Source organism: Scyliorhinus canicula, chromosome 26, assembly GCF_902713615.1.
Source record: "Scyliorhinus canicula chromosome 26, sScyCan1.1, whole genome shotgun sequence".
In the NCBI taxonomy this organism is placed as follows: Eukaryota; Metazoa; Chordata; class Chondrichthyes; order Carcharhiniformes; family Scyliorhinidae; genus Scyliorhinus; species Scyliorhinus canicula.
This window is the reverse complement of record NC_052171.1, coordinates 18,749,705-18,893,883: the sequence shown is the minus strand read 5'-3', so window position 1 is coordinate 18,893,883 and position 144,179 is coordinate 18,749,705. Positions and strand designations below refer to the sequence as shown.

The 144,179-nt window shown below is 49.3% G+C and overlaps 3 protein-coding genes across 5 annotated transcripts in view; 1 reads left to right on the top strand and 2 right to left on the bottom strand.

Moving 5' to 3' along the window:
* Positions 1 to 24,323, top strand: part of LOC119957482 (anthrax toxin receptor 1-like) — a 170,625-nt gene extending 146,302 nt beyond the window's left edge. Inside the window, exon 18 of the mRNA XM_038785576.1 lies at positions 23,458 to 24,323. Coding sequence (XP_038641504.1) covers positions 23,458 to 23,745 — 288 coding nt within the window. The 3' untranslated portion in view covers positions 23,746 to 24,323. The remainder of the gene's footprint in view (positions 1 to 23,457) is intronic.
* A 16,044-nt stretch (positions 24,324 to 40,367) lies between these two features.
* gfpt1 (glutamine--fructose-6-phosphate transaminase 1) lies at positions 40,368 to 101,706 on the bottom strand. 2 transcript variants are annotated; one of them, XM_038785152.1, is made up of 20 exons: positions 101,584 to 101,706; positions 91,712 to 91,819; positions 90,637 to 90,744; positions 86,748 to 86,873; positions 84,694 to 84,752; positions 83,688 to 83,822; positions 78,086 to 78,147; positions 75,012 to 75,091; positions 73,030 to 73,074; positions 70,693 to 70,798; positions 70,288 to 70,451; positions 66,799 to 66,894; positions 63,652 to 63,749; positions 62,862 to 62,982; positions 58,659 to 58,816; positions 56,118 to 56,232; positions 52,039 to 52,166; positions 46,401 to 46,568; positions 45,106 to 45,267; positions 40,368 to 42,328 (listed from the first exon to the last, which is right to left on the bottom strand). In XM_038785152.1, the coding sequence occupies exons 1-20, from the start codon at positions 101,588 to 101,590 to the stop codon at positions 42,284 to 42,286; spliced, it is 2,091 nt and encodes a 696-aa protein (XP_038641080.1). In that variant the 5' UTR covers positions 101,591 to 101,706; the 3' UTR covers positions 40,368 to 42,283. The 2 variants fall into 2 exon arrangements, with proteins under 2 accessions (XP_038641080.1, XP_038641081.1); XM_038785153.1 differs by lacking the exon at positions 73,030 to 73,074.
* A 7,409-nt stretch (positions 101,707 to 109,115) lies between these two features.
* LOC119957430 (NFU1 iron-sulfur cluster scaffold homolog, mitochondrial-like) lies at positions 109,116 to 141,477 on the bottom strand. 2 transcript variants are annotated; one of them, XM_038785493.1, is made up of 8 exons: positions 141,332 to 141,477; positions 138,861 to 138,970; positions 131,267 to 131,407; positions 127,479 to 127,545; positions 124,069 to 124,183; positions 120,142 to 120,205; positions 112,276 to 112,450; positions 109,116 to 109,330 (listed from the first exon to the last, which is right to left on the bottom strand). In XM_038785493.1, the coding sequence occupies exons 2-8, from the start codon at positions 138,944 to 138,946 to the stop codon at positions 109,295 to 109,297; spliced, it is 684 nt and encodes a 227-aa protein (XP_038641421.1). In that variant the 5' UTR covers positions 138,947 to 138,970; positions 141,332 to 141,477; the 3' UTR covers positions 109,116 to 109,294. The 2 variants fall into 2 exon arrangements, with proteins under 2 accessions (XP_038641421.1, XP_038641420.1); XM_038785492.1 differs by having other exon boundaries at positions 131,272 to 131,407.
* Between the last annotated feature and the right edge of the window lie 2,702 nt (positions 141,478 to 144,179).

Here is a 144,179-nt window from a genome sequence, read left to right as displayed (position 1 = left end):
GGCTTTTCGAGCCTTTCACATGACAGACGGAAGCCGGCCATATTTGAGGTCGCGGTGTGCGAAGGAATCAGTCTGTCTGACCGTTTGGAATTAAAACAATCTCATCGTGAATGAGCTGCCGCATCACGAGACGAGACAATAAATTAAGGCCTGGACGGCTTCCTCCGATTGGTTGATTTTAATGTTCAAGGATCCCAGCCTGGCATAATGAGAAGGCCTGGCCAACTTTCCTCCCTCAGATCACTAAAATGCTGCACCGTGCCTTCGAAGGGACAGTGACATGACATCGTGGTCAGGCAAGAGGGTCACGTGATGCAGCCTCAGTTTCACTTTGGCCTGGAGCGGAGCACACACGCACGGCTCTGATGTCCTTGAGCTTTCTATCCATGTCTACATGTGTGCCTAGAATTCAGACATGAGCCCGCAAAGTTTTGCGCAATTCCTTCATGAGCGATCGATGCCTTTGTTTCATTATAACGCGCGCAGGACACGCGACTCCTTGGCCGAGTTTGAGACCTCATTCTGGGAAAGGTCTCTCTGCCCTGTTGCCCTGCACATTTGTGACTCCATTGCCAGAGCGACGCTCTGTGCACTGAGCTTTTTACGCGACGGCATCGGGACAAGACCAATAGTTGCGAATCTGATCTCGCCTCCCAGACCCGCCGCCCGGTGGTATTTTCGAGTCATTTTCACCAGCTCCTTTTCAGCTGCTATCAAATGAGGAAGGAGCAGCGCTCCGAAAGCTAGTGACTCGGAACAGACCTGTTGGACTTTAACCTGGTGTTGTAAGACTTCTTACTGTGATCAAATGTGGCATTGAACCTTCGCTCTCTCCGTTGCCTGGGCCTCATTGGCACTTCTGCGCTGGAGTGCGATGTTCAGAGTTGATCCCATTTTTTATTTTGGACACGATCTGAAGCATTTAGAGTCCGTTCACCTGAAGTGCAGTCCGCCCTTTCACTCCCTGAACTCAAGGAGTGTTAAATATTTTTGAAAAACCACGCACTGCGCCATCATACCTTCTCCCCGATGGAATGTCATATCTGTACTCCCAAGGATAAATCCCGTCTCAGGAAATAGTTTTGTGGGATGTCTCCTGTGGCCAAGCACTGGGAAGGAGTATTGAAAAGAGCAATCCAGACATACCACAACCATGACAGCTTTTATTTATGTAGAAAAATTTAGCGCAAACCCATCAAAGGTGCTGAACAGGAATATTCCAAAGCAGAATTTGACTCAAAGTCAGACAAGGCAATATTACGTCAAACCCATGGTCAAAGAGGCAGGTTCTAAGGAGCGTCTTGAAGGAAGAAAACAAGGGGAGTGAGGTGGGGAGGTGCGGCGGGGGGGGGGATAGTTCCAGAGCTTACATAGAACATAGAACAGTACAGCACAGAACAGGCCCTTCGGCCCTCAATGTTGTACCGAGCAATGATCACCCTACTCAAACCCACGTATCCACCCTATACCCGTAACCCAACAACCCCCCCCCTTAACCTTACTTTTTAGGACACTACGGGCAATTTAGCATGGCCAATCCACCTAACCCGCACATCTTTGGACTGTGGGAGGAAACCGGAGCACCCGGAGGAAACCCACGCACACACGGGGAGGACGTGCAGACTCCGCACAGACAGTGACCCAGCCGGGAACCGAACCTGGGACCCTGGAGCTGTGAAGCATTTATGCTAACCACCATGCTACCGTGCTGCCCGAGCGTCTTGAAGGAAGAAAACGAGGGGAGTGAGGTGGGGAGGTGCAGGGGGGAAGAGTTCCAGAGCTTACGGCCCAGGCAACTGAGGGCGCGGCCGTCCGTGACAGAGCGAGTGTCTCCGGGGTTGCTGCGGGGGGCTGAGATATCTCAGAGGGTTGTCGGGCTGGAGCAGATCCCAGAGACAGGGCCCCAGTTGGGATTTGCAAAGAAGGGTGAGGGTTTTAAAAATCGAGGTCCTGTTGAGCTGGGAGCCGGAGCAGGTCAGCGAGCAGGGTTTCTTCTGGGTCGCGTTTCGGACATTGAGTGAGGAAGGACAGGACGCTTGCCCTGAGTGCCCTGGAAGAGTCAGGTCGAGATTTACCAAAAGCTAAGCCTGCATCTTCCTTCTCAACCCCTGCAGTATCACTTCTCACTCAATTTCTCCCAACCAGAGGCTGTGAAACTGAAATAACACATTGTGAAGATGAAAGTAAACCCACTGAACTGGCCAGATGAAAGACCTCCTTTCCAAGCCTCGTAGGACTGAATGTTTTTTTAAAAATTCATCTGCGGGGTGTGGCTGGGTCAGCAGCTGTCGCTCATCCCCCATTGGTTTAGCACAGGGCTAAATCGCTGGCTTTGAAAGCAGACCAAGGCAGGCCAGCAGCACGGTTCAATTCCCGTACCAGCCTCCCCGAACAGGCGCCGGAATGTGGCGACTAGGGGCTTTTCACAGTAACTTCATTTGAAGCCTACTTGTGACAATAAGCGATTTTCATTTCATTTTTCATTTCATTGCCCCTGGAGAAGGTGTTGGTTGATGTGTTGGGTAAGCTGGGTCTGCGAGGACTGCGTTTACTGTAGCGGCGAGAGAGACAGGCTTCCAACACTTGAAGAAATGCAACTCGATTTTATTGAACTCTTAACTATCATACATACTTTAACTGTGGGTTGACACTATGCTGACTTGACTGGAGACCTGAGGCTAACCTGACCAGACTATCTGACTACCACATGGTGGATGTGCTCGTCGTTGCTCACGGGCTCTGACTGTCTCAGAGGCTGCATCCCGAGAGAGCGGGAAAACTAGTGCCCTCTGGCTTTCTAGTGGTCGTGTCCTGTCTGGTGATTGGCTGCTGTGTTCCGTGTGTTCATTGGTCATCCTGTGTGTCAATCAATGTCTGTCTGTGCACCATCATATACCTGTGTGTATATTATGACAGTGGTGAGCTGAACATCTTGAACTGCCGCAGTCCCCACGTGGTGTAGGTACACCCAGTGTGCTGTTAGAGAGGGGTTTTCCATATTCCGATCCAGCCACGGTGGAGGAACACAGGGGCGGCATATTTGCAAGTCAGGGTGGCGGGTCAGGTTGTAAACTCGGAGATCCTCATTCTAAATACGGTGAGCGGGTGTGACAAAAATGAAATAGCACAGTCCCCAATCGGGTTTTTCATTTGGCAGCAGCCTGCTCCGAAATGTCAGCGCAAATCCAGTTCTCGATGACATAAGGATTCTTCAACATCAGGCCAAGTTCAATAGAAAAACAGTCATGCCCGCCAAATGTTGAGCATTAGAATGTAAAAAAAACATTTTTCCAACGCAGCTCAAGTCAGAAGAACACAGCACACATTCCATCTGAAAAAGCCCCTCCTTTTCATTGAGGTTTAAGCTTGATTACTTCAGGATGCTGGGCCTCATTATTCCACAGCAGCTGAAGATTAAGGGGCTGGTTTAGCTCACTCAGTTAAATCGCTGGCTTTTAAAGCAGACTAAGCAGGCCAGCAGCACGGTTCGATTCCCGTACCAGCCTCCCCGGACAGGCGCCGGAATGTGGAGACTAGGGGCTTTTCACAGTAACTTCATTGAAGCCTACTCGTGACAATAAGTGATTTTCATTTTTTTCATTTTCAAGATTAAAGCCAATGGCAAATTGATACGTTCAAAGGGGGTGGGGACCATGCCAAACCCCCCCACCCCCACCCCCCCAGTCAGAAATCGTGTGGATGAAGTCAGTTTGTGCACAGCAAGATCCCGCACGCAGCGCACGATATCAATGAATGCTTCTACAGGGAGAGAAGAACGTTGCCAGGGCCTTTTCTCTCCCACAGGGGGTGCAGCAAGTCTTTTCATTTGGACCCACCGTCACGTACTTCACCATCACGCAACCTCTGCCCATCCATGTGCTCGGAATAGTCGGGGGGTGGCTGGGATCCTCTCTGAGACGGGTTGCCGCTGCCGTCTGACCAGGCGCCAGGGTGCGTGCGTCCGCTCTCGCCGATGCCGTGACCTCTGCTTACACCTTCACCAAGTCGGTCGGTTGCAGGTCATAGAATTTTCATTGCAGAAGGAGGCCATTCGGCCCATCGAGCCTGCACCGGCCCTTGGAAAAAGCACCCTACCCAAGCCCACACCTCCACCCCATCCCCGTAATCCAGTAACCCCACTTGACATTTTTTGGACACCAAGGGCAATTTAACGTGGCCAATCCACCTCACCTGCACGTCTTTCGGGACTAGTGGGTGGAAACCGGAGCACCCAGAGGAAACCCACGCAGACACGGGGATAACGTGCAGACTCCGCACAGACAAGCCGGGAATCGAACCTGGGACCCTGGAGCTGTCACGCAACTGTGCTAACCACTGGGCAACCGCACCGGCCACGGTATGGCACGGACCTGCGCGAGTCAGCAGCAAATTTAAGGAGGAGTTGGACAGATTTTGAATTGGTCATGGGGTCATTGGTCACGGAGAACGGGCAGGATGGTGGAGTTAAGGCCAGGATGATATCAGCCATGATCGAATGGCGGGGCAGACCTGATGGGCCAAATGGCCTGATTCTGCTCCTATATCTGATGAACCTATGAACTCCCGGGTGTCTCCCGCCATGCCTGAGGTCTGGGCAGCCCAGCTTGGGAATCTGACGTCGTGTATACAGATAGAACATAGAACAGTACAGCACAGAACAGGCCCTTCGGCCCTCGATGTTGTGCCGAGCAATGATCAACCTACTCAAACCCACGTATCCACCCTATACCCGTAACCCAACAACCCCCCCCTTACCTACTTTATTAGGACACTACAGGGCAATTTAGCATGGCCAATCCACCTAACCCGCACATCTTTGGACTGTGGGAGGAAACCGGAGCACCCGGAGGAAACCCACGCACACACGGGGAGGACGTGCAGACTCCACACAGACAGTGACCCATCCGGGAATCGAACCTGGGACCCTGGAGCTGTGAAGCATTGATGCTAACCACCATGCTACCGTGCTGCCCCTTAATGACATGCCCTGGTTTTGAACGGTTAGCTCCTCGATGCTGAGCAAGTTGGTTTGGAGGGACAGGCACTGTTGTTGGACCCCCTGTCTGGCCACCCCATTTGGAGGATCTTGCAGGGGCGCGAGGTCCCGTCCGGCACCAGACTCCGGAAATGGGACTTTGCCGGTGTTTCGGAGCCACCCACTGGCCTCACACCAGAACATAGCTGGGCCAGTGAGCGTCAGAACCTCCATCCAAAAGGTGTTCCGTTACGTCGGGCAAGAGCAGGAATCCAGCCCACCGTTACCTACGCCCACCGAGAAACTCCGCACAGATCCTGTCAAATGGCAAAGGCGCAAACCCCAGGCGGGCAAGGTCTGTCCAAAGCCACTGGTATCAAGGTGCTGCTGAGCAAACCTCAGCTTTGCAGCAGGAGCTGCAACAGTCTGATCGGAGGCAACAGGCATCTGGCGCCAATATGCGTGGCTGAGATGCAGAAGGCCAGTTTGTACATAATGCTAGGCACGGCCTCCGGCCACTAGGTGGCAGCATTAACTCATCACGGGCCCCTGTGGTCTGGGAGTAGGTCGTGTTGGAGGATAGATGTATTCTGCAGTAGTTCCACAATAGTTAATTAGTGTTACTACTTTATTGTTTTATTTATCCTCCTTATCTTATCACACAGCTGTTCTGCGACAAATTATTCAATCCTAATGTTCTGTAGTTCATCATTCAGTGTACAGAACATGACAGGGAGCAGCTTCTTTTGCGGTGGGCAGAATAAGTAATAGTCCCTTTGAAAAAAAAATGAACTCGGCGGGGGGGGGGGGGGGGAGAGGCCGGAGTCGAGTGCTCTTTTGGAGGGTCGGTGCAGATGCGATGGGCCGAATGGTTTCCTTGGGCGCTGCGGGGATTGTACAGACTCTGTGAAGGTTTGACCAACACAGCTCCGGAGAGGATGGGTCCTCCATCGAACTCAGAAGCGTTTTCTCAGCAACCGTACATCAATCACCGGCACCCACTGTTTAGACAGGGGCTCCTTCTGTTCAGGTTATGACATACCCACTGTCACAACCTCAGCACGACTGTTGTACTCAGTCCTGTCGCGACTGGCTTTATATTTTGTGCCCCTCCCTCAAAGATGCAAAAAAAAAAGAGGACGGCTGGAGAGATTGTGCAGAGATCGCAATTGGCAATGGCAGGGGAGGGAGGGGGGAGGGGGCAAGCCAGTCACTGACAGACCATTGGTCAAGTAACTCACAACAGGCACCATTGGGTTTGTGAAAATTGTCTGTTTTTTGTTAATTGAATATTTTAATGACACAATGCCCTTGGGCGGTGCTTTGAAGAAGTGGCCAATTTCAAAGGAAGAGACAGGAAAGGGTTGAGGGGCCAAGAGTGAATTTCAGTGAGCAAGGAGGAGCTGCCTGGTTTTAATGGTGTCCGTGTGGAAGATATTAGCCGGCGTGGATTCCCAGCTTGGTGCTGTTGCAAATCGTCACCTGCGGAACCGGAATCCTTAAAGGGGCCCACTCCCTTTGTGGAAGGGCCGTGTCCTCGCCCTCCGAGTTTCACGTAAACTTCAGATTTTTAGAAATATTTTTATTCAAGGGCATTTATCATGTACACAGAGTTCAGAATATCAGAAGAACAACACATCAACCCAACAAACAACCACAAACCTCCAAATCCCCTGACACCATCACCCCGCCATGTCCCGCCTTCCCCATTTTAAACCCCCCCCCCCCCCCAACCCCATCACCTTGCTGACTGCTCAATTCTCCTTGAAGAAATCGATGAGCGGTTTCCACCAACCTCCGACCCCCGCAGAACGAACTCGACCTTCTCCAACGTCAGGCATTCTGCCAGGTCGCCCACCCACACCCCTGCCTTCAGGGTGGGGGGGGGGGCTCCGAGTCCCTCCAGCCCAACAAAATCCGTTTCCAGGCTGTCAGAGAGGCACAGGCCCACACATCGGCCTCTCTTCCCCCAGCCCCCCCAGCTGGACTCTCGGGTCTTCCAACACACCAAATATCACCATCTCCGGACTGGGAACTACCCCCCACATCCAGCACCTGGGACATCACGTCCGAGAATCCCTGTCAGAACCCCCTCAAGTCTTGGACACGCCCAAGGCGTGTGGACGTGAACATAGAATATAGAAAATACAGTGCAAAAGGAGGCCATTCGGCCCATCGAGTCTGCACCGACCCACTTAAGCCCTCACTCCCACCCTATCCCTGTAAACCAATAACCCCTCCTAACCCTTTTGGACATGAAGGACAATTTAGCATGGCCAATCCACCGACCCTGCACGTCTTTGGACTGTGGGAGGAAACCGGAGCACCCGGAGGAAACACACACAGACACGGGGGGGGAACGTGCAGACTCCGCACAGACAGTGACCCAGTGGGGAATCGAACCAGGGACCCTGGAGATGTGAAGCCACAGTGCTTGTGCTACCGTGCTGCCCTGAAGCTTTGAGAGATTTATGATTGAAGCAATGTGCCCACCCTTAATCTCCAACCCACCTCGCATTATCCAGGGGAATGCACGGTTTACAATTCATTCTGAGAGACCGCTTAACAAATGTCACGAGGGATGACGGGGGCAGAAGGAAAATAGCCACAACCCAAAGCTGTGCAAGGAGGGTGAACTGGCCACGCCAAATTACTCAAAATTTATATTGAAAGAAAACACCAAATGCAGCAACACGGTGGCACAGGGGTTAGCACCGCTGCCTCAGCACTGAGGACCCAGGTTCAGTTCTGACCTGGGACCTAGGGGCTGGTTTAGCTCACTGAGCTAAATCGCTGGCTTTTAAAGCAGACCAAGCAGGCCAGCAGCACGGTTCGATTCCCGTACCAGCCTCCCCGGACAGGCGCCGGAATGTGGCGACTAGGGGCTTTTCACAGTAACTTCATTTGAAGCCTACTCGTGACAATAAGCGATTTTCATTTCATTTCATTTCTGTGTGTGTGTGGAGTTTGCACTTTCTCCCCGTGTGTGCGTGGGTTTCCTCCAGGTACTCCAGGGTCCTAAGGTGTGCCGATTAGGTGGATTGGCCACAATCAATTGGCCCACAGTGTCCAAAAGGATAGGTTGGGCTGTGGGGGTCGGGGCAGCGGTCGGGAGCTCTTTCAGACGGTCGGTGCAAACTCGATGGGCCGAATGCCCTCCTTCAGCAACGTAGGGATTCTATGATTCTGTTAGTTACGCCCTCTTGAATGTCTCGATCGAACCCGCCTTCCCCACACTTCCAGACAGTGTATTCCAGATCCCTCAAAGCTATGCTCATCCCGCCCATCTCTCTGTTAAACCAGCAAAGCTGTTCCCACTCCCGCCGACCTTTTCCCTCCCCCCCCCCCCCCCCCCCCAACCCCTGCCCGGTTTCCCCTCTCTCTGGCTGCGTAGTCAATGCCTTTGTGAGAGCTACAATTGGATGCTCAGCTCTCACTGCTCAAGAACAATTATCCTCACGTCTGCTCTCCCTCTGCCAGCCACCTTAAACCTGGGTGTAATCTGATCCTTGGCCCAACCAGCAAAGGGGACAGTCTCCACAGCACTGGACGCAACAGTCTAATCGAAGGCAGTGTATTGGGAAGCTGCTCCATGTTCCCCTTGGCTTTGTGCTCTGCACCTCTGCTCCGCGCATTGAAAATGGCCTATTGGAGTACGAGACGAATACTTTGTAAATCACCGCACCCCCCCCCCAAGTGCGCTCCACGTAACAGCAGAGTTTAACTCACTCATTCGAGGCTTGCAAATTCAACGTCAGCGGGCCTTGGGTGGCCTTGGACTGCTTTTATCGCGACTGCTCCGTGAAATGACAGCAGGAACCGCTCTTTAATCTCCAGTTCAGGCGGACAGAGCTGAAGAATCCCTTGAGGAGCACAGCGTTGCCCTGATGTCTGCTGTCACTGACCGCAAAGATCTGGAAAAGAAAGACTTCCGTTCCTGGGGCACCCCTCCATGATCCCAGGACGGCCCGACGTCAGTGAGGTGGTTTGGTACTGGAGTGTGGGAGGAGTAGCAACCAATCCGTGCACAGCGAGCTCCCGCCAACAGCAGCACGCTCAATGGCCGCAAAGAAATGTGCTCTGGGCGGCGTAGACCCAGGGATAGACGACAGCGCAGACGCTGCAAGGGCGAAATAAAAAGAGAAAATGCTGGAAATACCCAGCAGATCGGGCAGGATCTGTGGAGAGCAAGTGAACATTTCAGGCCTGTGGCCTTCGATCAGAACAGTTGAAAGGTCATCTGCCCCCCCCCCCCAATGCCCCAGAGGCGGCTCGCCATTGTCCCACCCTGGCACCTCGGACAGTGAAGTACTCCCTCAGTGCTGTGGAGGAACATCAGTCAGGATTCCTGGTGTAGTAATCCACGGGAGGCAGGAGTTCCGTCACCACACCAATATTTATTTACAGTAACGATATTACAGGGGCAGCTACAAACAGTGCTGCTAGCAGTCCAGTCAACTTAAGGCCGGCTCACAAAGCCTACACAGGTGATTATATGGGCCCCCTCAATGAGCTATCATTGAGAGAGCTCATTCTCCAATTGGCCAACCAATAAAGCCAATTGGAGTTCATTACACCTGGTCTCCAGTCTCTGGAGGGGGACTTGACTCAGAGATGACCAAGCAGCGTTCCCCACGCCGGTTTGGACCACAGGTGGGATGGGAATACCAAATCTGTTTGAGATACATCCTGTCAAAGTGTGCTGTTCTTGAAGAGGCCCCTTTGGCTGGTCACCCTGGAATCTTTCTTGATGGATTGCCAGCTGCCTCTTCCCTCCTCAATGGGTCCTCACTCCGTGAAAGGACACTTAGAACATAGAACAGTACAGCACAGAACAGGCCCTTCGGCCCCCGATGTTGTGCCGAGCAATGATCACCCTATTCAAACCCACGTATCCACCCTATACCCGTAACCCAACAACCCCCCCCCCCCCCAACCTTACTTTTTAGGACACTACGGGCAATTTAGCATGGCCAATCCACCTAACCCGCACATCTTTGGACTGTGGGAGGAAACCGGAGCACCCGGAGGAAACCCACGCACACACGGGGAGGACGTGCAGACTCCGCACAGACAGTGACCCAGCCGGGAATCGAACCCGGGACCCTGGAGCTGTGAAGCATTTATGCTAACCGCCATGCTACCGTGCTGCCCCCTTGTGTAGGATTGAGAGGAGGAAGGCTGAATGAGCTGCCCTCGGGTTCCTCGCTCTGCTGCTTCGGTCGGGGCGTGACACCGATTCAAAGTGAACAAACCCATTAACACCGTCAATGGATCAACAGAGGCAGGGAAACGGAAATGAAAAGGAAAAGAGAAAAGCTGCAAAGATTCAGCTGGTCTGGTGGGATCTGTGCGGTGGGGGAAACTGAGTTAACGTTTCAAACTTAACATGACTCTTTGTCAGATCTTGAGGAGAGGCAGAAATGTGATGTGATGGATAAAGGGGGAGAGGGTCAAGGTGGAGACAAATGGGAGAGCGAGGAGAACTCCTTTTCTAAGAAAAAGACAAGGGTATTCAATTTTCTTGTAAGCTGATGAGCCACTAACTTGGGCGGCACAGTAGCACAGTGGTTAGCACTGTTCCTTCACAGCGCCAGGGTCCCAGTTTTGATTCCAGCTTGGGTCACTGTCTGTGCGGAGTCTGCACGTTCTCCCTGTGTCTGCGTGGGTTTCCTCCGGGTGCTCCGGTTTCCTCCCACAAGTCCCGAAAGATGTGCTGTTAGCTGAATTGGACATTCTGAATTCTCCCTCTGTGTACCCGAACAGGCGCCGGAATGTGGCGACTAGGGGGCTTTTCACAGTAACTTCACTGCAGTGTTAATGTAAGCCTACTTGTGACAATAACAAAAATTATTATTATTGACAAATGACAAACCCAGAAATGAAATTGTTTGGGTTTGCATCTTATCGTGATTTTACTGCGGTGATTATTTCATAATAAGTGAAGTTTTGTCCCTGCTAAATGTATTCAGGTCAGAATGGATGGGGCAAAGTCCTTGGGATGGTGATACTGAGGGATATCAGCTAGGGTCCCGTTGAATGGCATGGAACTGGCTCATGGAGCTGAACCAGCAGCTCCTTCCTGTTCCTGCTAGAAGCTGCAAATTTTGTCTCCCATTAAAAATTCAGCTGCGCCATTATTCCTGAAGCCATTTCAACATTTTAACTCCCGGCTTAAATTGGACTTCAATTCGCTTGGTTTCTCTCACTCTGGATGTCCGTCTCGGGGGTTTGGCATCTCCGAAAGCTGCCATTCTGGTCGGTATCAGTAAGTGGCTCCAGATGGAGGCAAGGGAGATACAGCCAACGACCTCCATGGTTATTTCTGCTTCGGTTGAAGCGGGATTTGACCAAGTTCTAGAATCAGAACCCCTTTTGCGAGAAAAAAACATGAGACAAGTCGGTCGTCTGCAGATGTTACTGTTACATCGTGGGAGGCATCGCTGTCTCACTACCATAATTATTAACCCATTGTTCTACAAGTGGTCGGAGAGCATGACAGCCTGGACTGGGCTGGAACGGGAGGTGAGAAAAGTGACTTCCTTCAGCAGGTCAGTGGTGGATTGAGTGGCGTTGGTGAAAAGCAGTGGAACACCACCACGACCCCCCCCCCCCCCCCCCCCCCCCGATATAGCCCTAGTGTTATTACACATCCAGCGCTGAGCTCAGCCAGTGTGTCGACATTGGAAGGACCAAGAGGGTGTGGTGTTCTTTGTGTTACTTATTTCAGGATGGTTGGCGTAGTGTTCGCAAAGACCACTAAATATCTTGAACTTAAACAAAGCTATAAATTTATCAGCAGTATTAACTTGGATTCAACACGCACTCCTAAAGAATACACAGCTGATTAATAACGTTTAAACTACACTCATCTACAGCTGATCTCACTCCTGATGTAAACTATGATCTGCTCTCACTTACACTATCTGTACTTCTGACTCTTTCGAGCTAACTCCTGCACACACTCTCCCACAAGGCTCAGCATCACTGCCTTATACCGTTGCAAATGTATCAGCTCCCTCTCGTGGCTACCTTTGACACTTCATTAACACTTGCAGTTCTGACTGTTACTTTGAAGCAAGACAGCAAAGGAGAGCTGGAGGGAGCTGGCCATTGTTGGGGTGGCCCTCTCCTTCTCCATCAGCAGCCAAACAGTTTGAGGGTGCTGACACCAGCTGCCTGCTCAGCCACAGGGACCCGAGGAGGGAAATCAGGAGCGGGGAAGATAATATGGAAAAGTGCGGGAACCAGGAGCGAGCTGAAGAAAAGGGATATGAAGCAACTGTCAGCAAAACACATGGGCAGTATATGCATTTTTCTGCAGGAGAACTCTGAATATTTTGGACAGAATGGGGGTAGAGAGTTTGTAACTTTGCCAAACTAAACAGTGTTGTTACATAACTTCTCTGGTTGACATCTGGTTTTATCCTTTGAGAGGTGTAGTGAACAGTTATGACTGATGGATACTGACTTTAAAAAAAGCTCTTCATTCTTCCCAACTTTCTACTCCCAGAATACTTCCCCTTTAAACATCTGAAGTGTTCTGTCTTGATTGAGAGGATCATCACAGTTCGGGCGCATGATGTGTGTGTGTGTCCTTGTTTGACCCGTACACGGAAGGAGATACAGGGTCAAGCAGAAGTGGGGGGGGGGGGAGCTCTCCACAAAACAGATGGCGGAGAATAGCAGCTTTATTTTCTGGGAAATGTTGGGATGGCCCAAGACTGGGTCAGTCCCGTCAAGGAACTCAATTGTCTCATATTGCAGCTGTGTGCCTTCCCACCAGCGCGTAATATTGTCTCGGCAAGGCGGTCAGGACGGTGCGGAGGAACGTTGAAGGCGGGGGGATGAGGGGGGGGGGGGAAGAGATGAGATGAGTGAGGGAAGACAATTGAACGATTCGGAGTCTGGCCTCGAAGGCGAGAAAGGCTGACCAGGCCACGGTTAGCTGAGCACTTTTTCTTAAGAAAACGCAGGATTGGATTTACCAGCTAGCCAAGAATCAGGTCACCCCATCACCTCAGTGGCCCGAAGCAGTAACCCCTGACAGGGGATCAGCCTGAAGACAGAGGACAAAGATTCCGCTTGGAATGTCACACATTACAAATAAGCGGCATTGGTTCAATTGCAGCCCTAGATTGAGAAGGCGGGGCCTTCATGGACAACCTCAGCCGGTGCAGTGAACAGTTAGGTGGATTGGCCATGCTAAATTGCCCGTAGTGTCCTGAAAAGTAAGGGGGGGGGGGGTTGTTGGGTTACGGGTATAGGGTGGATACGTGGGTTTGAGTAGGGTGATCATTGCTCGGCACAACATTGAGGGCCGAAGGGCCTGTTCTGTGCTGTACTGTTCTATGTTCTATGTTCTGATCTGTTCTGGTTTCCAGTTTCCTCTGTTGTGTTAACTTCAGACTTCTTGGAAACTTCCCTTAATTTCTCTAGTTTCTTTAACGAGCTGGACTTGAGATTTCCGGCGTCCGTTTTCTGAATCATTGCTCCATGGTATGGCTTTACTTCTAGCAAGGCTGGGAGAGATGTGCCTTCTAAAACCAACTACTTTGAGCAGAGCTGAGGGCTGCCTTCTCTCTCACTACCGATCTCCAACTGCAATCAAACTAGCGAAACTAGAGCCTCTCGACCTGACAAGGCCCCAGTTGGTATGCAACCACAGCTGGTTCATTTATTCTTCATGTCGTAGCCCTCTCTCAGCACAATAGAATCACAGGGCGGAATGTTCTCACTTTTTTCAGAGTGTTAGGCTCTGAATTGTTTTCTGATTCTTGTGGGGTTTTCAACCCGCATCGCCGTCCTCGCTGACGTTTACACGGACTGAGAATCGTCCCCACAGTTGAAATTGAAACGAACGCCTAAACAGACAAACACCTTTGTCCAGCCTGAATCTGATGTGAGGTTTTACCTTTCCAGGCACAGAAACATGAAATTAAACCCACTTAAAACTACTTCATATTTCCCGTCTTTACCGATACAAATATAAATCCTTTCAAACTTCCTTTGCTTTCCTGACAAAACGCAGTCCATTTTTTCCACAGTTAATTCCAGGAATCCATTCCCGCCAAATTGTTTGTTTGCAATTTCATTAAATACCATCAGTTGCTGAGTTGGTCATCCATTGTACCGATCATCTTCAATTTGTTCATACTGTAGCCATGAGTCCCTCCAGGTTGCCTATCTCGCCGATGGATTCTCCCTGATTTCGCCTGGTTTCCCGGTGTAGATAAAAATGATCCAGATGGGGATCATTAGCGTGAGCTCACGTTCTCTCTGGGTGATTATGTTGCCTCAATTTCCAGTCCGGCATTCCACCAGGCGGAGCAAGGGAAATTTCGGACAGACATCAGAAGGTGCCTTCTCCACATAAGGATTGATCTCAACATGCCCATCTGCAGCGGACAAAAATTTCAGATTTGTTCCACAGCTCGAAAGAAGAAATTCCAAGGGAAAACCGACGGAACAGGAGCAGAAGGGGGCCAGTCGGCCCCTCGAGTCTGTTCCTCCTTTGAATAAGATCATGGCTAATGTGGATGGGTTGAGTTCCACAATACCCCTTCTTCTCGGCCACAGAGAGCCAAGGAAGGAAATCGGGAGCGGTGAAGAACATTTTGAAGGGAGTAGGAAGGGAGTAGAAAAGGATATAAGGCAGCAGTCAGCAAACACATGGGAAGTGCATGGTTTTATTTTGAAGATCTGTCTGTGCTGAGTAGACTTTCTAATCTGAACTGGTCAGTACAGATTGGCACAATGACCTCTATGGCAAAGCCTTGGCCTGGCCACTTAATCCTATTACATTGAAGATCTTACCTTGCCTCCAGTGGCTACTTGATAAAATCTGGAGATTTCCATGTCGTCATACCTTCATCACGTAGACATTACCCTTCAGCCACTTCACCTGGAAGCAAAATGCCAACGTCTAGATGGAGACCATCAACCTTCAAGGTTACTTATACCATTGTTTCAATCTCTAATGGTCTGCCTGGTATCGAGCCACTGACGAAGTTCCTGCATCAAAAAGGAAGCCATCTCATTGGCTGCCACATCCTTTTGGGGCCTTTGACTCCATCTAACCTCCAGCTGCCACCTCATGGAGTGACATGGAATCTTGGGAAGTTACCATACCCTGACAGCTCCGCTGCATCACTCCGGAGAGAGAGCCTATGTCGCCAAGCTTAGGTCTGCCGTTGGCCGACCTGCCAATCCCCCCACTCGGAAAACCATTCAGAACGCTCCAGCCTGTGTCCTCATTTGTACAAACCTTTCCCCGTGGCCTCGTATTCCTCTCCAGGTGCCCCTGGCTCCGCAGGATTCACCTCAAAACCGTTAGCGTTGCTCTCATGGCCCTCAAGCCCTTGCCCCCCTACTGCGCCAACCTTCCCGTCTCATATCAACACACGCCCTCTGCTGGTTCATCCTTGTTGTCTGCACTCTTTGCTGAACCATCCACGCTGTTCTTCAGTCACGACAGCTACTCCATCGGGAGTTAGTGTGAAAAATGAAGTGAGATCCTTGACTGATCTTTCACCCTCATCTTCCAGAAATTATTTTTCTGTTGCTTCTGTGCCTCATGAATCACTGCGAGACACTGCCCAAGACGCAAGAATTTCTGTAGAAATGTGAATGACAATTTCCATTTTCACTCAAAGCTAGACTCCCATTGCTTTTGTTAACATCTCCCCGTTCCATAGAGGATTTGCCACCGAAAATCTCAATGGAAACTCATGCAGCTAACTGGCCCCCCACTCTCGCGTAGGATTCAGACACAAGTCCTTTGACCAGCATTTAGTGGCACGAAGCCATTTTTTTTGTTGATGGCACACAAGTGCCATCGTTGGGCCAAATGCCAATCAGCTACATTACGTAAAGATTGGGTAGAATTCTGGCCACTCCGCTTCAGGAAGAATGTAAAGGCCTCGGAAAGATTACAAAGGAGATTAGTCAGGATGTTCCTGGCAGTGAGGGACTGCAGTCGTGAGGAGAACTGAGAAAAGGGAGGACTGTCGTCTCGGAAACAGTGATGAAGAGGTGACCTAATGAAGGTTTTTAAGGTGAAGGTTTTCATCGAGTCGACCTACGCAGTTCCCACTGGTGTGCGGGTCATCAAACAGGGGTGGGGGGGGTCACGGATTTAAAATCACTGGTCAAAGGACACGAAGAGACATCTTTTCTCTCAGAGTTGTCAGGAGCTGGGACACTCGACCTGAAGAGGTGGTGTCAGTGGATTTGATAAATCATTCGGAAAGGGAGTTGGGCTGGCAATTGAAGGGAAGGAATTGATGAGGTTGCGGCCACAAAGCAGGGATGTGGCAGAAAACACAAGTCCATTTCCACAGTGCAGGAATCGGGCAGCACGGTGGCACAGTGGGTCAGTACCCCCCCTGCCTCACAGCGCCAGGGACCCGGGTTCAATTCCAGCCCTGGGTCACTGCCTGTGCGGGCTCCGTACATTCTCTCCGTGTCTGCGTGGGTTTCCTCCGAGTGCTCCGGTTTCCTCCCAAAGCTCAAAGATGTACGGGGCGGGGGGGGGGGGAGGTGGATTGGCCATTCAAGGTTTCCCGGGATGTGGAGGCTAGGTTATGGGATTGCAGGGATAGGGAGAGTGGACACAATGGAGTGCTGATTTGAAGGGCCGGTGCAGACTCTAAGGGCCGAATGGCCTCCTTCTGCACTGAAGAGATTCTAGGATTCTATAAACACTGGGCTGAATGGCCTACTCTCGGACTGTAAGAAGTGGCTTCTGAGTTAGTAGATGCATTTGTTGTAATTTTCCAAATTTCCCGAGGTTCTGGAGAGCTCTCGTTGGATCGGAAAACAGCGAATGTGACTCCTCTATTCCAGAAAGTAAGGAGGCAGAAATGAGGAAATTGCAGGTCAATTAGCTTCAGATGTAGTGTAGGAAACTGCTGAAATCTATCATGAAGGAGGTTATAGCAGGGTGCGCCGAAAATTTCAATGCAATCAGGCAGAGTCACATGGTTTTGTGAAAGGAAAAATGATCATGTTTGACTGATGTATTGGAGCTCTCTGAGGAAGTAGGGGAATCTGAGGATGTGCTGTTCTTGGAATTCCAGGAAGCATTTGACAAGCTGCCACACCCAATATTACTGTGAAAAGTAAGGCGTCATGGTGTGGAGCTAACGTGGGTAACGTGGATAGAAGATTGGCTAGCTAACAGGAGGCAGAGAGTTGGCATAAATGGGTCTTTTTCGGATTGGCAAGATGTGACGGTTGGAGTGCCGTTGGCATCGGTGCTGGCGCCTCCAGTCTTTCCAATTTACGGAAACGAACTGGATGAAGGAATAAATGTATAGGGCGCGATTTACTTGCCACGTCCCGCCAGAATTGGAATGGGACGTGGCCAGCAGATCCGGGGAGAGGCCTTCCCTGGGATTCCCGACGGGCGTTTGGCCTCGTGAGATCTCACGGATCGTAGTTTAAAAATTAGGGGTCTCCCGTTTAAGACGGAGATGACGGGAGGGGTGGTGGTGAATCGTTGGAACTGTCTTCCTCACAGAGCAGTTGTGGCAGGGTCATTGAATATTTTCAAGGTAGAGCTAGATAGATTGCTGACTAACAAGGGAGACAATAGTTATATGGGAAGGGGGGGGGTTAGAATGTAGATTTGAGGCCACTATCACGTCAGCCATGATCTGAATGAATGGCAGAGCAGGCCTGATGGGCTGAATGGTCTACTCCTGCTCCTATCTAAGTTTCCAGGAAGCTCTGAAGGCCTTGACGGAGGCCTGGCTGGTTGTCTCTGTAACGGAGACAACCGTTGAGGGCTGAAGACGTTGGGGTGAAGCCGGTCAGAAACAAAAGACTCATTGGTGGAGCAGGCCCCCACTCCCCCGTTAACTGTGCAAACAACCACCTCAGGCACATTCCCTCCACTAGCTCCGGAGCACCACAGCTGTGTGTGCGACCTCAAGTTATTTGGTGACTGGAAACACTGGAAGTGTTCCAGGTGAATGACGATGGAACCACTGTCTCCATGCTCAGTGTGTGAGGCGGTCCTCTCAGACACGGCCTTCATCTCATCAACAACATCAACATGCCCCACATCAAAAAGGAGTGTGTGTTTTTTTTTTGGGGGGGGGGGCAGTGGTGGTGGGCTCCATCTTATATTCTACAGCGTTGCTCATGCGTGTTTATTTTTTATGAGGCGTGTATAAGTGTAGACGTTGCACTAAAGCTCCAGCGATTATTTCTGTATCAGTGCGCGGGGCTCGACGAGCATTCAGACAAAGGAAAAGAGGTTTGCGTTTCTTGCTGATTTGGCTAATTTGTCTCCGCTGAGCATCACATCAAGCTGCCTGCAGTCAGTCAGCATCTTGCATTCATTACTGTCTGACCACTGCCTACATACGCTGTGCTGAGTCTTAACTCCAGCACAGCACAAACAAAGTTATTGGGAGGCGGCCAACTGTACTGCACTGTACTAACGTTAACCCTCCTTCGCCCAGATTGTAAGCCTTTCCCAGCTGTGGCGCTTTTCAAATGACTGGAAACCTCCCTGAGAGCACTGTGGGTGGACCTACACTGCAGGGGCTGCAGCGGCTGCAGCGGCTCAAGGAGGCAGCTCCCCCCCCCCCCCCCCCCCCCCCCCACACCCTTCAAGGGCAATCAGGGATGGGCAATAAATGCTGTATTGGGGAGGAGGAAGGGTGCAGAACCAGAGGACACATTCTCCGAACAAGGAGCCGGCCATTTCGGACTGAGATAAGGAGGAATTTCTTTACCCAGAGCGCAGTGAACTTTTGGAATTGTCTGAGCCACTGGGTATGTTCAAGACACAGGTAGATTTCCAGGTATTTCAGACATCCAGGGATATGGGGATAATGCAGGAAAATGACTTTGAGGTGGTAGATCAACAGTGACCTATCTGAGTGGTGGAGATGGTGCCCCATCTGCTCCTATCTACTCATTGTCAATTGGAATGGTTGAATGATCATTAAACTTTGCCAGCCCCTGTTTAAAGAGGAAAAAAGGAATATGGGTTCAAAACAATCTGAACCTCCTTGCAAACAGCACGATGGACTGCGCCAATTCAAGATGGTGGCTCACGACCACTTTCTCAAATTTGACACTGGCCTTCTCAGCAACGCTCACATCCCAGGAACAAAAACAAAGTATTTCCGAATTATAATGAAACAAAGGGAAAATCTCCTCACATTCTAATTCTCTTCCCAGTGTCTGGTGATGGAAAATCGGATCACGTGCTCCCTCTGCAGGACTATCCGGGCACTGACATGTTGTGCATTCATTAATTCCGACAATGTGCAGTGTGTAAACTTGTGATGAAGAAAGGTTCAGATGGAGGAAGGGTACTGCCGATGAACAGTGCCCAGATGACACAGTGAGGGAGAGCCAGGGGACACCATCGGCGTCGCCCCTGCTCAAATCCATCGCGACACTTATCTCCCACTCTCAGTGGGTCTGCCTGCTCCAGCTAACAACCACAGCGAAGGCAGGAGGAGGGTACACGGCGCTACCCCATTCCACCCAGCCGACTGGTTTCCCCCCCCCCCACCCAGGAGGAGTTAGCAGAGTCTCGGCTCAAGGCATTCCCTTCACCTCGGTCATTCCCAAGCTAATCGCACTCTGCAAATGGATGTGCGGGCTCTGCGCAATCATGCAAACCTCCTCGATAATGCGGCTGGTCCCAGTGGCTTGGAACGTAGCAAATGTTGCACCCCTATTGGACAGAAGGGGAGAGGGATAAACCCACTCATTACAGGCCCGTCAGCCTCATGTCAGCGGTGGGGAAACTGTTCAAGGCACCGAGGGGATAGTGCAGGCACAAAACACATTACCAATTAGAAAAAGAGAAGTAAATGGCAACCAGCAGGAAGGTATGTGTTCAAGGCCAATTATTCCTGATCAATTTTCCTTTTGAAAAGTACTTTTATTCAACAGTTTTTCAACATTTTCACAATTCAAAAACAACCACAAATAAACAGACAAAAAGCCCCCCCCCACCACCACCACCCCACCACCACCCGCCCAACCGGCCTCCCTCAACGGTCCATGGTAACCAACTCCTGAAAGTGCATGATGAACGAACCCCAGAAATTGTAGAACCCCTCCGTCACCCCCCCCCCCTCAGCTCAAACGTCACCTTCTCCAGGGTCAAAAACTCCCCCCCCCCCCCGCCCCATCACACCGAGACACAGGGTGGAGAAGCTGAGCTCCACCCCAATAAGACTTGCCGTCGAGCGTTTAGCGAGGCGAAGGCTAAGACACCTGCCCCCGCTCCCGCCTGCAACTGTGGCCGGCTCCGACACCCTGAATATGGCCTCCAGGGTACCGGGATCTACATCCACTTGCAACACCCCCCCGAGATAGTACCGATTACACCCTCCAAAACCTTTCCAGCTTCAGGCAGGACCAGAACATCAGTACATGGTCCATGGGGCCCCTCCCACATTGCTCACAGACATCCTCCACCCCATCGAACAGCCGGCTGATTCGGGATTTTGGGAGGTGCGCCCTGCATTCCACCTTCAGCCTAATCAGCCCCAACCTCACAAAGTCGAGGCGTTCACCCTCCACAGCGCCTCACACCACAATACCTCTTCTAGCGCCGCCCCCAGCCACTGATGCCCAATTCGATTGCGTTCGTGGATGGTGTAATAGGGAGTGTCGATGAGGATTGCGTGCTTGACGTTACGCGTACGGACTTTCAAAAGGTGTTTGATAAAGTGTCACAAATGGACCTGCAGTACAATTGAAGCCTACGGGGTGACAGGGAGAGTGACAATATTGGCTGAGGGATGGGAAGGAGAGAGTGAGAGGGCTTTTCAGAGTGGAGGACAGAGCTTTCTCCCCAGTGGAAGGTTATTAGGACCATTCACGTTTTCTTCCTGATATACAAGGCACCTCTTCAAAGTGATAAATAGCGAAGATACTTCAGGGGGACAAAGGCAGACTGGGGAAAATAGGTGGACAGGTGACAGATAAAACGGAACGCAGCAGTGAGGAGATGGAATGGGAATTAAATGGTGCACCCGAGGGCTTCACGCATCTTGGCAAGTGGCAAGTAGATCAGACTGTTGGAAAAGCAGACTGAATTCTTCGTATTGTGAACGGGGGTAATTGTAATCTATCAGCAGGAGGAGACTGAGCCCAGTGTTAGACTGACTTCATCAAAATTGCAGTGATGTAAAAGTGACAACAACCCTGTTATGAACCCCCCTTTCTCCCTTACACAGCGGAGTATCATCTCCCCCCTGGTCACTGGGGGCGGGGAAACTAGTCTGCATTATAAACCCTGACCTGGGTGCTCGTCATGGAGGGCAGCCCTTCTGGGAGAGGAGTCGTAGCTTTGTGATTCTGAAACCCAATGGTCATATTCATCCACTGACCCAGGTATTGAACTGACCCAGTATTCTGGCCAATGCTTTTTCCTCAATCGCCATTACTAAAGCAGATGTTCTGGTCACCATTTTGGTTTCCACTTTGGATACTATTTGGATGTATCTTCGAGTAGCGTGCAGCCTGTTCCAGATTGGATAGGTTTCCCATCACCTCTGAGCGATTTGTGTCTCACTCGGGTTGCTTTACTCAAAGAAACCCTTCATTTCCACCATAGAACAGCGTGAGCTTCCAGGGGTGGACATCTTTCTGGTGTGCCGACGATTCCACCTTCTCTTCTTAGACTGCTGATGTCACTGTCCCATCCCCATAACTATTCACCCATATTTATACAACATCGTCGTTTGACACAGATTGCTTTGATTTGTACATTCCAACAAGAAGTGCGCGTTAAAAAGTATTTAACTTGGCTGGAAAACTCTTTGGGAGGTCTTGAGGTTGTGATGGATGCGACCAAAATATAACTCGCTCATCCTTTTCTTCTTACTGGTGAAGTCAGCAGTTACTCCGAGCCAACGATGCCACTAACTCTGTGGTTTCACTGATCCAACATCCCAGTGACTCTTACTCATCCAACAAACCTTTGTTGTAACAGCCTTGTTGATCTGACCATCTCTCCGGCCTTCCTGTGTGATATTTGGCAAGTCTTCCACTGCCTTGTGACAGTGAGCGCTTTCTCCTTTTTCGGCAGATCCACCTTGGCCAGATTCTATTTGTATCTCTTTCCGAACGGGACAGGAGAATCAAGTGTCTGGAAGGATAATCCAAGGTGTCGTTGAGTGGTGTGACGTCAGTCAGCACTGAAGATCCTGGGAATGACGTGAATGATGCATTCCACTGACTGTTGCACTAACGAGATGCAGCAAGATTGTCTTCCTAAATGACCCACGTCCTGCGTGGCCCAGTTCTTAAGGTAGTTCCACACCAGTAGGCCAGACTGACAGAGAATTATCCACCTTTCCTGGCAGGAATACCCTCAAGGTTGTTACTGAATACCATGACTGTGTTCTTGGGAAAGAATGCCACAATGTGCTGTGCGGTGAAGCCGTTGTGTTTATTTAATAGACAGTTTCCTGATTTAATCACATACAACACATTGTGAGGCATTGGGAATCAAATGCTGCAACATGGCGAGATGTTCCAGCCCACAAAAAAGCAGGAGGGGATGTTATCGTCAAGAGGCCCACAATTGAAGCTCTCTTTCGGAGATGACTTCCTCAGAGCTGGGAGTCTTCTGGAATATAATTTGCAAGGCTCTACTCTTGTGAAGCCTTCAAGAAGGAATTTTAGCCGGATGTGGAATTGGGATAGGAAATATCAGAGACGGTCAGGTCACAGGACTTAGAATATCGGAGAATTTTAATGGGCCAAGTGGCTAGGTTTCCTGATTTATGCGTGCTTTAATCCTTCCCACTTCTCCATTTCAGTTAGAATTGCTCCACCATTGGCGGCCATGCCTTCAATTGCCCGGCTCTCAGCTCTGGAATTGTCTCCCTGAACCTCCAGGCCTCTCGAGCTGCCTTCCCTCCTTTGAGACCAACACCTCTAATCAAGCGTTTGGTCACCTGGCCTCATATCATAGAATCTACAGTACAGAAGGAGGCCATTCGGCCCATCGAGTCTGCACCAGCCCTGCCAATGAGCACCCTATTCAAGCCCAGGTATCTACCCCATCCCTGTAACCCAGTAACCCCCACTTAACTTTTTTTTGACCCTCAGGGCAATTTAGCATCGCCAATGGACTTAATCCGCACATCGTTGGACTGTGGGAGGAAACCGGAGCACGTGGGGGGGGGGGAGACGTGCAGACTCCGCACAGGGAGTTACCTAAAGCAGAAATCGAACCTGGGACCCTGGAGCTGTGAAGCAACTGCACTAACCACGATGCTGCCGTGCCCATTTCTTCATTGCACATTTACCTTGTCTTATAATGAATCAGTGCAGCGTCCTCTAAAGCGATGACAGAAATATACATTGTTGTTTTGTTTGATGCATTTGAGAGAACCGTCTTTTGGAAGTTTGGGCAAAATTATCAGGTTTTTATTATGCGGCACACGGACTGGATTGAGTAACCACTTGCCTTTCTGTTTTACCCCCAGGGCCGCTGCATCAATTTCACAAGAGTAAAGACCAACGCAAAGCCACCCAGTTACCCAATCTACAACAACACGTGGAACAATAGGCCACCTCCCATCTACCGCCCGAGCATAGTTCTTCCTGCGTCACCCGCCCCGTCGCCCACCCCGTCGCCTGAGCCGTCGCCCACTCAGTCAACAACTCCTTCGCCATCCTCGTCGCCAACCTCCACCCTGCCTCCACCTCCACCAGGACCGCCGCCCACACGGGCCCCTCCCCCATCACGCCCACCTCCTCGCCCTTCTTTCTAAACCCAGGCAAGTCCCGTGGTTAACCCTTCATTCCAACAGCAGATGGGAAGGGCGCCAAAGAGATACTGTGTCAAGGTCCCCACCGGCCTGAAGGAGACTCTTTCCTTTTTTTGTCGGCCAATTGGAGGATACCTGCGTCAAACCAAACTCCAGCTTACACAGCAGATATCCTTTTGAACTTGTGCCGGTTCCAAGTTTCCATCGTTGTCTTCAACTTGATCAGTTGTTGCTTATAAATGTGTGATATATTGATATGCGACAGTTACCATTTTATATATATCTTATTGCATTTTAGAATCTCTTTGCAACGAAACTGAGAGTCAAAATTCAACGTCAAACTTTTGGCCATATTGTGTTGAATTCTGACTGGTCAATTGTTGAGTTCTTACTTCTCTCCAAATGGATTTATGGGAGAGGATGTCAGTGTCCCTTGGGGATTTTGTCGCTCTCACTGCAAGAGTCAGAAAATAGCATCCCGGACATGTTGGTATTGAGGGGCCGGTCCTCGGAACACCAAGCTCATTGGCCGTGGTTTTCAATCTCGCCTCGGCCCCAGTCTTGGCGTCATCTTGTCTCAGCCGGGGGGGGGGGGAGAAGCGGGCGGGGAGCCAAACTGTGGAGGTTCTGGCTGGGGCAGGAAGTCACTGCCGGGCATGGTCAAGGAAAAGCGGGCAAGAGCTGTTTGTCTCGGTGTGAGCTCCGCCCCCCCATTCCCCCCCAACCCCACCCCGCCCACTATCCCTCACCCTGACCGCAACCTGTCAAAGAGCAGCTCCCCATGCGAGTTGGGAATTTTCAGGCTGGGCGGGGAGAATGGAGTGAGGTAGGAAATTCTGTCAAAGAGGATAATGGAAGCGGGTGGATGGAGGAGGTGGTAAATACAAGCACTGTGGATTCATTCAGCCAATATCCAGCTTGGAGCTGTTCAGAGTTTGTCCAGTTACCAGCAGTGTGGTGATCACAAATCCCTCCAGGAACTGGCTTGGTCCTCCTCCTGCTCGGCAACATTTGGAGAACCGCTGTGGTCTCTCTCCACTTTGGCTTTTTAAAAATTGGCTTTGTCGTGAACAGAGCTTCCTCCTCGGGGGCCTCGAGGGAGCACTGGGGTGGCGTTGTCCCTGGGGCGGCGGTGGTGGGTGGGTGCACGGGTTCAACCTCCCCACTCACCAAGGTCAGTCGCAGCTCCAGACCCACTTGCCGGTTCTGTTGAATCGACGGCTGGAAGCAAGTTGCCCTGCCACCCTCCCCCCCCCCCCCCCCCCCCCCCCCCCCGCCCCAACACCCCCCCCCCCCCCGGCTTCGCCCCCGGGGCAGAGGGGGCAAAGAGAGAGACCTCATGCCCTGAGGAAGCTAGAATCACCTTGTGCCTCCACTTCTCCACATGTATCCGACTGGGCATCCTGGAAAGGTTTCGATTGCTGGAAGATTCCATGACCCTGTGCACCTCCTGTGCTTAATCAGGATTCCCTGGGATTAGGGAGCGTGGAAACCCTGTAGATACGGGCGTCCTGCGAAATAGGGGATTTGAAATTATTGTGGAGCCCGGGTGGATTTGTAACCTTGTGGAATGAATAATGCTGGTTAGAAAAAGGCCAAAGGCACAGACAGAATCAACTCACAGACCTTCAAATTAGTCATGAAGAGAGGTTGGATTGTTTTCCTTGGAGCAGAGGAGGCTGAAGGGGGAGCATGATTGAGATGTAGAAAATTATAAGGGGCATAGGTAGAGTAGACAGGAAGAAAGAGTTCCCCTTTGGGGAGGGGTCAATGATTAGGGGGCAGAGATTTAAGGTAAGGGTCAGGAGGTTTAGAGGGGATGTGTGGAAAAACCTTGTCACCCAGAGTCTGGAACTCGCTGCCTGAAAAGCTGCTGGTGGTAGAGACCATCATGGCATTTAAGAAGTATTTAGATGTTCATTTGCGATCCCAGGGCAGAAACGGGCTGGGGAATGGGATGAGCATACTTAGGTGGTTTGTTTTTGACCGGATCAGATGTGATGGGCTAAAGGGCCTTTTTTTTTTTTTTTGCTGTATGACTCTTTGGCTCTCTGACTCTTGAATCATCCTTCCACACCTTACTCGCCATCGTACTTTCCCGGGTTTCACTCACTCACTCCTCGGTCCATGGAAACAATACCCTTCTGTGCTCTGCTCTCAGCCATCGCACCTGTTCATCGCTTCTCCTCACCCAAACACTAACTCTCGCCATCTGTATCACCCACCACCTCCCTTGACATCCATTGACCCTCTCTTCCACATTTCAGACAACAAAGAATCCTTATTTGTGGGGGGGGGGGGGGGAATGGAAAATGAACCTGCATTACCAGACATCATCACAGCGGTCTGCGTGGACTAAGATTAAAGAGACAGATTCTTCGTACTGCTGGGCAAACTCCTCAAACTGTTGCTTGAACCAAACCCACCATTTGGAGGCCGACGCTGGAACCTGTTCAGTATTGCCTGACTGACAACCTACGGAGCCTCTGCTCATACCCTGCGTGCGCCACTGAGCTCATTTACCTGTCAGCGAGACAGATTGCCTTCGCATTCTTCAGCAAGGTGTGGATTTGCAAACATGCTGTCCTTCAAAGGATTTCCGTCAATACCTAGAATCATTTGAACGTGCTGTGTGACATTTTCACGCTGGTGTTACTTTTGCTCGTATGATATCAAGGTCACCTGAAATGGCACAGTTCTCAAGCGGATTTACCAGGCCTTGTTATTAATACCGGGAAAGGCCTTGAGTTCTTCAGTGGATAGCATCACTTCAATCTTAGGAGGAGCTTCTTCACCCAAAGGGTTGTGAATCTATGGAACTCCTTGCCCAGTGAAGCAGTTGAGGCTCCTTAATTACATGTTTTTAAGGTAAAGATAGATAGTTTTTTTGAAGAATAAAGGGATTAAGGGTTATGGTGTTCGGGCCGGAAAGTGGAGCTGAGTCCACAAAAGATCAGCCATGATCTGATTGAATGGCGGAGCAGGCTCGAGGGGCCAGGTGGCCTACTCCTGCTCCTAGTTCTTATGTTCTTACAGGCATGCTGATCATGCAAGATAACAAAAATGGCCAAGACGGTCAGATTCCAATGGTAAAACCACATATCTCGTTATCAGGGTGCATTGGCAAGTTGCTGCCCTTTGTGAACACGACATGGACTGAACTGACACCAGTCACTTACCTTTCTTTTCAGTATGTGGAGATGCCGGCGTTGGACTGGGGTGAGCACAGTAAGAAGTCTGACAACACCAGGTTAAAGTCCAACAGGTTTGTTTCCAGTCACTAGCTTTCGGAGCACTGCTCCTTCACCTGAGGAAGGAGCTGCGCTCCGAAAGCTAATGTTTGAAACGAACCTGTTGGACTTTAACCTGGTGTTGTAAGACTTCTTTCTTTCCATTCATTCTGGGGACGTGGGGGTCGCTGGCTGGGCCAGCATTTATTACCCATCCCGAATTGCCCTTGAACTCAGTGTCTCGCTCGGCCATTTCAGAAGAGTCAACCGCACTGCTGTGGGTTTGGAGTGACATTTCGGCCTGACCGGGTAAGGTCGGCAGATTTCCTTCGCAGGAGGAAAAAAGTGAAGCAGATGGGATTTTACAACAATTGACAATGATTTTGTGGTCAACGTGAGACCTTTTTAACCAAATCCGAATTTCACCCTCCTGCGTGGTGGGATTCAATCCTGCATCCGCCCCCCCCCCTCCCCCCCCTCCCACCCCCCCCCCAGCCCCCAGGTCTCTGGATTACCCAAGACAGAGCCCAAGATTCATGTTCGTGAAGCTTGGTTTTCCCCTTGTCTTTTTTGGGTCCAACAGGTCATCAGAAGGGATAGGAGAGTGATCCCAGGCGTTCTACTCTGTGGATTGTGCAAGTGGTTACAGGGCCAAGGATCAGAGTGCAGGAGATCAGTAAGAACATGGGACAACAGGTGAGCTAACTGACTGGTCAGCTGAAACCTCGCGTGCAGCAGGGTGACCAAGAAATTGAGGTCCGAGGGAAAACGTAACCAGGGCAGGAAGCGTTGCAACGAGTCTCGATGGAGAGTGTGCAGGGAGAGGTATTCAGGGTTCAGGAGCAATGGGAAGTTCCAGAGGAACAATGGACGTGGTTATATTGATAAACAGAGAGACATGATTGGCTGGACAGGATAGAAAGATCATCCAGCGAATGAGAGGTTGTTGTCTGCAGCTGAAAGGTGATGTTGGAGGGCAGGCTGTCAGAGTCAGGGGTTCTATTCACACCTCCACCTGGCCAGACTATTATGTAATATTTGGGCAGGGGAATCAGGATGGTCAAGTCAGCTGATTTGTCTTCATCTGTGATGCAGAGCCTCGGGACGTGCAATGGACAGAAATCTGTCAATTCCCAGGCAAATAATAGGGGCTGTTTAGCTCACTGGGCTAAATCACTGGCTTTTAAAGCAGGCCAGCAGCACGGTTCAATTCCCGTACCAGCCTCCCCGGACAGGCGCCGGAATGTGGCGACTAGGGCTTTTCACAGTAACTTCATTGAAGCCTACTCGTGCCAATAAAGCGATTTTCATTTTCATTTTTTCAAATTAAACAGAACGAACTATTGACCCCAGAAGTGGAACTCAGTGTGTGGGGCCCTGTGGATAAATCCAGTACTGAGAATGCCACTCAGAAAGTCCCCTTTGGCACCAAGCTCGCTGGTCTGGCCCAGGGCTTGCTGTACTGGTTAAGGTACCGTGGTGAGGGACTGCCAAGGTTCCACTTTGATTGGCCTCACTCTATCTGTGCTTGAAAGTCTCCTCTTAGAATCAGGTGATGTTACACCCACATTTCTTCGGGAAGGAACTCTGCTGCCTTTACCCTGTCTGGCCTACATGTGACACACGGTGCGGTTGATTCTTAGCTGCCCCCTGATGGTAGCCTCGCAACTCTCTCTCACTTGACCCGAGCGCCTTGGGAAAAGCAAAATTCCGTGTGAATGCTCCACCTAGTCCGCTGACACTGTCGACACTCCCATGTCGAGGTGCTGGGTTCGAGCTGCACCTTCCTCAAGAACTGAGTCCAGTAAAGTGAGACGCTTCAGTTTGACTGTAGAGGGCACCATCTCCGGTCAATCAGCAACAAAATCGAGAACATCATTTAGGTGCAAACCATGTTTCTCATGGGGTTCCCTAAGGCAGTGTCCAACAGTCTGAACGTTTCATCACTGGAGATCCCAATGAACTTCAAAAATAAATCGGTGTGAATTGTCACTGGAATACCATACGAACGAAAGTATTATTATTGCTTGGCAAAGGATATGGAGACTGGATACTCAGAACAGCACAGGCTTAACATCAGTTCGATGGAAACCTTTAGCTCTGGGAAAAGTGCAATGCAGTGGCATCAAACCCATCTGCGCTGGAAATAATGCACAATTCGTCCCCTCCCTCTCAACCCCAGGCTATCAGCTTCATATCCACAGACAGCCAGCTTCTCTCCCTGAAAACAGCTGCCCCTATCCAAGTGGCCTTGTGACTGAGTGGGAGAACAGGGTGCCTCTTCTCATTACTGTGGCCGCAAGGGAAATGGCAGACATACAGGGTGTTCGGGGAGGGAAAGGAACTCTCCACTGCGTCCACTGCTCCCTCTCACAGACTTGGAACCAAGTCGCTCCACGTCCTCGGGGCCCTGTTCTGCCAGCAGTCAGAAGTTGGTGCGAGTTGGAAGAGTCATTGCGTTTCTGACCACTTCTTAAATGTGCATGTGACACCTCCTGGTTAATACCAGTACTGCATCAAACTGGTTTTAATGGGTTTGGATTTGGGAGAGGGGGGGGGTTCCCTCACCCTCACCCTCACCTACTAATCTGGGGGTTCCCTCACCCTCACCTACTAATCTGGTGGTGGTCCCTTTAAACGCATCCTCAATTGAAGGCCTGATCTCTCCCTTTCTTTCATGCCCACTTTCACTGGCAGTCCATCACTCATCAGCAGCCAGCGACCTGCAGTGGGCCTTTGCCTTTCTGCCTTCAGATCCCACAGGGAGCCCAGAGCGTTGAGTAGGAAAATGGAAAGGGTTCATGGAGTTAGTGCGGCATGGATCTGTCCCAACAAGGTCACAATGATTCAAAGGAGCTCGCCCTTACAGTGCATTCCACATCAGGGCCCCAACCTCCCGGTTCCCATGCATGACTTAGATCCTCCTTCTTGTAGAACTGTGCGGGGGAAGGCAGGCAGATGGAGGCGAAGCCACATCCTTGGAATAGTAACAGCCCGTCCCACCCTCTGACACGCGTCAGCTAATGGAACATTTAATTGGGACAATATGGCGTCGCCTCATCGGCAAGCATGACAAAAGTCCCTCAACAGGATCCAAAGACACATTGTCAGAGGCACAGGCCAGACCACCATGGAAATCAGAGGCATATGATAATGCCACTGGATGTTCAAAGGCTGAGATCATAGATTTACACACATTCAAACAGTCACAGTGGATACGAGTAAATGGGTTTGCAGTAAAGCTCAGCCAAGATCGGGATGGTACCCCAGTGGTTAGCACTAGCTGCCTATCACAGCGTCAGGGACTCGGGTTCAATTCCAGCCTGGGATGACCATGCGGAGTTTCACGTCGCCGTCTCGCGTGGGTTTCACTCCCACAGTCCAAAGATGGTGCAAGTCTGGCGGGGTTACAGGGATGGGATGGGGGGGGGGGGGGGGGGGGGGTGGAGTGTTGGGCCGAAATTAAGGTGCCCTTTTGGAGGTGGGGTGCAGACTTGATGGGACGGGTGGCCTCCTTCTGCCCAACTGTAGGGGTTGTGTGGGGTCCTATGAATGGTGGACTGGGCTAGAAGGACTGAATGGCCTCCTCCTGCTCTTAACCTTGTGACATTCTAGCTACACGTGATAGGATTTGCCAGGTGCAAAACCAAAGAATGGGGCTGAGCTGGAATAGTGCTTTCAAACAAGACCGAATGAGAATGCTGGGATACAACACCATGAGGGTGGAGCACAGCATTACGGTACAACTGAGCTGCTCATGGGAATGTGGTGGAACAATTTCTCTTTAAGAACAGGGACTAGAGAGTTCTACAATTGAACAACATGGAAGGAGATCTTTTGCACTGTCCGGCTTCCGACACAGGTCTCCAATTAATCACACTCCCCTGCACTTTCCCCGGGGCCCTGGTGAGGATTGTGTGCAGCGTTCTTGCAGTCAGGCACGAAACTCACCCAGTCACCCCAGGCAGATGGTCGAATCGCTTTCTAATTATCCCGGGTACATCTGCTCTGTCGGCTAATTCAGAGGTCGGACTGGAAGGAAAACCCTGTCCTTTCTCCGTTTCCATTAGAATGCCAGATTAGGACGGGAGCTCTCTCAGCTGGTGACCCTCTCCCTTGTGGGTGCCGCTCCCTGAGCTGCCTCGACGGCTGGGTGACTGACTGGGCCATTGCACTAGATCCGGAAGGGGGCAGCTGCGATGCCCCCAGCACAGCACTCACGATTTTCCCTCGCACATTTATTACATTTACAGTACCCAATATTATTATTTTCCAATTTAGGGACATATTAGCGTGGCCAATCCACCTAAACTGTGCATCTTTTTGGGTTGCGAGGTGAGACCCACGCAGACACTGGGAGAATGCGCAAACCCACACGGACAATGACCCGGGGCCGGGATCGAACCCGGGTCCTCAGTGCCGTGAGGCGCAGTGCTAACCACTGCACCGCCATACCGCCCCCCCAAGCGTCTGCCTGGGGAAATCACACTCCGCACATTGAGCAGCCAGTGCACAAAATAGGTCTGGACTCCCACACGTGCTGGATGCAAACATGGCAGCTGAATGGTTGGCGTCACAAAGCATTGAAACAAAAAACATCTCCAGGGCTTTGGTAGTTTTTGGGGGGGGGGGGGGGGGGGGGAAAGGAGAGGTCAGGTGACAGGGGGGGGGGGGAAGTAAAAACTCAAGAATGTATCACAAGCCAAGGTAAAGGCCTGAGTTGAGCATCTGTGGAAAAGGAAAAAAAGTTCACCTTGTGCCTTTGGTGTTCATTTCACCCCATGCTCAGCGTTCAAATCCACTGCGGGAATTCTTTTTATTTCAAGGGGTGGGTTGGATGAGTAAATTATTGTACAGAAGCCAAGTTGATGTTAATGGCATGTTTATCAAGCTGTGCTTGTTAACAACTGTTTACTGCATATTGTTCTGTTTTAAACGTTTCTTTGGGTTTTGAACGAACGCCTGACTTTCAGAGTTACAACAAGACGACTATTAAACATACACAATTTACAAACTGATTGGGACAGATTTAATCGAGGTTGGTGAAGTGTTGCACTGTTTTGACTTCTCCACTCACGTGTTTGGCAGACCCCCCTTGGGGATGTGAGCCACAAGACACTCGGGCATTCTTACAGATACTGACCCCCACTGTGGAAACAGGATTGCAAAGAGTCGCCTGCACACCGTGTGATGTATCATTCAGATCCTGAATCACCTCACCGGGTCCAATTCCTGCTTTGCCAGGCGGGGGGGGGGGGGGGGGGGGGGGGGGGTCACTTACCATTTCGAACATCCACCAGTCAGTTTTATGTTAGTGTAATTCTGATGAAGGAAGGCTGAATAAATAACTATAATATCCATTCAAAACGCACTGTAAATAAGGTGTCTGCCTGGGAGTCAGGCCTGAGCTTGTACCCAATTCTGACCTGTAGCACATTGCTGGCTTGCTTCAATTGAATTAACTGGTTGGGAATGCAGTGGTAGTAACGTAGCAATCTTCATGCGCACATAATCTCAGAATGATGTCGAGCTGAAGTGGAAGATGCAAGCCAGGTGAAATTGCCGACGCGTAAAGGTCCCGCCCGCTTGCGTCTGCGGCTTTCCTGGAGAAATCCACCCAGGGAAAAGGAACAGGCTCAAATGGAAGGTGGGAGCAAGGCGAATCTCATCTCCTGCTGATGCCAGCAAGCCATTTGCAATCTTTGCGGGTAGAATTCGATTCTGAATGCTGCACGCGGGCAGCTGGGAAAGGGCGAGAGAAAGGGCAGGTTGCTCGTTTTTTCCGTTTGAAAACATGGATGTCCACCTCATCAAAGCTGGAGTGGGAAGTCAGACAAACCTCACAGGCCACGGAGGGCACGGCCAAACCATGTTATTGTTCGACAGATCTTCTACACAGTGCAGGAAGATCAAGTCAACCTCTGCGTCATGTCGGCCCAGCAAAGTATCCATTCAGCCCGAGTTAGGTTCGAGCTGCCAGTGAGGTGGAAAGGGAGAGTTTGAGGATGACCCCACCCATGTCAAGAAGGCATGGAAACTAACCAACCAGACTCTCACCATTTTGTTTTCCGATAAAAAAGAAGGGGGGTATTTTTTTCTGTCTATTCTATTTTCCCTCAATGTAAATTTAGTCCAATAAACTTGGTGTGTTGGTACAGTTCTGTTTCATGTCTCTTGCGTCGGACTTGTTACAATGTGGAACACCCAGCCAGGAATCCACTGGGTGTTTGATGATGTCCTTGGGGCGGCACAGTGGTTAGCACTGACTGCCTCACAGCACCAGGGACCCAGGTTCGAGTCCCACCTTGGGTGACTCTGTGCGGAGTCTGCACATTGTCCCTGTGTCTGTGTGGGTTTCCTCCAGGTGATCCAGTTTCCCTCCCACAAGTCCCAAAAGATGTGCTTGTTAGGTGAACTGAATCATAGAATTTACAGTGCAGAAGGAGGCCATTCGGCCCATCGAGTCTGCACTGGCTTTTGGAAAGAGCACCCTACCCAAGCCCACACCTCTACCCCTTCCCCATTACCCAGTACCCCACCCAACACGGAGGGCAATTTTGGATACTGAGGACAATTGATCATGGCCAATCCACTTACCCTACACATCTTTGGACTGTGGGAGGAAACCGGAGCACCCGGAGGAAACCCGCGCACATTGGACATTCTGGAATTCTCCCTCTCTGTACCCGAACAGGCGCCCTAGCGTGGTGGACTAGGGGCTTTTAACAGTCACTTCATTGCAGTGTTATGTGAGCCTACTTGTGGCAGTAATAAAGATTGTTACATTTTCCCGGTGTCCTGCATTGATTTCCTCCCACAGTCCAAAGAAGTGCAGGTTAGGTGAATGGGTTATACTAAATTTCCCTTTGTGTCCAAAGATGGGTGGATGATGTGGGGTGCTCTTTCAGAGGGTCGGCACAGACTCGATGGGCCAAATGGCCTCCTTCAGCACTGTGGGCGCTCCATGGTTCTAAATGCATGTTGTTGCCAATGTGAACAAATGACGGGAGCTCACGTTTGAAGTCTGGATGACTCTGACAGAGACTCAAAACGTTAGTTCCCTTCTCTCTCCCCAGATGCTACCAAATCTGCTGCGATTGTCCAGTATTTTCTGTCTCCGATTCCAACATCCGCTGCAATTGGCTTTCGTCTTAAGAAGCGACTGCACGGGCGGTACCTGGCGCTGTGGTTAGCCCTGCTGCCATCACGGCACTGAGGATCAGGGTTCGAATCCCGGCTCAGGGTCACTGACCGTGTGGGGTTCGCACATTCTCCCCGTGTCTGCATGGATTCACCCCACAACCCAAAGATATGCAGGGTTAGGTGGATTAGCCGTGCTAAATTACCCCTTAATTGGGAAAAAGAGAAAATTGGGTACTCTTAAATTGAAGATAAAAGCAAGTGACTCCATCGTTGTCATTCTTCATCTGTTGCGAAGCACTCAATGGAAAATGCAAGTTAAAATGGATTGCTGGTTTAATGACTGTATAATCCTGTGAGCGCAATGTTTGCACCGGAGCATTGTTTTTAACCAACCCATTTGTGCGTGAGATTAGCGGTGGTTTTGCATTGTGGGGGCGAAACTTTGCTTGGATCTACAGCTTAATTCACTAAGGGCCTTTCCATCCAATCGTTCTGGGCTGGAACAGAATCCATCTATCAGGGGTCTTGCACCTTTCGCACTTGTAAATAGTAAATAACAGAACGCCTGCCTGCTAACTGTGGAAAACTTCAGCGGATCAAGTCTGGACAATTCTAACGACTAAAAGAAAATACTGGCCAGTGTCTTGCAGAAGTGCTTAAGCTTTTTAAAAAATTGGATATCACACAAACTTGGGTGGTTTAAGATGTTCATTTGATTTGGCTTGAGTCGTTTAAAAAAGAGGCAGGTGAACGAGGCAAAAGGAAGAGGTCGCATCAATCAAACAAGGTACAATGACTGAGGGGAGCTCAGTGAATAGGCCCAGTAATACCAAAAGGAATAAAACGGGAAGTAAAAACATTAATGGTAAGTGACGCAGCAGGTTGTTACATGAAGATATGGGTTTAACGACAAAGAAAATTAGGAGAAAAGTTAAGAGGAAATATAACTCAGGAGAGGTTACTGATCGAGGTGTTAAGATTCAAAACAGAGGTAAAAAAGCTAACATAAGTGTACTTTACCTGAATGCTCGTAGTATTTGGAATAAGGTAAATGAGTTGATGGCGCAAATCATTGTGAATGACTATGATTTAGTGGCCATTACTGAAACATGGTTAAAGAATGGTCACGACTGGGAGTTAAATATTCGGAAGGACAGAGTGGATGGTAAGGGAGGTGGTGTTGCTCTGTTATTTAAGGATGACATCCGGGCAATAGTAAGGGATGACATCGGTGCTATGGAGGATAAGATTGAATCCATTTGGGTGGAAATCAGGAATAGTAAGGCGACAAAATCACTGATAGGAGTAGTCTATAGGCCACCAAATAGTCACATTATGGTGGGGCAAGCAATAAACAAAGAAATAACGGATGCATGTAGAAATGGTACAGCAGTTATCATGGGGGATTTTAATCTACACGTCGATTCGTTTAACCAGGTCGGTCAAGGCAGCCTTGAGGAGGGGTTTATGGAATGTATCCCCATTAGTTTCCCAGAACAGTATGTAATGGAACCTATGAGGGAACAAGCGGTCCTCGATCGTGTCCTGTGTAATGAGACAGGATTGATTCATGATCTCATAGTTAGGGATTCTCTCGGAAGGAGCGATCACAATATGGTGGAATTTAAAATACAGATGGAGGGTGAGAAGGTAAAAATCAAATACTCGTGTTTTGTGCTTAAACAAAGGAAATTACAATGGGATGGAGAAAAGAACTTAGCTAAGATAGACTGGAGCAAAGATTTTATGGTGGAACAGTTGAGGAACAGTGGAGACCTGCCAAGCAATTTTCCGCAGTGACTCAGCAAAGGTTTATACCAACAAAAGGAAGGACGGTAGAAAGAGGGATAATCCGACCGTGGGTATCTAAGGAAATAAGGGGAGTATCAATTGAAGGAAAAAGCATACAAAGTGGCAAGATTAGTGGAGACTAGAGGACTGGGAAATCTTTACGGGGACACAGAAAGCTACTAAAAAAGCGATAGAGGAAGATAGATTATGAAGTAACTTGCTCAGAATATAAAATAACAGATAGTAACACTTTCGACAATATTAATAAACAAAAAAGAGTGGCTCAGGTAAATATTGGTCCTTTTGAGGATGTGAGGGAGTTTTATAATGGGCGATGAGGAAATGGGCTGAGGAACTGAACAGGCTTTTTGGGTCGGTCTTCACAGTGGAAGACACAAATAACATGCCAGGGACATGGAAATGAGGCTATGACAGGTGAGGACCTTGAGAGGATTGTATCACTAAGGAGGTAGTGATGGTCAAGCTAATGGGGCTAAGGTAGACAAGTCTCCTGGCCCTGATGGAATGCATCCCAGAGTGCTAAAAGAGATGGCTACGGAAATTGCAAATGCACTAGTGATAATTTACCAAAATTCACTAGACTCTGGGGTGGTCCCGGTGATTGGAAATGAGCAAACGTGACTCACTGGTTAAAAAAAAGGAGGTAGGCAGGTAATTAGAGGCCAGTGAGCTTAACTTCGGTAGTAGGTAAGATGCTGATATCTATCAAGGAAGGAATAGCAGGGCATCTGATAGAAATTGTCCCATTGGGCGACGCAGCATGGGGTCATAAAATGGCAGGGGGTTGTGCTGAACTAATTTAGTGGAATGTTTGAGGACATTACCAGTGCGGTAGATAATGAGGGAGCCAATGGATGTGGTATATCTGGATTCCAGAAAGCCTTTGACAAGGTGCCACACAAAAAGTTGCTGCATAAGATAAAGATGCATGGCATTAAGGGTAAAGTAGTAGCATGGATAGAGGATTGTTAATTAATAGAAAGCAAAGAGTGGGGATTAATGGGTGTTTCTCTGGTTGGCAATCAGTAGCTAGTGGTGTCCCTCACAATTTACAGAGATGATTTGGAGTTGGGGACGAAGGCCAATGTGTCCAAGTTTGCAGACGACACTAAGATGAGTGGTAAAGCGAAAAGTGCAGAGGATACTGGAAGTCTGCAGAGGGATTTGGATATGTTAAGTGAATGGGCTAGGTCTGGCGATGGAATACAATGTTGACAAATGTGAGGTTATCCATTTTGGGAGGAATAACAGCAAACGAGATTATTATTTAATGAATAAAATGCTGTGCCAGAGACCCGTGTGTCCTTGTGCATGAGTCGCAAAAAAGTTGGTTTACAGGTGCAACAGGTGATTAAGAAGGCGAATGGAGTTTGGTCCTTCATTGCCAGAGGGATGGAGTTTAAGGACTAAGGAGGTTATGTTGCAATTGTATAAGGTGTTAGTGAGGCCACACCTGGAGTACTGTGTTCAGTTTGGTCTCCTTACTTGAGAAAGGACATACTGGCGCTGGAGGGTGTGCAGAGTTTCACTAGGTTAATCCCAGAGCTGAAGGGGTTGGATTACGAGGAGAGGTTGAATAGACTGGGACTGTACTCGTTGGAATTTTAGAAGGATGAGGGGGGGGGGGGGGGGGCGCTGGGGGGGGATCTTATAGAAACATATAAAATTATGAAGGGAATAGACTAGGGATCGATGCGGGGCCTAGGTTGTTTTCCACTGGCGAGTGAAAGCAGAACTAGGGGGCATAGCCTCAAAATAAGGGGAAGTAGAGTTAGGACTGAGTTCAGGAGGAACTTCTTCACCCAAAGGGTTGTGAATCTAGGAATTCCTGCCCAGTGATGCAGTAGAGGCTCCTTCCTAAATGTTTCAAGATAAAGATAGATAGTTTTTTGAAGAATAAAGGGATTAAGGGTTATGGTGTTTGGGCGGGGAAAGTGGAGCTGAGTCCACAAAAGATTAGCCATGATCTCATTGAATGGCGGAGCAGGCTCGAGGGGCAGATGGCCTACTCCTGCTCCCGGTTCTTATGTTCTTATTCTGTTCACAGTTAAAACCAGTTAAGCTCTCAAATAGCCGCTGCTCCAAGGAGAAGGGAAAAAGGTCCCCTCCTTCTCTCCAGTTATCAATCAGGTCATGTTGCAAATCTTCAGTGTTTTGAAAAAATAGTGGCAAATGTTGAAGCGTTTGTACCGCCGTGGTCACTCTCTTAACATCGACTGGAAACACCTTCGCCGATAGCTTGATATTTTGGGGGTTTGAAGGATTCTGTCCATCCTGTCTCAGGATCACAGGAAGGTCCCTTCGCTGATGCGTCAGCACCGTGACCTCTTACACTGAACCAAAAAGGGGTCAGCAAAATCTTATGCCTCGACAGCTCCAAGCTGCTTTCACTCCGAATAACCCTTCCTTCAGGTGACTGACGGACTGCCAACTGAGAGGCATTGGGACAATATTCACTGTACAGTCCACATATGGGGAGGCGGTGGCATACTGATATTGTTGCTGGACTAGTAATCCAGAGGACCGTCTCTGGGACCCAGGTTCAAATCCCACCACGGCAGATGGTGAAATTCGAATTAAATTTATTTTTAATGTGGAAGTGAAAATCTAAAGATGCCCATGAAACCATTGTCTATTGGCTCAGGGAGGAAATCTGCCATCTTTACCTGGTCTGACCTCCATGTGACTCCAGACCTCCTCCTACACCGTAACATTTATGATCATGATCTATGAATGGCGCATTAGACGGGACACACCCTTGGGCCTGGTGTAGAAGATGGCCATTGAAACACGCAGATCCGCCAGATTGGACAGCGAGCATCCCCCCCCCCCCCCCCCCCCCAATTCCCAGGTCCTCCGTACTCCTGAACCCACCGACTCAGAGCCAGTGAAGCAGCCACCCACACTTGCAGCAGCAGCAATTGGGTTTTTGTTTCATGGCATTCACTGGGACAGTCAAGCAGAAGGTCGGTCAGCCTTTTGCTCTCTGGGTTGAAGACCAAACTCCCGCGCTTCCTCCCTGTGGAAATGACATCTTATCCTCTCTTGTTGAGGGTGGAGCACGTCGGGGAGTGGGGAATAAAACATGGAGGAAGGGGGATGTGTGATTTCAAAACTCATTCCACCAGGGATATTAATGCGTGGCCCTGAAGCCTGGATTTCCCAGCCATTTACACTCTGCAGATGGCACTTGTCCTCATTTGCTTTCCTCGACTGACCCTCAAGGCAACCACTACGCAGATCGAGCCTTTTTGGAGACTTCTTTGGAGGAAGGCACGAGTGGTGACTTGGAGCGCACCCCGGGGGCTGCATTGCCTGGGCACCGGAAGCTTCAACACACAGGCAAGACATTCCCCACCACAGCTCCCTCCCAGGTGAAGGTGGCCCTGGACACCAGCCGCGCACACATCATCAATCATCCTGACTTCGCATCAAGTGACTTGACTCGCTTGAAAAATTAAATAGCAATTACATTGAACCCAAAAATGAAACCAGTTGTTCCAGGTTTTCTCTCTGTGCTTTCTGAGATTTTAGCACCTGGGGATCAAAGTCCTGCCTACTCCCCCTTCCCTCAGTCTCAAACACTACTTTGTGCAGCCAAGTCCATCGTTCCCACTCAACTCCTGTAAAGGGAAGGTGGCCTTCAGAGGAACACAGCAACGGGATGAGGGTCACGTCCACTAACCCGACAGCCACTGACTGGCCCGGCCCCAAAGGCTTGGCCACACAGTATTTGCAGCGTCTGTGGACGGTGAAACAGAGTCGGCACTTCAGACTGATTGGGTCAGCGGTGCATATGTTAATCCCGGATGTTCAGGCGGAAGCGGTATTCTGCTTCGCATTTGCTGCCCGCCTTTTACTGCGAGAAGGGTCCTTCAGCCACATTTCAAATGGTGACCCTCTGTCCAGGGGTGACATTCTTAACAGTGATCTATATCCAGGTTCGATCCCGGCTCTGGGTCACTGTCCGTGTGGAGTTTGCATATTCTCCCCGTGTCTGCGTTGGTTTCGCCCCCACAACCCAAAAATGTGCAGAGTAGGTGGATTGGCCGCGCTAAATTGCCCCTTAATTGGAAAAAATAATTGGGTAATCTAAATTTATAAAAAGGAAACAAAAAAAAACAATGATCTATATAACTGGAGACAGCTTGGGGAGGGTCACGTGTATTGCCCCTGTCCTGATCCTCTCTGTGAGATATCATGTGGGGGGGGGGGGGGGTTCTGCTCCTTGAATGTCCATGTTGCACCCCCCCCCCCTCCCCCCCCCCCCCCCACCTCGCTGTCCCCATTCATAATTGGAACAGAAATCATCATGGCCACTCTTGGTCAGTTTGTGAAGGGGTATCCGTCCACGCTCCACTCACCCACCCCAGGCTGCTTCTGATGAGCTCAGCGGAACTCAAGTGCACAGATAACTTCACACAACTTCACTCATCATCGGCCAGTTCAGATGATTTTATTTCTTCTTTAAATACTCCAGTTATTAAAATGCCCCAAGGGTCGGGTTCCAGGCTCAAGTCAGTTACAGTGAAGCTGGAATCAAACCTCAAGCTCGCAGCAAGGTCAATAAAAATCTTGGGAGATATCTACATCAGGGGTGTGCAGGGGATGGAGTCGGGTGGGTGGGTGGGGAGGGAGGGAGGGAGGTGAGGAGGGACAGAGGGGGAAACCCTTCATCGGAGGAGATTTAGCTCTCGAGGATGGAAGCAGAACAGAAACACCGCGTTGGCATCGCAAGCCAGTATCAGTGTGTCTTACAGTCAGCAAAAGCAAGTCCAAAACGGATTCACAACTCAGGCAGCTAATAGTTTAAACATGGTGCCTTTCGATATTTACACAGGGGAGAGCAGCCTTCATTACTCCATCCACACATTCCTTCAATTTTTTACCTTCGAAACCCATTGGGTGCTGGGTTCCTGAAGCATTGCGTGCTTGGAGATCTCATTGTAACGGGACTGTGCAATTACCCGGAGTTGGAATGGTTGAAATCCTACGTGCACTGCATTCGTACCATCTTTGGGATAGTGACGTGCCCGCCCAGGAGTAAAATTCCGACTCGTGTTCACATTCGTGAGTCGCTTACTCCAGGAGCTAAGAAAGATTGTCCTGGGACGGATTCAATGTCCTTTTTGTACAATGATTGGAAAAGTTTGCCTTCATCTCATTTCTAGATTTGCGATTTAGTTTTTTTCTAACACAATGATTGACGTTTTCAAACAAAATCCGTGGATTTCCTCGAGTGCCAGAGCTTCTATTTCATGCTAAAGACCCGGGTAGTTTAAAAATAAAAATCACAGTATAAAGTATTAAGCCATCATAAATAATGAATCGTTCACACAGCAGGGTTTCAGCACACGGTCAAACATAAAGTTTTTTTTTAAAAAAGGGGCTTTTGTATTTCTTACCCCGTTTTGGAGGTAAGAGATTTACCGGGGTGTGGTGGGGGAGTGGGGCAGGAGGAGAAAGTGCAAGTCGAATGAGCTACCTTTGTTCTCTGCAGACTGCTACAACCCCCCTCCCAATAAGACAGAGTTGGGTCAGCCAACCCAACACCCAGCAAACTTTGGACTTCCCCTCCTTCAGGAGGCGTTTTACACGATTGCGGGTTTGCTGTCTGTAACGAGAATAACTCTGCAAAGCAAGCTCCCAAGAGCTACTGACAAACAAACAGGCCCCCTCGCCCAGGCCCACAATATTACCAAGTGGAACGAATGATTTGAAGTTTAGAACATTTCTTCTCTCGCAGGAGCACGTTGGACAGATCGGAGCTCTCAGATCGCAGGGCTGACAGCAGCCAAGGACAAAACAATCCGGAGCTTGTCGGTCCCAGCTAACCGCCTCCTGTAATATATATCCCCCCCCACCACCACCACAAGGGATTGCCGTGTTCCCCAGGTCACCAACTTGATCGGTCATTTATTGGTCCACAGAAATGTCACCTGTACCGCTCACGGGAGAGATTGGAAGTTCAGTACATCCTGGCCACCAGCCTGCCTTCCCCCCCACCCCCACCAGGGCGCTGAACATTGACAATTTGATGGAAAGGAAGCGAGGGGAGGCGGCTGAAACCCTGATCTGAGATTCCATCATAACTGAACATAGATAAAACCAAACAAAATAAAAGTATAAGAGCCCACTGCACAGCGATCGTGCCCTTTTCTCACGAGACAGAGATACACAGCTCCACCGATTGTGCACGTCTGCCCCACACTAATTTGACTAATCTAAACAGTAAAATAGGAAGATTATTCCAGTGGGTTTGTTTACACACTTCCTAAAATATAAAAGTTAAGAACGTTCAGGTTACAAAATAAGCATTGGCCCTCTGTCTGTGATGTGTGATCTGCACCATCTGGTCACTCCACGGTCACTGATTTGGCCAAATTCCGGGGACAGTCAACCTGCAGGAGGACATGAAAGATGGTTAGTTCCTGATGTTTCATTGCTGTTGTGTTTCACCCCCGCTTCCCGTGCTCTTTGCATGGTTCATCGCATTCTGATAAAATTCCACACATCCCACCAGCAACCCCGTGCCACATCACCCAACGAGTCACTCTTCACCCGTGAGAGCCCATTTGCTGTTTGTGGAAAGGATATTGAATCTCGTAGGGCTGTTCTCCATGCAGTTGATGTCGTTTTCATGGATTTCAGTAAAGCCTTTGACAAGGTCCCACATGGGAGACTTGCATGGGCGGCACGGTAGCACAGTGGTTAGCACTTGTTGCTTAACAGCGCCAGGGTTCCAGGTTTGATTCCCTGACTGTGCGGAGTCTGCACGTCCTCCCCGTGTCTGCGTGGGTTTCCTCCGGGTGCTCCGGTTTCCTCCCACTAGCCCCGAAAGACGTGCTGTTAGGTGAATTGGACATTCTGAATTCTCCATCAGTGTACCCGAACAGGCGCCGGAGTGTGACAACCATAGGCTTTTCACAGTAACTTCATTGCAGTTTTAATTTTAGCCTACTCGTGACAATAAAGATCATAATGATTATTACAAAGAAGGCAAATGGGATACAAGGTAACCTTATAAGGTAAATTAAAAATATGCTTAGCTGTCGGAGACAGAGGGTGGTGACAGACGGCTGCTTTAGTGACTGGAAGCCATTGTCCAGTGGCATACCACAGGGATCTGTCCTGGGCCCCCTATTGTTTGTCAGTTATACAAACAACATAGAACATACAGTGCAGGAGGCCATTTGGCCCATCAATCTGCACCGACCCACTTAAGCCCTCACTTCCACCCTAACCCCGTAACCCAATAACCCCTCCGAACCTTTATGGTCACTAAGGGACAATTTATCATGGCCAATCCACCTAACCTGCACGTCTTTGCACTGTGGGAGGAAACCGGAGCACCTGGAGGAAACCCACGCAGACACGGGGAGAACGTGCAGACTCCACACAGACAGTGACCTAACGAGGAATCGAACCTGGGACCCTGACGCTGGAAGCCACAGTGATAGCGATAGCAGATGATAGGAGACTATGTGAGGGGTAGGATCAGTAAGTTTGCGGATGACACAAAGATTGGCCGGGTGGTTAACAGTGAGCCTGAGTGACTTGGGTTACAGGACGATATAGACGGGATGGTCAAATAGGCTGAAAGGTGGCAGATGGAATTTAACAGTGAAAAGTGTGAGGTGATACGCTTTGAAAGGAGTAACGTGACAAGGAATTATTCAATGAATGGCCTGACACCAGGAAGTTCCGAGGAACAAAGGGACCTTGGTGTGTTTGTCCATAGATCTCTGAAGGCAGAACGGCAGGTTAATAGGGTGGTGAAAAAGGCAGGTGGGACACTCGCTTTTAGCAACCGGGACATAGGCTATTAAAGCAGGGAGGTCATGATGGAGTTGTATAGAACTTTGATAAGGCCACAGCTGGAGCACTGTGTGCAGTTCTGGTCACCACATTATAGGAAGGATGTGATTACACTGGAGGGGGTGCAGAGACGATTCACCAGGATGTTGCCTGGGATGGAGCATTTAAGTTATGAAGAGAGATTGGATGGGTTTGGGTTGTTTCCTCTGGAGCAGAGAAGACGGAGGGGCGACCCAATTGAGGTGTAAAAGATTGAGGTGCATGGACAGATTGGATCGGGAGCAGCTGTTCCCCTTAGTTGAAGGGTCAGCTAATAGTTTTAACTAATAGAATCCAGCCAATCCCCCCCCTCACCTCGCCAATTAAGGTCAATTACACACCACTCACACTTGGGAAGTGATGTACTCTTCACTTAAAAGCGGAAATTCATTTTTCGATGCTTTTCTAGACTAATGTTTCTGCAGCCAATAAACAAAGGGCTGGTTTAGCTCACTCAGCTAAATCGCTGGCTTTTAAAGCAGACCAAGCAGGCCAGCAGCACGGTTCGATTCCCATACCAGCCTCCCCGGACAGGCGCCGGAATGTGGCGACTAGGGGCTTTTCACAGTAACTTCATTGAAGCCTACTCGTGACAATAAGCGATTTTCATTTCATTTTCATTTCAAGAGCTTGTGATGCTTGCTTTCAAACCCCTGTATTTTTACAAGCGCTTTTCCAAAAGCTGAAATATCTCAAAGGATTTCACGTGGAGAGGGGGCGGGTGGGGGGGTTAGAGGACCGCCATGGCGTAAACCAACGTGGCAGCTATTACATACCGACCATCTCCCACACACAGCAATGAGGCAAAACACATGCCCCGCCGGTCATTTCCCGGGATGGTGGTTGAGGGAAGGTTGGAGAAAATTGAAACAGAACATTCCGGAATGAACAATTTGGTGTGAGTCAGCAGGTGGAAGGTCCAGCCGGAACCCTCAGTTCCCATGAAGGCGGAATGGCCTGCTGCAAGGAGATTCTCTTTCAGATACCGAGCGACCCACTGGGCAAATCTAGCACGTTCTGATTTTATTTTGTATCTTCAGTCTTGACTTTCATCTCAAGACCATGTAGTTTTAATACAAACCTGAAATGATACAGAAGGAAGCCAGTGGCTGAATGCTCAACACGTTTGGCTTTCCTGTCTCTGCGACTTTCGAGAAGGTAGGTGTTTACACCTTTGCAACCATTTTTGCAATAAAATTACTAAACTTGGATCCTGGAGGATCCCACAATGTAATGCCTGGGCCTTTCTCTCAATATTTTCCTTCCCACGCCACGTGACGTTAAGAAATTTAAATTGGACATGCCAAAAGCATTGACTCACGTCGAATCCACGGAGGACAGCGAGATGGAAGGACAGAAGCTGGAGTGGGATGACACTGAGGATCCCCTGCAGGCAGTCCACACTGTGAGGCACTTTAATCACCCGGTTCACACTCTTTATGGTCTCGTAATCATCCCGGTCACAAATCACCACCGGACGACCCTGAAACAATGACAACACAATCACATTTCCAACAAACCGCAGATGAAGGTACTCCCGCCTCTCTCTGTGCTACGATGCTTATTTTATTGTGACCACTCTGACCAACACTCCTCCAAACTGCGCTCTCTCCTTCCTTACGCATCGCCCTACCTACTGTTCTGACTCTCTACGTCCTCACTGTGTTGCGCTATCCGTACTGTAACTCATTCTCGCTCAGGGTTCCAATGTTGTGGAAGCTGACACTGCTTTTGTCTTCCCTTTGTCTGCCAACTCCAGGCATTTGAAGGAAAGGCAGATGAAAATACATACAGCATTTCCAGCATGTCAGAAACAACACAAAAAAAGCTCTGCGCACAAAGAAAAGGCTTTGGAACTCAGCGACCAGAGTTATGTGGATGACGGCATCAGCCATTGCATTAAAAGCTTGGTCCCGGAATGCAATGGGCTGAGGGACCCAGTTTATCATCTCGTTTCTTAGTTGCACTGGTTGAGGAAGGAACTTTGCCCAGGATACAGGAACTTCCAACAACCAACCAGTCTGCTCTGCTTATCTTCATAGGCTGTGTCATTTCCCTCAGGAAACAAAGGCCTAGAGAGTGAGCTAATGGAGGCCTATAAATCAGGGAAGGGGCGGACACAGAGACAATGTCTGCTCTTGCGGCGGAGAGCGTAGCTCATGGCCGTCGATATCAGGCAGTCACCAAGCTGCCCAACAGGGAATGCAGCGGAAACCCCTTTACCTTGAGCGTGGCGAGAATGTGGAACTCGCCACCACAGGGAGTGGTTGGAGTGACTAGCATAGATGGATTGAAGGGGAAACTAGACAAGTGTGAGAGGGAGAAGGTTACAGTGATAGATTTAAAGGAGGAACGATGGGGGGGGGGGGGGGGGGGGGTGCTCAAGTGGGCCATCACGGGCTGGTTGGGCTGAATGGCCTGTCCCTTTGCAATACCATGTAACAGGATCACTAATAAACAGCTGAAATAGGCCAACGAGGTGTCTCATTAATACCTCAACTGAAGGCAAATGCTGCCACTTTACCTTGCCAGCTCCCTTGCTCTGCTCAACCTGGTTGGCACCCTGCACTGTGGGGGGAAACATTTAAAAATCTGTCGATACAGTTAATGCAGTACCTGCCGTGCGACCACCTGCTGCAGGGCATTTTGGCACTTGGTGTAAGTGTGGTCCCTCATGATCACCATGATAACTGGCATCAGCTTGTCCACCAGCGCCAGGGGTCCGTGCTTCAGCTCACCAGCCAGGATACCCTCCGAATGCATGTATGTGATCTCTTTGATTTTCTGCAGAAACAATTTACGACATTTGGTACAGAATGCAGAGGCTGAGGGTGAACTGGAGAGGCTTCATTCGCCACACCATCATCTCACAAGGCACACAGAACTCCTCACGAAACGACCGAGCATTCCAGGAAGCTCACAAACTCACGACAACGAAACACGCAGACAGAGACACGAGGGTGCCTGCTGTGTTATTTCCATCAGTGAGCTTGCTGTGGTGCTGAACTCAGCTATCGCCCTTTTTGGGAGGTGTTGCAAAATGACCACTTGGCTCTTTTTGGACCAGGCAATTAATATGCTTTTAAGACAATACGCATGGTTCAAATACTTCACGTCCTTGGCACATGGCTCCAATTGATTTTCTCTGCAAGCACAACCAGAACAATGATTTTCAGATGGTGCTTTGTCTAATTAATAATAGCAGCAAAGGACACTCTAGTGGGATGCGCGCAGTGCAGCATCTCGACAAGTAAAGAGGGTTAATTGTCTGTCTCTGAAGCTCATTGCGGAAGCAACATTGTGTTTTCAGTTTTCCCAATTAGTTTTCGAGGAATTGCCAAAAATCGTATTTTGTAAACAGAAGTATTCTTCACCCGAGGGGAAGAAAATTAACTGCGTTCAGCTGCTGGGGGCTGTCGAAGTATTTGAAGGAACTGTTGCTGCCAACAGTCAGGAAAACAAAGGTAGTTTTAAGGGATTGATTCTCAACATTAGAAATGTTGAGTATCACATGATACCCCCTCACTGAATAGTCATACTCGTCGAGGATTACTGAGGGTTCAGAGAACGCAAACTTCCCCTGAGCGGGAGAGGGACACGCCTGGGTAGTGCCCTGGACTGCTCCCTGTTCCACGATGGCACTGCAGGTGTTGACCCTCTGGGGAGCTATTGGGGGTGTTGGTTTCAATTTATAAAATCAAAGATGTTTACAGCATGGAAACAGGCCCTTCGGCCCATGCCACCCAGTTACTATCACTAAGTTAGTCGCACCTGCCCGCATTTGGTCCATATCCCCCCATATCCCCCCTGCCCATGTAACTGTCTAACTGCTTTTTAAAGGAAAAAATTGTACCCGCCTCTACCAGCTCGTACCAGATGCTTACCGCCCACGCTTTCCCGTCTGGTCTCTTTTGTATCTCTCCCCTTAAACCTCTGCCCTCTAGTCCTAGACTCCTCTACCTTTGGGAAAAGCTGTTGACCATCTACCTTATCTATGCCCCTCATTATTTTATAGACCTGAATAAGATCACCCCTAAGCCTCCTACGCTCCAGGAAAAATAGTCCCAGTCTATCCAGCCATTCCTTATAATTCAGACTATCAAGTCCTGGGAGCATCCTCGTAAATCTCTTCTGCACTCTTTGTCGTTTAACAATATCCTTCCTATAATCGGGTGACCAGAACTGAACACAGTATTCCGTGTCTTACCAATCATAGAATTTACAGTGGTGAAGGAGGCCATTCGGCCCATCAAGTCTGCACCAGCCCTTGGAAACAGCACCTACCCGAGCCCACACCTCCACCTTATCCCTGTAACCCCATCCGACCTTTTTGGATAATCAAGGCAATTTAGCATGGCCAATCCACCTAACCTGCACATCTTTCGAACAAAGAATAATACAGCAGAGGAACTGGCCCTTGGGCCCTCCAAGCCTGCGCCGATCATGAGTCCTTTCAAGACCAACCGCCTGTGTCCTTCTATACCCCGACTGTTCATGTGCCTATCCAGATAAGTCTGAACGGTCGCCAACGTATCTGCCTCAACCACCTCACTTGGCAGTGCATTCCAGGCCACCACCACCCTGTGTTAAAAACTTTCCCCCGCACATCTCCACTGAACCTCTCCCACCTCACCTTGAACTGGGCCCCCTTGGAATTGTCATTTACACCCTGGGAAAAAGCCTCCAACTGTTCACCCTATCTATACCCCTAATAACTTTATAAACTTCTATCAGGTCGCCCCTCAGCCTCCGTCGCCCTAGGGAGAACAATCCCAGTTTATTCAATCTCTCCTCATAGTTAATACCCTCCATACCAGGCAACATTCTGGTAAACCTTTTCTGTACTCTCTCCAAAGCCTCCACGTCCTTCTGGTAGTGCAGTGACCAGAATTGGACACAGATGAGTGGCCTCATCAACGTTCTATATAACTGTTTTTGTACTCGATACCCCACCCTATGAAGTCAAGCATGCCATATGCTTTCTTTACCACCATTTCCACCTGCGCTGCAACTTTTAAGGATCTGTGGACCTGCACGCCCAGATCTCCCCGTGTCTCCATGCACCTGATGGTTCTGCCATTTATTTTATAGCTCCCACCTTGAAATGCATCACCTCGCATTTGTCCGGGTTAAATTCCATCTGCCATTTCTCTGCCCAATTTTACAGCCTATCTATATCCTGTTGTATTCTCTGACGATCTTCACCACTACCTGCAATTCCTGCAATCTTAGTATCATCCGCAAACTTGCTAATCAGACCCGCTACATTTTCTTCCAAGTCATTTATATATATTACAAAGAGCAGAGGTCCCAGGACTGATCCCTGCGGAACACCACTACTTACAGATCTCCATTCGGAAAAACACCCTTCCACTGCTACCCTATGTCTTCTGTAGCCAAGCCAGTTCTGGATCCATCCAGCTCGTTCACCCCTGACCCCATGTGACTGTGGGAGGAAACCGGAGCACCCGGGAGGAAACCCAGCCAGACACGGAGAGAACGTGCAGACTCCACACAGACAGTGACCCATGCCGGGAATCGAACCTGGGACCCTGGCGCTGTGAAGCAATTGTGATAACCACTCTGCTACCATGCAAGCTATATATGCAAGTGTGGCTCCGACGGGAAATTCCCCCCCCCCCCCCCCCCCCCCCCCAGGCCAAAAAGAACAACAAATAACGGGGATACTGCCAAAAAACCCGCTGAACGGATTTGTTACCAGAGTCTTTTGAACATTTTTAAGGCAGAGCCAGATAGATTCTTGATAAGCAAGGGGGTGAAAGGTAATTGGGGTAGGCGGGAATGTGGAGTTACGGTTACAATCAGAGCAGCCATGATATGATCGAATGGAGGAGCAGGCTCGAGGGGGTCAGAGGCCTCGACTCCAGCTCCTAATTCGTTTCTGCTATTATTATCCGTCACCTTCAAAAGCTGTTCCAGCTGCGCACCTTTCCAAAGCTGCCGTCACGCTGCTTACAAGTGGATGCTTGGGTCTCACTAGGGCTTGCGAGTTTTAATGCACTCCCCTGTGTGTTCGCTGGCCAACACTGGCTTCCAGTTCAGCAAACAGGCCAAGCCTCAATTTACAATTCTCAGACTTGTTTGTCAAAGCCCTCTTGGCTGCCTTTCTCCACACCTCTTCCTTGCCTGCACTAGCAAGCCTGATGATTTGCCGTTTAACTATGTTCAAGGTTCTAGATAAATGCAGGATGTTGTTGTAAGTGGACGGAATGTTAATTTCGAGGAAGTGGCCCAAGTGACCATCGGCCTTTAAAGTGACCCTCCAGGGATAACACATACTCGTGACAAAGGGCAAGCGTGTGCAAGCTGAACTTTTACATCCGGTTTGATGTTTCCAAACAAATGTGAGATTTGTGCCATTACTAAGAAACAATTCTCCGCCCGTGACAGCTTGTTATTGATTAAAAATTCCCAAAGAGCAGTGAGATTTTCCAAAACAACTTGTCCGATGAAAGCTTTTTCCTGTTGGCATTTTCATGTTATTTTGAATTGGCTTTTATTCCATTTGTGTGCAGTAAGAAATATCAATTTGACTCGATGGCAGGAGTGACTCGCTGTTTTCAAGTGCGCCCAGTGAAAGCCCTGCCAAGGCCTGCTATAAAAACAAAACAGGGCGGTGATGGCTTTTCTGATCCCCTGCGCCTGCCAACCACACAAAGGGAATAGCCTGCAAGTTCGTCAAGGCAACAAAGCACTGCGTGGCTTAAATTCTACATACAGAGCTCACTGCGTACCAATAGATGTGGGCGATCAACACAATTTTGTTTTGAAACCAGACAGCAATGGGGGTCTTGGTTTGCTTCTGTGACTTAAATTGAAACGAGTCTAGTTGCGGAGAGAATAGCAGTTTTCACTGCGTCTCAGAATGCTGTGTTTTCCCTGGTGTGCCCTCAACCTAACTCTGGGAGGCCGACATCTAAACAGGTCCAAGATATGGCAGAACTGTGTTGTTTTTTTTTGTCCAGAATTATTTACACTGCACCATCTTTGAACAGCCCCTCAAGTCGCTCACGCAGTGAATCGCTCGCTGAGAAATCACACCATTCCAAAATGGAACTGGATGTGTTACCAACACATCCAGCAAAATTCTAACAGGATTAGACAGGGGAGTTATAGGGAGGATGTTCCCAGTGGCGGGGAGGGGGGGGGGGGGGGGGGGGGGGGTGCAAACCCAGGGCTCACCGTCTAAGGATACAGGGTAAACCATTTCGGATCGAGATGAGGAGAAATCTCTTCACCCAGTCGGCCTGTGCAATCTGTCACCACAGAAAGCAACTGAGGCCAAAACATTGTATGTTTTCAAGAAGAAGTTAGTTATAGCTCTTGGGGCTAGATGAGTCAAAGGATATTGGGGAGGGGGGGGTGTGTGAGGCGGGAACGGATTACCGAGTTGGATCGTCAGCTGGGACAGAATGAATGGCGGAGCAGGCGCGAAGGGCTTGAATGGCCTCCTGCTTCGATTGACTATGTTTCTATGGCAGAATATGAAAAGGCCAGGGAAAATGGGCAGAGATAGCTCCAGTTACCGACCTCGTACTGGTACGGCTGGATGGGTCAACTTGCCTGCATTGATTATTTCCATCACCCCACTAGGCGATGGCTCATTCTCCACCCCACCCCCCGCTCTCAGCCTGCCAAGTTAACTGAAGCACTGTGCTGGGCAGTGACATGAAACGGCCCCTGGTAACTACTCACCACCTTACAGGTGAATAAGAGGGAGCGACAAATGGGAGCTGGCTGAGGTCTCCCCCGCGCACTGTGTCACATTGTGGCTTTCACAGCCAGCGGCCTCTTAGCTATTCAGAGGCAGGAACAAGAGGGAGTTGTGGCAAAAACCCAACTCGTTTGTAAGGAAAGGGTGTTCTTTTCAAAAGTCAATTTTCCGGACATTTGCGAGCAACAATCCTGAATTGAACCCCTCTGGAGCAACCCGTGTTGTCGGACTCCAGATGTGGGTCATTGTGAAGGGACTAGTTATTAGCCAGCTGGGCTGTCTGGCCTCCTGTTCCAACCATCCACCTTTAAAACTTGTAAATTATATAGCGCTGTGACACACGAGTACCTGTCAGACGTCATTATACAGAGGCAAATCAACGGCTTTAAGGGGAACTTTAGTGAGGCTGCGATTGGGATGTCTGTTCTGACAAGAGTGGCCTGCACGGCTCGCCTGATCCAGAGAGACTCACATTCCCACTCATGAGATGTGGCCAAGTAAGATGATGCAGTAACTCACCAGTGCCCCCTCCAGGCAGGTGGCGTAATGATAACCTCGGCCCATTATGAGAACTGATTTCTGTTGGTACAGCTCCCGTGCCAAATTCTGGATCTCCTCGTCCAGAGTTAGGATCTCTTTAATGAGGTCTGAGAGAGAGAGAGATAAAATATTTGGATCAGTCAAAGAATTTGCCTTTTATGAGTCAGTTACAATCCCCTACTCAAAATAGGATGCATGCTCCTTTGATTAACTCACTCCTGGAAGTCAAAATCTGACTCCACGTTCCTTTCAACTTGGGTCACGAATGCAGGCCAATTTTGTGCCTGTGATTCTGAGAGATTCTGAGGAGCGCATTCCAGGGATGAGAGAGCTGTGTTCGGAGGAGAGACTGAACTGAATGGACCGAAGAATGAGGCGTAATCTCTGTAAAATGCTTCGAGGCCAACTGGCTCGTGATGCAGAGCCACACCGGTAGCGCAGGTTCAATTCCCCGTACCGGCTTGAGGTTATTCATGAAGGCCCCGCCTCCTCAACCGTGCCCGAGTTGTGGCGATCCTCAGGTTAAATTCCCCTCAGCCTATGGTCATCTGGGACCACGGCAACTTTACTTACTTACACTTGGGAGTGAGGTCCAATCAAATAGAGAGTGAAAACTAGGTCAGTCCAGCAGGCAAAGAAGTCATGGGCATGATAAGGCACATGGGATGATTGGAAGACAAAATTGCGTATGTTTTAATGCCCGTCAGGTAAGGCAACGTTGATCAGCACGTGGAGAAACACTATTGTTGCAATCACTGAGACACGTTTGAAAGGACAGGACTCAACATTGCTGGGTATGGAAGTTTCAGGTGTGATATCTGGGGAGGGGGGGGGGTGATGTTCGAGAGGAGGCGGCATTGCATTTATTGATAAAAGAGACAATCACTGCAGTAATGTGGGGCGGATGTCTCAGGACGCTCTTCAAGTGAAGCCATAAGGCTGGAGCACAGAAATAAAAGCGGGGCAATCAATTTAATGGCATTATACTACAAGCCTCCCAACAGTCAGAGGAAGTTAGCGGAGAAGATCGGTAGGCAAACCACACAGAGAGGTGAGAGAGAATAGAGTGAAAGTAGGAGGAGACTTTAACTTTGTCAATATTAACTGGAATCGCCAGAGTGTGAAAGAATTAGACGGGATAGAATTTTTAAAAGTGCACCGAGGAGTGATTTTTGTGCCAGCACGTAGACAGTCCGGCTGGGGATAGGGCAGTTCCGGACTTCATCCGCGGAATAAAGCCGGGCAAGTGATTGAAGTGTCAGTGGGCGAGCATTTCCGGGATAGTAACCATACAAGTTTCAAAGTCATCATGGAAAGGGATACGGATATTCCAGGAATCATGCGTCTGAATTGGGGGAAGGCCGATTTCAATGTCATTCGACGGAGACTGGGAGCTCCTACTTGCAGCTAAATCTACAATTGGAAAGCCGGAGGCTTTTAAAAGTGAAATAATGAGAGTTCAGGGCCAACATGTGCCTCTAAGAATGAACGGCAAGAGTGGCAAGTCCAGGGAACATTGGATATCAGAGCATATTGAGGCTTTGAGAAAGAAAAGGAAGCGTATCCTAGGTACAGAGCACTAAAAATGGGGGAGGCCCGTCAGGAGGGCACAGAGTGTAAGGGGAGGTGCTTAAAACATAAACTAGGAGGGCAAAGAGGGGTCACGAAATCTTACTGGCAGATAGGACTAAGGAAAACCCCAAGGCATTTTATAAGCATTTTCAGAGCAAGAGGATGGCCAGGGAAAGAGTGGGGCTCATGAGGGACCAAAAAGGCCATCTGTGTGTGGAGCCAGACGATGTGGGCAAGGTCTTAAATAAATATTTTCACCAATACTCACTCAGGAGAAAGACACGGTAGCTGGAGATTTTTGTTGGGACGGTGAAGTTCAGAGCACGTTAAGGATGGGGTACTGGATGTTTTAGCAGACATAAAGGTGCATAAATCCCCAGGGCCTGATGAGATGTAGCCCAGGCTGCTGAGGGAGGCAAGAGAGGAGATTGCTGGGCCGTTGACAGATTCAAATCTTCACTGGTGAAGTGCCAGATGACTGGGACCTTTATTTAAGAATGGCAGCAGGGATAAGCCAGGTAATTACAGACCAAGTTAGTCTAACATCAGGAGGAGGGAAATTATTGGAAAAAATTCTGAAGGACAGGATTAATCAACACTGGGAAAGACAGGGATTGATCAGGGATAGTCAGCACAGATTTGTTGGTGGGAGATCCTGTCTGACAAATTCAATTGTGTTTTTTGAAAGGTGGCTAACTGTATTGATGAGGGTAGCGCAGTTGATGTGGTTTATTTACAGGTTAGGTGCTGGAACCCTTGCTACCTTGTTATTTAAAATAACCACTTGGATGTTAATATAGACGGGATAATTAGTAAGTTTGCAGATGGTGGTGTTGTTGATCGTGAGGAGGATAGTCTCAGGCTACAAACTGATATTGATTACCTGGTAAATTGGGGCAGAGCAATTGAATCCAGGAAGTGTGAGGGAATGCATTTTGGGAGGTTTAATCAGGGTCGGATTTACAGAGTGAGTGGCAGATCCTGGGAGTATTGAGGAACAACGGGACCTTGGTGTACAAGTCCATGGATCCCTGAAGGTGGCAGCACTGGTATATAGGGTGGTGAAGGAGGCATACGGAATGTCTGCCATCATCACCTGGGGCATAATATATACGAGGTCTTGGTACAACCAAACAAAACATGGGTTCGTCCACAGATGGAATAGTGTGCGCAGTTCTGGTCGTCACGCCATCGGAAGGACGTGATCGCACCAGAGGAGATTCACCAGCATGTTGCCCTGGATGGCAAGTTTCAGCCAAGAGGAGGGATTGGATAGGCTGGGTTTGTTTTCTCTGGAACACTGAGGAGGCTGAGGGGGGCGAATATCTGATAGAGGTATACAAAATTATGAGAGGCAGAGATAGGGTAGATCGGAAGAATCTTTTCCACATGGCAGAGCTCTCCAAGACCAGAGGGCATAGGTTTTAAGGTGAGGAATAAGTGGTTTACAGGGCACCCGAGGGTGGTGGAAATATGGAACCGACTGCCTTAGGGGGTGGTGGAGCCGGATACTCTCGGAACATTTAAGACGCTTCTGGGAGAGATTGGCATTAGAGGGTCGGCACAGGCTTGGAGGTTAGATGGGCAGCATGGTCGGTGCAGGCTTGGAGGGCCAAAGAGCCTGTTCCTGTGCTGTATAACTCGACGGTGTGGAGGTTCAGGCATTATCACTTTTAATGGTGGAACAGGTTCGATGGGCTGTGTGGGCTGCTATTTCTTTTACACTGTGTTTCACGGCGATGGTTTTGCATAGAGCAGGTGACATGTTTTTGTGGCAGTGCACAGGAGGCAAGGACAACTGCAATGCTCAGAGAGATTGACTTCTTTCGGGCATTGCCTCCTTTGACGCAGGGTCCTCTAAACCACCGTCTCTGTGGCAGACTGTGTATATTTACACTTGAGATTTGAGTTGCAAGAGAAATATAGGCCAGCCCTGAACATAGAACATGGAATAGTACAGCACAGAACAGGCCCTTCGGCCCTCAATGTTGTGCCGAGCCATGATCACCCTACTCAAACCCACGTATCCACCCTATGCCCGTAACCCAACAACCCCCCCTTAACCTTACTTTTATTAGGACACTACGGGCAATTTAGCATGGCCAATCCACCTAACCCGCACATCTTTGGACTGTGGGAGGAAACCGGAGCACCCGGAGGAAACCCACGCACACACGGGGAGGACGTGCAGACTCCACACAGACAGTGACCCAACCGGGAATCGAACCTGGGACCCTGGAGCTGTGAAGCATTTATGCTAACCACCATGCTACCCCTGGAAATGATCCCCGTGAAAAGTCTGCTTCCTCAATCAGGTAAAGCAAAATAGGATCTGGGAATTTATCTTGTTTATTGTTTGCGTCAGCCTGTGGGTCAGTGGGTGGCAATCTTGGCTACCCGTCAGGAGGTTGTGGGTTCAAGTCCCCCTGCAGGAACTGAGCACTAAAACCTGGGCTGATATTTCAGTGCAGCGTCCCCTTGCTTACCTGGTAACGCCTTCAAACCCCGTATGATCTCCTTTCTTCGCTCCTGCATGGAAATTCTATCTTCACACATCAGGAGCGCAAACATCACCAGAGACACAAACTGGCTGGTGTAGGCCTGGGTGGATACAGAAAGGAGCACATTACTAACCAGATCCAAATACTTTCCGTGGTGCTCGGGACAGCACAACAACAACAAAAAGCAAGCTGATCTTGGAAGAGGCCTCTGGAAGCTAACAAGAAAACTGCTCGACATTCGTCACTTGAGCAAATTGAAGCATGTTCAGCAACATGTCAACATTGTTTAAATTGGATTGATCGTATCTCCTGCTCAGCATATGCCTCTGGAGAGAAGAGGGAGGATGCAGGCCTGGAACTGTTTCACTGAACAAGTGGTGTGCGATGGAAACTGTGTCAGAAGGTGCACTTTCACAGCAGCCCACGGAGTAGGATTATCAAGCTTCCAGAGCAAGTCCCAGGTTCAATTTTCTCCCTCTCGCTCCCTGAGCAGCATTGCAAGCTTAGAAAGGGAAAAATAGCACCAATGTTTCCTGATGGATGGACCAGGGACCCAAAACCTTAACTCTTCCGGTCACACTCGTGGGAATGGCAATGTGCACGTCTCGCCCGCTCCACCGCCAGGGGGAACCCGCGGAGGGGATCGACATTAGCGGGGACTGGAAGGCCCTGCCGATGGGTCGGACCAGTGAATCCTGTTCAATGATTTGAGTGTACACGTCGGGCCTCAACTGCAATAGTCCATCACAGTGGAACTGTAACTTGCAGAGTGACCAAAGGGAACGGTTACATTTGCAATAGAAAGTAACATCAGCCAATAAGATGCTCACAGACACCGGCTGAGTGCTCGAAAACCTGGTCTCGGGTCAAGGCTAACCTGGCAGGCTGAAACCCTGTGCTTCCTTGCCTTGTCAAAGGGAAGCAGCCATTATGTCAGTGTCAAACCATTTCATTACACAATGAGTGAACACAATGAAGAATAAAATCAAACACAGGTCCTTCAACTGAGTTAACCACAGCAGTCAGATCAGTGGCACGAGCAGAGTTTGAGAATAATTTCAGCCGTGGGCCATTAAAGGGGGCGAAGAGGAATTGCTCACTTCCCTTGCGCACTTCTCGAGTTGCAGCTCTGTGAAGGTACTGAGTGACAAGTACCAGGCTTACACACCGCACAGGAACACAGGATCCAGGGTGAACTGATGCTGATGTGGAAACTCAAATGAAAAGACCACAGCAGACAACCCCCCCACCCCAGCCCCCAACATACTCCAGTTGTTTTCCATGATCAAATCCTCAGGGGAACAGTCTGGAGTGGTTTTAATGAAGATAGATGTGGCTCGCTGACCTCATTTGCTCACCATCGGAGCTAAGCAGAAGCAGATCCCCAACACAAACAAGCAGTGTATCGCGGAGAGGAGAGGCGGGGGGGGGGCCACGTAGAGGGCATTTCTGTTACCCACATGTATTGTGGATGGGGGGGGGAGAAACAGGGAACCAAGCTATGCTATCTGGCATAGAGGACGTGATTATACTGGTTTATAAAACCCCACTCTCATTCAAATTTTCTGTGTGTTCAATTCGTCGCTGGATGGGGGCGGGGTTTCAAATCTGCAACTTTAAGCAGAGCCTGTGGATAAAGTAAAAGCACAAAGATGTACGGCACATTGACCACAAGCAGAGGCAGTGCTTGGACCACAGTGCACCAGGCTGTAAAAATGGTCAAGAGCGAAAAGCGCCTGGACACACATAGAACAGTACAGCACAGAACAGGCCCTTCGGCCCTCAATGTTGTGCCGAGCCATGATCACCCTACTCAAACCCACGTATCCACCCTATACCCCGTAACCCAACAACCCCCCCCCCCCCCCCCTTAACCTTACTTTTTTTTTATTAGGACACTACGGGCAATTTAGCATGGCCAATCCACCTAACCCGCACATCTTTGGACTGTGGGAGGAAACCGGAGCACCCGGAGGAAACCCACGCACACAGGGGGAGGACGTGCAGACTCCACACAGACAGTGACCCAGCCGGGAATCGAACCTGGGACCCTGGAGCTGTGAAGCATTTATGCTAACCACCATGCTACCCTGCTGCCCCATATGATGGTAAAACCTCTTTCTCGAGGCAAGTGGCTGGCATGAATATGACTGCCGGGCTGGCCCAGAAGAGGACTGGGCTGCTCAGACAAAGATATTGTTCTCTAACCACACGCCTGAAGAATGCTCCTTGAACAGAAGCACTCGAGACGGCCCGGCAGAAAGCGACAACTTCAGCAGTGAGGGGGGTGGAATGGCCGGAATGTGCTTGTGCGCAGCTTATTGCTTCCAGATGTCAAGCGACAGGTCAGAGATAGCCCTGCTTCCCGTGGAGCTACGTCCCAGCTCCGAGAAGCATAGCATGCAAATGAATGAAGCAATTGGCCGTCTGAAGGGAAATCCAGACACAGGAAAACGACAGGAAAGATAGCGGCTGCAGGAATGTTTATCGGGGGGGGGGGGGAACGCTACAATGGTAAGCACTTGCCTTTGTGCTGGCGACTCCAATTTCAGGTCCAGCGTTGATGTGGACACCACAGTCCGTCTCTCGCGAGATTGAGCTGCCGACTGTGTTGGTGATGCCCACCGTCAGGGCACCCCGCTCCTTGCAGTACCTCAGTGCCATCAGAGTGTCGGCTGTTTCTCCTGGAGATAAACAAACAAGTCGAACCAGGGTGTCAAGCAGACCGCAATGCAAACTTCCACCCATTTCTCACACAACGCTTCCACCATCTGTCACGGGCAAGGCTCGCTGACTGAGAGGGAAGTGTTGCTACGCTGTTGTTTGTCCTGGCAGCAACTCTGTCCGTTCTTCCATTGGGAGAACCGACCTCAGGCAAGGAAAGCTGACCTCGAAACGCAGATTTATCAGAACAATGCCAGACTTCAATAATGAACACTGGCTGCACAAGCTTGGCTTGTATTTCCTTGACATTTGACGGTTGTGGTGGGGTGGATGATCTAATCTTGACCGTTAAAATGATTAAGGGAATGTGAGGTAGATACAGAGAAACTAATTCTGCTCTGAGACACTTCAGTCGACTTTGACCGAAGCTGGGTGATTTGTGAAAGTTCGACTTAAGCAGAGGTCAAGAAATCTAGAAAACTGAATTGAAAACTTGAAAAGTTAAGATTGCGAGATGTTTGTTCGGCAAGGGTGCCGAGGTGGACGGATAGCGGTAAGTTACAAGTCAGCCATGATATGTGGGTGGCACTGTGATTAGCACTGCTGCCTCACAGTGCCAGGGTTCAAACCTTGCCTGGGGTGACTGTGCGGAGTTTGCACGTTCTCCCTGTGTCTGCGTGGGTTTCCCACAGTCCACCAATGTGCAGGTTAGATGGATTGGACATGATAAAATTGCTCCTTGGTGTCCAGAGATGTGGTTAGGTGGGCTTACGGGGCTAGGAGGAGGGGGTACTGGGCCTAGGTGGGGTGCTCTTTTGGAGGGCCAGTGGAGACTCGATGGGCCAAATGGCCTCCTTCTATGCTGTCTGGATTTTATGGATATGCGAGATGAAACATGCTGAAGGGGTTGAATGGCCAACTCCTATTCCTCAACTGCGTGCTTCGCAATTATTCATGCAATTGGTTTAAACTTGTCTGTGTGGATTAGAAAGGAGGCATTAGCGCACTTATTCCATGCACATTCACGCCCTTGATGGAATACAGGACCAGGGGAATTTCATCGGAATATGTGATGCATTTGGGAGCTGAGTTTCATGGAGTCGAATTCCAAAGCATCATTTCTTACAAAAATACTGTGCCAAATAAAACAGCCTTCCCTGCAAGTTGTATTTCACAGGCAGGCACTGTCGACACTGCTAAAACTTTAACTTGATCCTTGCCAACAAGCTTTACATCATCGTGCTCGCCCATCCCTGCCACCCTCCAAGACTGGTTGGCGAATGGCAATGTTCCTGGGCATCTCCAAACAGGGCCAAACAGCTCCGCTTAAATCCCTGACCGCAACAGAGCATTTTATTTCCTCAAAACTTCCTTCTTGCATGCGAAAACAGAAGGTTCACAACAAGGCAGACGGGTCAAAGAAGTAAAATCCCATGGGACGCAGGGTAATGTGACGAATTGGATCCAATCTTGGCTCAGTAACAGGAAACAAAGGGTAATGGTTGATGGCTGTCCTTGCGAATGGAAAACTGTGTCAAGTGGTGTTACATAGAATTTACAGTGCAGAAGGAGGCCATTCGGCCCATCGAGTCTGCACCGACTCCTGGAAAGAGCACCCTACCCAAGGTCAACACCTCCACCCTATCCCCATAACCCAGTAACCCCACCCAACACTAAGGGTAATTTTGGACACTAGGGGCAATTTATCATGGCCAATCCACCTAACCTGCACATCTTTGGACTGTGGGAGGAAACCGGAGCACCCGGAGGAAACCCACGCAGTCACGGGGAGAACATGCAGACTCCGCACAGACAGTGAACCAAGCCGGAATCGAACCTGGGACCCTGGAGCTGTGAAGCGATTGAGCTATCCACAATGCTACCGTGCTGCCAGGGTTTGGTGCTGGGACCCCTGCTGTTTGTTTTATATATTAACGATTTGGACTAGAGTGTTGAGGGGAACAACTGGGAAATTTGCAGACGACACAAAGATTGGTCATGAGGTAGATAGTGTAGAGGAGAGCTGTAAGCTCCTGAATGATATAGATGGATTGGGGGAGTGGGCAGGAATGTGGCAGATGGGAGTTCAACTCTGATAAGTGTGAGGCAATGCATTTCGGGTGGACAAACAGTGGCAGAGATACACAGTAAACGGGAATATACTGAGAGGGGTAGATGGAATGAGAGATCTTGGCGTACAGGTGCACAGGTCCCTAAAAGTAGGAGCACCATTGGATAAGATTGTACAAAAGGCGTATAGAGTGTTCCCTTTCATTGGCAGAGGTTTAGAATACAAAAGTAGGGATATAATGATAGAACCTCACAAGACACTGGTGAGGCCACAACTGGAGTATTGTGCGCAGTTCTGGTCACCACATTACAGGAAGGACGTAATTGTTCTGGAGAGAAAGCAGAGAAGATTCACTAGAATGTTGCCGGGGCTGAGGAACTGTAGGTCCGGGGATAGATTGGGTTGTTTTCTTTGAAACAGAGAAGGCTGAGGGGGTGGCACAATTGCGGTAGATAAAATTGTGAGGGGTAGAGAGAGCCAAAGGTAAGGACGTCATACAACACTAGGAGGGCAGGATAACAACTAGGTTTATTTACTCTGCTCGCAAAGCTACAATGACACTGCTCCTCACCCCGCAGGATCACCCTGTGCGGTTCCTCCCAATTAGGGGGGAAGGTTCTGCGCAGCCCCTCCCCACCACCATCACCGATTACCTGTACTCCAAGGTGTAGGAGGGGAACAGTATACAAATATAGAGTTTGGCCCCTGAGGGGGTCGGAGCAGGGATAGAGATAGAATGGACAGGAGGAACCTGTTTCTCATGGCAGAGAGTTCAAAAGCCAGGGGCTGTAGATTCAAGCTAAGTGGCAGAAAGATTAGGGGGGGGGGGGGGAACATGAGAAAAAACATTTTTATGCGGAGGGTAGTGGTGGGTGTCTGGAATTCACTGCCTGAGTTGGTGATGGAGGCAGAGACCCTGAAGTCTTTTAAAAAGTACCCGGTGATGTAAGCTGCAGGGCTATGGACTATGCAAGAAGATGGGATTGGAGAGGTCACCCGGGTGTCTTTGCATCGGCATGGACAAGGCGGGCCGAATGGCACCCCAGCCTTCATTTCTATGGTTCTAAGCCCCAGCCCATAGGTTCAACCAGATGTTCATATAAAATACTCCACATGCCCGGATTGAGAATTATGGCCGCTACCCAATATTTGCATGTTCCCAGCGAATGAGCAACCCATTCTTGGGCTTGTCAAACACACGCAGGTCACCCATCAGAGGTGACACAACAAATAACTCAATAAATCCCATCCTCCTCTTGGGGGAAATGTCTTCTCTGAGACATGGGAATAAAATGGAGGAGGAGTACAGCCACAAACCCAAACCCTACCCTGCAACGATTTAAGGTGATTTGAGGTTAAGCGGCTTAAGTCGATGGACAAAAGCAGCAGCGGCAACATTAGGAAAAACAATTTTACACAGTGAGCGGTTCGCCTGTGGAACAGACTGCCTGAGTGTGCTGTGAAGGCAGACTCAAAGAGAACTGGATAATAACTTAGAGAGAAACCTAGGTCCACGAGACACAGGGCAAAGGTGTGGGAGGGCTGCCTGGGACGAGGTGAGTTACTCTTGTAGCGAGCTGACACAGATACAAAGGGCTGAATGGCCTAACTTGTTTTTGAATTGGTGTTTAGAATTCATGTGGCTAGGTGAGCACTGCTGCCTCACGGTGCCAAGTACCCGGGTTCGATCCCAGCCCTGGGTCACTGTCTGTGTGGAGTTTGCACACTCTCCCCGTGTCTGCATGGATCTCACCCCCACAACCCAAAGATGTGCAGGGTAGGTGGATTGGCCCCGCTAAATTGCCCCTTCATTGGGAAACATCTAATAAAGAAAAGAATTAACGTGGCAGAGGATTTAATTGCCAGGCCAACTTCAAACATTGGCAGCCATATCCACTTCACTCAGGTTTAATCGCAATTGACACTGGAATAGTGTTTATACTGGCAGAGAAAGGAAAAAGGTGCAGCGATTTGCAACTCTCATCTTGAAGTACCTGACTGGCTGAGGAAGAAACAGACATCATCTCGAAAGACTGGCGTGTTTCGGTCCAAAAAGTCACTCGCAAGCTCAACCATGACGGGCAGTTCTGTAAGTTCTTCCAGCACCTGTCGAGTCTGCAAACCCACAAGCAAACATAGTCAGTACTTAAGTTTCTGTATCGAATTAGTGCTGCTGGTGGTGTCTGGCAGCTGGGTGAGACAAAGCAAGATTCTGAGTGCCTGGTCAGGCGCTCACTCAAACCCAGCCCAGACAGGGTGAACCAGTCCCTTCTCAACTCTACGTTAAAATCAAGAGCACAAGGTGAAAAGGAGGAAGTCACGTCACATTGTGCCCCATCACGCCAGCTACGCGTCTCACTCGTTTCTCGAGAAATGAGAGCGGAGACGTTGCTGTTAACACCCTGAATTGTGAGGAGTCAGATTTGACCTGAAATGTTAACTCGGTTTCTGTCTCCACAGATGTCGAGTATCTCCAAGCAGAGGTCGACTAGCTCACCATAGAACGGAGACGGGGGCCCGATAATTTTGCAGCTTGATCGGGCTCAGCACTCACCACATGGCCTCTTTTCCCGCTCATCCAGGAGGGAGAAGAATTGTTGTACTGCCGGTGCAAATTTGCAGGCAGCAAAATGAACCATGTCTGTAAGGAGATCAGGGCAGCAAACCACTTGTTTTTTTGCTTTTCAAAAACACAATCCCGACATTGTGACTGTGTGTCACAGCTTCCAACAAGGATGGGGACACTGGATAATTCACACTGAGATACCATTTGAATGAACCTACAGCAACACCAGCATGAAAGCTCGTCCCACAGGCGATGAGGATCAAACGTCTGCATCTGAGAATCTCCTTGATGTGATCTTGCAAGCCACCGAGGATCACTGTGAAAGCAGAAACAAACACTAAGCACTTGCCTTTCCGGAAATATGAGGCCCAGCGATAATTATCATCTACGCCCAGGCTCGGGTAACAAAAGGCCAATTGGCCATTGAACCTGACACTGCTCTTGGCAACTCAACTTGGCCAGGTATCCAATCGCAAGTTGATCTACCTCAACCTCTTTTTGGCTGCTGGAGCATTACGTTGAAATAAAGATCATGTGCTGGATTCTCTGCGTCCCCTCCCGCCCCCTCCCCTCAACAGCCGTGTGTTTCTTGGCGACGCACCATTCGCTGACGGCGGGATTCCCTACTCCCGCTGCTCGTCAAATGGGATTTCTCATTGGAGCCACTCCATGCTTCCAGGAAACCCATGGGCTGGAGTGCACGTCTGGCGGGAACAAGGAATCCCAATGGCCGGAGAATTCCAGCCTATTTCTTCAGGATCCACTTGAAAACTGCCCGTCAGGGAATTATTATCCTGTTCTGGCCAACAAGACTTTGGGTGTCAACTTATCGATTTGGTTCGACACTTCATGAAGTCCATCTCACCCACACCCTCTCTTTCTCCCACATGGCACAGCTTAAGTTTTTGAAGTCTCAAAAGTCTTTTTAAATCCTGTTGCTCCTCCCTGCAACCTCGACAACACTTGCAATTTCTGGCAGGTCAGTCAACGCCTGAAAGTGAAAGGCATGTTCTGTTGTACCTTTTGTTTTGTTGGCCCTGATGACGCAAATTGATGGAATGATCGGACCTTAAAACATTTAATCGTTCCTCCTTTCAGACATGGGGCACCATCAGTACATCTGTTTAGATTGTTTTTATTGCAATTCCCCCCCACCACCACCTATTGCTCCCATTCCGTATTAGCTTGTGCGATCAGGATCAGGCACAGACGTTCAAAGTAGCCCGAGGGAAATTTAGGATTATCAGCAAGTCCGTCACAAACGGTCATCAACATTTGGAATGGATGCGACACAGAAAGACACCGAGGACAAGAGATTACACAACCTCGGGAATTTAACAGATTTGATCCAGGTTGTGAAGATGTGGAAGAGAACTGGTGGAGCAGACCCAGGCAAACCGTTTCCACTGGTTGGACAGGACAGGACATGGTGCCAAAATTAGAGGCAGGACTTTCAGGAAGAATTTCCTCAGGCAAAAAAAAAGAATGGGAGAAATTTACAACTCTCTCCTGCAGGTGGCAACTGATGCTGGATCAGCTGTTGACAATCAAACCGAGGTTGATCGATTCCGTTCACCAAACGTTTGAAAGGATATTGGGCCAAGGCAAATACATAGGCTCGAGCCATACGTCAGCCACGATGACGTTGAATGGTGCCGAACAGGCTGAAGGTGTCCTCCTGTTCCTGGTGGTCGAGGGGAAAACTCAGTTGTCACACAGTAATTAACGAGGGGTTAAAACTAGGGGTCTTTCCCAATAGGCTGGGCTGTCTTTCACATCCATAACTATTTGAAAGTAGTCTGTGGGCGTCACTACTAATCTAATGAAGTGCAATTTTTAGATGGGACCTCCCCCCCACCCCCACAGCCAGTACTTAGTGCACACTGGATTCGCACTCTGCGCAGTGCCAAACAGATGCCAAGTCAGAGCAATTTCAATACAGCTTGGTGAACAACGGGAACAGCTTTACTCAGGTTAAATCAATGCATCTCTGTCCTTGCACACGAATCACAAAATATTAACATACAGTTGCAGCAAGGAGGCAAGCGGAATCTCAGCCTTTATTGTCAGGGATTGGAGTATAAAAGTTGGGAGACCTTGCTACAACTGTGTGGGGAAGTGGGGAAATTCCCCCATGGGGTAGCCTGGACAGTTTGGTCTGCTTTCATTGGAAGTCAGAGAAGAATCACTCGGTTGTTCCCTCAGATCAAAGGGTTGGCATTTGAAGAAATGGGCCCATGTTCATTGGAGTTCATACGAATGAGAGGTGATCTTATTGAAACATTCTGAAGGGGCAGGGGAGATGACCAGAGGGTCTTTCCTGGTGTGGAGGAATCTAGAACTCGGGGGGAGGGGGGGCACAGATTAAAGGTAAGGGGGTCTCCCCCTTTCAGATAGGAGAAATTTCTCCTCCCAAAGCGGAGTTAAGGCCAAAATCAGATCAGCCACAGTGTAACAGAACGGCAGAGCAGGCTTGATCTCAGCTCCTGCTCCTATTCTTATGATCTTAAATAATAGCTGACCACTATACTTCAAAACATTCCTGAGAGAAGAATTGTACTCTGATCATGTGTAAAAGTGCACTGAACTCCATGCCAAAATGGTTTGTACTTCAGCAAATTGTTCAAACCCAGGGCCAAACGCTGACCTAATTTGAAAGCAAAGTGACGGGAGATTGTATGGAGGTGGGAGCCTCACATGGTTTCTGTCTGGCACCGTGGGCTGCTGCTCCAATGTGCAATGAAACAAAATGCACCGAGTGCACAGCGGGAGGGCTGGACGGGGGCACCCATTTCAAGGTGAGATCCACGTTGCCCTCAGCAAGACCACTTTTGGACAGGGGCACGAGGGGAGTATCCAAGTGGCAGACCTAAACCGGGAGCATCTCTCGCACGAGAAGAATCACTGCTCGGGCTTTCGGAAACTCATCGCCCTTTGGAAACTTCAGCATTTACCGACGGTCGGTCAGGCTGTGAAAAAAGCGTGCTAAGTTGCTCCAAAACCGCCCCCCACCCCCCCGCCAAAAATGTTGAGATTTAACAACAATGAAGGTGAACATTCCAAGGCAATTTAACACAAGTGTCCGGGTTTACCATTTCATAATGAAGTATCAACTATGAGATGTGCAGTGGGCAAAGCTGGCACTTGAGGGGCCGATGGTCACATGGTGCAGCTATTGCAACAAGACCAAGATACCCTCCTCCTCTCTTCTCCGGTTCAGGTAAATGGGCATGTATCCACTGTGGGCAGGTAGGTCGGCACACCTCCAGGTCTCAGCATCCGTGAACCAAAGACCGACAGGAGAATATCTACAACAAAGTGTCAAATTCAAACGGTGGCAGCAAGCGGCCCTTAACATGGGTTACCTGTGTGGTCATCGAAGTTGACTCTTCCTCTCATGGTGTTCAGCACAGACTCGGGTTGCTCAAAGATTTCCTTCTGCATGAAGGAGCTGAAGTTGCCTTTAAATAAAAGCGGGGAGAGGGGGGGGGGGATAAAAGACGAGAGTGAAATTAGGGTAGAACATCATCGCCAACACACTCGGCGACGGTTGTACGATGCATTGCTCAATGTACATACCCAGCCTTTCAGATTCAGCATTTCACGGTCTGACGGCACTACATGTACACAATCTGTATTTGTTTTTTTTTTTAAATACCATCTATATGGTGAATTAGAAATTCTGGAACAGGCAGTATTGTCTTTATATTTTTCTACTGATTTGAGCCGGTTAACTTTTAAGGTGGCACGGTAGCACAGTGGTCAGCACTGTCGCTTCACAGCTCCAGGGTTCCAGGTTCGATTCCCGGCTTGGGTCACTGTCTGTGCGGAGTCTGCACGTTCTCCCCGTGTCTGCGTGGGTTTCCTCCGGGCGCTCCGGTTTCCTCCCACAGTCCAAAGATGTGCAGGTTAGGTGGATTGGCCGTGGTAAATTGCCCTCAGTGTCCAAAAAAGGTTAGCTTGTGTTACTAGGTTGCGGGGATAGAGTGGAGATGTGGGCTTATTTGGGGTGCTCTTTCCGGGGGCCAGTGCAGACTCGATGGGCCAAATGGCCTCCTTCTGCACTGTAGATTCTATGATTCTGACTAACCCTTGCACACTGCTGAGGTACTTTTCCGCCCTGGGCTTTTCCAAGCACAGGGCAGCAACTTGAAAGTCACCCTCACGTCCCCTGAACCCATTCGAAGCTGCTGCAGTCTAACTAAAAGGCTGAAGGTCGGGAGAACGCAGGCAAAACGTGATCATTGGCGAACAAACTGCTTGTACAGCAGCAGCAGCAGCACTCAGAGTGGAAACTGCTTTCTGCCGAGCACCAACCTCCGATGCGTGTCCTCGACACATAAACCTGGGCAAAGCTCCTGATTCACCGAAAGGGTGCGCGGCCCTCCAACACCAGACACGTGAACAGATTTTAATCATGCGGGCACAAAAGATTGCGCCAACAGACCTGGCCAAACAGAGACCCGATTAGTGCCAAAGGGAAACATCGTTTAACTATACTTTAACTCTCTGTATCAGAAAAATTACTGAAATTAAACTTGGCAGAAGTCGTAAATTTTGAAATGGCACAGATGGTATCACTTTCCATCAGGACACATGGAATTTATTACCGTATTGGAGCACTCAGGGCCAGTTGCATGCTTGCTTTTTAACATCTGGGGCTGGGATCCACTCCAACCCAGACTAATGGAATTAAAGTTTCTTTTCTGCCAAATCTGTGTGCTCCGTACAAAATGATTCTGACCTGTATATATATATTTTTAAACATTCATCAAATGGGATGGTAGCGCTGCTGGAGAGGCAGCCCACCCCAAGGTGCTGGACAGCTACGTTCTTGAGCAGCTGCAGTCGGTCAGAGTGCTTGCTCGGGAGTGGGCCGCAAGGCGATTTCACAGTCAAACACGTATCAGTGGGTCTGGAGTCACATGTGGACCAGACTGGCTCAGGGTGTCAGCTTTCCTTGTCCAAAGCACATTAGTCAACCAGCTGAGTGTCTACGATAATAGTTCCATGGTCACCATGGCCGATACGAGCTTTTTAATTCCATTTTTTTTTTATTAAACTGAATTACAATTCTCCTCAGTGCCGGACTGAGATTTGAACTTCTGTCCCTGGATTAATAGACCTGCCCTCTGGACTCCTGACCCAGTGGCAGACCACCGCGCTATTTTACCCAAGTCAACTTACTGAAGAGGAACAGCAAAAAGATTCAATTCCGTGTCCAGTACAACTGCTGCCGCGCGAGAAGAAGAATAGGGATCAAGTCAAGTATTTCGACTTTTACCGGGTACTGTTCATCACGAGAATGATCACCTTGCAGGAAGAGAGTTCGGTCACACCATCTGGCAAAACCGGACTGTGCGTCTTCAAACATTGCTGACTTCAAACAGCACTCGGTTCATCCTGCCTCATTAACTGAGGTGCAGTCTGTCAGCCCCACAAGGTCCAGCTCAAGGACGAATTGTGGGTCAAGGTGTCCCAAGGTGACTCCTGTTCACCTCCGAGACGACAGGGAATCAGGGAAAGATGGAACAGGTTGGGGCTGGTCTGTTTGAAAAGGAGGAGACTTTTAGGAGGAGAGCGGATAGTGGTCATTTGAACAATGCCTTGGAAAGGATAGATGTGGGGAGCTCCCACAACCATCAACAAAACAGTGGCCAAGCAACCACTCAAAATAGCACAAAGAGAGATTCCCGGGCCTGGCCAGGACCGTTCACAGGTCGAGGCTATGGGTGGTCGAGAAGGGGGTGGGGGAAAGGATCTTTCGAACTGCTTGTGTCACCCCCCCATCCCTCGACCACAGCTCCATTCACGACCGGGTGGCATAGAGGGGGAGCACGTGGTGTCCACCAATACGCTACAGGCCTTATGTGACGGGTGGGCGCTAGGGGACATCATCATGCCTGTTATGGACATTCTGGTTTAGTTAGTTTTTGTTTGATTTAATGTTTGATTTAATGATATTTTTGTTCCTTTTGAAAGAGGAAAAATAGCGACTCAGCTGGCGGTCGATGTGGATCGTCCGTTACGACCATCTGCCCTTCTACCGGGGCTACGTTGGTGGCCCCGGAGAGGGGGCACACAGCGTCCACAGGTGGCACACTTCAGGCCTCCTGCCACCAATGGGCAGCATGAGATCTGATCATCATACCTGGGAATGACCTTGGTTTAAGTTTCCTTTTGGTTACAGGGTCGTCTCCCCCCTCGTTTTTATTCAATTTATTGATTTTTGTTTTATTTTTCGAAGAGTATAAAGAGGGACTCAAGTGCCCTTTAAGGGGCTATTAACCTGTCTAATAATCCATCTGTTTCTTTTATTGGTACTCCAAAGAATAAAAAGAGAGATTTCACGGACATTGGGCGCCGGTTACGGAGGACGTGAATGTTTGGAATTGTGTAAATAGATCTGGCACGATTGGTGTTTGCTTTCTGACTTCACCGTCTGGCTTCATGTTGGGTCAACAGTTAGAATGTAGGACAGCCTACAAAGGGACGGAGGCAAATAACTTAGATGCTGTCAAAGGAAATAAAGGAATGCACAGAGGGGAAATAGAAAACTGCGCTGAAAGGCTGATCACAAAGTGGGCAGAATGAGTGGAAACTTGCGCACAGCACAAAGGAACAGCCCAGGTGACTGAGTGGCCTGTTACCCTGACGGCCAAGCACAGAATAACACCGGCAGAGGCTGCCGAGGACATTTGACCCTTCCTCACCTGCCGAGGATTTCCAGCATAGTCTGTACTTATTTCACCCCTCCACCACTTCCCGGTCAAGGAATCGCGCCCGAATCTCCGACAAGCTAAGTGTCCAGGATGCAGCTCCCGGCTACGCGCCTGCCCTCGGGGCCCTCGTACCTTTCATGATTTGCTGCAGCTCCAGCTGCAGGGTCTGGATGGCACGGGCTGGATGGTCCCCCGCCCTGCGTTTGATCCTGTGGATGGAGAGATGCCCGTCTACCACCGCTGCCACGTCATCGTCCTCCAGGAAGATCACTCGGTTGGTGTGCTCAATCACGGCGCTGTTGGGACACGAGCAGGACAACACGTTACAGCATGGTCTCCACCCCCCCCCCCCCCCCCCCCCCCTCCCCCCCCCACTCTATTCTTTGCCAGGACGCCAGGAAGAGACTAGCCAGACACTAAAATTCCCACCCCCTGTTCAGTGCCAAACACAAATCTACCTGGCTCTGCCCACTGGGGAATGTGGAACCATCAACCTGACCATGAACCATCAATGCTCTGCAGGACAAGTTAGCCTACCTGGCATCTGATGCAAAGTAGTACTCGACTGCTTTCTCCTCCACCGGAAACAAGCAGGTGGTGCTGTCAGTACGAGGAAGGCTGCAGTTTCCCTTCTTATCCTTGCCTGTCGGACACAGGACACGAGAATCAATACATACGCACGGCATAAACAATCAGAGACCCCAGGATCAAACCTGAAACAAAACCTGATTCAGACATTAGCCCCTTTTAACACTTGATCAGGGAAACCTCAACTCTTTGTGTGAACACATCACAATCCTCTGCATGCCAAAGCGGAAAGAATATGAATTCTTTCCGCTTTCCCCATGGCCCGCCGTTGCTGCTCGCACCTTCTGCAAGGCAGCCTGTTCCACGGCCCTCATCAACATTATAAGAATAAGGGGCAGCACGGTGGCCTAGTGGTTAGCACAGCTGCCTCACGGCGCTGAGGTCCCAGGTTCGATCCCGGCTCTGGGTCACTGTCCGTGTGGAGTTTGCACATTCTCCCCGTGTCTGAGTGGGTTTCGCCCCCACAACCCAAAAAATGTGCAGAGTAGGTGGATTGGCCACGCTAAATTGCCCCTTAATTGGAAAAATAATTGGGTAATCTAAATTTATAAAATAAAAAAAAACATTATAAGAATAAAAATGATCTTTGTCAGTATCACAAGTAGGCTCACATTACCACTGCAATGAAGTTACTGTGAAAATCCCCGAGTCGCCACATTCCAGCGCCTGTTCGGGTACACTTGACAAACAATTCAGAATGTCCAATTCACCTAACAAGCACGTCTTTTGGGACTTGTGGGAGGAAACCGGAGCACCCGGAGGAAACCCACGCAGACACGGGGAGAACGTGCAGACTCCGCACAGATAGTGACCCAAGCCGGAATCGAACCTGGGACCCTGGCGCTACGACACCACGAAGATTTGTACATCTTGGCTGCAGATGGTGATTTTCAGCCTCGCGCTCATCAATAATCCAGCTCTGCCATAAAAATATTCAAATACTCTGCTTTTGCCCGCTTTAGAGGAAAAGTTGCAAAGACTCTCAACCCCAAGAGAAAAAAATCCGTATCTGCCTTAAATGGACGACCGCTTATTTTTATAAGTGACCCCCCCCGCCCACGATTGTCCCACAAGAGGAAACATCCTCTCCACATGCATCCCTGTCAATTCCCCTCAGAGTCTTGTACGTTTTAATCAAATCACCTCTCACACTTCTAAACACCAGCTGATACGAGCCTCGCGCCTCCAACCAGATAAGAGAACACTCCCATTCCAGGTATTGGTGAGTAAACTTTCTCTGAACTGTTTCCGGTGCATTTACACCTTTCCTGAAATAAGGAGTCCAACACTGTACACAATACTCCAGATGTGGCCTCACCAGTGCCCTGGACAACTCGAGTATAACCTCCCTTCTTCTGTGATCGATTCCCCCTGCGATGTACAACATTAGCCTCCCTCATTCCTTGCTTCAGCTACATACAAACCTTTGGTGATTCATGCACGAGGGCTCCCATATCCCTCTGTACCTCCAAGCTCCGCAATTTCTCACCATTTAGACAATTAGCTCCTTTTTTTATTCTTCCTTCCAAAACGGACAATTTGACATTTTCCCACAATCGACTCCATCCATTTGTAGCATTATGTCCTCGTCACAACTTATTTCCTGCCTTTGTTTCTTGAGCGGATTTAGTAGGTATACCTTCAGTCCCTTCCTCCAAGTCATTCATACACGTTGCAAAATGATGAGACCCCCCAGCACTGATCCCCGTATGTCACACCACCCGTCACATCTCATCAATCGGAGAGTGACCCACCAGGGAGAACTCTCCCCTGCTGTTCTTTGAAATAGGTACCATGCTATCCTTTCCAATCACTTGAGGGGGCAGATGAGGCCTGGTTTGACATTCAACCGACACATCTTTAGACAGAGGGGCAGTTTATCATGGCCAATCTGCCAACCCTGTACAACTTTGGACTGTGGGAGGAAATCGGAGCACCCGCAGGAAACCCACGCAGACACGGGCGAAGGTGCAGATTCCGCACAGACAGCCACCCAAGGCCGGAATTGAAATAAGTAAGAAAGTAGTGTTGGAGCCTATGATCAGAAATAAAAACAGAAAATGCTGGCACCAGTCAGCAGGTCAGGTAAATGTCAGACAGCCTGACAATTGCACCACCATTTTATATTAATCATTAATCCTCCACGCTTAAAGCGTTACACCAGAAAGCAGCACCAATCATCAGACATGCTCACCAAAACCTCCACATTGATTATCAGTTTCCATACCAGCCCAAAAGTCACGGGAGAACTTTAGCATTAAAGCTCAACTGAGGTTGAACACTTGCCTTTGCTTTCCGATTCTATGGATTTGTCACCCATCTGACAATCAGCTGGAAGTGCAAAGTTAAAGAATAAAATTAAAACACGTCCAGGAATCGAAAAGCAGAATGGATATTTAAAATTTTTGCCAGTCTCTGCTCAGGCTCTGGTCATGCTTGGGCAGGCCAAGGAAGCACAACACCATGTTGGAGTATCTTCCATCGCTGAGGAAGGCTCTGCATCGGACTGGACAAACATTACAGCTCATCATTTTTTTATTAGCTTGTCTGAGCCGATAAAGCAATCTTGTGTTTTTTGAAATATCTGAAAGGAACAGGGTGAGAGGAGGCCATTCGGCCCCTCGTGACCACCATTGAACTAGACCATGGTTGACCTTTGATAGCGATGCCATCTTCCCACATTCGCCCCGTATCCCTTGCGGCACGGTAGTGCAGTGGTTAGCACTGTTGCTTCACAGCACCTGGGACCCGGGTTCGATTCCCATCTTGAGTCACTGTCTGTGCAGAGTTTGCACATTCTCCCCGTGTCTGCGTGGGTTTCCACCAAGTGCTCCGGTTTCCTCCCACAAGTCCCGAAAGACATGCTGAAGATTATTATTATTGTGGCCAACATGGAGTCAACTTGACCCTCGGGATATCATGTAAACCTCTTCCATGTGCAATTTAGCACAGCCACAAAGAGCAGGAAACCCTGGCTGATTTGTCCCCTTTGAGGTTAGGGGCACCGAGGTGAATTTTAATACCAAGTCAACTAACTCAGCACTGACCCGGGATCAAAATCAAACTCTTCTTGATCTCTGTGGCTCAGCGCCAGATCATTTGGTGCCCGTGGACCACTCGGCCATCAGAGGAACCCAATTCATCTTTTCTCAGCGCACCCCCCCCCCCCCCCCCCCTCCCGCGAGAACTGCAGGCCAGGTACCTCCCCCACACAAGCTGACCGGTTGTTTAGGCTTGGATGAATGCTCAGCCAGCTTCTGGTGTGACACTGCCAAGTAGATAATTACGCTCTTTGTCTTTCCTCTCCAGCATTATCGTTGTAACCTTACAACAGTTACGTGGCTGAGAATGGCAAGTCAAAGACATTCCCGGCCATTCTGATCTCTGATGCAGCTCGCCGTCAAGCCCACCGATTCCAGCTGGGAATGCCTCTCAAAGTCACATTAACCACCCTTGAACGGCAACGTGATGGAAGAAGGGTCAACTGAACTACAATTAAGCCAAGCTGACTGACTGGCTGAATGACATCCTCCTGTGCCAAAAACTTCTCAGATTTAATTCCGTGACGTACGCAAACAGGTGAAAAAATACCTGCACTTGAAATAAAATATGTACGGTAATTGACAAAAGAACCAGGGATAACAAAGAGTGGTGAGGATCTGAAATGGACTGCAGAGAAACTCAATCATGACTTCAAAAGGGAACTGGATAGTTAGATGTGAAAATTGCAGGGCTAGACAGGAGAGGAGTGAGACTGAGTTCCTCTTGTAGACAGCCAACATGGACACATTGGGCCTTGCTCGGGGCTGGAACCATTCTGTGATTCACTTTTGACAAACCTGATTAAAAACAATGCTCACACTCTGATTTCCAGTTCTCAGAGACTGCTGTGACTAGATATTTGGACGTGTTAATGATTCCAAAGGAGCACTTTCCCATTCCAGGACAATTGTGTTGAGAGAAGTGACAAGAACTGGAGAATTCCCAGGGAGGTTGGAAGGAAATTGCCCTAATCAGAGTCTGTCAGCTGGGGACAGGGTTGGTGAGCCTGTCCTGGCTCACGGCCAGGGTGCTGTGTGGCGTATGTTGAGACCAGGGAGGGATCCCAGGAAATAAATAAAGCACCTTTGATTGAAATAAGGATGTGCCACGTATTAAAGGCCGGTTTTGGAATTACGCCATGGGCCTGACGAGGGGGAACAACTTTAAACAGGATCCGGTAACAAGACGTGGGTCACATCCTGGAAAAGGCAACCAAAGTCCTTTACCTGAGCGGTACAGCACGGGGATATGGTCAGTCGATAGTCTGTGCTCACTTCTCACACCAATCAGCAGAGGGCCCCCACGCCTGAAAATAGGAAAGGAACAGATTATTCTGGGTATTCCTCAGCAGGAAAACACAACACTGGGCACAAGGAGGCCATTCAGCCCCTCAAGACCATTCCAACATTCAATCAGCTCATGCTGCTCTGGACAACTCCATATGTCCAAAAACGTCACAGTGGGAAGATCGAAATTTCACATTAACCCCGGCTGATGATGAGGACAACAACACAGGACGGACTCCCGTGGTGAAAGAGCAAACGTCATGGCTTCAATCAGGGAAGGTGAAGCTTTACATTTCAACAAAACACAACACAACAGTAAGAGCGCACACAGTTCTATCTGACACGAGCCACTACATCAGGGAATTGCATCATCCGTGCCCTCGGCTAACCTGAAAATACACAGATAATTCAGTACCAGCACAGCAATGCATAGGCATCAATGGGCAGCACAAGTGGATAGCACAGTGGCGTCACAGCGCCAGGGTCCCAGGTTCGATTCCCCGCTGGGTCACTGTCTGTGCGGAGTCTGCACGTTCTCCCCGTGTCTGCGTTGGTTTCCTCCGGGTGTTCCTGTTTCCTCCCACTGTCCAAAGCGTGCAGGTTAGGTGGACTGGCCATGATAAATTGCCCTTAGTGACCAAAAACATTAGGAAGGGTTATTGGGTTACGGGGATAGGGTGGAAGTGAGGGCTTGAGTGTGTCAGTGCAGACTCGATGGGCCGAATGGCCTCCTTCTGCACTGTATGTTCTAAATGCAGAATCAGTAGCACTTCCGGTGTTTCGTGATCAAGTGCTGTGCATGACTTGGAAATCAAGACAGCAAAAATGGCATGTGAACTTCATCTGAACTGAACAGAGATGATTCAAGCGGCAAATTAGGCAAAGGAGACTCTTCGAGCCCCTCATTCACCAAGCTGTGGCTTCAGATAGTTCCAGCAACATTAGTACGCATCCTCTGAATGAGGCGCAGAGAGAAGCTATTTTAATGACGCAAGGCTTCAACTGGAATCTTACCATTGACCTGTTGACCCCAAAGAAAAACACTGAGCAAAGGTTTCATTCAAACAAAGACTCTTTCATCATTGGCCTAGTTAATTAAGCACAGATGCATGTCTGAAGCATTAATTAAAACTCCAATAGAAAAGGGCGAGTGAGTAGACTGCCTCAAGGAAGGCTTCAGTTCTGATGAAGGCAGGGAATTATGAAGTGACATTTGCTCCTGGGATATCGGCGGAGGGGGTTCAGAGGACGACAGACACAGGGGAAACTCTGACAAGGTGCGACTGTGTCACGGGATCCACGATGGCTGAACAAAATGGGGCCTCACACAATCGGGCGTCAGAACCTTTTGGAATCTTGGCAGTCTTTTTCCACTGTCGATTCGATCAACAGTTAAAGACGGGGGCGTTTTTGGGGGGGGGGGGGGGGGGGGGGAAAGAGAGGAGGGGGGGGGGGGGGAGGAGGGGGGGTGGAGACGGGAGGCATCAGCTGCTCAAACAGAGGATGAAAAGTCGGCAATGAGGACGGCATGGTTTTTCCTACCATTCTGCCATTTCCTTTGCCCCAACGCAATGCCAACAGGTCAGACTAGGTAAGTTTCTGCAAAGCCACATTAATCTCGACTGTCCAACGAGCTCTGACCTGTCCAGAGATCAAAATGAGCTGCTGATGAGGTTGATAAACCAACTGCCAATCGATATTCATTTGTGCTTGAGAAAAAAAAATACAAAACCATGATTGAAAAACATACTTTGTTTGATTTTTATGTTTTTGAGAAGAGTTAGACTGGGCATGATCAAAGTCGAACTGTGGAACAGTCAACTCGCTTGAATAAATCAGTCGAAGCATAAAAGAGAGGTCAATGTTCTCAACCAGAAAAATAAATGCTTCATTCTCCCAGTGAAGACCAAATCACAAACTAAATCATTCGGCTGGAATGCAAGCTTTTCAAAACCCACAGGTTTTCATCAGCCAATAGTTAATTCATGCAACAAAGCTGCAATCCTCTATTTTCATTTGTTCCAAGTGTGACTTCTGGGCTCTGGGTGCATCACATGGTCAGCGCTGGCAAGGGGGGGGTCCACTTCACTTGAGAACAGGCTGCTGCTGAAAGACGGAAAAAAAAAAGAACTTGCCTAAAGTGTACCAAATGTCTTCATATCAACATCACAGACTTTAACGGCCACTGCCCGTCCATTCAGAAATTGCCGAGAAATGTTTGACATTGACTATCAATGCCAAGCTGCGTTGAGTTGGGCAATTGACACCTTCTAAATTCAGCAACCAAGTGATTATGCTGTGCAATAATTACGCTGGTCGGTCATCAGCAGCCTGGAAAGGCAAGGAGCTGCTGCCAATAGGTTACGTTTTGGGCCCTTGGTTATCAGAGTGTGTCAAGTATTGCTGTGGCCACAGCTGCTTTAAGCCCTGGTCCCTCGAGAGAACGTCGATCAGGAAAATACCATGCTGCGTGCCACTGCTCATTCAACAGCAACATCATCATCTTTATGATTCGACTCGGCTTTTGGAGGGAAACATGAGCCACATTAATGAGCATAGATATATCAAGTCAGCATATTCTGATCACTGTTTTCAGCAACAGGTGTACTTCCACTTTATCATCTCTCCTGAACCATTATTTTTTGATTTTAATTTGCTGCATTGCTTCTTTGAAAGCTGTCTTTTCGCAGTTTGTTTTCCAGCTCCAGTCCTCCAATCTCCAGTCCAGAGGTCCACAGCTTGGCCACTTCAGCAGAAATGGTGAAGCAGGTTTTCAGTGGATTTATCAGCTCCTGATTGCGTTCGTTCTACCGGTCAAACACATTTAAACGCTTTTCGCTGTTGTGAAGAAGCTGTGCCAGAACCCCAGAGTCCCAATGTCCCCCCCCCCCCCCCCCCCCAACCAAACAGGAACGAGAATACTAAATATGCAATATACAGATTTGGTTGGATTACTGGTACATTCAAGCAGCAGAGAAAAATACAGCATGGCCATAACGTTCCAATCTACATACCTGGTGCAAACAGCTTCGCCTGGGTAATGGATACTCTTCAACACCAGAGCAAATGCACCTTCCTATATTAAAAAAAAACATGTGCTTGGATCAGGGTTAAGAGCAGGCATCACCATCTAGCTCAATCAAAACCAAAAACAGCAACTGGCTAAAATCACACAGCCCTGCACTTTTGCACTTCCAAGTTGACAAAGAGTAACGCCCAAAGGATGCAATCCAAATGATCCTGTCCCTTGGGGAGCTAACTAGGTTCAGCAGGAGGTTTTGGGTGGTGCTGCGTATTAAAAATGTTACACAAAGTAGGCTTTGTGCTCACGGCATGACAGACACAGTATCCAAGGAAGTGGAGGAAGTTGGAAACCTCTCTGAGCAGGTCAGGTCAGTATTCCAATTGAGGGGTTCCAATCTCGTCACAAAGCTGACGAGGCATGTTCAAGTCGCTCAGGAATACGCGACGAATCCCAGATACTGGATCAGTGCCGTGCTGTCATGAAGCACCCTGGCTTAGATCTTAGAGTAACATGGAAAATTTACATTAAATTCTGATTTTCTTTTTGCTGTGGTGCGTGTTGGCTACTTCCACGTCAGCACTTTCCAACACCATTCATATTTTATACCCACGAATCACAATTTTTATAAGTGAAGACTAGAGGGGGATATAGTGCATCAGGTAAAATGTCCTGAACTTATTACCAACACATTAAAACCTCATGCTGAGGGGATCTCATTGAAACCTCTAAAATTCTAACAGGATCGGACAGAGTAGGTGCAGAAGGATGTTCCCGGTGGTGGTGATTCCAGAACCAGGGGTCACAGTCTGAGGATATGGGGTAGAGTAGACCATCTAGGACAAAGATGAGGAGAGATTTCTTCACCCAGAGAGTGGTCGGCCTATGGAATTCGTTACCACAGAAAACAGTTGAGGCCAAAGCATTGCATGTTTTCAAGATGCAGTTAGATACAGCACTTGGGGTGAAGGGGATCAAAGTATATGGGGGGGGGGGGGGAGAAGCGGGATTAGGCTGTTGATCAGCCATGATCATAATGAATGGTGGAGCAGGTTCGAAGGGCCGAATGGCCTCCTCTTGCTGTCATATTTCAAAGGACTGACAACAGTATAATAAGCCAATACATTAACTCGCCACAGACTTTAAGTGCACCCAGGCTGTGAGCGCAAGACAAATATTCAAGGTACAGCATATGAAATGAAAATCGCTTATTGGGGGCAGCAGGGTAGTTAGCATAAATGCTTCACAGCTCCAGGGTCCCAGGTTCGATTCCCGGCTGGGTCACTGTCTGTGTGGAGTCTGCACGTCCTCCCCCTGTGTGCGTGGGTTTCCTCCGGGTGCTCCGGTTGCCTCCCACAGTCCAAAGATGTGCGGGTTAGGTGGATTGGCCATGCTAAATTGCCATAATAAAAAGTAAGGTTAAGGGGGGGGGGGGTTGTTGGGTTACGGGTATAGGGTGGATATGTCGGTTTGAGTAGGGTGATTGTGGCTCGGCACAACATTGAGGGCCGAAGGGCCTGTTCTGTGCTGTACTGTTCTATGTTCTATGTCACGAGTAGGCTTCAAATGAAGTTACTGTGAAAAGCCCCTAGTCGCCACATTCCGGCGCCTGTTCGGGGAGGCCGTTACGGGAATCGAACCGTGCTGCTGGCTTGCTCTTGGCCAGCGATTTAGCCCAGTGAGCTAAACAGCCCCTAACATGAACTCACATGGACATCAGAGCAGCTGGCCTGCTCAATGAAACTGACAGTGCAAATATCCTTTTCATAGCTTGCAAGGCAGAAAGAAATAATTGGTTTCCAATCGTGCTTTTGGCCTGTTGCAACTGCAGTACAATCAGCGCTCATGTCATCTGCTGTGCAGTCGCTAAGGTTTCAAGAGCTCCTGCTCACACCACACTCAAGACCTTGTAACATAGAATTATAGAATTTACAGTGCAGTGGGAGGCCATTCGGCCCACCGAGTCTGCACCGACCTTTGGAAAGAGCACCTTACCCAAGCCCACACCCTAACCCGTAACCCCACCCAATCATTTTGGACACCAAGGGCAATTTAGCATGGCCAATCCATCTAACCTGCACATCTTTGGACTGTGGGAGGGAGCCGGAGCACCAGGAGGAAACCCACCCACCCACGGGGAGAACGTGCACAGGCAGTGAACCAAGCCGGGAATCGAACCTGGGACCCTGGCGCTGTGAAGCAACTGTGCTAACCACTGTGCTACCGTGCCGCCCATCGTAGCTGCAATGTTACACTACGTACAAATTTTCAAGTCGAAACAAATATCAGGTGCCTTGAAGGCTGTTGAGTTTGAGCAAGCCCCTTGACTGGGGAGCAAAATAAAAGAACAATCCACATCCACCACTCTGTTCTCTCACCCTTTCTGAACGGCTTCCAACCACTGGAAAAAAAAAAAGAGGTTGCATTTCTGTCAATCTTTTCACATCCACAGGATGTCGCGATGCAATTTATAGATCACGAACAATTTATAAATGTTACTTTGTGAGAGACTCCAGCAGCAAATTTATGCATAGCAAGGTCCCACCACCAGCACCGTGAGGAATGACGAGTTACTCTTGGCTGAAGGACACCAGGAGAGTTCCTCTGCTTTTCACTGACGTGTCCTACTATCTTCCATGTTCCCCTTAGCAGGCAGATGGGTCTTTGGTTTATCACCTCCCCAAATAGACTACGAATGAAGTGTTCCTCTTTCGGTAACACACTGAAAGTATCACCCCAGATGACGTACTCTTTGAACTCACACTGAAGCTTCAGAGATGAGTGCTAACACTGACTCACGTTTGACAATTTGCAAAGCTATAAGTGGTACATTTAAACCACCAGGATGTTACTCTATTTATTTGATGTTCTCCATTTGGGAAGGAACTATCTGCAATCAGTTTTGAGAAAATCCCCGATCATTTGGGCAGCACGGTAGCATTGTGGACAGCACAATTGCTTTACAGCTCCAGGGTCCCAGGTTCGATTCCGGCTTGGGTCACTGTCTGTGCGGAGTCTGCACATCCCCCCCGTGTGTGCGTGGGTTTTCTCCGGGTGCTCCGGTTTCCTCCCACAGTCCAAAGATGTGCAGGTTAGGTGGATTGGCCATGATAAATTCCCCTTAGTGTCCAAAATTGCCCTTAGTGTTGGGTGGGGTTACTGAGTTATGGAGATAAGGTGGAGGTGTTGACCTTGGGTAGGGTGCTCTTTCCAAGAGCCGGTGCAGACTCGATGGGCCGAATGGCCTCCTTCTGCACTATAAATTCTATGACATCTATGACATTGGACATTGTTTGACAAACATTGAAATTAGGGTCAGGCCACTCGGCCCCTCGAGCCTGCTCCGCCATTCAACAAGATCATGGCTGATCTGACTGGAACCTCCCGCCAACCCCCCGATTTCTTTTCATCCCCTTGTCCATCAAGAATCTATTTACCTCAACATTCACAGACTCTGTTTCCTCTGCCCTTTTGAGGAATAGAGTTCCTGAGACTCGCCACCCTCGGAGAAAACAATTAAACGAGCGACTCCTTCTTTACAGAGAGAGTGGCCCCTGCTTCTAGATTCTCCGACAAGAGGAAACATCCTCCCAACAGCAACCCTGTCAATACCCCTCAGGATTTTATGTTTCAATCAAGTGGCCTCTCATCCTTCCAAACTCCAGCAGATACACCGTCCAACCTTTCCTGATAAGACACCTCTCCTATTCCAGGTATTAGTCAAGCAACCCTTCTTGGAGCTGCTTCCAACCCATTTACAACCTTCCTTAAATAAAAAGGGACCTGTACTGTACACACTACACCAGATGTGGGCTCACCAGTGTCCTGTACAATTGAAGGATAACCTCCCGACTCTTATATTCGATTCCCCTCACAATAAAGGATACCATTCCACTATTTCCTGATGACATGTTATACCTGCACACTAGCCTTTTGTGCCTTTAGGTATGGAGCTTCTCTGCACAATATATATTGCATTGCCAGCAGCATACTACAGCAGGTATTGTGCATCTGGGCAGAGTAACAACACAAGGTGGAGTCTGGGTGGGTGGGCAAAGGGTAAGTTCTGATGAGTGACTGTGATGGTATGAAATAGTTTCAAAGAATGATGCCGCATACTCGAAGGGCCGAATGGCCTAGCGCACTCAGCTATTCGCTCATGTGAAATGGCAAAACAGGGAGACAGACTAAAGGTTCTGAGGGTTAGGTGAGCAGAATGTGACAGGTGATAAGGGAGATGGCACCTGTGTGGAGACTGCCAATCGCACGGGGCAACAGGAGCCAGCGTGCATCTTCAGCCCCCACCTCAATTATTTTCCAAAAAAATAAAAGGACGATTTTGGAAGGTGGTGGAGGTGAGCTGCTTTCCTGAACCACTGCAGCCCATGTACACAACCAAAGCCAAGTTCGGAAGAGCCTCTGACCCTGTGACGACCAAGGAACTCTGAACTATTTAGAAGTCCAATGGTGTGAGATTTACAGAGACACCAGCAGGTGGATGTCCCCATGTGTCTGCTGCTCCCGTCTTTCTGGGCGGGAGATGCCATGGTTTCGGTTGATGCTGCTGAAGCCTTGGTGAGTTGCTAAAGTGCATCTTATAGATGCCGTGCTTCCTCAACGAGATGGGAATGAATGTTGAAGGTGGTGGATGGAGTGACAATCAAGTGGGGCTTTGTCTTGGATGGCGTTCAGCTTCTCAAGTGTTGCTGGAGCTGCACTCATCCAGGCCAGTGGGGAATACTCCATCACAACCATGACTTGTGCCTTGTAGATGGTGAACAGGCTTTGGGGAGTCATAGAATTTACAGTGCAGAAGGAGGACACCTGGCCCATCGTGTCTGCACCGGCTCTTCGAAAGAACACCCTACCCAATCTCACACCCCCACAACTCAGGAACCCGACCCAACACCAAGGGCAATTTTGGACACTAAGGGCAATTTTAGCATGACCAATCCACCTAACCTGCACATCTTTGGACTGTGGGAGGAAACCGGAGCCCCCGGAGGAAACCCACGCACGCACGGGAAGAACGTGCAGACTCTGCACATAGAGAAGGACTGCTTCAGTATCTGAGGAGTTGCGAATGGGGCTGAAAACGAGATACTCGATGAACATCCCCACTTCGACCCTTACGGTGAAGATCCAGCCGGCAAGAGTAGACCAGTGACAATAAGACGTGGAGAAGACAATGAGGGGAGTAGGCAAAGAAAATGACAGATGGAATAGAGAAGTAAGTATTTAAAAATTTGAGTACTGTGCAGGAAAGAAAATTTGAACGTAGTTTGCCAGAAAGCGCGAGAAGTATCAACAGACCGTAGTGATTTTAAAGCACTATGTTTAAAAAGTAAAGGGGAACATTGCAAGAGCAGGAGTTGGTAAAAACAGAAAATTGTAACAGAGCTAAATAAAGATCGGGAAAAATTCCGATTTGGAAGTATGGTGGAGGGTCATTTGTCTGAGAAGCAGGGAAGGAATCTGTTGGGAGATCTGGAAGGCTAGGTTAGACTGGCTTCCTTACATCCAAACCATTATTGCATTCCTTCACCTGACTTTCCCTAACCACAAGAATTTTAAAAAGCAGACTAATCTGTTACCAGTTGCTGAATGACTCTCTCCACAAGGGTGGCGAAGCTGATGTCGTCGCTCTCGCGGTTGTCAAACATGTACTTGACTAGCTTTGCGATGGATTCCGTGTCAGTCTCCGATTCAAACTCATAGCCTTTGCTTTCCTGTGAGAAAGAGGGAGAGGTCTTTGGAGAAGCTGACACAAATGCTCGTCATTTTTCATTTCATTTCTCATCATCGGCGACCCACAGTGTACAGTGCAAACAGACTGCGCGCACTCAATTATCTCTGTAGATTTGCAGTGGCTTTTTGCCCAAGTTAAGACACGAGTCACTAAGCACAGCTTCCTGGTCACTGCTGTGCACTGCAATGACGGAACAAAGATCACAGGGCAATCCCCTCTCTGCTCGGTCAGTCATCTGGGCCCTGCTGCAACATGTAGTGTAACGTAGGGGCCAAATGTACAATGGGGATTAGGACTCTGATTGACACCAGGCAATCGTCTTTGGAAAATTAAGGTGTCTTTCGTGGGAGTCGGTGCCCGTGGCAAATGGTCGACATTGTTCGTCCCATGTAAGCAGTCACCTGGGTTAAATGGGAACAGTCAAAGTGGTTGGGGGGGGGGGGGGATTTTTTCACAGTCGGCTAGGAGTGAAATGCACCGCCGTGGGTCTGGAGTCACATGTCAGCCAGGCCGGACGAGCATGGCAGATTTCCTCCCCTGTGGGACATCTCCAAACCGGGTGGTTTTTTTTGACAACAATCTGGTGGTTTTGTGATTATTTGTTGACACCAGCAATCTTAATTCAGATTTATTTTCAATGATTTTGTTGCATTACTTTAAATTGCCGCAGGTGTTCAGGGGGGTGGGGGGGATTGAATAAATGTCTCCGCAGCATTAGTCCAGGCCTCTGGGTTATTGGCTCAGCAAAGTGGCCAATGGGCTCCCGTCCCCTTAACGAGCACACACTCGCTCCCAGTCGATAAACACAAATGAAGCCATGCCCCCTCAGTAATAATTCTATGTGTACGCACCAGGAATTTCCTCAGGTCCTTGTAGTTTGTAATGATGCCATTGTGAATAACGATGAACTCTGGAAGTAAAGAATACAAGCATTACGTCAACACGAGTCATTTCTGTCAACTTAACTGCTTTGAAACGTTGAGATGGAAACCAGGAAATTGTCGCGCTGCCAGGCAAACATTTATTGCAGGAAGTACTTGGAATCAAATTAAGGGCAGAGTGACACAGCATTTCAAGAAATTTCAGATGATATGAGAGAGAGCCAACATGGATTTAAAGAGTAAATGGTGACTAATGGATGGGATTGAACACAATGGAACTGAAGCTGGAGAGAGAGAGAGAGAGGGAGAGAGAGAGAGAGAGAGAGAGAGAAAAATCAGGGTTCAAAGAGTTGAAGGAAAAAGATTGACCTGGTGAGGCGATGGATTGAATGGGAGCACAAAGCGGGGAAAAGTGTGTGTACTCAAAATAAAAGGAAATGACTGGCGATGACTCCCAAGGATCTGAACTGGGGCTTCAACTGTTCACTCTAGGAGTTATTCAGAAAACACCCAAGGGGCACGTCAAGCTGATGACATTGCAGCCCAACATTACCAAGAGACCACGGCTAATTCAGCGAGAAGACAGAACTGTGGCAGATGGACTTCAACACGGCCAACTTCAGACCCAAAAAAAGGGGTAGATCCAAGTATTGCTTAATTTTTCAGAAACCAAAAGGAACAGTCCGAAGAGATTGAAGGGGGTCATGCACATCTCAGCTAAAATGCAGCGATGAATGGAAAGTTAGACTTCATAACCAGTGGACTGGGACATAAAAGCGCGGAGGTTTTGCTCAAGTGTTGGTTAGACCGCAACTCGAGTGCTCCGTGCAGTTCTGGCTGCAGTACCCGGAAAAGGAATTTTTATCATGACATAAACTAGGATAGCTTTCCCTGGAATATTCAAATTTAAATGGCGAACTGACTGAGGCATTTTACCATTTTGAAAGCAATTGATAGGGTAGGTAAAGATGAACAATTTTTCCGGGGGCTGGAGGGTTGTCTGCGAAAAGGGAACAGGTATTTTGGGAGGTAAATTAAGGAACGGGTCTTCAAACAGAGGGGGATCAGTGTGCGGAAAGCTCTCCCACTGCAAGCAACAGATGCTCGCTCAGCTGATCACTTCAAACCTGAGGGCAATTGATTGTCACTAGCCAAGTTTACCAATGGACGTGGAGGCAAGTCAAATAGGGTGAAGTTGAGATACAAATCAAGATTGATTTCACTGAACAATCCAACAGGCTCAAGAAGCTTAACATCCTACCCCTGCTCTTCTATTACCAATTGCTGCAGGTGACTACTTGCTTCGTTTTTGTGCTTGGAACCACACATTCTTGGCTATTCTGTGGGAACATGCACTGTGCAAACTCCAAATTCAGTGTATCTTTTGACACTGGTATTATACGGCTAGGAGAGCTGGACACCAACCACTTCTACCTTCTTCTCAAGAGGACATGAGAGCTTTACGGTTCATGACTTCACACAGGATGGTGAAAATCAGATAGGAGTAGCTGAATTGGGGAGAGGTGAATGTGAATGTTTTCAATTGAAACCAAGAACTGTTTTGTGAAATGATGTCAACTGCTGAACAAGAAATCATAAGTCGAACATTACCCAAATTAAACATCGCATGATTTACGACGAAAGACATTTCCCCCCCAAATGAGAATTGGCCAGTATCAGAGGAAAATCAGAGCTGGCCATGTGTCACGTTGGACGCAGCTCCCGGTCTGCACCAAGTCTTCGGAGCACTGACGTTAATATGGAACATGGTTTGAAGGGACAGAAAAACTTGTTGAGTCTCCGTTAACCACATCGATGGAGAAGGACGATCCGTCCTTACGGAGTGGCTCTGGGTCTCAATAGGGAGTCTTCTCTCGCCAAGACACAGAAACGGTTCGCTTTCGTGACTTGAAAAGAGAAACCGAGGCAAATCCATATCTTGCCATTTTCCCAAGCCTCTCACGTTAGCTCTCGCAACAGCGTCCCCCAAAAAGACTATTGACCAAACGTGCCAAAAAACCTACCATTGTTCTTGTCAGACCGATGTGGGTGGCTGTTGACAGAACTCGGGACTCCGTGGGTTGCCCAACGTGTGTGCGCGATGCCGAGGTGCACTTCGAAATCAATGTCAAAATCTATGGAATCTTGCTCTGGAAAAGACGAGGCATTGCGACAGTCAAGATCATTGACAGCTATTTCCTGCACATATCATCGGCTGCTGATCCTCAGAAAGCCAAAATGTTAGCAGCCTCAAAGCCTCTGTTTTGACCACCGTGAGAGGGAGAAGGAATACGGCCCGCTTCAGTATAAACAGGTTTGAGGAAGAGACATACATAGATGTTCAGGGCAGGGGCCTCTCCCCTTTCGGGAATACAAACTGCAGGAGGCATTCTGAATGCTTATCTGCGATTTATGGTCAAATGTAATCTGCATTGATGACTCATTGCTCAGCAGGGCTACTGAAGATTAGTTCTGACTAAACTGCGTCTCAACCCAGCCAGGTTGGTTACTCTGCAGTGGAGAGCATTCTCTGCCAGATTCAGAGATATTTTGTGTTTCAAAGAGATCTCTTATCATGCCGGACAATCTGCAATTTCATCGGCTCCATCAGTCAATTATGGGTCTATCAGGTATTGAACTTTTACCAGGAGCTCTGCATGGTCTAAACTTTATTTTGATATTCGTTAGGTTTGATGGCGGCACGGTAGTACAGTGGTTAGCACTGTCGCTTCACAGCTCCAGGGTGCCAGGTTCGATTCCCGGCTTGGGTCACTGTGTGGGTGGAGTCTGCACGTTATCCCCGTGTCTGCGTGGGTTTCCTCCGGGTGCTCCGGTTTCCTCGCACAAGTCCCGAAAGACGTGCTGTTGGGTGAATTGGACATTCTGAATTCTCCCTCTGTGAACCCGAACAGGCGCTGGAATGTGGCGACTCGGGGCTTTTCACAGTAACTTCATTGCAGTGTTAATGTAAGCCGACTTGTGACAATAATAAAGGTTATTATCTGCATAATAAAAAGCACTGATGTGCCTTGAATATGATTAATAGCAGTGGGCAGGAACAACAATGGGACAATCCACCACAGCATTGGGAATGGGAGTGGGGAACATGGGTTCGAGATGGTTTGTCAGTTTCCCCAATCCTGCTCTCGTGCTTCCGAGCAGCGAATTTTCAATCCACATTCACAAAATCGACATGCAAGATATTCAGCTGATCCATCTAAAAACAGGAAAACATGCAACCCAATGAGTTGGTGAAGTTTGGAAATTTCCAAGACTCTGGCTTTCACTGAACAACCTAGGTGGCCATTTCAAATGTTCACTGCTCTGTACTTGAGCAAATTCTTTCTGAAGTTTGCCTCTATACGTGAAGGACAAATTATTGGAAAGTGGGACAAGAGTCGATGGCCACAATGACCTCCTTCTGTGCTGCATTATTCTGACAGTAAAAATGCTCCTTTTAACCATTGTCGTGACCTGCAATGTTAACTCCGTTTTTCTCTTCGGGGTCGCTGCCAGATCTGCTGACTATTTCCAGCATTTCTGCTATTACTCCCTTTACCCACTTTCGCCTCAACTCCCAACCCCCGGGTATATTCTGAAGCTGTCTTTCTGACTCATGTTGACGCGCCCACTCCAGGGTACGCCAAGAGTTAAGTCTCAGAATCGTAGCATGCCACCCCAAGTCTCCTGCCTTTCTGTCCACTTGATCTTGTCGGGATACACAACTGGGAAAGAGAGATGGGGGAAAACGTCATTCTTGTACTTAAAGCGGAGTTCTCAACGCAGGATAAGATTTATGCAAGATGTAAACTTTACGTATGTCGTATGCATTGTCGTGTGAATCCTTTCATCAGATTCCTGCCTCGATCATTTCAAGTTATCCCTGCATCTCAACTTATTTCTGTTTCCTGCTTTGTCATGCCTGCAATCAGCTGGTGCACCTGCTATCCTGGCTTTCAGGCGAAATGCTTCGGGAAATAATCTACTCAAGTTCCTCACTTTATAATGAGAATATTTATTTTGGCAATTAAACTTTTTAATATCTGAATCGCATCCCAATTTGATTGCTTCCTGTCAGAGATGCAGCCGGCAGCAGTTCTTCGATACCTTGTGCGTGTACAATTCTACTGTGCCTCATCATTGCAATTAAATTCATCACAGATTTAAACCCCGGGACAGATCCTACCCTTATCTGGTATCCACACATTGACGGTTTCTGCCGGGACTCACTCGTTAATCGGGAAAGGCAGCCGAGGGCCATTTCTTGCACCCCTCCCTGGAAACTACAATTAGCAACAAGGTGACTCAACAGATACTGGGGAGTTCATTGTGATTCCTCTTCACTGGGCTGCACGGTAGCATAAGTGGATAGCACTGTGGCTTCACAGCGCTGGGGTCCCAGGTTCGAGTCCCCGCTGGGTCACTGTCTGTGCAGAGTCTGCATGTTCTCCCCGTGTTTGCGTGGGTTTCCTCCAGGTGCTCCGGTTTCCTCCCACAGTCCAAAGTCGTGCAGGTTAGGTGGATTGGCCATGATAAATTGCATTAGTGACCAAAAAGGTTAGGAGGGGTCATTGGGTTACGGGAATGGGGTGGAAGTGAGGGTTTAAGTGGGTCGGTGCAGACTCGATGGACCGAATGGCCTCCTGCACTGTATGTTCTATGTTCTTCACTCCGTATGAAAGTAAAGAAATCCAGAGACTTGCACTCAAGACAGCTTTTCGCAACACTGGGTATTTCAAAGCACTTGACAGACAATGAAGTACTTTTCAAGTCTATTGCTGTTGTCACGTGTGGTTCAGTAACATCATGAGTCATGTGCCGGAGGAGACCATTGTCCCTCGAGTCTGCTCCACCGTTCAGTAAGGTCGCGACTGACCTGATTATAGAACATAGAACCGTACAGCACAGAACAGGCCCTTCGGCCCTCGATGTTGTGCCGAACAATGATCACCCTACTTAAACCCACATACCCATAACCCAACAATCCCCCCATTAACCTTACACTATGGGCAATTTAGCATGGCCAATCCACCTAACCCGCACATCTTTGGACTGTGGGAGGAAACCGGAGCACCCGGAGGAAACCCACGCACACACGGGGAGGACGTGCAGACTCCACACAGAGTGATGGCCTCAACTCCGCAGTCCGCCTCCCACCTGTATCCTTAAACATTCCATCACTCGACCTCAGGCTTAAATATGGTCAATGATCCTGCCTCCACCGCTCTCTGGGGGAAAGAGAGTCCCAAAGACCCACACCCCTCCGCGAGGAAACATTGCGTCATCGCCGTCTTAAACGGGAGATCCCTTTATTTTTAAACTAGTTCTCGTCTCTCCCACAAGGGGGAAGCATCCTTTCAGGATCATATCCCATTCTTCTTTCTCAGTACCAGAAAGTCGTGCAGAATTATGGCAACTCCGGCACCAAACTGTATATGCATCAGCTCAAACACCTTTGACTCCTTCCGCCAATATGCACGTATGAGAGTTTACCAAACAGCAGGAACGTTTAACATCTCGCCTTCGTCTTGGGAGTCATTTTCTAACTCCTACGAGCAGGCAGGCACTGCCCCCAGACTTCAGCCAATGCTGCTGCGCACTAGCTGTTAAGAATGGGCCACCAGGTTAGCCCGGGATTGTCTCGACAAATGTCCATGTGAAAAGGGCTGGACAGAGAGACCCACTTCAGAAGAAATAGGAAGACAATCAGATAGGATGGCACTGAGGATAAGTAACTGACAACCTAAATCAACCAAGTCTTCCGACGGGTTTAGCCAGTGAACTGTTTGGGCTGATCCTGTGGTCAAGCAGGGAATAACCATTCCTCGCTGCTCACTACACCGGCCAGACGCAGTTTTGTGCAGATCAAGCCGCCACTGAGCGAGCTGCCCGTCAACGCACCCAAACACCTACTTTCAATTTCGTCTTCCAACGCTTTGACCTTGCCGCTCTTCTTGATCAGATGTATTTGGCGAGCATTGTTTTCCCAGTTCTTGTCATTTCCACCATCGATCCCAACACCTGGAAGGGGAAGGAAAAACAGGAATACGTTGGAGAAATCGACAGAACAGAAACTCGAAAGCAGTAGAGTCTGAAGGACAAGAAGCAAATGGTAATTTACGATTTGAAGAACTCAAGAAGTCTCGTTCTCTTCACCCCCCCCCTCTCTCTCTCGCCACTGATTCTGAAGTCCCCCTCAAAGCATGGTAGCACAAGTGGATAGCACTGTGGCTTTGCAGCAGCAGGGTCCCAGGTTCGATTCCCCACTGGGTCACTGTCTGTGCAGAGTCTGCACGTTCTCCCAGTGTCCGCGTGGGTTTCCTCCGGGGGCTCCGGCTTCCTCCCACAGTCCAAAGACGTGCAGGTTTGGTGGATTGGCCATGATAAATTGCCCTTAGTGACCAAAAAGGTTAGGAGGGGTTATTGGGTTCAGGGTAATACGAGTGAGGGCTCAAGTGGGTCAGTTCAGACTCGGTGGGCCGAATGGCCTCCTTCTGCACTATGTTCTATGTTCAAAGGTGCCCCACGTCAGCCAAGATCACCCGGGGAGTGTTGCGGACAGCGGAATGGCCAAGTTCATTTTTGAAAACAAAAACAATCTGACATTTTTGAATGTTTTCTTCTATGAAACTGGAGGGAAGGGATGCGCAAAAATAAAAATTAGAAGCATTAAAAGTAGAAAGCATTCACTGTGGACCGCCTCCCTCTCCCCCCACCAAGAGAGCTTCACGTGTTCGGATGTTGAAATTTGTAAATAAATCTTTATTGCCCAGGCGTTTTCTGATTGATTGGGTTGCAGAAGCAAGTTTCAATAATACCTTGTTCTCCTACAACGGCTGGGGGCTGATTATATGATCCCACAGCAATGTCACTCTGACGCAGACAGCCCGGGCTCCCAGGATTGCCAGAGGGCAGGTGCACGTGGCCAACTTCGCAACTCTCTTCCCTCCTCCCCTCCCAGCAAGGAAACCAAAATCTGTGCACTTGCCAGCAGAGTCGTATCCTCTGTACTCGAGACGCTGAAGTCCCTTAATGAGAGTTTCCAGGATCTCCCTCCTGGTCCGAGGGACGTGGTAGTTCAGGTACGCAAAGATTCCTGCAAACAGAAAACACAAGGGAACATCTCAATCTCCTGTTCTCAAGTGCCGATCGAGCAGGAAGAGAGGGGACTGGTGTTGAAAGGGGCCAAGTACAAAAAAAATCAACATTCCTTCCCTGCGCAAGTTAGTTTCTATGAACGAAAAATAACGGCAGAACATGAAATATCAGGGAGGCATTCAAGATATTGACACATTATTATTTTTGCACAGTTCAGCCAGACTTGTGCCAATTTCCAGTAACGTGACGGTGTACTGAAACTTCCAAGGGTTCAGGAAAAATAAAACTGCTCCTCAGAAATGAACCTCAAGAGTGCCTTCCACAGTCAGGCTGACATTCTCAAAATTCCACACTGCCACACTGTTACTCACGGCGGGCATGAAGGGCCTCTTTCGCTCAGCTTTGAAGCTGAACCAACAAACCGAAGGAAGCCTCGTCGGTCAGGTATCGCTCTCTTGATTCATCACACCTCATCATTTCTCGCATATCGACAATGTCAGCGCCGAAACTGCACAAATTAAATTATTTTTTGCAGTGTACACATCTCTGTCCAAGGGTGCATTTCTACCCAATTGCATAATCTGTCTTGATTCTGCCTGTCTTGTTCAGCTCAGTGGGTTAGACAGCTGGTTTGTGATGCAGAACCAGGCCAGCAGCGCAGGTTCAATTCCCTTACCAGCTTACCCAAACACGCGCCAGAATGTGCGACGAGGGGCTTTTCACAGTAACTTCATACTTGTGACAATAAAAGGTTATTATTATCCCCACCAGTTTCCCTTTTTAAAATCACAGACACATGCTTCTGTGCCAAGTAACTTTTCAGTGTGACTTATTCTCTTGCATAGAAGAACAGAAACCCTGATCACTGCTAACAGTGGATGAAACCATTATGTGGAGGTCCCCGTGATGGCTGCTGCTCTCTGCAGCGCACTCGTCTCCAGTCTCACACTCAGTCTGCTGAAGCTCTGGGTTCATCCCCTCTGCTGTCACCACCCCCGGTACATTCCAGAGTCCGGTCGTCTGTCGAAGCGTACCAAGTGTAACAAGCTGCGTATTTAAAAAAATTTCAAACAGGAGCAGAATCAGGTCATTTGAGCCTGCTGTGCCCACTCAAGAAGATCCGAATGTGGCCTCAGCACTACTTTCCTGCCTGCTGCCCACAAACCCCCAAATCCCTTGTGGCTCGAGGATCTCCCGAAATCAGCCTTGACCGTGTTCGACGGCCCGAGGCGAAATCACCTGACCTCACCTTCAGGTCAGGGAACTGACTCAGTCTTTCGTCACTGACTTTTGTCACTTCGTCAAGCAGCCCATCTCGAGAAATTTGCACCATGCACACAAGATTCCAATATAAAACATTAATAATTACAACCAGCATTGCACAATTGGAATTTCAGCGCATTCCATCGACTCCAGCACTCTTTTATTGCTGAACAATAGGTGTGCCGGCAGCCAACGGCGACTCTGGCAGAGATACGGCAACACAACAGCCAGGTCATAAGCACATTCCTCATGCAACATATCAAACCCAACTTTAAACAAACCAAACAAGAGATGGTTGTCAGGTTTGGAGGCCGTTTAACAAAAATTCAGGGGGTACATCCTGCTCTTGGTTGTGCAATGTAGAACATCGAGATCTTGGCACTGTGCTCATTTTAATCATTAAATACCCCTGCACAGGATTCTGCCTAATCCTTGGACTTAATGCCTGGAGTTTATTTCAAGTAGAAGCGAACCGGGCGTTTCCACTGGTCTGCTTTACAGATCGGTACATTGTGCCTCAGTTGTGGTTCCAGCTCTGGGACAGCCCGCACGCGACAGTCAGTGAGTTCGGGAGACCCCGGGGAAGAACAAGACACAAATATTACTGCCACGTGTTGGCAGCCACCCTCCACTCCCAGTCACGCTGCAGAGGCTTGGCAACAGCCGGTGCTCGAGAGACACTGGGTGGCTTTTGACCGGGGAGGCACCGGCTGGACTTTGGCGCGCCCCTCTGCCAAGCAAGTCCTTGAAGAGACTGCTGGATTTTCTGCCACCCGGTGAAGGCAAGGCTTGGGAAGAAAAACAAGGAGCCCAGCTCTGAAAGTAAAAATGTTCTGGAGTTCTCCCTATCTAATCAGCAGCACATTTAATCTCTCTGTTGCAACTGCACATCATACAGAGACAAAAACCAGTCGTACAATTCACACACTATGAAGCCCAATGCTTTGAGCTGGAAATTCACTTCGGAGATTCCAAATTCTGGGTTGTTTCCAACACGTCCAGCAAAGGAATCACACTTTTTTTGCACCCTCCAATATCGAAAGGAGGGGTTTATATTTAATTTCGATAAAATATTTTCAAGTGTTCAGGGATTTTTTTTTTGAATCGGCAGAAAATACTTAGCTGGACAATCGACAATGCAAGACAGAAATTAGAGTCAGCGATTCAGGTCTAAATTTTTCATCAGCAATGGACATGAAGGATTGGGTGAATATGGAAAAGATCTCAGGAACGGGATGGTGACCGAATCATTACGATTGCCACTTTCTACTCGAGGTGAAACTGGATTTAATTTCATTTAACTGAAATTCACAGTTGCATCATTAGATTCACACACCAACTATTTGGATTTATGTAGCAACTTCAACCTAACTTCCAAGGTACTCCACACAGGAAGTACTTCACAGGAGGACTATCTGTTAATCCAATCCCAGGCCGGTTGAAGTAGTCTGAAGCCAGACATCAATACTTTTCTTGACAGTAGGTTGATTTGCGGAATGGAGCATGACAAATGCCTGCTTTCCACCCATCAACGCCTTTGTCCCAGCGGTCTCTCTTTTCATGTGTTCAGTGTACTTAATAAAAAATGCCCCATCTCAACAGCATAACTGACATACCACTGACACGAGCAAACAGAAGTGGACACCCAGACACACGAGGAGATATTCTACAAAAAACGTGGGCCGATTTTAGGGAGCCTTAAAAAAAAAGAGGTGAAGCAGGTGGAGAACAGGGAAGTCCACAGTTCAGGACCGAGGCACGGCTGCTGATGCTGGAGTGATTAAAATCAGAGATACGCAAGGGGGCAGTTAGAGGAGCACAGGGATATCAGAAGGCTTTGAAGCTGGAGGAGGTTACAGATAGGGTGCAGCAAAGCTCTGCGGAGAATTGAATGCAAGGATAAGAATTTAGAAACTGAGGTGTTTGTGCACAAGAGGTCACCGTGGGTGAGTGAGTGCAAGGATGGATGGAAGGAGAGGACGTGGTCAGAGTTATGAGCCGGGCAACAAGGTTTTGGATAAGTTCAAGGTGGAAGATGATAGGCTGGCCTCCAGAGTGTCGGAGTCGAGAGGCAGCAAGGGAGGATTTCAGCAGAAGGTGAGCTGAGGCGAGGTGGAGCAGAGCTGATCAATGTTACAGAGGTGGAAGTCGCAGTTTTCTGAAGTCCTTAAAAGTGTGGTCAGAACTCAACTTGGCATCTGGTATCACGCCAAGGCTGATAACGGTCTGATTTGGATTCAGACTGTTGCCAGAGTCAGGCATCAAGTCAATGGCTAGGGCTCAAGAGTTTGAGGCAAGGGCTGAAGACAACAATAGATTCTCTGCTTGTCCCAATTCCCCAGATACTGATTTGGTGCTCGTGTCAATCAGAATGCCACTCTGCTTCTGTACTGTCCATCAGAAACAGGCTATGTCCCGGTGCAAATTTTCCCGGCAATTAATTTGTTGATATTGTTTTTCCAAAATAAAATTTGGTGCAATGCGATTCTCTCAATCTAGCAACATCCAGCGACAGAAATATTCCTGTCGACGCAGTGTTGATCAGTTGCGCTTTCAGTCCCTTGGCCTTGCAACAAGGACCAAGTGCTCCACAAACTCTCGGTCTTTCCTGCAGAACAGAGTGTCCGGACTGTGAAATCAGTGCCAAAAGTAATGCTCCCGAAGGTTGACCCCTGCCTCCACGTTTTGAATTTGCTCAGCCAGAGACTGATTTGATCGGGTCTCACAGTCACTGCGTAACTTCACCAGTGAAGGCAAAACTATTATACCAGTTACGCAGCAAAGGAACAGATCAGTCAGCTCAACCGGTCTGGTGCTGTTCGTCACAAGCCTTCTCCTACCCTTCCACATTGAACCCCCCATTCCGTGCTCCCTCCTGTGTTTAGTGACTCCCCCTAAAACGTACCAGGGCAATGAGTTTGACGCTCCCTGTGGTCGCGAGTTCCACATTCTCACCGCTCTGGGCAAAGGAGACCCTTCTTAACACCTCACTGGATTTCTGTGTACTCCTCTTCTCTTAAAGCAGCAGCTTTACACTTCCACACAAGTGGAAACTCGACCCTGTCTTTGCCCTATCAAAACCTTTCATCATGTGAAAGCCCTCAAATCGCTGTCAGCCTCTTTACCTTCTCTGGACAAGATAACGAGAAACAGTGACAGGAAAAACCTCAATTGAAGATTGTGAAGACAGGTCAAAAGAATATTTTCCCCACCTGAAGATGCTCCCCCCCAACACTGTGGTTGAAAGGGCCCTCAGCCGTGCCTGACCCATTTCCCACACTTGTGCTCTCACCCCTTTCCCCTACCCTCCCAGAACCACCAGAGGGTTTCACCTCATCGTCGCTTTGCACTCGACCAGCCTCCGTATTCAAAGGGCCACCCTCCAACATTTCCACGTGATTCAGCACCATTCTGTCACCAAACGCCTCCACCCCTCTCCCCTGTCGGCATGCCGAAGGGCTGTTCACTCCCCGACACCCTGTTCTGCTTCTCCATCTGCCCTGGCACCTCACCCCCGTAACAACACTTTCCTAGGCAACAAACAGCATGAGGTGTAAGACCTGCCCTTTAACCTCACTGCAGTGATTCAGTTGTACTTCTTTCAATTCAGTCTACTGTATTCACTGCTCACAAAGCGGTCGCCTCGACGCTGGGCAAACGCAGAGTGCGTGACCACTTTGCGGAACACCTTCCAGTCACTTGCCATTTCAGTTCAACATCTTGGCTCTCAAGCCCGTACTTCTCGGCCTTTGACAACGTTGTGGTGAAGCCCAGCCCAAGCGGGCGGTGTAGAACCTCCCCTTCTGGTTAGACACTTCCTAGATTCCTCCACTCAACATCAGAACGGAACTCTGTCCCCCACCCCACCTTGAATTATTTCTGTTGCCACCTGCCAGTCTCCATCTCGTGTTTGATATCAGACAGCCGCTGACCTCGATTCCGTTTCTGAAACCTACTCCGGCCCTGGCACCTGATCAAAGCAAAATCCTGCAGGTGCTGGAAAGCTGAAATAAAAACAGAAAGTGCTGGATAGGCTCAGCAGGTCGGGCAGCATCAGCGGAGAGGGAGAGAGAAGCAGAGTTGGGATTCGAGTCTCTCTGGCTCGTTTACAGAACTGAACAAGAGTCATACCGACCCAAAACGTTAACTCTGTCTCTCACTCCATACACGCTGCCAGACACTGAGTTTGTCCAGCACTTTCTGTTTTTACTGAAAACGTGAATGCTCCTTTTTTACAAGAACCACAACGTTCTGTTCCACCAAGAGATAGTGGGAATGAAACAAAGTCAGCGCAGACTGAAGAGAAAAGGACTCAGCAATCAAAAGAGAAATGATAATGATAAGTCTGACTCTGGCGATAATCAGAGGAGCATTATTAATGAGCTGAAAGGGATCGGTTTTCCGCGCACACTCAAACAACAGGTTTACGATTACCAGGCAGAATTCTGAACAGCCCACGAATGAAAGGTGGTGTACTTCTGTGTGCGATTCAGCTGCCTCACCCACATTCTCGAGGGCGACATTAGGGCAGACTGAAAATGTTCAGCAGTGCTGGGGCTGACTGCACCAAATGATGAATTAGCACTCTGTGCTTTCACGTCGGGGACCACAGTTTGAATGCGGGCCACATGAACAAGCTGAAAGTTTCATCTGTCTGCTGGCTGGCACAACTGGGCAGTCTTGACCCATTTCCTGGTGGAATTGGGCCAAAAACCCAAAAACTCTCTTTCACCTGACACTGAAACTGTGATTTGATCCACAGAGCCCCGGCTGGTGTTTGGAAGCGCTGAGGTACTATTTCGGGGAAAGAGCTGGGAGTTTTGCTCGGAACTCAATGGAGCATTGTTTGAGGGCGACACTGGGGGTCTTTGACAGCAATGAGCAAGGGAATACCTGACCACCATTCCTCAGCTTAAGCTGCGAGATGACGGTACGAGCGGCTCAAAATGGAAAAGCGATTCAGCTCCTGATGGTGAGACACCCATCAGTACAAAGCATCGTGCAAACCTGGGGGGGAGAGAACGAGATCGAAATGGATGAGCTTGGGTCAGGATTTCTGCGTCCCACTCGTCGCTTTTTTTGGGGGGAGTTTGGTTTTCCGATTTCTTCAGTTTGGAGCATCCTCCCATACTCAGGAAATGTCTTTCTGATGAGGAGAGACTGAGGATTAATCTGTTGGTTAATCACCAGGGAGCTGGATACACTGCCAAACCCGAGTTCGCACCCCGTACAAAATCTCATTGTGCCGTGACTCCACCATGACAGCATTCCACCAATCATGGCTGAGACAAGAGTGAGGAAAATGGGATCAGCATTCACATTTCTGATCTCCTCGACGAGGGAGCAAGGTTTTAACCATGCCAAGCTCTGAAGCATGTTTGTTTCCAGCTTGCCAGATGGGCAGCCATTTACTTAAATTCTTGCACCCAAAACGGCACTCCTATCGAGCTGCCGAAAACGGCCAGATCGTCAGTCTGAGATGGGGGAAACAGTGGTCGGTTGTTTCCACCGATCGATGAGTCAGCAAAACTCAGACAGATGACTCAAGTTCCTTCTGACGGTCAAGGTTTCAGAACACATCAAATTTACAGCAGGCCCATTGTGTGTCTGACGAGGAGAAATCAAGCCCCAACCCCACTCTTCAGCTCGTGGTCTGGGCGGCTTGCATGTGACAGCACTCGCCTTCGAATTACTGCTCTAACCGCTGGAACAGGGCAGCGCGGTAGCATGGTGGTTAGCATAAATGCTTCACAGCTCCAGGGTCCCAGGTTCGATTCCCGGCTGGGTCACTGTCTGTGTGGAGTCTGCACATCCTCCCCGTGTGCGTGGGTTTCCTCCGGGTGCTCCGGTTTCCTCCCACAGTCCAAAGATGTGCGGGTTAGTTGGATTGGCCATGCTAAATTGCCCGTAGTGTCCTAATAGTAAGGTTTGGGGGGGGGGGGGAAGAGAGAGAGAGAGAGAGAGAGAGAGAGAGAGAGAGAGAGAGAGAGAGTTGTTAGGGTAGGGTGGGTTTGGGTAGGGTGATCATTGCTCGGCACAACATCAAGGGCCGAAGGGCCTGTTCTGTGCTGTACTGTTCTATGTTCTAACGGCCGGGTTGTCTGATGAGGAAAGATTGGAGGGGCCAGGCTTAGATCCACTAGAGTTTACAGGAGTAAGAGGAAACTTTATTGAAACATATGAGATCGTTAGGAGGCTTGACAGGGTGGATGTGAAGCAGATGTTTTCCCACGGGGGAGAATCTAGAACAAGGGATCATTTTACAATAAGGGGTTGCCCATTGAGAGGAGGAGAATTTAGTTTCTCGGAGGGTAGCTAGTCTATTGAACTTCCTTCCCCAGAGAGCAGTGGTGGAGGTAGGGTAAATGTATTTTTTCATGTCAGAGCTGAGAGATTCTTGCTCAGCAAAGGGATGAAAGGCTGTTGTGAGGAGGCTTTTGCAAAACTGTCAAAACATTGAAGAGAATGTCACTCCCCCAGTTGTGAACGCAATGTTTCAAGGATGGGCATGACATAGCCCATCAGGTTGAGTCCCATATTCAGCATGGTGAATGGGTGTTCTTCGAAATCAAAAGACAATCCCGGCTCATAGGACAAGCCACACGAGGTGGAACCTGTCTAGGTGGAGTCGGCACATTGCAGTAAACTACAGGTATGCAGTTTGCTTCACACCCTGACGATACAGACAACATCACAACAGTGGAGTTCGTCCAGTGGCTTGTAACCCGGGGGCTTGGGAAGAGGGGTGGTAGATAGGACAGATGTCAGAGGCAGTTTCTTTACTCAGAGAGTAGTAGGGGTGTGGAACGCCCTGCCTGCAACAGTAGTAGACTCACCAACTTTAAGGGCATTTAAGTGGTCACTGGATAGACATATGGATGAAAATGGAATAGTGTAGGTCAGATAGGCTTCAGATGGTTTCACAGGTCGGCGCAACATCGAGGGCCGAAGGGCCCGTACTGCGATGTAATGTTCTATGCTCTATACATGGGTTCAAACCCCACTGCGGCAGCTGGAGAATTTTTAATTGACTTAAATAAAGCATGTAATAAAAAGCTGACCCTAGTAACTTTGACCACAAAACTATGGGTTCGCTGTAAAAACCTATTCTGTCCTTTCGATAGACGGAAATCCACTGCTCTGGCCTCCATATGAGATAGCTTATCACCACCCTAGCAATGGCAATTCGGGAGGAGCAATAAATGCTGCCTTCAACAGCCATGCCACATTTTGTCAATGACTTAATAAATAAAGGTTCACAGTCAGGTTGGCTAAATGTCTCAGCAAGAATCACAGACAACCTTTCCAGTGACCACCACAAATACTGTCATGGCTGGCATCACAGTCACCGCCATGGCAAGTCCCAGGAGAAAACATTTGCATCACGGCTAGTATCAGAGTACTGCAAAGAGCATCAGAACGTGCACCACTAATATTGTCACATCTGGATCACAATTTATCTTTTAATTTTAGAGTACCCAATTTGTTTTTTTACCAATTAAGGGGCTGGTTTAGCTCACCGAGCTAAATCGCTGGCTTTTAAAGCAGACCAAGCAGGCCAGCAGCACGGTTCGATTCCCGTAACAGCCTCCCCGGACAGGCGCCGGAATATGGCGACTAGGGGCTTTTCACAGTAACTTCATTGAAGCCTACTCGTGACAATAAGCAATTTTCATTTCATTTCATTTCATTTAGCGTGGCCAATCCACCTGAGCTGCATCTTTTGGGTTGTGGGGACAAAACCCATGCAAACACGGGGAGAATGTGCAAACTCCACACGGACAGTGACCAAGAGCCGGGATCGAAACTGGGACCTCGGCGCCGTGAGGCAGCAGTGCTAACCCACTGCGCCAACGTGCTGCCCCTCATCTATACCACAACGGCATCAAAAACTATCGTCAGTTCAACCACAGTATCTAGGCAGGCAACGCAACCACTGGTGCCTGTGTCCCATTGTCCCACCGTCCCCCGGCACGGCCAGCCCCCCTTGCCCTGAACCTGGTGCCACGGTGAACTATGACGTGCCAACATGGCGCCAGCCCCGGCATAACTGCGGGGGTCTTGACAAGCCCCGTGGGCACCGCGGCGAGCCGCCTGGGCACCACAACCGGCCCCATAGGCACTGCGATGGGCTCCATTGGCACCACGACGTGACCAGTGGGCACCATGATGGGCCCCATGGGCACTGCGACAGGCTCCATTGGCACCACGACGTGACCAGTGGGCACCATGATGGGCCCCATGGGCACCGCGATGTGACCCGTGGGCACCATGACGTGACCCATGGGCACCACGATGAGCCCCGTGGGCATCACACCGTGACCCATGGGCACAACGACATGCCCCCCCTCCCTCACCATTATCAGAGGGGGGGGGGCTGTGGGCCCCATTGGGGAGCTGAGGGGGGAGGGGTGGCCCACTTTACCCCCCCGGATCGGGGAAGACTCCCCCGCGGCCTGAGGCCCAGCTTCATCCCCTCCCTCCGGCCCGGGCACTCACCGCACATCCTGACCGCTTCTCCCTCTCACACGCACGCCTTCCCCTCAGCCCCGCCGCTCCTCCTCTGCCGACTGCGAGGCGGCGGCCTGCCTGCCCGCCCATCGGCCTCCTCCGGGGCGGGCCCCGCCGCTCCCATTGGCCCGCCGCGCCGCCCCGCCCAGCAGCACCCCGCCCGCCCATTGGCCAGCGCCGCTGCCCGTCAAGCCGACGTCGAGCGCGGGGGGGCGGAGCGGGCAGACGGGTCCCGCCCCCCCCCTCCTTTGATTGACAGCTCCCAGGCTGCCTCCTCTCCCCGGATGATTGACAGCTCCACTGGAGACGTGGCAGCAGCAGGATCTGCCTGGAGAGATCCTGCAAGCTGTCTGCTCAGCTTTGCAAAGATGCATCTTACTCTCTTTCCGCCCCCCGCGACACCCCCCCCCCCCCCCCCCCCGGCCCCTCTCTCCCCACCCACCCTCCAAAGGACGAGTTCACCGGTCAGACCTCTGCTCAATGACAAAATAAATCACTTGTGCACTGGGGAATTCACTTGCTCACTGAGCAAGAATGCAGCCCTGCCTCTCCCCAACTTCCTGGAGGACTGGAAGAAGCAGGCTCAATGCTGCAATGCTTGGAGAGGAAGGCAGAGAGAATTGAATCGGCACTTGAGGCAAGAGCAAGGCTGATCTGGGTCGTTCTCTCCAACAGGAACAATAATAATCTTTATCAGCGTCACAAGTAGAACATACAGTTCGAAAGGAGACCATTCGGCCCATCGAGGCTTCACCAACCCACTTAAGCCCTCCCTTCCACCCTATCCCCGTAACCCAATAACCCCTTCTAACCTTTTTGGACACTAAGGAGCAATTTATCACGGCCAATCCACCTAACCTGCACGTCTTTGGACTGTGGGAGGAAACCGGAGCACCCGGAGGAAACCCACGCAGACATGGGGCGAACGTGCAGACTCCGCACAGACAATCACCCAGCGGGGAATCGAACCTGGGACCCTGCCGCTGTGAAGCCACAGTGCTATCCATTTGTGCTACCCATGCTGCCCACAAGTGGGCTTGTGTTAACACCGCAATGACGTTACTGTGAAAATCCCCCAGTCACCGCATTCTGGCGCCTGTTTGCAGGGACGGGCCAACACCTTGAGCCCTCCTCCTGGGCATTCTACCATTTGCAAAATTCATTCAGGTGGACAGCGAATGTCTTGTTCCTCCTCGACGCCCTCTCAAAGGTCTTTGGCCAACCTTCTGTCCGTGTGCCCCAATGCCTCCTCAGTGTGAGGTTTGCAGCACCCTGGGGCAGTCGGTTGTTTCAGGTACGTGAGAGGGGTACAGGTGCAGCACTGGACGCAAGCAGAGCTTGGGTCAGCCGAGGAAATTCTCCAGCTGCAAAACTGGTTTTGTCCAACAGAGGACAAAAAGCAGCGACGTGAACATTGAGAAACTACCTGTGAATTAAATTCTCACAACTCCTGTTCGATTGCGATGCTTTCCCCTGATAGATCGTGGAAACACCTGGATGCTCCAACATTGAAATGGGCAGTCCCACCCCCAGTGATTCATCAGGTTTTACCTCCTCTGCCACCCACCCACACAAACAAACAGTTCAACGCACATTCATGTCACCTGCTCCCACGTTTCTTTACCCTTCGTCCACTGATGCGCAATCACAGAATCATTGGAGCGTACAAGGAGACCATTTGGCCTATCGTGATTTAGCACAGTGGGCTAAATCGCTGGCTTTTAAAGCAGACCACGGCTGGCCAGCAGCACGGTTCGATTCCCGTACCAACCTCCCCGAACAGGCGCCGGAATGTGGCGACTAGGGGCTTTTCACAGTAACTTCATTGAAGCCTACTCGTGACAATAAACGATTTTCAATTTTCATTTTCATTTCATGTCTGCCCTGGATCGGCAAATGAGCAATTTGCAATGAGCAACCTCATCCCGTGACGTTCCCCGGCTTTCTCCCCACCACCCTGCGCATTCCTCTTTTTCCAGGCAATCCAATTCCCCCTTGGTGCCTCCACCAGCACTTTCCAGATCTGAAGCACTCTCTGATGGTGGCAAAGCGGGGATGGCATTGAACTGGTCAGCCGAAGGGCCAGACAAATGCCCTGGCAACACAGGTTCAAATCCCAGGTGACGTGATGGGGGAGGCTTCTGCCAGCCTTACCTCGCCTTACTTCGACCACTTAGTTCTTTGTACCGTGAAAGAAATGAAATGAAAATCGCTTATTGTCACGAGTAGGCTTCAAATGAAGTTACTGTGAAAAGCCCCTAGTCGCCACATTCTGGCGCCTGTTCGGGGAGGCTGTTACGGGAATCAAACCGTGCTGCTGGCTTGCTTGGTCTGCTTTCAAAGCCAGCAATTTAGCATTGTGCTAAACAGCCCGTGAGGAGAAAAAAATAAAAAAGTTCCATTTACCTCCCCCAAACCTACCATCCAATGCTTGCAGCTTTTTAATTCACTCCTTCGTGCCAGCAGCGGTTGAGAACTCACAGGCAGATTCAACAATAAAACACTGAACCCCTCATTGTCATGGGGGGCAAAATTCCAAGTGTGAATCTCAGAGTTCCCAAACACTCCTTTATGACGGATGCCACCACCACCATGCACCTGCTCTTATAATTTCACCTGCTTCGCAAAATTGGCTCCACTTTGAGAAGTGGAGACGGATGTCTGGTTTGACCTGTCGCAATTTGTAAACATTAGATCCATTCAAGCACCTAGCCACTCGGGTCACGAGCGTGAGAAGACTGCTTTAGTTATGTTACATTCCATTTGGATGTTGCAGTAAACCTGCATTGAACCTTCAGCCATGCCGATCGCACTACGTGCAGGTCTGGTCGTCTTCTGATATTAAAGAGGGTGTCAAGAGGGTGGGCAGCACAGTGGTTAGCACAGTTGCTTCACAGCTCCAGGGTCCCAGGTTCGATTCCTGGCTTGGGTCACCTCCTGTGCGGAGTCTGCACGTTCTCCCCCGTGTCTGAGTGGGTTCCCTCCGGGTGCTCCGGTTTCCTCCCGCAAGCCCCGAAAGACGTGCTGTTAGGTGAATTGGACATTCTCAATTCTCCATCTGTGTACCTGAACAGGCGCCAGAGTGTGGCGACTAGGGGCTTTTCGCAGTAACTTAATTGCAGTGTTAATGTAAGCCTACTCGTGACAATACAGATTATCATTATTGTTAGAATGTGCAACTCGCTAAGTTGAAGTGAATGGGAAAGATGTATCGAGGAGGAGCCGAGAAAAAATATTCGAAGAAGGGGATAGAGGTGGCCAGGGTAGATATAGATGCAAAAAGACAGGGGTAGGGTGTGGTAACCTATTAGGCCTTGTTTTGAACCTGATTAAAATTGCACATCCTAAATCAAAGAATTGGACACTTTAAACTGCAGTCAGATAAAGGCCAATTACTGCAGGTGCTTCAATCTGAAACAAAACCAGAAAATACCAGACAATCTCAGCAGGCTTGACAACATCTGTGGAGAGAGAAGGGGAGCTGAGGTTTCGAGTCTGAGTGACTCTTTGTCAATGCTTTGTCAAAACTACAGTCGGCTGTAGCCAATGGCCTGCTGGGAATTCGGACTTGGCCAAGTTTGAATGTACAAACTCAGACAGGCTGCCTGGGCATGTTCGGTCCTGGACTGTCAATCGTCCATCAAGAGATCATGGCACCCTATTGACATGCAGCGGTCTATTGTCCACAGACGGGATCGAGCCAGACTCTTGGGCACCCAGTGTTTCTGCCGTTACCCCTACTATGGGGATAGGTTATGTGCAGCCCACACCACCAGGGAGGGACACCTGGGGCGGGCTCACGTATCCCCGTCAACCCGACCACTGGGTGCTGAGGTCCCGTCACGAGGCCTCGTTGGCAGCAAGCCAGAGGAAATGGCAAAAGGCCGTGAAGGGAGGGGGTTATAAAAACAGGCTCCCGCGGCACATCAGCAGCGAAGGCTCCAAGCCGAGGCCATCGAGACATCCGAGAGAGAAGGAAGGAGCTGCCAGTGAGACTCACCTTCGTGACGGCGGACCAGAGGGACTCGAGAATCGGACACTCACATCTCAATCACTGAATCTTGGGTGTTTCTCGTATTACATATTTTGGGTTATTTTACGGGTTAAATGTGTATTTAACACAGATTGTTGAATTTATCCTCATGTTTGTCCTTTGTTCTCCTCGCTATTAAAAGACGCCTCGGTAAGACCTTTGAGTAAACTGGCCAAAAGTATCGGAATTGAACAGATACAACAAGGGACATGCCTGCCAATCTCGTTCCCAGAAGCCAGGTCTCTCCTGACCGCACAACAGCAATGATGAAGTACTAGAACATAGAACAGTACAGCACAGAACAGGCCCTTCGGCCCTCAATGTTGTGCCGAGCCATGATCACCCTACTCAAACCCACGTATCCACCCCTATACCCGTAACCCAACAACCCCCCCCCTTAACCTTACTTTTATTAGGACACTACGGGCAATTTAGCATGGCCAATCCACCTAACCTGCACATCTTTGGACTGTGGGAGGAAACCGGAGCACCCGGAGGAAACCCACGCACACAGGGGGAGGACGTGCAGACTCCGCACAGACAGTGACCCAGCCGGGAATCGAACCTGGGACCCTGGAGCTGTGAAGCATTTATGCTAACCACCATGCTACCCTGCTGACGTCAAATTTGGGGTGGCACTTCAACCAATCACCTCAACCAGATTTCATGGTTGCAGTGTGGGAGGAGGCCATTTGGATTCTGAAGTTTTTTGTTCTGACAAGAGACAGGACACTCTGTTGGATGCTGGTCAGCCGTGATAAAAGCTGGGTGTCCGAATGGGAGGGTGTAAGTTGTATACACCTCCTGCTGGCCGGATGTCTGGTCCAGGTGCCTGGAACATTAACTCGATTCACCTCTTCTCTGGGCGGTCTCCCAACTTCCAGCGTGAATAAACCTGGCTGAACAGGGGGAGGCAGTGGTAGAGGAGCAGAATTAGGCCATTTGGCCCATCGAGTCTGCTCCACCATTCTATCATAGAACATAGAACAGTACAGCACAGAACAGGCCCTTCGGCCCTCGATGTTGTGCCGAGCAACGATCACCCTACTCAAACCCACGTATCCACCCTATACCCGTAACCCCCTCCCCCTTGAACCTTACTTTTTAGGACACTACGGGCAATTTAGCATGGCCAATCCACCTAACCCGCACATCTTTGGACTGTGGGAGGAAACTGGAGCACCCGGAGGAAACCCACGCACACACGGGGAGGACGTGCAGACTCCGCACAGACAGTGACCCAGCCGGGAATCGAACCTGGGACCCTGGAGCTGTGAAGCATTTATGCTAACCACCATGCTACCGTGCTGCCCCTGGCTGACATGTTCCTCATCTGCTACCTACAATGCGGCAGGCCAAGAGCTGGATTGCAAAATCAGCCAGAGCAACTCCTGCCTAGAACACATGACCTAGGAGCGGGAGGAGGCAATTTAGCCTCCCGAGCATAACACCCTCAATGTGATCGTGGCTGATCCCATCCTGGCCTCAACACCAGCGTCCCGCCCATTCTCCATAACCAATTAAAAATCTGACTCCTCCTTAAATTTACTCTGTCCCAGCATCCACCGCACTCTGGGGTAGCGAATTCCACTGATTCACAACCCTTTGGGAGAAGTAGTTTCTCCTCAAGTCTGTTGTAAATTTGCTACCTCTTAGTCTAAGTCACTGGACCAGTAATTCAGAGACCCAGGGTAATGTTCTGGTGACCTGGGTTCCAATCCCACCACCGTAGACATTTAAAAAAAATTTTTTTCGAGTGCCCAATTAATTTTTTCCAATTTAGCCTGGCCAATCCACCTCCCCTTGCACATCTTTTGGGTTTTGGGGGGGCGAAACCCACGCAAACACGGGGAGAATGTGCAAACTCCACACGGATAGTGACCCAGAGCCGGGATCGAACCTGGGACCTCGGCGCTGTGAGGCAGCAGTGCTAACCACTGCGCCACTGTGCTGCCCTTGGAATCAATTTCTTAAAGAAATCTGGATTTCAAAGTCTAATGGTGACCACTGTTGATTATCACAGAAACCCATATTAATAATAATAATAATCTTTATTAGTGTCACAAGTTGGCTTACATTAACACTGCAATGATATTACTGGGAAAATCCCCTAGTTGCCACATTCCGGTGTCTGTTCGGGTACACGGAGGGAGAATTCAGAATGTCCAAATTACCTAACAGCATGTCTTCGGGCAGCACGGTGGCACAGTGGTTAGCATTGCTGCCTACGACGCGGAGGATCCAGGTTCGAATCCCGGCCCTGGGTCACTGTCCGTGTGGAGTTCTCACATTCTCCCCGTGTCTGCGTGGGTTTCACCCCCACAGTCCAAAGATGTGCAAGGTAGGTGGATTGACAACGCTAAATTGCCCCTTCATTGGAAAAAATAATTGGGTACTCTAAATTTTAAAAAAAACAGCACGTCTTTCGGGACTTGTGGGAGGAAACCGGAGCACCCGGAGGAAACCCACGCAGACACGGGGAGAACGTGCAGACTCCGCACAGACAGTGACCCATGCCGGGAATTGAACCTGACAATTCATCTGTGCGCCCATGTGGAGCTGGGTCAGGGCATCGTGAATATTAAAAAATAAATACAGAACTAGTTACTCTCCCCCAGAACAATCGCCTAACTCTGTGGTGTGTGGTAAATAGCAGGAACCACCCGTCAGATGGGCTGGGTCATGTTTATCACGTGATTTCTACAAACAAAGCAAGTTCAGCTCCAGTTCCTACGGCATGTGAGCAAGCATTGCAGAGTCAAAAAGGACAGCGAAGACTTCTTCCTGCTTTGACAATTCCTTATTTTGGGTCTCACCACAAAGATGTGCAGGTTAGGTGGATTGCCCACGCTTAATTGCCCCTTAATTGGCAAAAAATAAAAGAACAGGGCACTGCAACTTTATAAAAAGAAAAACTTTCTGATTGTTGTCATTTCTCAATTGAATGAGCTGGGAACTATTTTGAAGGAGGGTTATCAGCTCTGCCTCTCTCACCGCCCGCAGTGGCAAGTGTTGCAAGGGTCAGCTATCAAGTTCTGGGTGTTAATTCCAATAATTGTCTGCCGAGGAAGACGGAACGAAGCCTGCGAGCGAGCTTCGGACTCCCAAGCTGGGAAAGCCAAGACCCAGACCCTCCCAGAATGAACTGGTTTACATTCTCTTAAAGTGACTCCTCACTGCTTCCCAAAGTGTCTGATGACCAACTATTGCAGCACCGATTAAACATTCGCACTGGAGTGGCATCGGAACCCACAGCTTCTGGCCAAGAGGGTAGGGGTAAGACCCACTGCCACCTGGACCTCAAAGCTGACTGTGCAAACCTAAACCTTAGTAAAGAGATGCCGGGGGATCATGACACCAAGAAGGGTGGGAAGGCAGGGCAGAAAACTGGGTGGAAAAAACTGACCAGAGTCAAACAGCACCGAGACATAACCGTCCTGACACAGAGCTTGTCTCGCCGTCAAAGAACACAACTAAAACCAACCGAAAAACTGAAGCTTTAATTCTTTATTGCAAAATATATTAGGACACAGTTTTACTTTACAACAAATGACAGGTGCCAATAATAGTTAATGTGCACAAGGAGTTGCTGATCAATAGGCAGGTTCTTGGTTGGAGTGCAATGGTTGAATGACCCGTCCAGCAGCTGGTGTGGCCAGGGACCGTTCAGGTGCTGTCAGCTTCTTGTTCCTCCTCTGTCACCTGGCAACACAATACGCAGGAATCAAACACGCGGTTTCCTTGGCCGTGAGACTTTACTGTTTTGTTTTGGGAGAAGGTTCTATCATCAAGCTCTGTTCAGACTGAAGGAGGCTCAGATTGGAAAGAGAGTAACTCCACTTCCCCTGGTTGGAGGAAGATTGTTGCAGCTCTGTGAAAAGGTCCTCGAGCCCATGGGTAAGCTAGCCCCTCGAAGGGACATTTTCTGTGGGAGAGGAGGGGGGGGGGGGGGGGGGGGGGGGGGGGGTCATGTGACCCACCAGTCACAGCAGGGAAGAATTTGGGAATTCACTAGGACGTGTTGGGATTCGTCCCAGCAGCCGGACTCCGGAGCCGAGTATGAAACATAGAACATAGAACAGTACAGCACAGAACAGGCCCTTCGGCCCTCAATGTTGTGCCGAGCCATGATCACCCTACTCAAACCCACGTATCCACCCTATACCAGTAACCCAACAACCCCCCCCTTAACCTTACTTTTATTAGGACACTACGGGCAATTTAGCATGGCCAATCCACCTACATCTTTGGACTGTGGGAGGAAACCGGAGCACCCGGAGGAAACCCACGCACACAGGGGGAGGACGTGCAGACTCCACACAGACAGTGACCCAGCCGGGAATCGAACCTGGGACCCTGGAGCTGTGAAGCATTTATGCAAACCACCATGCTATCCTGCTGCCCCTGGAAATACCATTTTTGTTTCTAATTTAGAGTACCCAATTCTTTACTTTTCCAATGAAGGGGCAATTTAGCGGGGCCAATGCACCGACCCAGCACATTTTGGGTTGTGGGGGCAAAACCCACGCATTCAGGGGGAGAACGTGCAAACTCCACACGGACAGTGACCCAGAGCCAGGTCCTCGGCGCCAAGGCAGCAGTGCTAACCACTGCGCCACCCTGCCGTCCAGAACCACCGTTTTAAAGCACTCTTTCAACAGTTGTTTATAGTTGGGATAAAAGTGAACTGGTGGAGCCAATTCTGGAAGTTATTGCAGGCGGGATACGATCTCTCTTTGCAGGTACCGCCCGACCTGCAGAATGACTCCGGCATTTTCCTGGTTTATTTTGGTGTAATGGTGGAGCTCTCACGACTCCCTCAAGGGAACAGATGATCTCGTCATTCCCGCAACGTTGTTGGTGGGAGCTTGCTGTGCGCAAATTGGCTGCTGCCTTTCCCACGGACCAGCGACCACACTGAGAAGCGGCCAATCATTCCCGCGGGGACCAAAAAGGTAACCTGGATTGTTGCCACTGCTGCAAATATCTGGAAATAGGGAGGCCGGTCTGCGCACAGAAAGCTCCCACAAACAGCAACATGAAACACCAGATTATCTGCTGTGGTGGCACTGCTCGAGGGAGACATGCTGGCCAGGACATGGGAGATAACTCTACTATTCGTCTTCAAACGGTGGCATGGGATCCTGTCCCAACATTCAGGGGTAAATATTCCGGAGATCGCCCGCTATGGGAATCCAGGACATCCATTTGGTGTCCATTTAAACTTCCATTGACCTGGGGACGGGCGTGACCGGAAAGCTTGGATACAGGGTGCAGAGGAGATTCGCCAGGACATTACCTGGGCTGGAGCGTTTCAGCTACCAAGAGGAAAGGCTGGGACTGTTTTCCTTGGAGCAGAGAAAGCGGAGGGGAGACGTGATTGAGGTGTATAAAATTATGAAAGGGCATAGATAGGGAGGATATATTCCCCTTGGGAGAGGGGTCATAAGCCAGGGGGACAGATTTAAGGTGAGAGGCAAGAGGGAACGTTGCCTTTTCACCCAGAGGGTGGTTGGAATCTGGGCCTCGCTGCCTGAAAGAGTGGGACTGGCGGGAACCCTCACAACATTTATGAAGTATTTGGATGAGCACCTGAAATAGCCGACAAGACCACGGGCCAAGTGCTGAAAAATGGGATGAAAGTAGATAGGCGTTTGCTGGCTAGCACAGACATGATGGGCTGAAGGGCCTCTTTCCATGCTGTAAACCCTATGACCCTTGACTTTGGTGCCCTGACCTTGCCTGCAATCCCGAAGCACAAATTAATCCTCCACAATTTGATCTCCAAACCACACGCTAACCCCAGTGCTCAACCCAACACCACCATGGTCAGGAGGGAACTTTCAAAAGTTAATTGGGCAGCCAAACTGTGGCCTCTGCAAAGAATTTTAACAGAGGTAATGTCTCAAAGTATTTCCGGGTAGCTACACAAGCCACTGGCTAGACTCCAAAGGAATTAATTATGTACAGAGTGTTGCAGAAATGGGGTGAGACGCGATATAAACTCGTTCCTTTTTCTTGCACAAGCCTCTCTTTGTTGGAGGTCAATTAATGTTGGACTTCCCTCAGTGGAAGCCACAAAAGAGCTCTGTCGACCCCCATTGATTAACCAGCTCTGAATCGTCCGAGCTGATCTATTGATAATTTACTCTCCCTTTCAGTTGCCGACACACGATTGACACACCAAGAGAAGCACTCGCTGGTGTCTATCCCAGTGATCCTGGCTGCAGATGCAGCGAGGGTGCGAGCCGACAACTCGAGGGCCACGGTATCAGGCATTTTGGACTGAGACGTGGGGAGATTTCTTCACTCAGAGGGTGGTGAATTTTATGATTATTGATCCCAGTGGGCTGTGGATGTTCAGTGGCTGAGTATATTTAAGATCGAGATTGATAGACACTTGGGGAGTCGAGGGTTGTGGTGAAGTGGGTTTTGAGGAAGACGCTAGGCCATCATATTACTGCACGGTGGAGCGGGCATGAGGAGTCTTTTCCTGTTCCTATTTCTGATGTTCTGAAACCTTCGCCACGTACAGGTTAATTTTCAGAAGGTTACATTGCCCACTCACTAGCTGCCCAAACATAGAGTGCAAGCTGGGGAGTGATGTCACCCAGTGAACATGCATGCACCTCTTTAAATGCCTTTACCTGAACAACGCCTTCCACCTCTGGGACGTAGAACTGCAGCATGTTCTGAATTCCGCTCTTCAAAGTGACGATAGAGCTGGGGCAGCTCGTGCACGAACCCTGCAGCATCAACTTGACAATCCCATCTTCAAACCCTTTGTAAATCACATCACCTCCGTCCTCTTGAACTGTGGGCCTGTCCGCCCAGGGGTGCCGTTGGGCAGAGAAATCATGGTTAACATGTTTCAGGTCTCATATTCCCAGCGCAGGTTATCACCAGTCAGATCCTCGGGTGAAACTTGGCTGGGTGGATCCTAACTTTAATTTTTTTTTTAAAACAGTAGAGGAAAGTTACCGAACAAATTCACAGGAGCTAAGTGATTAACTTTGAAAGTAAAGAATAAAACATATATTAACCAAGGAATAATAAACTACATTACACCAGTCAAAAAATAAATTGCAAATACCAGCAAAGCATTCAAACTCGCATTATTTATTTTATTCCTTACACGCGCACACAAAAAAGTGGAGATTTGCCACTACCTGAATGCCAAAGCTTTTCGCTCAGACTGGCCCAGTTGCAAATGGATCTCTTCCAACCAATGCTTTTCCCCCAGATGATATCTCTCGCCGAGACACCGGAAACCGCATTTTAAACTCACTGGACTCTTGCTACAAGGCACAGGAGGTTTTTCCACTTGGCGTTCCCCCCCCACTACCAAAATCATTAAACTGTTAACCCCTTCGTAACCCATCTCTTCACTTCAAGGGTTGTAAAACCTCAATAAAAATGTACAACCCCCCCCCCCCCCCCCCCCCCCCCGAAACAGAGCTTTTTGCAAGTAGACCCTCCAGAATTATTGGTACCAAGTTCACAAAAAAGTAGCAAAATGAAAGGGGGAACAAGTTCCAAGTATAAATTTAAATTAAAAACTTAGTTACACATTCACAGAATCATACAGCATAGAAAAGGCCCTTCGGCCCATCAAGCCTGCACAGACAAAAAAATCTACTCTAAATCTACACCCATCCCACTTCCCTACACTTGGCCCATAGCCTTGAATGTTTTGGCATTTCAAATGTTTAAAAGTTCTTTTTAAAGATGGTGTCGTTTCCTGTCTCAACTACCCTCCCAGGCAGTGCATTCAAATAATCACCAAACTCTGGGTGATTTGTTTCCCCTCAAATTCCCTCTCAACCTCCTGCCTTTCACCGGATAATGATGCCCCTTTGTTATTGACCCTTCAACTAAGGGGAATAGCTGCTCCCTCTCCACCCTGTCCATGCCCCTCATAATCTTATCCACCTCAATCTGGTCCCCTCTCAGCCATCACTGCTCCAAGAAAACAACCCGAGCTCATCCAACCTCTCTTCACAGCTAAAATGCTCCATCCCAGACAACATCCTGGGGAATCTCCTCTGCACCCCCTCCATTGCAATCACAACCTTCCTGTGACGCGGTGATCAGAACTGAACACCGTACTCCAGCTGTGGCCTCACCAAAAGTCCTGTGCAACTCCAACATGACCTCCCTGCTCTTACAATCTATGCCACGTCTGATAAAGGCAAGTGTCCCGCTTGCCTCAACTACCCTATTAACCTGTCCCTGTCACCCTCAGGAATCTGTGGACAAGTACCCCAAGATCGCTCTGTTCCTCTGAGCTTCCTCGTGTCCTGCCATTCATTGAGTACTCCCTTGTCGCGTTACTCCTTCCAGAGTGCATCACCTCACACCTTTCAGGGTTAAATTCCATCTGCCACTGATCTGCCCATTTGACCAATCCATCTATACCCTTCTGTTACCCAAGACCACCTTCTTCACTGTCAACCACATTGTGACGTCTGCAAACTTACTTATTACCACTTACTTATTACCGCCCCCTCCCCCATTATATTATTTATATCTATCAGAAACCGTAAGGGACCCAGCACTGATCCCTGTGGTCCACCACTGGACGCCGGCCTCCAGTCACACAAACATCTTTCTACCAGCTCTGTCTCAGTTCTGGATCCAACTTGCCACATTCTCCTGCACCCCATGTTCTCTTAAGCCTTCTTTATCCGTCTCCCATGTGGAACCTTGTCCGAGACTTGGCTGAAATCCATATAAACGACATCAACTTCACTACCTTCATCCGTCCACCTAGTCACCTCAAAAAGCTCAATTCAATTTGTTGGGCATGCCCTCCCTCCGAACCCACACTGACTGTCCCTGATCAAACCGTGCCTCTCCAAGTCGAGATTCATTCTGTCCTTCAGAACTTCCCCCAATAGATTAGGGGCAGCAGGGTAGCATGGTGGTTAGCATCAATGCTTCACAGCTCCAGGGTCCCAGGTTCGATTCCCGGCTGGGTCACTGTCTGTGCGGAGTCTGCACGTCCTCCCCGTGTGTGCGTGGGTTTCCTCCGGGTGCTCCGGTTTCCTCCCACAGTCCAAAGATGTGCGGGTTAGGTGGATTGGCCATGCTAAATTGCCCGTAGTGTCCTAAAAAGTAAGGTTAAGGGGGGGTTGTTGGGTTACGGGTATAGGGTGGATACGTGGGTTTGAGTAGGGTGATCATTGCTCGGCACAACATCGAGGGCCGAAGGGCCTGTTCTGTGCTGTACTGTTCTATGTTCTATTTCCGATCACGGACGTGAGATTCACTGGTCTGTTCTCCCCTGGCTTATCTTTACCACCCTTCTTAACTGTCCTCCAGTCCCCTGTGGCCAGAGAGCAATTAAAAATCTGGGTCAGAGCCCCTGTATTTGCCTCCCACAGCTTCCTGGGACACCACTCATCCAGCCCTGGGGATTTGTCCATTTGTAAGCCCAGCAAAACCTCGAGTACCTCCTCACTTCCTGTGTCAAACTGCTCAATAACCTCACAGTCCCTCTGTCTGAATTCTGTACCCACCCTCCTCTTACAAAGGGGCTGGTTTAGCTCACCAAGCTAAATCGCTGGCTTTTAAAGCAGACCAAGCAGGCCAGCAGCACGGTTCGATTCCCGTACCAGCCTCCCCGGACAGGCGCCGGAATGTGGCGACTAGGGGCTTTTCACAGTAGCTTCATTGAAGCCTACTCGTGACAATAAGCGATTTTCATTTCATTTTTTTTTCATTTCAAAGTGAAGACAGGTGTGCAGGACACATTCAACACCCGGCCAACGTCCGTCTGCTCCATGTTCAGATTGCTCCCGTGATCCTGACTCTGTCCCTGGTTATCCTCTTCCCCTTAATATACTGAAAGACTATCTTGGGATTTTCCCTAATCTTGGCCATCAGTGCTTTACATGCACCCTCTTTGCTCAAAGCTGCACTTGCTATACTCCACAAGGGCCTCTCTAGATTTGCTCCCTTTATACCTATAAGACCAGAAGCAGAATTAGGCCACTCGGCCCATTGAGTTTGCTCCGTCATTCAATCATGGCTGATATTTTTCTCATCCCCATTCTCCTGCTTTCTCCCCATAATCACTGATCCCCTTATTAATCAAGAAGCTATCTACCTCTGTCTTAAACACACTCAGTGATTTGGCCTCCACAGCCTTCTGCGGCAAAGAGTTCCATAGATTCACCACCCTCTGGCTGAAGAAATTCCTCCTCATCTCCGTTTTAAAGGATCGTCCCTTTAGTCTGAGATGGTGCCCTCTGGTTCTAGTTTTTCCTACAAGGGGAAACATCCTCTCCACGTCCACTCTATCCAGGTCTCGCAGTATCCTTTAAGTTTCAATAAGAAAGAGTACAGACCCAGAGTCCTCATATGACAAACTGTTCATTCCAGGGATCATTCTTGTGAACCTCATCTGGACCCTTTCCAAGGTTAGCACATCCTTCCTTAGATACAGGGCCCAAAACTGCTCACAATACTTCAAATGGGGTCTGCCTTATACAGCCTCAGAATTACATATCTGGCCCTCTCGACATGAATGCTAACATTGCATTTAGTGGCAGCACGGTGGCGCAGTGAGTTAGCCCTGCAGCCTCACGGCACCAAGGTCCCAGGTTCGATCCCGGCTCTGGGTCATTGTCCGTGTGGAATTTGCCCATTCTCCCCGTGTTTGTGTGGGTTTCGGCCCCACAACCCAAAGATGTGCAGGTTAAGTGGCCATGCTAATTTGCCCCTTAATTGTAAAAAATGAATTGGGTACTCTAAATTTATTTTAAAAAACATTGCATTTGCCTTCCTAACAGCCGACTGAACCTGCATGTTAACCTGAAGAGAATCTTACACGAGGATGTGTAATTGTCACTCTGCCTCTTCTGATGCCCCGCAGACGCTCAGTGACATCCCTGATTCTGGCACCAGAGAGGCAACACACCATCATTCTGGTCTGTCTGGATTTCCAGAAGGCATTCAACAAGGTGCCACCAAAGGCTGCTGCATGAGGTAAAGGTGTACAGCGTTACGGGTAATGTATTCACATGATTGAGAATTGGTTAACTAACAGAAAGCAAACAGTGGAGATAAATGGGTGTTTTTCTAGTTGGCAATCAGTGGCTAATGGTGTGCCTCAGGGGTCAGTGTTGTGACCACAATTGTTTCCAATTTAAAAAGATGACTTGGAGTTGGATCAAGTGTAAACGTGTCAAAGTTCACAGATGACACCAAGATGAGTGGTAGAGCAAAGTGTGTAGAGGACACTGAAAGTCTGCAGAGAGGGACGGGTAGTTTAAGTGAGCGGGCAAGGGTCTGGCAGATGGAATTGAATGTTGGTAAATGTAAGGTCATCCATTTTGGGAGGAAAAAAACAGCAAAACGGACTATTGTTTAAATGGTAAAAAATTTCAGCATGCTGCTGTGCAGAGGGATCTGGGTGTTCTTGTGTACAAAACGTTGGTTTGCAGGTGCAGCCGGTAATTCAGAAGGCAAATGGAACTTTGTCCTTCAATGCAACAGGGATGGAGTTTAAAAACAGGGAGGTCATGTTGCAGCTGTATCGGAGGCCACACCTGGAGTACTGTGCACAGTTTTGATTGCCTTGCTTGAGAAAGGAGGTACTGGCACTGGAGTGGGTGTGGAAGAAATTCACTAGATTGATTCTGGAGTTGAGAGGATTGGCTTGTGAGAAGAGACCAAGACTGGGACCACACTCATTGGAATTTAGAAGACTGAGTGGGGATCTTAAAGAAACATACAAAATTATTGAAGGGAATAGATTAGATAGAAGCAGGTTGTCTCCACTGGGGGTGAAACTAGAACTGGGGGGCATAGCCTCAAACAAAGGGGGAGCAGATTTAGGACTGAATTGAGGAAGAACTTCTTCACCCAAAGGGTTGTGAATCTGTGGAATTAATTGCCCAGTGAAGCAGTTGAGGCTGCCTCGTTGAATGTTTTTGAGGCAAAGATAGATAAGATTTTTGAACAGCCAAGGGATTAAGGGTTCTGGTGTTTGGGCAGGAAAGTGGAGCTGAGTCCACAAAAAGATCAGCCATGATCTCATTGAATGGCGGAGCAGGCTCGAGGGGCCAGATGGCCGACTCCTGCTCCGAGCTCTTATGTTCTAATCCTGGGGTCACGTCTGTGGCCGCAGCAAAACGTGTCTGCTCCCCTAAACAATGAATCCCCTGACACTATATCGACCCTGTTTTCTTCTTCCTCCCCTCCTGTCCAGTCAAACCGCCTGCGGAGCCAGAAGCTTGGCTCTGCCTGCACTCCCTGGAGGAACCAGCGCCCTCTCACCAGCTTCCGAAATGGAAAACCGATTTGTGAGCAGGACCCCAGGGGGCGCCTGCACTACTTGCCTGTTCCTCTTGTACTGCCCGTGGGTCATCCATTCCCCTTTTTCTTCAAGTCCCTCGAGCTGCGGTGTGACCACCTCTCTAAACGTGCTCCCCATTGACGCCCAGCCTCGCGGATGTGATACACTGACTCCAGCTCCTGAATCCAGGACCTTGATCCAAACATGGGCACTACTCAAAACAAGGATCAGACCGCACTTGACATCTAGCCAGGCCCCCCTCGAGCTGGAATTATCTGAAAAGTAATGATTTGATTTCTTTTTTTTTTACGCCAAGGAAAGGCACTCCACTCAGTGTATATAATTCGCTGAGAGGGAAGGAGGACTTGGTGTTTGGTTGCCACCTGCTGGTAACGCAGAACAGGGGCAATGACCAAAACGAACAGAAATGGAGACAGCACATGACCAAATTCCTTCCAGCACAACAGATTCAATCAAGCCGGAGTGTCTGCTTCACCCGAGCCCCCTGCCACATTCCCTTCTCCCACATCCAGCCTATTCACCCCAGCCATGTCGGCAGCATGGGAACCTGGAAGCATGTGGCAGCCGACCTTATCTTTTGGTCACAATTAAACTCTGGGTGGAGGGGAGGGCAAAACACATACAGCTGATAAAAGGAACGAAAGGACAATAAAAGCAGGATACTGACCAGGATATGACTCATGTTTACAAACTGAACACGGAGCTGGATTAGGTCAATCAGCCTCTCGAGCCTGCTCTGCCGTTTCGTTAGATCAGTGTTGATCTGACAGTCGGCTCAATCCTGCCTATCCCCCCCTCCCCCCCCCCCCCCCCCCCCAATAACCCATCGCCCCCTCGCTGACCAAGAATCTATCCAACTCTGCCTTAAAAATATTCAAAGTCTCTGCTTCGAGGAACAGAACTCCACCCTCGGAGCACAAAGATTCTGCTTCATCTCCGTTTTAAATGACCCTGTCTTTAAAAAAAAAAATCAGTGACCCCCCTCGTCGCAGGTTCTCCCGGGGCAGGAAACATCCTCTCCGCATCCCGCCCGGTCAATATCCCTCAGGATTCTATGTCCCTCAGGATTCTATGTGTTTCAATCAAGTTGCCTCTTACTCTTCTGCACTCCAGTGCAGGTACGAGTCTGCTGAACCTTTGTGAAATGAAAATGAAATGAAATGAAATGAATGAAATGAAATGAAAATGAAATGAAAATCGCTTATTGTCAAGAGTAGGCTTCAATGAAGTTACTGTGAAAAGCCCCTAGTCGCCACATTCCAGCGCCTGTCCGGGGAGGCTGGTACGGGAATCGAACCGTGCTGCTGGCCTGCTTGGTCTGCTTTAAAAGCCAGCGATTTAGCCGAGTGAGCTAAACCAGCCCCTTTGTGTGCGTTTGTCTGCAGCCTCACGGCAGGTTCACGATACGCCCAGAGTTAAACTCGACGGGAAGCAGATGATGAATTATCTTGTTTTTTTTTTAAAAAGTGGTGGGGGTGGGAAACTGCACAGTTTGGAATGATAGCCACCTTCTGGGGCGATGACCACAAACGGTTGAGACGGCAGAGTCTCACTCACAGGTCCCGGGAAGTTCATGGTGTGCGCATTTCCACTCCGAGGACTGCGGGTCCAGTTCTCTGAGCAGCCTTCAGGTCAACGTTTTGGAATGTCAGTGCTCGACAGACTTGCATTTAGATAGCGCATTTCACTGTTTCAGAGCACCCCAAAGTGCCCATCTCCGTTTGATCAGTGTGAACCGGTGGGTAAGGTGATAATTCAATGAGGGCAGGACATTTCGCTCTTCCAGTCACCCCGAGAGCTGGAAGATTGTGACCTGCAGGTTACATCAACAGGAACAAACACTTGCGATGCAAAACAGCAGTAGCAAGCGAGCTCCCTGCTCAGTGCATGCGAACAACACAGCCCAGCTCAACTTGCAGGCTAGGAGCTCGGTTGAACATCCACTCTGCAAACAAATGGCTCTTGATCAATTAGTATCGGTGCTGATGGACGGACAATTGTCCAGTGAGGGGACCCACCCCCAAACAGCATCTGAAGCAGGAAACAATTTGTTGGTGGCTGCTGTAAGAAAGGCCCACCACCCAGCACCTGCTATGGCAACATCTAGTGTTGACTTACTCTTGCCATGGGAATCAAGACGAACACGTTAATATTTGAAGTGTGTTTGCAGTGCTCCACTGCGACTCACCGGATTCTGGTGTCCAATAACTCCTTGATGATGGCGACAACTTCATCATCTTCTTCCGAAGGAGCTAGAAACAACAGGGGAAGCAAACAAAAACATCAGCCAATCCGCTACGAGGAATACACATTATTTGCGGAGTCGTGTTCCCATTTTGTGGGTCGATCACTACATTTTAAAAAATCGTTGACAAGAAGACGTCGCCGAGCACCGCTCGAAGCAGAGGACATGCAACCCACTTGCCCCTCGACCCCAGTGGCCGCACCTGTGACTCCCAAGAGGGCCCAGAGGCGACAAGAGTCGGAGCAGTTTCGTCAGAACCCTTTGCTTCCAAAAGGACCCTCACTCCGACCTCAACTGATACCAAAATAGGTGGGAAAGGAGGCAGTGAAGGACACATTTTACAGGTGGGAGATAGCTCGGCTAGAAGATTGGGCTAAAATTTGGTAGATGGAGTTTAATGTAGGAAAATGAGGTTATCAATTACGGCCGGAAAAAATTGAAAGCCAAAGTGTTATCTGAATGGAAAATAGATTCAAGATGCATATGGGCAGAGGGATCTGGGCGTCTTTGTTCACGAATGGTAGAAAGTCGCTATGCGGGTACAGCATGTAATTAGAAAGGCAAATGGAATGTTAGCGTTTATTGCAAAAGGACGGGAGTGTAAAAGTAGAGAGGTGTTGTTGCAATTGTATAGGGTGTTGGTGAGACCAGATCTGGAGTATGGTGTCCAGTTTTGCTGGTCTTATTTGAGGAAGGATGTGGTGGCATTGGAGGCAGTTCAGAGGAGGTTCACCAGATTGATATCGGGAAAGAAGAGGTTGACGTACGAGGAGAGATTAAACAGTTTGGGCTTATACTCGCTGGAGTTGAGAAGGATGAGAGGGGATCTGACTGAGGTGTATAAAATACTAAATGGAATTGATAAAGTAAACATAGACTAAATGTTCTCCCTGGTGGGACAATCTAGAACAAGAGGTCGCAGATGTAGGTTGAGAGGCGGTGGATTTAGAGCTGAGATGAGGAGGAACTACTTCTCGCTGAGGGTGGCGAATTTGTGGAACTCGCTGCCCCATAGTGCGGTAGAATCTGAGTCATTAAATGGTTTCAAGAAGGAGAATAGATATATTTCTGATACAAAATGGATTAAAGGGATATGGGGAACAAGTGGGGAGGTGGATTTGAGACCAGGAAGAGATCAGCCATGATCTGATTGAATGGCTGAGCAGGCTCGAGGGGCTGAATTGCCCATTTCTGCTCCTAATTCCTTTGAACTGATCAAGGTCTTGTTGACTGATCAAGACCTTGGACCCTGACCTTCAGAGCACCCTACGTGCTCTCATCCCATGTACTCCCTGCGTTGGAGATCTCTACTGCCTCCTGAAAATACACCAGGCCATCCTATCGTTTCAGGTAATGGGACCCTGTGTGAGCACCTCTCTGGCTATATCGAGTGCACCTTGAAACCCATCGTACAAGGAATGCCCAGCTTCTGTCGCGACACGACAGACTTCCGACAGAAACTCAGCACCCATGGACCAGTTGAACCAGGAACATTCCTCATCACAGTGGACGTCTCGGCACTCTACACCAGCATCTCCCATGACGACGGCATTGCTGCAACAGCCTCAGTCCTCAACACCGACAACTGCCAATCTCCAGACGCAATTCTGCAACTCATCCGCTTCATTCTAGATCACAACGTCTTCACCTTCGACAACAAGTTCTTCATCCAGTCGCACGGAACAGCCATGGGGACCAAATTCGCACCTCAATATGCCAACATCTTCATTCACACGTTTGAACAAGACCTCCTCATCACACAGGACCTTCAACCGACGTTATACACCAGATACATTGATGACATTTTTTTCCTTTGGACCCATGGCGAAGAATCACTGAAACGACTACACGATGACATCAATAAGTTCCATCCCACCATCAGACTCACCATGGGCTACTCTCCAAAAGCGGTTGCATTCTTCGACACACTCATCCCTATCAAGGACGGTCACCTCAGCACTTCGCTTTACCGCAAGCCCACGGACAACCTCACGATGCTCCACTTCTCTAGCTTCCACCCTGAACTCATTAAAGAAGCCAGCCCCTGTGGACACGCCGTCCATATATATAGCATCTGCTCAGACGAGGAGGAGCGTAACAGACATCGACAGACGCTGAAAGATGCCCTCGTACGAACGGGATATGGCGCTCGACTCATCGATCGACAGTTCCAACGCGCCACAGCAAAAAACCGCACCGACCTCCTCAGAAGACAAACACGGGACACAACTGACAGAGTACCCTTCGTCGTCCAGTACTCCCCCGGAGCGGAGAAACGACGACATCTTCTTCGCAGCCTTCAACACGTCATCGATGAAGATGAACATCTTGCCAAGGTCATCCCCACAACCCCAATACTTGCCTTCAAACAACCGCGCAACCTCAAACAAACCATTGTTTGCAGCAAACTACCCAGCCTTCAGAACAGCGACCACGACACCGCACAACCCTGCCAGGGCAATCTCTGCAAGACGTGCCAGATCATTGACATGGATACCACCATTACACGAGAAAACACCACCCACCAGGTACGCGGTACATACTCGTGCGACTCGGCCAACATTGTGTACCTCATACGCTGCAAGAAAGGATGCCCCGAAGCGTGGTACATTGGCGAGACCATGCAGACGCTGCGACAACGAATGACAGACATCGCGCGACAATCACCAGGCAGGAATGTTCCCTTCCAGTCGGGGAACACTTCAGCAGTCAAGGGCATTCAGCCTCTGATCTCCGGGTAAGCGTTCTCCAAGGCGGCCTTCAGGACGCGCGACAATGCAGAATCGCCGAGCAGAAACTGATAGCCAAGTTCCGCACACATGAGTACGGCCTCAACCGGGACCTGGGATTCAGGTCGCATTACATTTACCCCCCCACCATCTGGGCTTGCAAAATCCTATCAACTGTCCTGGCTTGAGACAATTCACACCTCTTTAATCTGGGGTTACCCCCATCTCTGGATCTGTAAAGACTCAATTACCTGCAAATGCTCACATTCTAAGCATTGTCTGGCATCTTTGACTTTGTCTATATGTATGTTTCTGGAACCTACCTCTTCATTCACCTGAGGAAGGAGCTGTGCTCTATGTTCTAATTCTATGTAAAGAGCTGGGCGGGAGGTTATGCTAGATTTGTGTAAAACACTCGTTTGACCTCGGCTGGAGCACTGCGTGCAATTCTGGTCACTGCACTAAACCCGTTGGACTTTAACCTGGTGTTGCAAAGACTTCTTACTGTGCTCACCCCAGTCCAACGCTGGCATCTCCACATCATTTCTTCACCTCATCCTATTGATAAATTCCAATGAAAATATGTGGCCCCGTGTGAGGTTCAGCAGGGGCTGGTGTCACATCTTGAAAGCTGAGAGGTGACCTCTAACTTCCCTCTGCACGTCCGGCTTTCTGACTCAGACAGGTAAGAACATCAGAGCGAGCTCCATTCACAATTCACCAACTCAGAAGGCCTGCTTCTGCAAAGGGTTTCATGATTCGGCCTTAGTCGCGGTCCAAACACACTCTGTCCAAAGCTCTCACCTCAGACAACCGCAGGACCTGCAGCTCAAGGTCGCTCGGAAATCAAGCCCTCAAAATCTCAAACCGGGACGGCAGCAGTGACGCTGAATCGAGGCCCAGGATCAGCGGAGTCAAGCGGCCAAGGTTTCTGCTCCTGATCTCTATCCACCTTACGCCTTTCTCATTCGTCTGCTTTGGGAGACAAAATCGAAGGCATCACGAAGGCAGGGAGACTCGAGGAGCAGCGTTTAACTTTGGCTGCAGCCTGACTCGCCGCAGAGTTCTGGGTTCGGGTCGAGCCGCGGCCCAGGCTCGCTGGGCTGACAAGGCCTCACCGCCGCCCAGCTCCTGCACCCACCTGTATCAGAACGTGGAGCTTCGTCCGTCAGTATCGGGAGGCCAGAGGCAAAGAAGTCCATGATGGCGGCGTACACGTCCGGCTTGAGCAGCTTCCACTCCACTTTGCCATCTGCCTGGGAACACATGGAACACAATCAGAGTAAAGAGAGAGGAAGTGGCCATTCTGCCCATCGTGCCTGTGGCAGCTCTGTGAAAGAATTATTCGATTAGTCCCAGCACCACGAGATTCCCTGATAATATTCTCCGCTTTCAAATCGTTAACCAAATTCCTTTTGAAATGCTGAATCTGCTTCCCGATATCCATATAGGTCAGACATTACAAACCTTGCTAACCTGCTGCCGAATATTATGTTCTCCTCATCCCACTTTTTTGTTTCTTTTTTTTAAAATTTAGAGTACTTAATTAATTTTTTCCAATTAAGGGGCAATTTAGCTTGGCCAATCCACCTACCCTGCATATCTTTGGGCTGTGGGGGTGAGGCCCACACGAACAAGGGGAGAATGTGCAAACTCCACACAGACAGTGACCCAGAGCCGGGATCGAACCTGGGACCTCGGCGCCCTGAGGCAGCAGTGCTAACCACTGCGCCACCGTGCCGCCCTCCTCATCCCACTTTGGATTGTTTTGGAAATCATCGGAAATGGGTCGACTTTCTCCCATGATCTCACTTGTCTGATCGATCTATTTTATCCATGACGGTAATGTTTCTCTGCAGAGAGACATACAGAGAACATAGAACATACAGTGCAGAAGGAGGCCATTCAGCCCATCGAGTCTGCACCGACCCACTTCAGCCCTCACCCGTAACCCAATAACCCCTCCGAATCGTTTTGGTCACTGAGAGCAATTTATCGCAGCCAATCCATCTAACCTGCATGTCTTTGGACTGTGGTAGGAAACCGGAGCACCAGGAGGAAACCCACACAGAGATGGGGAGATTGTGCAGACTCCGCAGACAGTGACCCAGCGGTGAATCAAACCTGGGACCCTGGCACAGTGCTAACCACTGTGCTACCGTGATGCCCCAACGTTGGATTGAGGAACTCATAAGAGGCCATCAACAGAATGTTTCATCTGTGCTGGAAGCCTGCCCGATCCCGGCTGGGTCGGCTTTACCCAACGAGAAACACAGGGTTCCTCCCACTGTCTGGTGCCTCTGATTGTGAAGGGTGAGGGGGCTCACGCACACCTCGCAGACGTGATCTCTCTCCTCTCTATTATTCCTGTTCTGCTGGTGCAGATCACTTTGCAGGTAACTCTCTTCCAGGCCTCAGCTTGGTAACCAACCCCTGCTGTGTGGCACAGTAGCACAGTGGTTAGCACTGTTGCTTCACAGCGGCAGGTACCCGGTTCGATTCCGGGCTTGGATCACTGTCTGTGTGGAGTCTGCACGTTCTCCCCGTGTCTGCGTGGGTTTCCTCCGGGTGCTCCAGTTTCCTCCCACGTCCCGAAAGACGTGCTTGTCAGGTGAATTGGACATTCTGAATTCTCCCTCTGTATACCCGAACAGGTGCCAGAATATGGCGTCTAGGGGATTTTCACAGTAATTTCATTGCAGTGTCCATGTAAGCCTACTTGTGACAACAATAAAGAGTATTATTATTATTATTACAGTAGAGCAGTGATGCCTGTGACTCAGCCAGCTGCCACTCCTCCATCGCACATGGAGAGCAAATATCAAGAGTGACGATAAGCAGCTCTTGTTGGTCAGTAATTTTACATGGGGTTTGACGTTGGTCGAATCTGATAATTACTATTGGGCTAGGAGATGATGGCTAATCAGGCCAGGAAGGCAATTAGCTGGCTTGAGATTTTGGATATGCTATTTTTAATAATCTAGAATGGTTTCCGCTTAATTAATTCATTTGGCAGGTCGGCTAATATCTATCCACGAGGTGGAATGAGGTCTAACAGGCCATGGAAGAGGAGTAATATAACCCAAGGACCAGAGGTCCTAAAGGAACAAACACACAACAGACTTCCGAGTGGGGCAGCCGGAACAGGGATCAAGACCCTCAGGCGAATAGGCCATTCGGCCCATCGAGTCCGCTCTGCCATTCAATGAGATCGTGACCGATTCTCACAGCGGATTGATTTTATTTTCGACTACCTGCTACAAATCTATTCCGATGCTGGTCGAACGGCCCGTGTAGAAATACAAAAACTTTTGCAGCAATAACTGCAATATCCTTCGGTAATATCGCCCCACTTCATAATCTGCTGGCTCATTCTTGAGGCTTGAGAATTTATTTATTTCACGCAGTAAAGCAGATATTTTAGGAAACGTTATCCAACATCTTCAACGTTTAATGGAGCGCATTTGTCGCTACCCATTATTTTTACAATTTGGAATTGGATTTGATCGGGATTTTTTCCCCCCCGATTCACTGACGCACTTGGGCATTTAAACTTTACTGATTGGTGAAAAAAAAGAAAGGGAGCACGGATTTCCTTCGCTGACGTCTCCAAATGGATGAGCAGGGGTGGGAATTGAACATCCAGGAGTATTCCGTCTTTAGGAAGGCCAGACAAAAAAGGTAAAGGCGGCAGAGTTGCATTGCTGGTTAAAGAGGAAATTAACACAGTAGCGAGGAAGGATATTCGCTCTGCATTTGTATGGGTGGAGCTGAGAACCACCAAGGGGCAAAAAAGCGTTAGTGGGTGTTGTTTATAGACCCCCAAACTGAACAGGTGATTTTGGGAGTGGCACAGGAAATTAGAGACGCATTCGATAAAGGAACATCTGTAATTATGGGTGACTTTAATCTTCACATAGATTGGGCAAATCAAATTAGTTATAATACCGTAGAGGAGGAATTCCTGGATTGTATACAGGACGGTTTTCTGGGCCAATACGTTGAGGAACCAACAGACCATCCGAGACTGGGGACTGTGTGACGAGAACCGAATGAATGGCAATCTAGTTGTGCGAGACCACTTGGGAACGAGCGACCATAATATGATGAAAATGGCCAGAAAAACCAGAGGGAGGTGCGTGGGTAAACTTCTCATCTGGGCCGGATCGGAAAGAGGGGGTCACAACCCTGGCCGGATGCTTTTGGGACATGGTCATTTCTGGATCTTCCGCCAATTGTCTCAAGCCTGCGCCCTCTGAATCCCACCAGTTTCTCACTATGTATTACGTCAATTGAGTGGCTGAATATTTCGGAGGCGGGGCTCGATGGATTTGTGACTAACAAGGGATTGGGGGAAGGCGGGAATGTGGAGTTGAGGGGTTACGATCTTCCTGACCAGCACAGGAGGCTCGAGGGGCCGAGTGGTCTCCTCATGCTCCGAATTCAGACGTCAGAACCGTGGGTGGTTTCCAAACCCTCCAGTCAAAGCTGCTCTTCACCCTGCTTTTGTCACGTCCGCTTGGAGAGGGCGGCAGCGCAGTTTTGGCTTACCTTGGTGACGGTGATGAAGTCAGGCCCGAGGAAAACTCCTTTCACCCCGTCAATCCGGAACAGCTGTCTGCGGAGCAAAGAAGCAGAACCGTTAAAAGTTAAATGGCGGCGTTGCTTCAGCCCATTGGAGGGTGGCGGCTGCTGTGGTGTCCCGTCCCCGGAGCTGTCGAAGGCCCCTCGCCTTCCACCAATTCTCATCCATCCCCCCCTCCTCCCTCTCCCGACCTCCTCATCCGTACTCTCGCTGGCTGTGTTGCCAAACTCCTCCGGCCCAAGCTCGCAGTCACCCCCTGAATCTCTCCACCATCCTCACCTCCTGTCAGGCGCTCCTGAAACCCACCTCTTCCCTCTGCTCTGGGTCTCTGTTTGGTTGCAAGCAGGCACGGAGCGGAAGCAGCCATGTTCCTTTCAGTTCTAATGTTTGAGCCCATCTCAGTTTCCCTCTTCAGCTCGGGGAGGGTTTTTGTCGGTATTTTTACTGCCGCGACATTTCAATGCAAGTTGCCGTTGCTACCTTCGACGTCGCGGTAAATAGAACCTCGCACATCACCACACCCGCGAGCTGAAAGAGTGTGACGGTCACTTTGGCGGTTACGGAGCAGCTTGGAGCGAGAAAAGCAACCACAACTGGCTCATTCTCACCCCTGCATCCATCAGGCAGATCAAGTAATATCTCTGGAACCCTCGACTCTGTGACACAATCCATCTCAAAACAACTGCAGCCTGACGGCAGGCTTCCTCCAAGCTGTGGGCCACCAGAAGATTTGCTTGCAGCAAGATTCCCTCGCCTTCAAATGAGGCTCTTATGGAAAACAGGAGGAGGCCATTCGGCCCTTCGAGCCTGCGCCTCCATTCATCGTGATCACGGCTGATCATCCAACTCAATAGCTGATCGCTGTGATACCCCACTAGTCACTGCCTGCCATTTGGAAACAGACCCTTTAATTGCTACTCTTCATTTCCTGTCTGCCGACCAGATTTCTATCCATCTCAATACATTTCCCCTAATCCCATGCGTTTTAATTTCACACGCTATTATCTGACGTGGGACTTTGTCAAAAGCCTTTTGAAAGTCCAAATAAACTACATCCACTGGCACCCCGTTCTCAACTCTCTTCGTTACATCCTCGAAGAATTCCAGCAGATTTGTCAAGCGTGATTTCACCTTCCTAAATCCATGCGGACTCTGTCCGATCCTGACACTGTTTTCAAAGTGCTCTCCTATAAAGTCTTGGATTCTAGTATTTTCCCCACAATCGCATCAGGTTTATCCATTTCCCCTCTTTATCTCCTTTTTTAAATGGTGGAGTTATATTAACTACCCTCCAAGCTGTAGAAATTGTTCCAGAGTCCATGGAATCCTGGAAGATGACCACCAACGCATCCACTGTTTCTAGTCACTTCCTGAATTACCCTGGGATGTAGATTATCAGCATGGAGGATTTATCAGCCTCCAAACCCATCAATTCCCCCAACACCATTTCCCTACGATTACTGATCTCCTTCAGTTCCTGCCTCTCACTAAACCCTGCGTTCTCCAATATTTCTGCTCTCTTGCTTGTGTCCTCGTTTGTGAAGACAGAACCAAAGTATGTATTCAGTTGCTCAGCCATTCCTTTGTCCCCGAGAACAAATTCCGCAGTTTCTGACTGGAAGGAACCTACTTTTCGCTTCACCAATCCCTTATCACTTCGCGTACTTGTCAAAACCTTTACAGACAATCTTTACGATTCCCGCAAGCTCACTCTCGCACTCTGCTTAAATAAATACCTTGGTCCTGCTTTGCCGAATTCTAACCAGCTCCCAATCCTCACGTCTGTTCTTTTTCTTGGCAAATTTGTATGCTTTTTCCTCGGATCAAATACTATTTCTGATTTAACCTTGTAAGCCATGGATTGGCCACCTTTCCCGTTCCACTTTTTGCCAGGCAGGAATAAGCAATTGTTGCAGTTTCGTCCATGCACTCCTTGAATGTTCAAATTGCCTGTCCACAGTCATCCCTTTAAATAACATTCCCAATTAATCATAGCCGACTCACACCTCATCGTAGTTTTCTTTATCAAGATTCAGGACACTAGTCTCGGAATCAACTACGTCACTCTCCACCTTGGATGCAAAATTCTATTATATTATCGTCGCTCATCCCCAAGGGGTCGTGAACAATTAGATTGTCAATGATTTCCTTCTCATTACACAATATCCAGCCTAGGATGGCCTATTCTCTCATAGGTTCCTCGACGTATTGGTCCAGAAAACCATGTCCGATACCCTCCAGAAATTCCTTCTTCATGGTACCGTGACTAATTTGATTTGCTCGATCCATATGCCGAAGAGCATCACCCATAATGACAGATGTCCTTCTGCTGGATTTCCTTCCATGGCTGATCTTCTAATTTCCTTCATCGCATGCGTCTCCAATTGCCTTTTTAATACCATTCCCAACATTACCACTACATCGGGGTCTATGTTGTCCACTTACATTTTTTGCCCCATGGTCTCTCTCAGCTTTACCCATACAGATTCCACATTGTCAGAGCGAATATCCTTCTTCACTATTGCATTAATTTCCTCCTTAACCAGCACTGCAACCTCACAACCTTTTCTTTATTGTCTGTCCTTCCTAAATACGGAATTCTCCAGATGTTCCCTTCCGTGGTCACTCTGCAGCCATGTCTCCGTAATCCCAATTATATCATACCCGTTTACATCTATTTGTGCGATTAGTTCAACTGCTTGATTGGGAATGCTCCACGTGTTAAGGCACAAAATCTTTAGGCTCGTCTTTTTAACATTACCTGTCCTGCTCGCAAACTTATTCACGCTGGCTCTGTTTGAATCTGACCCTTGGTTTCTCTGCCTATCACTTATTCCCCTTTCTGTCTTTTGTTTTTGTCCTCGATTCCCCCTCCTCGGACTCTCTGCATTGGTTCCCATCCTCCTGCCTTTTTAGTTTTAGCCACTCCAGCAAATACTGCCCCCCCCCCCCCCCCCCCCCCCCCCCCCCCCCCTCCGGTGCCCTCAGGTGTAACCCGTCCTGTTTGAACCAGTCCTGTAATTGAAGGTGGTCATGGCTGACCTTCTACCTTCAAATAATTTCACGTTGAATCTTAGTGACGCCAGTGGAGTTTTTTTAAAAAATTTTAGATTACCCAATTATTTTTTCTAATTAAGGGGCAATTTAGCGTGGCCAATCCACCTACTCTGCACATTTTTGGGTTGTGGGGGCGAAACCCATGCAGACACGGGGAGAATGTGCAAACTCCACACGGACAGTGACCCAGAGCCGGGATCGAACCTGGGACCTCAGCGCCGTGAGGCAGCTGTGCTAACCACTAGGCCACCGTGCTGCCCTGCCAGTGGAGTCTTTAAGAGTTTGAGAAACAGGAGGTGGAGTAAATCAAACATCTCGAGCCTCTTCTCCATGTTCAATAGATCATGGCTGATCTTCTAACTTCAGCCGATTGCTCTATCCCTGTTCCTCAATTTCCAAATTGTCCACAAATCTCTCAATGGCAGCCTTGAACACAAGCAACATCTGAGCTCCCACAGCCCTCTGGGGTGGAAATTCACCCTCTGAGTGACTCTTCTCATCTCCGACCTGTATGGCAAGTGTCTTTATCGTACGACGATGGCCCTGGATTTGACACTCTCCTGACCGGGTTCCGTGGAATTTTCTAATCCAGCAATGCCCAGGCCCCAGCAGGATATTCAATTCGGAGATTGACAGATTACCCTGCAATTGGCTTCCATTCCCTCCCAAACCGGAACCAACGGGAATGGTGACATACTGTACCGGGCCAAAGGTGAACAGAAGGCACTCCGAGGTGCAGCGAAATCCATTGTTCCCGATTCCAACACTGGGCAGCCGGGGATGAACTTCAAGCTGTTTGGGTTTGGGGTGTCCTGGGTCTGGATAAACATACTTCTGGCTGAAAAACACAAGGCAACAAGACAACGGGTTAACACCGGGGTTGACTTACCCTCTCGGAATGATGGCACTGTCTCGCCCTCGAGGGCGGCAAGACATGGGGCCGGATTGACAAGAAGCACTTCTGCCCGAGGTGCTCTGTTTAGGTCCAGTGCAATCCTGGATTGAGTGTGTTTTCCACAAAATTTGGGATTCTTTCTCCTTCTTCAGGTACCCTGCCCTGGAGAGGGTGTTGGCAACCAGGGATATTGGATTGGCCCATCACTGTGCATTCTACAGCTGACCAGGAAAGTCTCCTGTTAGGCACATTGAGTGGGCCAATAATAAATCCGTTTGGCCATCACATCCTGGGTGGGACTTGAACGGAGAGCTTCTGGCCCAGGGGTGGGAGTGCCCCACGCGCGCACACAGTCCCATGAGAGCCCACCTCCCCCCAAACTCGGGGCTTTTCACAGTAACTTCATTGCAGTGTTCATGTAAGGCTACTTGTGACAATAGTTGAGATTGTTATCATTATTTGTAAAGCACCACGAGGCAGCCTCCTGAACTACTCTGACGCCCCACCTGGTGGCCGGTGACAGAACAGCAGCACAGGACACCTGACAAGACAATGAAGGAAGTGCCTGCCAAGAATGAGGAAATCGGCATATGCTTGGGACAAATAGGACACCTACTTTCTCATTTCCACCTGTTCATCACGTCGGTGCCTTGGGAATCGTCCAAACTTTATTCCCAATTGTCGTCACTTCACAGCAGTTCCGTATATGTTTAGATGAAGGAATTCACTCGTGTTCTTGAATGCACGGGCTGGGTAATATGCCCATCAACATACCTTTCTCCAGGTGTCTAGGTGTAAACGTCTGTCAGTGGTGGCTGGAATCGATGGTTACAATGCATAACCTCGGGCCAGTTGGCCAAAAGAGTGTGTGCTGTACTTTTCAGGGCTGGAGAAAGAACAAGTAGACTTGGGCAGGAGAAGACAAACGCAGGGGAAGGTGGCCTATCGACAACCAGTGGACCAGGGGCAGCACTTCTCCCACATGAACATCACGTCAAGCCTGATAAACACTCACAGCAACAATACTCAGGGAAAACCAATTCTTCCTGTGGGTGAGCAAGAGCTGAATGGGGTTTGGGGGCTGCCAGGTTTGACACTGCAGGAGTAGGGGGTCAAGCACTGGTCTCCTTTCAGGTGTGTGGATGGCACGGTGGCACAATGGTTAGCACTGCTGCTTTACCGTGCCGGGAACCCGGGCTCAATCCCGGCCTCAGGTGACTATCTATGCGGAGTCTGCACGTTCTCCCCGTGTCTGCGTTGGTTTCCTCCGGGTGCTCCGGTTTCCTCCCACAGTCCAAAGATGTGCAGGTTAGCTGGGGTTATGAGGATAGGGCGGGGGGGGGGGGGGGGGGGGAGTGGGTCTAAGTAGGGTGTTTTCAGAGGGTCGGTGCAGACTCGACGGGCCGAATGGCCTCTTCTGTGTTGCAGGGATTCTATGGTATGGTGGTATGAAAAGATATGGAGGAGGAGATGCAAGATGCCTGGAATTTCTTTTTATGTCCGTCACTTCACAGCAGAACCAAGGTCGGTCTGTTGTTGCACAGATTGTTTGAAGGGATATTGGTCTGTTTCTAAATGTAACAAACTGAAGCAAGAATTAGAAATGATTAAGTAATGAATTCTTCCTTTCACTGACTCAGTGAATCAGTCCAAGGCTATGATACAAACCCAAGGTTAAAACAGCGTCTCTCAATCAGCCGTCTTGAGAATATTCTGTTCAACAATTCTTGGAATACGTGTATTTTTTAGACAAACCCGAATACCATGTCTCACTGGCAGATTGCACGGCAGGTATAAACTCCATTGATGAAATTTACTCGGTCAACGCATCTACTCCCTCGTTCTAATTTACTCTGACCTCGATTTTCTAACAGCTGATGCAGCACAGCCCGAGTTAGGAAAGGCAACGAAGAACGTTACCTGCAACCAATTACGGTCAGAGAAGGAACTGAGAGAGATTAAACACAGGTTACCCCTCGAGAAAGAGGATACAGCCACCGGGTTCCCCCGCAGCTCCAAATGATGGGAATTAACCTCCCTTGTCCCACACATTCGTGACCGTTGAAAGGAATGGTGACTGGCAACGCCGGGCAGCAGCTGGAGAGCAATGCAGCGGCTGATGACTGCAGAACTGAAATTTATTTCAGACTCACGATCAGAGGGATGATTCAGCACCGCACCAACTGGGCATAGTAATTAAGCTGCTTCAACCCAATCAGGTCGCAGCGTCCATGGGGCTGCCAGGTATAATTAACACTCCGGGATGATATGTCATGCCAGTGTGCAAACTATCTGGAGGCTCCTCCGCCCAGTGACCCCTTCGACAGAGCCTTGCGTCTGTCACCTTCTAAATCCCTCGTTCCAGCACCCCGTCCAAATAGTTTCCAAATCATACCTCTGGTCTCCTATTCCATTCAGCAGCCCCCCGCATCTCGGCAATCTCTCCAACCCCTAATCTATCGCCTTCAGTTGCCTGGACTTCACTTCTGGAATGTCCTCTCCAAACCTCTCCCTCTCCCTCTCTCACTTCTGGAATGTCCCCGCCAAACCTCTCCCTCTCCCTTTCCCTCTCTCACTTCTGGAATGTCCTCTCCAAACCTCTCCCTTTCCCTCTCTCTCTCCCCTCGAAGACGGCCCCAAAATCTCCCAATCTGACCATGCTTTTGTTCATCTGGATAACTGTCAATTTTGCTGCATTTTGCACCCAGGAACATCTTTTTTTTATTCATTCGCGGGACGTGGGTGTCGCTGGTTAGGTCAACATTCGTTGTCCATCCCCGATTGCCCCTTGAGAAGGTGGTGGTGAGCTGCCTTCCTGAACCCACTGCAGTCCCTGTGGTGTAGGTACATCCACTGTGCTGTTAGGGAGGGAGTTCCGGGATTTTGACCCAGAGACAGTGAAGGAACGGACGATGTATTTCCAAGTCAGGATGGTGAGTGACTTGGGAGGGCAACTTGCAGGGGGTGGGGTTCCCAGGTATCTGCTGCCCTTGTCCTTTTAGGTTGTAGCAGTTATGGGTTTGGAAGATGCGAACAAAGGAGACTTGGTGAGTTTGTGCAGTGCATCTTGTAGATAGTACATACGGCTGCCACTGTGCGTCGGTGGTGGAGAGGGTGGATGTTTAAGGTGGTAGATGGGGTGCCAGTCAAGCAGGTTGCTTTGTCCTGGATGGGGTCGAGCTTCTTGAGTGTTGTTGGAGCGTCACTCATCCAGGCAAGTGGAGAGTATTCCATCACACTCCTGACTTGTGCTTTGTAGATTGTGGACAGGCTTTGGAGAGTCAGGAGGCGAGTTATTCATCATAGGATTCTGAGCATCTGACCTGTTCTTGTAGCCACAGTATTTATGTGGCTAGTCCAGTTCCGTTTCTGTTCAATGGTCAACCCAGGATGGTGATAACGGAGGATTCAGTGATGGTAATGCCACTGAATGTCAAGGCGCGATGGTTAGATTCTCTCTTGTAGGAGATGGTCACTTGTGTGGCATGAATGTAACTTGCCACTTGTGAAGTTCAAGCCCAGATGTGTGCACACCTTCTGTGCACTTGAATTTGGTATTCAATGAATCAGTTCCTAAAGATGTGACAAGCTTAGACTCTCTGAATGAATACAACTGTGAGGTACAACATGATTGATACAACAAAACGTAGCAGAACTTCGAGAGAGTCAGGGGGCAGAGGTGAGTGTAATGACCATCACTAAGAAGATGGTTCTGGGGAAGCTGAAAGGTCTGAAGGTGGATAAATCACCTGGACTGGATGGACACCCCAGCGTTCTGAAAGAGATCACCGAGGAGATTGTGGAGGCATTGGTGCTGATCTTTCAGGAATCACTGGAGTCAGGGGGGATCCCAGAGGCCTGAAAAATGGCTAATGTAACACCGCCGTTTAAGAAGGGAGGCAGAAGATGGGAAATTATAGGCCGGTTAGCCTGACTTCAGTCGTTGGTAAGATCTTACCCGAGTTCATTATTAAAGATGAGATGGTGGAGTACTTGGAAATGCATGATAAAATAGGACTGAGTCAGCACGGCTTTGTCAAAGGGAGGTCAGGTCTGACAAATTTGTTGGAATTTGAGGAGGGAACCAGGAAATTAGACAAAGGAGAACCAGTGGACGTGATCTTTTTGGATTTTCAGAAGGCATTTGACATTCGCAACTGAGCCCTTTGCAAGCAGCCACACGTTTGTGCATGTCTGAAGCAGTAGCCAGTGGCAACGAATCAGGAGCTGGAAGCGTGGCTGAATTATGCGTCCACATCCCCTTCACCTCATCCGACCCGCAGGTCACTGAGGCTAACTACAATAGCCGATTCACCACCCGTCACAATATTCCTGGGTTTCAAGGCTCAACTATGTGTGGGAGGATGCATCAAGTCATTGAGAATTACTTTAAACCGAAACATATCAATGTAACAGTCTGCTTCAGCAAGAATCGAGGGTGCCTACACAAACGGAGAACTGATCTGACTGGCAATAAAGAGAATCAGCAGAGGGCTGGGGAGGCTGGGTCTTGAGGCACGTTGAAGGCTGAGGGAGGGCAGGGAGGGGATAAGGCTGGAAAGTGTAGTTGAGGATCAGAATTTCATACCAGTCATGATCTGATTGAATGGCGGAGCAGACTCAGTGGGTTGAATGGCCTAATTCTGCTCCTCTGTCTTCAGGTCATCAAATGTGTTTGAGAGAACTTTGACTCAACCTTGAGCTGGTGTTGGGAACGCTAGCATCTTGGTTACATTGCTGTGATCCAGAGGCCTGGATGAATTATGCAGGAGACAGGAGTTCAAATCCCGCTGCAGAAACTGGATTTAAAATTCGGTTCATGTAATCAATCTGGGATTAGAGCGCTGGTATCAGTGTTGGTGACATTTAGACGCCTGAAGGTGATTAAAAACCCATCTGGTTCACACACATCCTTCGGGGAAGGAAATAGAATCATAGTACTCTACAGCACAGAAAGAGGCCATTCGGCCCATCGTCTCTGCGCCGGCTCCTGGGACAGCGATCAAGCTTGTCCCATTCCCCGGCCCTATCTCCGCAGCCCTCTAAGTTTATCACCTGCACGTATGTATTCAGCCATCTTTTGAAACCGCCTCTGGAATCCTTCTCTACCACTCTCCCAGGCAGCGCATTCCAAACCTCAACAACTCTCGGGGTAAAGGAGTTTCTCCTCATCTCACTCCGAGCTCTCCTGCTGACCATCTTGAAATTGTGACCCCTAGTCACTGACTTGTCAACCAGTGGAAACAGAATATCCTTCTTTATCCTCTTAAAATTGTTCAGTATTTTGAACACCTCATAAGGTTGCCTCTTAATCTTCTCTGCTCCAGGGAGAACCAGCCCAATTTCTGCAATCTATTCTTGTATCTAAAATTCCCCATTCCTGGTATCATTCCAGTAAATCTCCTCTGCACTCTCTCCAGGGCTTTAACATCCTTCCTTAAATAAGGTGCCCAGAACTGAAAACAACACTCCAAATGTGATCTGACCAATGATTTGTAGAGGTGTAGCATCATTTCCTTACTTTTATACTCTATGCATAAACCCAGGGTGCTATAAACCTTCTTAACAACTGTTTCAACTTGCCTGGCCACCTTCAGAGAATTATGCTCTTCAACCCAGAGGTCCCTCTGCTCCCCTCCACCTTGTATCATGGACAAGTTGGCCAAATGGGCTGACACCTGACACAAGAACTTCAATGTGAGGTAATGCATTTTGGCAGAAGAATCATGGGGAGACAATATCGGCTCAATGTCCCTCTGAAGTCACTCAGCATCTTCCTCACAATTCACTATTCTCTCCAGCTTAGTATCATCATCTGCAAATTTAGAGATTTTGCCCTCAACACCCACTTCTAAATTATTTATATAAAATCGGAAAAAGCAAGGGTCGTAAAAGCTCTGGGGAACACCACTTTCAAGGACTCGTCTCCAGTCTGAGAAATGCCATCGATACCTAGCCTTTATCTCCTATCCCTTAGCCAACTTCTAATCCATGCTGCCAAGGATCCATCATCCCAAATATTTTTAATTTGCGAAACAACCTACCACGTGTCACCGTCTCAAATGCTTTCTGAAAGTCCAAATATACAACATCCACAGTACAGCCCTCATCTACTGCCTGTGTCACCTCACCAAAGAACTAAATAAATTTGGCAGACATGACCTGCCCTTGACAAAGCCATGTTGACTAGAATTAACTTATTTTTATCTGGTGTATATTTATCTTATCCCTTATTATGGCCTCCATCGGTTTTCCCTCCATTGATGTCAAGCTGAGAGGTCTGCAGTTTCTTGGGTTATCCTTTGCCCCTTTCTTAAACAACGGCGTCACATTTTCCATCCTCCAGTCCCCCGGGACTGATCCAGTGTACAGAAGGGCCTGGTAAATTTGTCATTGGCTCTGCAATTTGCTTCCTCGCCTCTTTCAGTAATCTAGGATGCATCCCATCCGGGCCTGGCGGCTTCTCTACCTGGAGTGCTGCTGAGGAAATGAACAAAAGGGGATGGCACTGAAGCATTGTGGGAAGTCAGGCTAAGTCAGGAGCATCATGGTGAGGGGGATGGGTGATCACAGGCTGCCTCAGGCACAAGGGAATGTGAGGGCAGCCTATTAGGACCAGTAATTGCCAAGATGACCTTTTATGGCTCGGTTAAGGAATGTTAGGGAACCTATAGAAACCCGACAATTGCCAAGTTACCTTATTTGGTCGTGTGTGTAACCTTATTTTATTTTACCAATGTATATGAGACCAAGTTTCTTTGCTCTGTGACTCACTCACTCTGGGGACTCTACAGGACCCAGGCAGAGTGAGCCAACTTGCAGGACGTGCAATTAAATTAAAGTTGTTACCTACAATCCGACTTGGTATTTTTACTGAGACTGAGGGCAAAAAGAACTCGAATTCTCATTTGGTGTCAGAAGTGGGATCTCAACAGACGATCACCGGTCATCTGCGAAATCAGAATTAAACTATTCTCGGACGGGGAGAGAGGAAATGGGCCTTTTTAACACCCGTTCTTTCTCTATCACTATATTGCTCAGTTACTCAACACCCACATTTCCAACTAGGCCGTTGTCACCAGCTTCTAGTTTGGTAAAGACAGCAGCAAAGTGCTCATTTAGTCCCACTGCTTTCCCCTCTGCTTCAGTGAGCAGGTTACCCTGCTTGTCCTTCATGCCATCCGAACCCGGCCTGTATTTGATTCCAGACTCCTCTCACCCCGCCCACATATCAAATCGCAACAGAACAGCTACGGACTGCAGTTCGGAAAGGAGGCTCGCCATCACGTCTCAAGGGCCATTAGGAGTGGGCAACAGTTGCTGTCCTCACCAAAGATGCTTGCTTGCATCCCATGACTGATTGGGGGGGTGAAGGTTGATATTTTGAATAGCTTACAGGGAACGCAGAACGCTGGTGATGGTCGCAGAGTCTTCTGATATCCCGGGCCGTTCCCACTCCATCTCCGTGTGCAGGACAAGCATTTCACCAACCGGCCTGCGGGTATTCTAGAAAAAGAGGAATTAAATCAGCAATGAAGTTCAGCTCGGTTAAAGGAGGGAGGAGAGACATTGCGGTGCTCTGCTATAAAAAGAAACATGTTGCCCATCAGATTCAAGTTGCTAGTTTTAGAACAGGCGTGAATATTGCAACTTTATTTCCAACTCAAATGTTGCCAATGCAGAAAACAGTCAATCCATCTGTCGCCCCCGGGCTGCATGTGTCCCTAGAAACGCATCATTTCACTAACAAACACGATAACAAGGAGGTTTGCGTGCAGTAGAAACATAGGCAGGGGTCTCTTGTAGCAAATAGCCTGCTTCTCAGCTGCAAACGCAATGAGTGTCCATCCAAGACAAACACAAGCAAACTGAACTGCAATTACAAGCTGTTTGTTGCTCCCAGTGAATTACAATATCTTTCCACTCTTATTGCAGCCAAAGAATTGCCCGTAACGGCTCCTCTCTCTCACTTCCAGACCGTTGCCCTCTGGTGTTCCCAAGGATCTTCCTTGACCCCCTCCCTATTTATCACCCACACGCTGCCCCTCGGCTGCTGAATGTCTTCGAAACCGACCAATGTCCCTGCTCGGCAGGCACCAACTCCACCTCCCTCCCTGGCAACTGCCGGAGGCTGAACCAACCTAATCACAACTTGCTTAGTTCAGAAATAAGCTTTCCACCACACACCCGCAACATCACTAACACAGTTTATTCCATCGACTCGGCTTCTGTCGCAGCTCTTCCACTGTTGAAACCCTCACATTTGCCTTTTTTTTTAACCTCCAGGCTTGACTGCTCCAACACACTCCCAACCCAGTCTCCCACATTCTGGCCACCGGAAGCTTGAGGTCATCTTATAGAACATAGAACAGTACAGCACAGAACAGGCCCTTCGGCCCTCGATGTTGTGCCGAGCAATGATCACCCTACTTAAACCCACGTAACCCGTATACCCGTAACCCAACAATCCCCCCATTAACCTTACACTATGGGCAATTTAGCATGGCCAATCCACCTAACCCGCACATCTTTGGACTGTGGGAGGAAACCGGAGCACCCGGAGGAAACCCACGCACACACGGGGAGGACGTGCAGACTCCACACAGACAGTGACCCAGCCGGGAATCGAACCTGGGACCCTGGAGCTGTGGACCTGGATCTTGCCCGTATTTTGATGAAATCTGTGCACCGAATCGCGTTCACTCATCACGCTTGTGCTCGCTGACCAGATTGGTTCCTGGTTGAGCAATACCTTGACTTTAAAATCCTCATTTTAAAATCCCTCCCCGGCTTCCCCCCCTCCTCCACATCTCTGTCATCTCCTCCAGCCCCAAACCTGCCGCAATTTCTGCCATCCTCCCATTTTGGCCTCTTGAGTGTCCCTAATTTTAAACCCTCCCGCCAGTAACAGCAATGCCGAGGTCCTCGGCTAGAATTTCTTCCGTAAATCGCTTCACCTCTCTCCTCTTTTATGACCCGACTTCAGTTGCCTCTTTGGGCAGACCTTCGGTTCTTCTGTCAGTATCTCCTGGCCTGGCTCTAATTTTGCTCTAAAATGCTGTCGACAAATAATTACGATTTTTAAAAACCTGCTCGTTCACAGGATTTAAAAAAAATTCAATCATGGGACGTGGGCACGCAGGCTGTGCCGGCATTTATTGCCCATCCCTAATTGCCCGCGAGGGGGCCAGTTAAGAGTCAACCACATTGCTGTGGTGCTGTAGTTCTGGAGTCACATGTGGGTCAGACCAGGTAAGGAAGGCAGATTTCCTTCTCTGAAGGACTTGAGTGAAGCAGATTTTTACCACAATCGACAATGGTCATTGTTCGGCTTTTAATTTTTATTGAATTCAAATTTCACCAGCTGCAATGGCGGGCGTTTGTTGCCCATCCCGGATTGCCGCCGAGCAGGTGGTGCGGAGGGGTGGGGGAGCCGCCTTCTTGAACCGCCACGTGCCACGAGGGAGGGATTTTGACCCAGCGGCAGTGAAGAAACGGCCGACATGTCCGCAGGTCGGGGGACGGCGTGCGGAGAGTGGCAAGGAGGCGGTGTTCACATCAACCCGCTGCACGCGCCCCTTTCAGGCGGTGGAGACTGGGGGTCCGAGAGGTGCTGCTGGCGGAGCCCACCCATGTCGCTGCCGCCTGAGGGACATCACAATACTGGAACCACCTGGTCTCCCAGGGCACAATGTCCCTGCTCAGCAGGCCTGTGGAATGATCCTGGAGGAGGAGGGGGGGGGGGGGGGGGGGGGGGGAACATGGGCACACTTCCTGAGCTCATTCAGACGAGTTGAAGAAGGGGCCGACCACCAGCAGCGTTTGAGGAGGGCTCACCGGTCACCTGGACCACCAGCCCAGACTCACCTTGAAGCCAGGATCAGGGACAGGCCCAACTTCACCGCCGCCATCTTTGATCAAGTCAACCTCCAGGACCTCACCATCCACACAACCGTCTATCCCACCCGCCCGACCTAATTGCCCCCACCATCGGCGTCCTTTCCTTTCTTCTCTCTCTCTCTTTTTTAATCCTCCCGGGCAGCCTTTGATTTCCAAATCGACGTCTGCGTCGATTAGAATAAAGACAATTCTTCTCGCGCGGGCTTTGCGGCAGACGGCCCGGCCGCTGCTGGAGATAGAGCGGTTTCCCTGGGCGTGGCCACGGCCGGAAGGACCCCGGTGGTGGGGGGAGGGGAAACTGGCTCCACGCTCCCTGCAGCAGAACAGCTCCATACCGTGGCTGCTGCATATCTCACACACCAGCAGACAGAGGGGAGGCGGTGCAACGATTCAGCTCAGCAGAATTGGAATTTATTTATTTGTTTTTTTTTAAATTAGGAGTACCCAATTAATTTTTTTTCCAATTAAGGGGCAATTTCGTGTGGCCAATCCACCCACCCTGCACATCTTTGTGTTGTGGGGGTGAAACCCACGCAGACACGAGGAGAATTTTCAAACTCCACACGGTCAGTGACCCAGAGCCGGGATCGAATCTGGACCTCGGTGCCGTGATAGTGAGAAGCACTGCGGCACCGTGCTGCCCAGAATCGGAATTTATATATTATATTCCAGTTCTCATTATATTTATATGTCGTCGTGATTATATTGTACAAAAACAGGTTTCAAGCAAGTACAGAGGTCGGGTGGGGTGGAGGAAAAGAAAATGGATCATCCGGGACTGGGCTTTTTCACAGGGCAGATAGAAACTTTGTTGTTCCAGTTAGACTCACATTTCCCCCACCCCACCCTCTGCCTCACCTCCTCATCCAGTGACGGTATCTCATTCTTGGGCTTCATTTAAAATTTATGCCTCAGGACCATCTCTGATTCTTCCCCGCCTTGACACCTGCGGCTCCCATTTCCAGTTGTGGGCTGTCAACCGGTGTCTGCGCTAAGCCTCACAAGATGGCACTTCCATTCCTCTCCCTGGAAAGACTATTTTATTCACCACATTTATTTGAGTTGCATGTTCCTCTGTTGCCACTTTCCACTGCAGTACTGCTATCTTCCTTTAGCAAGGATTCCCTTCCACGGCAGCTGATACCACCCTCAACTGTATCCATCACAATTTCTGCACTTTGCTATCACCTTTCAGCTGACATGGAGCATTCTCCACTATTTCTGCCACCTCCAGCATGATGTCAACATCATGTTCCTGATCCTTGTCCCCACACTGGCATACCAAAGGGACTGTTTTCCTCCATGAAATCCTGTTCGACTTCTCAATCACTTCCAACAATCAATTTTGACATCATATTTTCATATTGGCACAAGAACTACTAAAGACCAGTAGCATCTACAAGCTGCGCTGCAGGATCTCAACAAGATTCCTTCAATAGCACCTTCCAAACCAGTGACCTCTGCACCAGGAAGGACAAGGGGAGCAGACACATGAGAACCTCCAAGCCACACACCATCTTGACTTGGAAATATCACGGTTCCTTCAATATCACTGGGTCAAACTCCTGGAACTCCCTTCCAAACAGCACTGTGGGTGTTTCTGCAACACATGGGCTCAAGATGTTCAAGAAGGCAGCCCGAGCCAATGTCCCCCACATCTCATGAATGGAAGTTCAACATTGAGGATACCCTCCATAATGTTGTGTGGCACCAGCATCGTGCTAAATGGGATAGATTCATTACAGATCTTGCAACTCAGGACTGGACATCCATGAGATGCTGTGGGCTATCAGAAGAATTGGATACTGCAAAGGCTATGGGCCCTGACAATATTCCGGCAATAGTACTGAAGATTTGTGCTCCAGAACTTGCTGCACCCTTAGCCAAGCTGTTTTAGCACAGTTACAACACTGGCATCTGGCCAGCAATGTGTAAAATGACCCAGGTAAGACCTGTACAGAAAAAGCAGGACAAATCCAATCTGGCCAATAACCGCCCTATCATTCTACTCAAAATCATCAGTAAAGTGAAGGAAGGGGTCCTCAATAGTGTTATCTGGCAGCACTTACTTTGCAACAACCTGGTCACTGACATTCAGTTTGGATTACACCAGGGTCACTCAACACCTGGCCTCATTATAGCCTTGGTTCAAACATGGACAAAAGAGCTGAATGCCAGAGGTTGGGGTGAGAATGGCTGCCCTTGATATCAACACATTTGGTTGTGTACGGCATCAAGGGGCCCCAGCAAAACTGGAGTCAATGGGAATCAGGGGAAAACTCTCCACTGGTTGGAGTCATACCTGGCACAAAGTAAGATGGTTGTGGTCAATCATCTCAGGCCCGGGACATCTCTTCGGGAGTTCCTTAGTGTAGTGTCCGAGGCAGAACCATCTTCAGATGCTTTATCAATAACTTCCCTTCCATCATAAGGTCAGACGTGAGGATGTTCGCTGATGATTGCACAATGTTCAGCAGCATTCATGACTCCTCAGACACTGAAGCATTCCACATCCAAATGCAGAAAGACCTGGACAATGTACAGGCTTGGGCTGACAAGTAGCAAGTAATATTCGTGCCACACAAGTGCGAGGCAATGACCATTTCCAATAAAAGAGAATCAAACCATTGCCTCTTGACATTCAATGGTATTACTGTCACTGAATTCCCTCACCATCAACATCCTGGGGATTACCATTGACCGGAAACTGAACCAGCCATATAAATACTGTGGCTACAAGAACAGGTTAGATGCTCGGAATCTTGCAATGAGCATCTCACCTCCAGACTCCCCAAAGCCTGCCCATCACGGACAA

Bases quoted from the DNA above. Each gene is read 5' to 3' on its own strand.
- gfpt1 (XM_038785152.1), bottom strand. The intron at 90,745-91,711 runs GCAAGTGCACAG...TTCCCCTTCCAG, and splicing joins CAGAGGATACGACTCTGCTG to GTGTTGGGATCGATGGTGGA. The intron at 62,983-63,651 runs GTAGGTTCATTC...GTGGGTTTGCAG, and splicing joins GCTTTCATGCTGGTGTTGCT to ACTCGACAGGTGCTGGAAGA.
- LOC119957430 (XM_038785492.1), bottom strand. From the start codon at position 141,375: ATGGCGGCGGTGAAGTTGGGCCTGTCCCTGATCCTGGCTTCAAG. The intron at 124,184-127,478 runs GTAAGCCAAAAC...ATGTGTTCCCAG, and splicing joins ACTTCATCACCGTCACCAAG to GCAGATGGCAAAGTGGAGTG. The intron at 112,451-120,141 runs GTGAGTCGCAGT...CTGGGCGGACAG, and splicing joins TTATTGGACACCAGAATCCG to GCCCACAGTTCAAGAGGACG.